At 43.6% G+C, this 112,345-nt stretch overlaps 1 protein-coding gene across 9 annotated transcripts; it reads right to left on the bottom strand.

The window, feature by feature from the left end:
• Positions 1-5,864: 5,864 nt before the first annotated feature.
• Positions 5,865-109,983, bottom strand: KIF21A (kinesin family member 21A). 9 transcript variants are annotated; one of them, XM_053406121.1, is made up of 37 exons: positions 109,406-109,982; positions 72,238-72,460; positions 69,513-69,695; positions 66,086-66,235; positions 65,090-65,224; positions 62,935-63,102; positions 60,912-61,027; positions 57,792-57,987; positions 56,282-56,471; positions 54,676-54,739; positions 52,641-52,844; positions 47,977-48,015; positions 43,335-43,422; positions 42,413-42,530; positions 41,594-41,782; positions 40,471-40,670; positions 39,714-39,821; positions 38,886-38,954; positions 38,563-38,777; positions 37,618-37,771; positions 36,286-36,483; positions 34,678-34,779; positions 34,051-34,216; positions 33,564-33,584; positions 31,256-31,316; positions 30,072-30,126; positions 29,246-29,469; positions 24,591-24,701; positions 23,900-24,028; positions 21,042-21,080; positions 16,405-16,541; positions 14,184-14,364; positions 12,710-12,874; positions 11,171-11,288; positions 9,379-9,549; positions 8,556-8,755; positions 5,865-7,074 (listed from the first exon to the last, which is right to left on the bottom strand). In XM_053406121.1, the coding sequence occupies exons 1-37, from the start codon at positions 109,447-109,449 to the stop codon at positions 6,981-6,983; spliced, it is 5,025 nt and encodes a 1,674-aa protein (XP_053262096.1). In that variant the 5' UTR covers positions 109,450-109,982; the 3' UTR covers positions 5,865-6,980. The 9 variants fall into 9 exon arrangements, with proteins under 9 accessions (XP_053262096.1, XP_053262103.1, XP_053262100.1 ...); XM_053406128.1 differs by lacking the exon at positions 23,900-24,028 and having other exon boundaries at positions 109,406-109,983; XM_053406125.1 differs by lacking the exon at positions 21,042-21,080.
• Between the last annotated feature and the right edge of the window lie 2,362 nt (positions 109,984-112,345).

The following is a 112,345-nucleotide window of genomic DNA, read 5'->3' as shown; positions in this document are numbered from 1 at the left end:
ATCCTACTCCTCTTAAATCACTTTCATTAACACTCTCCCTACTATTTTGCACCCCACAATACATTACGGAGATCTTTGCAGTCTTTTATCACAGGGGATCATGGATCTAAAGTCAAAGCTCCACGTTTCCTCTGAGAAAACGATGCTGCAAGAATTTTTATAGAAGAGGAAAGAGATGTTATGGGCTTTTTCATGGAAGATTAGGCTAGGAAGGGCTACTAAGCACAATGGCTCTGCAGGAGGCAATGTGCCTCTGAATATCACCTGCCGGGAAACCAAATGTGGCAAATGCTATTTAACCCTGCCCCGATTCTAGATTTCAAAATAGCATCACCTATCAAAAGGAGGAGCCACTGGCTTGGCCTCTGTCATCTTCATGGGAGACCCTGCTTGAGCTTCATTCTTCTTTCCAAAGCGAGGGCTTTCAATGCATGATGGAGGTGGATAGGACAGGAATAGCGGGCAGCAGAGGGCAGGCATTCAATGTTCTCTTTGAGTTTTCCTTTCAAACACTTGAAAAGGGGTTTGCAGGTCAGGAATATCCTGGACCTTGAGATATCAGGGCCCTAACCTGAAACCTAGGGGTGGTCCCTGGTGATGTGGTGTTATTGGGTCAGAGCCAGAAGAGATGGCCTGATGCCTTATTATTTTTATTTATTATTATTAAATTTCTACACCACCATCATCCAAAGGTCACAGGACAGTTGTTGTTGATATACTGCCCAATACCCAGGGGTCTCAATATAAGAACAAAAAAACATACCATAACAAAAACAATACCCACCCCACACAGTTTATTTTTTTTAAATAAATGTTTATTAAGGTTTTACAAAACATAGAAATCATAAAATCACATAAGTCAAACAATCACATATAACAAAACAGAAAACAGAAAACAAAAGACACACAGATAGCAAAGAAAAAAAAAGAAAAAGAAGAAAAATCCACTTTTAACTTTCAAAATTCCATAACCCTCTGTCCTGACCTCCTCACATCTCCCTTTTTTGTGTTCCTCTTTATTCCGTCAAATTCAGCAAATTCTAGCCCTCTTTCAAACCTCATTTATAATTATATGTTTCCACTTATTATGTCTCTAATTTCCCTTATCTTGGTCCTTTACTCCACCTTGTATACTTTGACATAATATTGTTCTAGTCATACTCCCCTTCTCCTTTTTAAAATTCTTCTTTTCATAACTCTTTTAACCATATCCCAAATGCCATGTTACCTTCACATCCCACATCATATTAACACTCAAACATTTTACAATATTTCTGTAGATAGTCCTTGAACTTTTTCCAATCCTCTTCCATCAACTCTTCTCCCAGGTCTCGGATTCTGTTTAAAAGTTTATAGATTGTTTAAAAGGTCATAGATTGTTTCATTAGCTAAAGGCCTGGAAGAAGAGAAATGTTTTTGCCTAAAAGATAAAGCTATGTAATGAAGGGGTCAGGCCAGCAGTAGGCAACCTAAGGCCCACGGGCCACAAGCGGCCCACAGGGGTCATTTAACCAGCCCACGAGCCACTCCTGAACTGAGCTGCCCACTCAGACTGTCCCCATGTGCTGCGCTAAAACTGCGCAGCACAGCGCAGCGCGGGGACTCACTTCCGCAGCACTGGAAATCGCATCTTCATATGCGCAGACGCCGGGAATCGCAGGTGCACGCGCTCATGCACGAGCGCAATCTGGCCCACAGAGGGATCTCCACTGGAGGGAACTGGCCCAGGCGAGTAAACCTTGCTGACCCATGGGTCAGGCAGTCCTCCCTGGGGAGAGCATTCCACAAGCAAGGAGCCCTGTGGGCTTTTGCGTATTTGACCAGAATGCCTGAAGGGCTCAACTAATTTTTTTTGGGGGGGGGGTAGTCCCAGGAGCCTACTCCATCACTTACCTGGGTACTTGAAGAGCCGCTTTGTCTCATATGTGATCTAAAGATAAAGGTAAAGGGACCCCTGACCATTAGGTCCAGTTGCGGACGACTCTGGGGTTGTGGCGCTCATCTCGCTTTATTGGCCGAAGGAGCCGGCATACAGCTTCCAGGTCATAAGCCGCTTCTGGCAAACCAGAGCAGCGCACGGAAACGCCGTTTACCTTCCCGCCGGAGCAGTACTTATTTATCTACTTGCACTTTGGCGTGCTTTCGAACTGCTATGTTGGCAGGAGCAGGGACCCAGCTACAGGAGCTCACCCTGTCGCGGGGATTTGAACCGCTGACCTTCTGATCGGCAAGCCCTAGGCTCTGTGGTTTAACCCACAGCGCCACCCGCATCCCTATATGTGATCTATTCCTGCATTAATTTTGTTACCTGCACCACATTCTCTGAGCAGCATAAAGGTAAAGGGACCCCTGACCGACTCTGGGGTTGCGGCACTCATCTCACTTTATTGGCCGAGGGAGCCGGCGTACAGCTTCCGGGTCATGCAGCCAGCATGACTAAGCTGCTTCTGGCAAACCAGAGCAGCACACAGAAATGCCGTTTACCTTCCCGCTGGAACGGTACCTATTTATCTACTTGCACTTTGACGTGCTTTCGAACTGCTAGGTTGGCAGGAGCAGGGACTGAGCAACAGGAGCTCACCCCGTCACGGGGATTCGAACCGCTGACCTTCTGATCGGCACATCCTAGGCTCTGTGGTTTAACCCACAGTGCCACCCGCGTCCGTATATGTGATCTATTCCTGTGTTAATTTTGTTACCTGCACCCCAATCTCTGAGCAGTATAGGTTTCATCTTATTTTGTGTGGTGGGGTTGTGGTTCAGAGGTGCAGAAGACAAGGCCTACAGAGCTGTGGAACTGAAGGGATATTTACTTCAATCTGTGGCTCATAAACAGTCTGAGTGTTTCCTGTTGCGAGGGAGGGCGTGTGTTTTTCTGGGCCTGGAACTCCGGATTACAAAAGCAAGGGGAAATAGGTAAGTGATTCCTGTGGTGACTAGGCCTCACTCAAGCTATGGACTGCGGTGAAAAGAAGGTGCAACGTATGATATTCCCTACAGCCAGCATCCCTGAGTGACCCTGCGCTGGAACATGAGGACAGTAAGGCTGGCAAAGGCTGTAGCTGAGCTGTGATCATGCACCAAGATCGTGTACCACGGTGAAGACGATACAAGATTTGCCGGCAGCTCTGATGACCTTCATGATTCTCTTTTCAGCTTTATCAAGGAATATGTCACTCCCCAAAAATTAATTGAATTATTATTATTTTTTTTAAAAAACCAACACCTGTTTGTACAGCTGTCGGCCTCCGACTTTTTCATTTACCAATACAGAACTGGATTTGAGTGAGAGAAAAAGTAGTGTGAGAGAAAATATTGAATCTGGAGATGTTGAGAGATGAAAAAGAGGTTGCACCTCAAGTTCTAGAGCTCACTTATTTTTCTTCGTTTTCTTAGCTCCAATATTCTCAGCAGTTCTTTGTTTCTTCTGGGGCCTTTTGACTTCTTTTTTGAGAGAAGGGTTTTCTTGCCTTGAACGTGTTGCTTCTTCAAGGTTGAAGCAGTTTGGAGCCATTTCCCTCTGAACCAATCCTTGGTCCAGACCAGGCATGGCCAAACTTGTCCCTCCAGCTGTTTTGGGACAACAAGTCCCATCATCCCTGACCACTGGTCCTGTTAGCTAGGGATGATGGGAGTTGTAGTCCCAAAACAGCTGGAGGACCAAGTTTGGCCATGCCTGAACTAGAACCTTAGTTCATGAGCAATATTGAAGAGATTGAGCGTCCCTGTATACACAAATACACAGGCATAGTCTATTCCTTGGTGACGCTGAAACTTCACCATTTTATTTTCTGGTTTTTCCTCCCCTCTGCCCTCTGGACTCTTCTGGGCCTTATTCTCTAGACCTTGATTTTTCCTTTCAGTCCTCCTCTATTCCTTTTAATTTCTAGTCTTAATATTTAAGGCAATTTATTTTATCACTGTTACATAGTAAAGCTTTGAACTAGAATGGACAGGTGGAAGTTCCAGGGCACAATTTAGAGTTAATTAATTGCTAAAATTCTTACTTGCTTTTCATGCTACAATTGCTGCTTGTAATAGTTAAGTTGTGCATTTTTTCTGCTGAACAAAATTTAAAGCTTGCCTATTTATATCCTGTTTTGTTTGCCATGTGGTCATTACTTACATATAATGTTCTTTCTCCTTCCCCCAGGATTCTTTTTATATATAACGTGTTGATTTCTCTGTGGTATTACTATGCTTATATCTTTTATAAACTGAAATGCACGCACTGGTCTTTCTGCTGATGTATTCCAAAAACATTTTAGCCTTGGTCCATGTTTGGTCACCACCCTGTTGCCCATTTGGGCAAATTCAGAACCTCACTTTCAGGCTGTGAGAAATAATCAGAGATCCCAATGCGTACTGTAGGTTGGTTTTCCGCGGTAGTCACTGGAGACAGATGGTGGTTTTGGTGATATGAAGTTTACGTATACGTGTATCAGTGCCAGATTTACGTATAAGCTAAACAAGCTATAGCTTAAGGCCCCACTCTCTTGGGGAGCACCCAAAAAATTAAAGGGGGAAAAACTGGATGTACATTTCCAAAATATAAGATTAAAAAAACAAATAAAATAAAACCTACATACAGCAACAGTGTTTTATGTTGTGTAGGCTCCTATTATATAAGTAATGGGCCCCGCCTGCTAGCCTGCTCCTTAAAATATCACTAGTTTGCTCATTTCTATATCAATTACTTTGATAAAATATGTATTTTGTTATGTGCAAATGGCTTTAGATACCTATTATGTCCATAAATTACCATGTAGCATATAAAGGTAAAGGGACCCCTGACCATTAGGTCCAGTCATGACCGACTCTGGGATTGCAGCGCTCATCTCACTTTACTGGCCGAGGGAGCTGGCGTACAGCTTCCGGGTCATGTGGCCAGCATGACTAAGCCGCTTCTGGTGAACCAGAGCAGCACACAGAAACGCCGTTTACCTTCCCGCCGGAGCGGTACCTATTTATCTACTTGCACTTTGACGTGCTTTTGAACTGCTAGGTTGGCAGGAGCTGGGACCGAGCAACGGGAGCTCACCCCATCGCAGAGATTCAAACCGCCGCCCTTCTGATTGGCAAACCCTAGGCTCTGTGGCGCCACAAAAAAGCAGTGACAATTTGTTGTCAGCAAAGGACAGCTGGACATATAAAGAGCCCCGTTACCTTCAGTAGCTATGGGCCTCATCAAACCTAAATCCGGCCCTGACGTGTATGCAGGCTGAGTGGCAGGTGGCAGGGCTCACAGCATTAAAACTCCAACAGATCTTCCTCCCCAATGCCATAGCTTTAGATTCCTGGAGACAGCAAGACAGGTCTGTTTCTCTTCTCTACTCCAGTCCCAAGACTGCCACAAGTTCCCTTTGTTCCCTCTCAGCCACGTGAAGGGGGGGACACACATGCCCCCCTTCTCAAGTATCTCTGACTGATACCTGCTCTAGCAAGAGGTCACCAGCTTTTGCTTTTTCTTTAATTGTCAAATACCAAAGACGGTAATCAGTGAGCTGATTGCTACATGCATTCTTCCTTTTGTTGCCTGCATTATTAATTTTATTTCAAAGTAAGTTTCCGCATTTAAAAAGGTGGAGATTTCAGCTATTTTCTTTGTATTCCCCTCTGCCATCCACCTTCAGATAATGACCAGGGTCGCAATGGCACTGGGAAGCCTTGATCCTTAATGACCGCTCTTTGGATTAACAAAGGCCATTAAAGAGTAACAAAGCAATCCACAAAGCACCCTTTTTTAGTCTGAATGCCACAGGGTGCTTATGTCTTTGTACAGTACTTGGGTCCTGTGTCACGTTAAGTTCTCTTCATGTATTGCGCCAAACAAAAGTAGCGGCAATGAAAGTGTTCTCATTCAATTGTGTGGGTCTTTTTTTTTTTAATGTAAGCATCAACTATCACAAGCCGTACATTTACAAGTTCATATCCTCTACCCCACAGCAAACCCAATAAAACACTGTTCCTAAAACTTGCCGAATTTACAAATGAATGTTCCGAAAAGCTGGATAAATTATACAACCCTCTCGTTCAATATCCACACTCAAATCTACAGCAATTAAAAAAATCCACACAGGCACATTGTTAAGATAGTCTCTCTTTACACCCCGTGTATTTACACACGGCCTTTTGTTGACACAGTTGCTACCGTTCTTTTAACTAACTCCAAGGTTCAACAAACATATCTAAAATATATTTAGCAGCATATCAAAGTATGTTAAAAAGGAAGGACACCTTGTTTTTCCTCTTAAATAAAACATTGTGAGATGACGGAAACATAAGAAAAATAGATTAAGGTTTTTCTGTAAGAATACTGTGGTAGGCAGAGCACTAATAAAATGTTAATAATTCGACAGCATTTTAGTTTCTAGTCCTGAGCACAGAGTAGACACAGCTGCACAACTTTGGTCAGCAAGAGTATAATGCTAGCAACTAACGCAGATCGTATGGCATTCATTGTTAGCATGACACGGTCAGGGCAGTAATCCGTCTCAAACTAAGACTCCGCCCCTCCCTTACACTCCAAGTTTCTTACAGCAGCAAAACATAAGTAAACTTTTTAGGACCCCCACTGCTCTTCCATTAAAGGCTTGGGAAATGAGACAAGAGATATGCTGGCACGTTCCATACAACCATAAAGTGAAGCTCAGCTGAACAGAAGGGGTCAGAGAGTGAGGTACACAGGGCACTTTCACATCCTAGGTTACATGTCTTGAGACAACCATTCCAGGGCGAAAGGCTTCCAGTTTGTTCAACTTACAAAGCTAATAAATGCACACAAATCCAGCCGTTATATGTGAGGCAAGCATACCACCAACAGACTAGTGTTTGAGATATAGTACAGAAGGCAGTTCTTAAGGGCAGCAGTTTCAGCAGAATACGACACACTTAAACGGTACAGTCGAGCTGCATCTTCTTCTTCTTCCTCTCCAGCTGCAAGCATGTGCCTATGAAGTCTAGCACTGCAATGCTCGTCTTTAATTACTGGCCACATCTTCGCTTGCATCACCAGGATCGGAGATCTGTCCATCGAAGCTGCAGGGAGCCTTCCAGATTCTCACAGTCCGATCGCTGCAAAATATTTATAAGCAACAGAATCTATTAGCGTGAAGTGGGAAAAGGAAGAAGCAGAGAAAAGCCGTTTCCCCATTTATATACAGTAAGGTAAAGGTAAAGGGACCCCTGACCATTAGGTCCAGTCGACTCTGGGGTTGCGGTGCTCATCTCGCTTTATTGGCCGAGGGAGCCGGTGTACAGCTTCCGGGTCATGTGGCCAGCATGACTAAGCCGCTTCTGGCGAACCAGAGCAGCGCACGGAAACGCTGTTTACCTCCCCGCTGGAGCGGTACCTATTTATCTACTTGCACTTTGATGTGCTTTCAAACTGCTAGGTTGGCAGGAGCAGGGACCGAGCAATGGGAGCTCACCCTGTCGCAGGGATTCGAACCGCCGACCTTCAGATCGGCAAGTCCCAGGCTCTGTGGTTTAACCCACAGCGCAGTACCTGTGAATTAAAAAACCAAAAACTCTTCCACTGAAATGTTCCCTTAATCAAAAGCAGTCTCTCGAGAAAGCAAATGCGGAGCAGCTCAATGATTTTTAGAGACTTGCTAGCTCAAGCAGAGCAGAAATTCTCAAATGCGTCCCACAACAATTTCATTGCACTACTGTGAAATATAGGAAACAGACTGAGAAGTACACTGAAAGAGGCTTTATATCAGACATCCCCAAACTCAGCCCTCCAGTTGTTTTGGGACTACAACTCCCATCATCTCTAGTTAACAGGACCAGTGGTCATGGATGATGGGAATTGTAGTCCCAAAACAGCTGGAGGGCCGAGTTTGGGGATGCCTGCTTTATGTTATTGATTCTGTTGGTTCACTAGGCATAAAGACCCAAATAAAATAGTAGCGCATAACATTTATAAGGACCAAGTAAAAGTCACATAGTCATGAGCAAGCTTTTGAGCTGATCAGAATTATAAGGCTCCAGAAGAGGTCCAGTATAGCTGAAAGCTTGCTTACTAACTTGACATTTACACTAGCCCTAATAAGCTATTATGCTACGGCTGTGTTTTAATACATTGTCTTAAGTATTATGGCATGACATCAAATCACTTCCATTTGACAAACAAAGGCTCACTAACTCACTAACAAGTAGACAAACAAAGGCTCACATATAGCTCACTAACAAGTAGCTATATCACAAACTTATCTATTTTTATGCTTTTCCCTTACAAGTAACCTATAGCATAATATCCAGTAAAAATACATGTCTCCATATAAAACAATGAACATTTTACATTAGTTTGTTTTGTTTTTTAAACAAACCCAACCAACCCAAGTATAACACAGTTTAAACCTCTGCCAGCTATGACCATAAATGTGCAGGAAATTAAGTTGGTGGTTCGCAATGTAGTCAAACCCTTTGAATTTCTGCACATACTGGAAAGCAAAGAAGATCCACTCACTGCCAGTGTTTTAAATGAACTGGAATGCTCAGAATTCTTTCCAGCTATGCAACGTGTGCAAAGAACATTAAAAGCGACTTACTCTGATGCAGTAAAAATCTGGCCGGAATTGGTGCAGATGGCGTTGATGGGACTGTCGTGTCCCTTGAGTTCGCTTATTGGTGCAAATGTATCTACATTCCAGAGCTTCAGAATGCCCCCGCGGCAGCCGCTGAGAAGCACGGGGGAACCGGGCACAAGTCCAAGAGCACAGACCCAGTCCTTGTGGGCATTAGGAACTTGCTGAAAAGACATATCACAAAATCAGGTTGGGAAACAACATCATCCATAAGAAGGGGAAAGGCAAGTAGTTCGGCTCTGAAAAATGCATCAGATAATATGAAGCAGAGGGCAATTCACATGATTAAATTGCGGTCCTCACACATGGAATAAGTCCACCTCTTAAAAAAACTATGACTGGCTTACTCCAGAGCAAGCTGGCAATATAGCATCTATTGAAATTAGAGTGTGTGCTTTCAAAGTTCTATCTCCTACTCCCATATTTCTCTACTGCATGATCAAACACATCCTCTGCAATTTTGAAGGTTAGAAACTTCCATTTAAGATGGATGCTGGGAATTTTACCAGAATTCTGCCAGAAGCCGGAGGACCACAAATAAAGGTCTATCAACATATAGCATGCTGCACATTGTCAATCCTCTGCTTAGGCGAAGAAAAGCCCAGCTGATTTTGGTTCAAACAAAAATTTTAAATACAACCTTTTCAGATTCTAAAATCAGTTTTGTAGACCCAAATACTTTTATTTTTGGCTTTCAAAATTTCCAAGCCTCATTTTGGAGTAGCTGAAGAATTTCAATTTGGGGGCAGCTCCGTTTTGCAAGGTTCCTATTATTTTTTAACAGTACCTGGATGAGATCTTTTTGAGCCAAGTCCCACTTTTTAATTCCATTATCTCTGGATCCGCTAAACAGGTTGTCTCCCATAATAGTAAGCGCTTCTATGCCATCATAATGGGGAGGCTCAAAGTTGTGTGTAGGGCTTACAGTTCCCAGAGCTCCTTCAGTTACATCAAACATCTGGAATAGGAGCAAAACAATTTCAAATCTGCAACATAATCTTGGCCGGGAATTGACAAAACATAAATACCCACTCAACACAGTAGTATTATACAAACGTCTACAAAGGATTTGTAATAGTGTAGTAGTACCAACCACTAACTGATTTTAATAATTAACTACCGTATTTTTCGCTTTATAAGACGCACCAGACCACAAGACGCACCTAGTTTTTGGAGAAGGAAAACAAGAAAAAAAAAATCTGAATCTCAGAAGCCAGAACAGCAAGAGGGATCGCTGCGCAGTGAAAGCAGCAAGCCCTCTTGCTGTTCTGGCTTCTGGGATAGCTGCGCAGCCTGCAGTTGCTCCATAAGACGCACACACCTTTCCCCTTACTTTTTATTTTATTTTATTTTTTTGCAAAAAAATTATTAGTTTTTACAATATCAACGACAAACAAAAACATAAAACAAACAAAACATAACAAACATTGAAAATAACAGAAAACTGTTATTGAAAATAACAGTTATTTACTTTGTAGAATGACTTCCTCGTTTCCCCTTAGTTGAATTTCATTGCATATCCTTATAACGGTTTTCCAAATCCCAATTTTAATACCCTTTAAATACCCCTTACTTTTTAGGAGGGAAAAAGTGAGTCTTAAAGAGCAAAAAATACGGTAATTCAATAAATATGATGCCTTATCTGAAATATATAACCCAGCACAGATTTACTTAATTTCCCCCTTTAGCTCAAATGACAGGTGTGTGTTTTTTGGACAAATGTTGCCATTACTATCTCTACCCATCTCACTATCACAGTATCGCAAAGAATGGACACCAGATTATTACACAGAAAACAATTTGAGGCCTTTTCGCTAAACGGTCTGTCAACTTCTTATTTTATAACCACAACAGCCTCAATAGCAAACTATCGCCAGATGAGCAATAGCAATAACTGTGTGTAAACAGAGGTATCTAATAGGAAGATTATAAGATTTGACAGCCTTTTGTCTATGTGGTAATTATGAACCATAAAAATTATAAAGTATTCATGTCAAAACTAAGGAGAGGCCAGAAATAACATTTGGAATAATTCTTAAAGAAGGGAATAAAAGCAATTCCTGAGATTAGGCTGCAAACCTAAGCACAAATACCTGGGAGAAAAGAAGTTACTTTCACCTCTTAGTAAGTCCACATGCATACTAATATTTAGGAAATAACTTAAAACTCTCTGGAGGAAATAGTATGTTTTCTTGAATAATGAGTGAAAGTTAATCCAACTATTTTATCCTCCAACATCGAAAAACAAAAACCCTAGAAGTTCCCAAAGACTTTTTGACTTTGAATTTATATTTTTCCAGGTATAGGTGAGAATGTCAGTTTGACTAGCCTTTTCTGGAAAGTAAAAAGGAAAAGACAGACCAGCAGTGCTATCCTATACATGTCTTTATGCTCCATTGCACTTAATGTGGTTTACCCCCAGTTGTGGGTATAAGATTGCAGCCTCAGGCATTGTTCTGAGTAGTAATGGAGTGCAGTGCATTTTCACATCTTGCAGGGAAAGAACCATAGAAAATTGAAACCTATTCTCGAATCATGTTGTATTACTCCTGTGGTAAAGATGCAAAAGGAGGCAATACCTTGATATAGTGATCCTTTGAGCCAGTAATTATGAGATCTTGCCCATTGGAAATGCGGTCTACAGTAAGGCACATAACAGGGCCCAGGTGACCAGTTAGTTTTCCTGTAGACTGGAACCTAAAAAAATGAACAGAAACAGGCAAAGTGACTTAGCTTTAATTATTTCAAAGGAAAAGAAAGCATATCTCCTGCCCGTTTCCCGGAAATGCACTGGAAATCAGGCTTTGATCCCTGCAGGTAGTTATATGGGTATAGGTGGGAGTGAAACACCACATTAGTAACAGCAGGAATATCCAGTTTTGGGCAGAGTAGTTTAAACGCTGTATTTTGATCTTCTCCTACTGACATTCTTGAAGGCAGGTGAATGCTACCGGATCAGAAATAGCTGTAAATATAAGGTTGGGAGTTCCACTTATGACTTCTTTTCCCCCAAAATTTGTGCCATTCTTTGTGTTATTTGCACCTCTTAATTTTTCTTCTCTGTTTGTTTCATTGGCTAAGTTCATATTAGACGCCATCAGTCACGTACAACCCCGCGTCTGAGGGTGGGCAGCACTCCACACCAAAAATCATGGTTAAAAATAGGAGGCTAGCAGACTTCAACTCCATAGCAAGGCTTAGGCATCACTGTAGATCAGGCATCCCCAACCTGCGGCCCTCCAGATGTTCTGGCCTACAACTCCCATAACAGGACCAGTGGTCAGGGATGATGGGAACTGTAGTCCAAAACATCTGGAGGGCTGAAGGTTGGGGAAGAGCCCTTTCTGCTTATACAAGAAGTCCTGGACTATGTGAGATGAATCCATGCTGTGGTTCTTCCTTGTGCGGCTGCCTCTCTTCCTGGAAACTCGAGAGGACCTGCGCTGCCCAGGCAACTTTAGCATTCCCTGGTGCATCACCATTCATCTATAATAATAATAATTTATTATTTATACCCCGCTCATCTGGCTGGGTTTCCCCAGCCACTCCTGGTGGCTTCCAACAAAACACTAAAATACAATAACCTTTTAACCATTAAAAGCTTCCCTTCAGACAGCCTTCAGATGTCTTCTAAAAGTCAGGTGGTTTATTTTTCTCTTTGACATCTAGTGGGAGGGCGTTCCACAGGGTGGGTGCCACTACCGAGAAGGCCCTCTGCCTGGTTCCCTGTAACTTGGCTTCTCATAGTGAGGGAACCGCCAGAAGGCCCTCGGCGCTGGACCTCAGTGTCCGGGCAGAACGATCTACAGCAGGCATCCCCAACCTTCGGCCCTCCAGATGTTTTGGACTACAATTCTCATCATCCCTGACCACTACAAGACCAGGGCTTCTTGTATAAGCAGAAAGGTATGGGGGAAAGCCATAATGCATCAATTCCCACAACGCAAACAGATCGTGAGAAGTCCTATAGACCCAAAAGCCTATAGGATGTTCCCTACTATGGACTATTGCCATGGATGTGTCAGTTGGCAAACAGGGGATGAGGAGAGCACTGGCTGCAGCCACACTGGGCTTCACAGGATCTTCGCATGCTCAGTAAGTATTTTGGAAAGCTTTACCTCTTCAGGTCCCACATTCTCACTGCATTTCCTGCAGCTGCGTACAGAAACGTGCCTGTTGGGTTGAGAGCGATCTGGTTGATCTGGTTCTCTCCAGCTGGAATCGTCACTGTTCTGTTGGTACTGCCAGAACATGCATCTACTGGCATCGCCTGGCCTGAAGACCTGAGTTTCACACGGAGAAAAACAAGAGGAAAATAAATTATCTAAGAGGGAAAAACACACACCAAGTAATTTCATCAATCCCACAAGCACATTGTATTCTGAATGTGGACAACGGATGAGGGGAATCATCCTTGCAAAGCTTCCAAGCCTCTTATAAGCAACAATTCCAATGTATTTATTTATATCTCATTTGTATATTGATTGCCCTGTCTAGCCCAAATATTCTAAGCAGGCAACTGGGGAAAATGACAGACATGTTTATGGTGAGCCTTTCAGGTTCAAGAGTACAAGGGAGATTCAAATGCCACAATATGACCAATGTTCGCTGACTTTTCTAGTTACTTCTCGTTCTAGTTACAGCAAATAAAATATTCCCCAAACCAGGTGCTCTTTCCTTAAAAAAACATTTAGGGGTACTCTCATTTTGACTCAAGAAAATCACCATTTTATAGTTCAAATTGGGAAAAATCAATACAGTAAATGGACAAAAGTACAAAGATTCGCAAAATGTTTAGGGGTATGCATACCCAAGTAATCAATCCATTTCAGAGGTCTCCAAAAAATCAAGAGTTCTAAAAATTGGCAATCTATCTGCACATGGATTGAGCCATCACACGACCAGGATGCATGTATGAATTGCATGTACGAATTGAAGACGTCAGGATGTAGGAGGAAACTTGAAATGTAAACTGATGCCTCAAAAGTCAGTGGTAGACTATATGCTTTCTGGTGCCAGATTACTCTCTGGCTAAAAAGGTATCAGGAAACAGGGGCAGGAAAGATATTGCCCTCTGGTTTTGGAGAAGCTTTCAAAGTAAAGTGAAACCCATAGTCTATAATAACTCCTGAGACAGGAGAGACTGGGTGAGGTGAACTCAGAACTTGCTGAGAAACAAGACTCTTCCTGCTACCTCACATCCCTTTCTTTCAGCCTTTTCTACTTGCCATCTTCACCTAAGCTCATCATTTTTGTCCATAAAGCCTCTACTATATGCTACCCAGGTGCTAAGTGCCCACCTAGAAGCAGATATTAAAACAACAAAATACAGCATCTACTTTTTCTTTCTTGCATCAACCCACTCCTCCACACTATAAGACACGGCCATCTGTCTTAGGCTGCACATCTTAAAATTAGTAAATTCATGCAGTTTTTCAACTCAATGGGTTTTACAACAAAGTAGCTGGGTTTTAGCCTAAGAGCTTTAAGATTAACTACATTTAACGTTAAGTACAATTTTCTCACTGCTTACTGCAAAATGGTATGCCAAATGTTAATGTTAAAATTCTGCTTTTCGGAGTTGCAACTTACGTTAGCGTTCGGATACACTTAGCAGAATCGCGGATGTCCCACACCTTAATATAAGATGTGGAGACTGTGAAGACCAAGCTAGTATAATTACAGTATTTTACAGATACTACATTGTTGGGATGACCACCCAGAGACATTATTTCCTGTCCAGTCACCAAATTCCATACTTTACACGTGCGATCTAAACAAAAAGGAAGCAGAACAAGCAAATTAAAAAGTGGATAACATTGTAATACACTGTGCAACACAGATATACTGTTTTGGTGTGTGAAACAAATTAGATACCACCCAATCACCACTAAATTGCAGGAGTAAGAAGCCCCATAAGAGCACAATACACATTTTATGCATTTTATATTGTATTTTATATAGCGTGGGACGCGGGTGGCGCTGTGGGTAAAAGCCTCAGCGCCTAGGGCTTGCCGATCGAAAGGTCGGTGGTTCGAATCCCCGCGGTGGGGTGCGCTCCCGTTGCTCGGTCCCAGCGCCTGCCAACCTAGCAGTTCGAAAGCACCTCCGGGTGCAAGTAGATAAATAGGGACCGCTTTCTAGCGGGAAGGTAAACGGCGTTTCCGTGTGCGGCTCTGGCTCGCCAGAGCAGCGATGTCACACTGGCCACGTGACCCGGAAGTGTCTCCGGACAGCGCTGGCCCCTGGCCTCTTAAGTGAGATGGGCGCACAACCCCAGAGTCTGTCAAGACTGGCCCGTACGGGCAGGGGTACCTTTACCTTTACCTTTAGGCTTCACTGGTTTTTTAACATACTCTAGTTTGGTTCCCAATTTTGCTGTGGAGATTTCATTACATCTTGAAGATGAGCTGAATAATGATAAAGGGAAATCCCTTTTATTTAGAATCGCCCTTTTGCTTGGTTTTGCAGGGTTTTGGTATGGAAGGAAAGGGCATGAAATGACTGTGGTCCGTGGCAAAATGACCTGTTTGCTAATTCGGGAACTTCCTATGTGAAATGTTTAGCTTGCTATATGAGGTGTAACAGGAGAAAGGATGAACTAAGAGGGTTAGAGACAACACTTGGGTAATACCTGCTTAAGCAGGGTATGGCAAAATAAGGAATAGCAATGGTCAGTTGTCCAAGATGATTATGCTGAGGATCGTCTGTTCACAATGTGCATGGCCCAGGAGTTGGAGCGATGTATCTAATATGCCATAAAAGTTTATTTACGCTATTAGCAATGCCACGGGTGGCTGCTCTGAATCCTTCTGTGTTTTGTGAAACCACGCGGGTGGCGCTGTGGGTAAAAGCCTCAGCGCCTAGGGCTTGCCGATCGAAAGGTCGGCGGTTCGAATCCCCGCGGCGGGGTGCGCTCCCGTTGTTCGGTCCCAGCGCCTGCCAACCTAGCAGTTCGAAAGCACTCCCGGGTGCAAGTAGATAAATAGGGACCGCTTACTAGCGGGAAGGTAAACGGCGTTTCCGTGTGCGGCTCTGGCTCGCCAGAGCAGCGATGTCACGCTGGCCACGTGACCCGGAAGTGTCTCCGGACAGCGCTGGCCCCCGGCCTCTTGAGTGAGATGGGCGCACAACCCTAGAGTCTGTCAAGACTGGCCCGTACGGGCAGGGGTACCTTTACCTTTACCTGAATCTGTTTTGACATCCTAGGTGTGGTGTGGTGTTACTTGCACCAGTGCTTCTACCTTTCATGAACACAAAATAAAGTCTTTCTTGATTCAGCCCCCTCTCTCTCTGTGGTGACTGACTTTCCAGCCACAGACCCTTGAAAGGGGAAACCTTCGATCTCTACCAGCGAAGCTCCCACAGAACCAGTGTTCTATATTCCTTGCAGCCTGTACACAAAACTACTTAGCTGCCTCACTCTGAAACAACAGTGGCTTGTGAATAGCCTTGAAGAGAGCTCCACGAAGAGCACAATGTGTTAGTTATCAGGATACCTATGGCGGTACCCAAATTCCTCTTTCCCAGGAAGTTTCTGTGGTTGGTGAATCACCACTCCAGACTGTGGCTTCAATATCAATATCATTGCTCTCAATACCACTCCCTGCCTTCTTTAACTTCTGGCCTGATGAAGAATTCTGCAAAACTCCAAAGCTAGCAATTATTTGTGATAAAGACACTGCCTCACGGTGGATCTCTCCACCAATTGCTTGCCTCCCTTCTTAGTAGTCAGCTTTCTCTCTTTGGGTAGCCCGATGGGTATATGAAGAGGATTCAGAAAGCTGCAAGACCAACAAGAGACATGTCAAACCTTTTGATCCTGTAAAGAGGAGGTCGTCAGTAGAATCGACACAAAGCACAGCCTTCGTATGACCTTCAGCAATGTGGATACAATGAATTGGAGAAGATCTGACGCATTTGGACGAAGAGAATGGGTTGATTATGCCTCTAGAAAAGGAAACAAATGAACAGTGGATTAGAATTTGTGACAGGTCATTTCTCCATCGTACATCATACATTTTCCCCACCCTGCTAGGCTCCTGAGAGATCTTACAGGGATCTGTAGAATAAGGCAGGCAAATGTGTTGACCTATTTATATACAGCAGACGGTAAGCTCAAGTATTCTGCTCCTACCACAAAGGACATTTCCACCACTAGCACTGATGGTGGGGTCAACCCTGATCATTTTGTTGAGCCAAGAGCACTCACTGGCACTGCTCTGCAAAAGCTGAGGAACAGAACATCTCAGGGTTCTGGGTTTGAGCCCCCCATTTTAGGTGAAAGATTCCCGCATTGCAGGGGTTGGACAAGATGATCCTCACAGTCCCTTCCAACTCCAGAATTCTGAGACTTTCCAGAATTCCGTCAGATTAGGGCATTGGGTGCCTTCTGCAATCCAGACCACCCACTCATACAGATCCAAATTCTGTGCCAGAGAAACCAGCTCACCTAGAACATGGTCAGCTGAATATGTGGTAGGAAAAAACTTCATTAAAATTGTGATGCATTTCCCCCCAAAACGAAAGGTCCTAATTTTATAATGTCATACATGCTGTGTTTGACGTTTTTAAGGCCACACCTTTAGCTCAATTGTTGATGGGATTCAAATTTGAGCTGATGCCAATTTCTGCCCACTGGAAGTCGTGCAGTACAATTTTTCTCTGTGGAAGGATGTGCTTCAAAGCTGGTCTCCCCTTCATTTTTTCAGAGGCTTGTTTCAGGACATTTAACTATTGGCTCTGGTTGAATTTAGCCCTTATTGGTTTGATTCCTTTAGTACTGCTTGATTTGCAAGAAAGCAGCTAGACTAAAGTCATGTGAATTCTGCTACACTCATTTGTATAGAAGGGAAATGTTTGTTTTTCCATGCATCTGGTCTCTTACGATTTTTTGCATTAAATTTAAAAATTAATGCTTTCAGGGCCAACTCAACCATATGGGCAGTTCAGGAGGCAGCTGACTTGGGAAGCAGAATCAGAGCTCAGGAGATGTTCATCGTGTTGAAAGCAGCTTGCATGTTGCTTTTAGCATGGAATGTTTCCATTGCAAGCCAGAGTGGACCCCACAACCCTCAGGTGTGAGGGCTATGTGTACTGTTTACCTGGCTATGTACTCAACCTGCTTGGCAGCCCTGTGCTTGCTTTAAACATTGAGCAGCCCTTGTTTAAGAATACAGTGAGAGCCCTGACAAATCAGATCACGATCTCAATTGTCTGGAACAAGGACTGGTCATCTTAGAATTTGTTGCTGCCATGGATTTCCAGCAGGGAACCATTTCACACATTAACACACCGAACTGGGTTCAGAGCCTTGGGGAACCACAGGGAATGCCCCAACTATGATTTAGAATGGAGTATGAGAGGAGGGGACCCCTGAATTTTGGTGTCACAAAGGTTGCTGCTGAAATTCAAGACCCCAAGGTCTGCCACCAAGTATGACTTTTACAGTGGTACCTTGGTTTTCAAGCGTCTCAGAAGCCAAACGTTTCAGAACCTGAATTGCTTCCGTTTTCGAATACGCCTCGGAAGTTAAACGGCTTCCGCTGTGAGTTACTCAATTTTTCAAATTGAACTTGCAGCCAGCCCTTTGCGCCTCGGTTGTCTAACATTTCGGAAGTCAAATGGTCTTCTGGAATGGATTACATTCAACAACCAAGGTACCACTGTATAATATTGTTGGATTCTTGTGTTCTGTTTTGGTTCATCTCTTTGGGTCCCTGACAGGGCAGAAAGGTAGCAGGGAAACTGCACAAATAAATGCATGAAGGAATCGTCCATGTGGGATAGAAGGATGCCTTTGCTTATTTTCTCATAGAGGCCGTTTCAGGTGAGGAAAATTTCCCATGTTTTCAACTCACTTCTATGAAGGGCTTAGCCTAAAACTTGAACTTGAAGGGCTTAGCCTTTACAGAAACTGGAAGTATGAATGGGTGCTTAGACTGACTGGATACATAAAAAACTGATCCAGGGCTGGAGAACCCCATACCATCTGAATGTTGTTGGTATTCAACTCCCATCAGTCCCAGCCAACATAGCTAATGATCAGGAATGAGGCAAGTTGATGACCAGCAACATCTAGAGAGCAACAGGTTCCTCCTCATCCCTGAACTAAATTGACTTTCAGTCTGCATGCAGTTTTGGGTTCCGTTAACAAAAGCGTTGCATCCATGGCAGAATTAACAGTAGTTAAGTCACAGCTAAGATGTATTCTATCCTGTCAAATGGGGACACCAATACCCCTTGAAACCTCCTTAGTGGGCAGAAAGGTGAGCTGTGTGTGTGTGAGTGTGTGTGTGTGTTAAATTTAATTTAAGTGAAAGTATTAAATTGGATGCCAAGTCAGAAGGAAGTGAGTAGCATATACATTTTGAGAAATGCAGTTGAAGTTATCCTGGCAAGAAATGTATAGTCAAGGTAGATGCATGCAGCACATGGAGCATTTAGTCTTCTAACATGATGTGGCACTTAAGGAAGAATTGGACCCAATTCCAGATTTTCCTTACAAATGCAATTGCTTTCAAACAGGGGAGAAACTGAATTCCCTGTTGCTTTGAAGCTCCAGCATTTTGGACACAATAAACAATTGCAGAGATGCCTACTGAATGAAAGCCCAGTGACGTTGCTTGCTTTAAAAAAAAACCACACACACACCCTAAAGTGGACTGTAGACATGCATAGTGCAAACCAGGTATCAGCAATAAAGAGAAGAGTAGAAGACTTCGGCAGAATTCTCAGGTGACACAGCAGAGAAGAGGTTACATATATCCTTGAAAAGGGCAGTGCATAGGTTGTGTGGCTGATACGCAATAAACTAACATAAAAACAACAACTACAAGGAAACCCTTACAAATGACCGTACTGGAGAGAGAAAGGGGGATGACTGTCCAAAGTACTGTGACAAACATCAAGGAGAAAAAGTTGGATGTGCTGAGAGATGCGCACATTGACCTACTTCCTCGGTTTAAATGAATGGAGGAGCTGTTGCAGGCAGAGGAGCTGTGTGTGCAATATAAAAGCTCACACACAGCTGAAAAATATGAGAATACAGTTGATCCTACCCATGGCCCCATTGCACTGTACTTTTACAGCTTTAAACAGCCATGGCTTCCCTCAAAGAATCTGGGAACTGTAGCTTGTTAAGGGTGGTGAGTGTACTTAAGAGAGCTCTATTCCTTTCACGGGACACAGGTGGCGCTATGGGTTAAACCACAGAGCCTAGGGCTTGCCGATCAGAAGGTCGGCGGTTCGAATCCCCGCGACGGGGTGAGCTCCCATTGCTCAGTCCCTGCTCCTGCCAACCTAGCAGTTCGAAAGCACGTCAAAGTACTAGTAGATAAATAGGTACCGCTCTGGCAGGAAGGTAAACGGCATCTCCGTGCGCTGCTCTGGTTCGCCAGAAGCGGCTTAGTCATGCTGGCCACATGACCACATGCTGGCCACAGCTGTACGCTGGCTCCCTCGGCCAGTAAAGCAAGATGAGCGCCGCAACCCCAGAGTCGGTCACGACTGGACCTAATGGTCAGGGGTCCCCTTTACCTTTATTCCCCTCACAAAGCTACAGTTCCCAGGGAAGAGGGATTATTGATTGTTAAACCACTCTGGGAGATGTAGATCTATGAAGGGAATAGAGTTTTCCTAAGTACACTCAGCACCTGGAACAAACTATAAATCCCAGGATTTGGTACGGGGTGGGGAGAAGTGATGGATGCTTAAAGTAGGATGACACTGCTGTAAATGTATAGTGCATACAGGGCCAATTTGTCTGAACATGTAATCTGAATTCAGGATAAGAAGAAATGGGACTCCTATCCCTTTCTGTATTTGGCTCATTTAGAAGTTGCTTATATATCTCCTAGCCTCTTTATTTATAGAAAGTATACAGAGTTATCTCTGCTCAGTACCTAAGCTATAGGAAATAAAAATGCTAGTAATTACTGCTATTTGCTCTTTTTTAGTGAAACAGATTTTTCCCTTCAGAGATGTTATTCTGCCCATCTTTAGAATACAATATTATTGTGAACAACGGCACAGGATATACGGGGGAAAAACCCCTGACTTTTACCACACAGTTCAATATAGCTTTTCGCTATCAACAAAGCAGATTGAGGACAACAAAAAAGGTGTATATTGACCTATCGTGTTTTCCAGGGATTTAAAAGAAAGAAAAAAATGTGTTTAAACAAAAAGAAGTGAACCACACACACACAAATTTTTGCCCACTGAATGCTATAAAAAGTACACATGCTGGACAAAGAAAAAACCCACACCAAATGTTTCACGTTTCCATCACAATAAAAATAAAACGATGCAAGGAACATATGAATGTTTTGGAGGGGACACAGAATAAAGATAGCCATGCAGAAAGGAGTTAGTTAACTTAAGAACTGCAGTAAGGTATTAAACATATCAATAAGATTCCAGAAGATGGGAAGGAGGAAGAGAGAGTACCTGTGTACCTCCGAGAGAGAGGAATCACTTTCATCAGACCTACAATGAACGGTGGTAGGATTACGGAAAAAGAATACAGGCATCAGCAGAGTAAAGATTCCATTGCAAAAAGAATGAACAATCGCATCGCTATGTAAGGAGGCTGCACCAGTTTGCAGACTTTACTGAGTTTAGTAACTCTGGGGGAGTGAGCCGCAAAATCTGTATCTTTCCCCAGTTACCGTTCATATCATAGAGACTCTTGTGCAAGCCATTTCCAGCTTCCTCAAGAATCCTTAGAGAACTCGGTTGGGGGAGATCCTGATAAAATGGCTGCAGCGTGCCTGCTTGCGTTTATGTTAATTAGTGCATGCATTATGAGCGGGGGTGGGGGGAATCTAAGGGTGCTGGTATCTGCTTTGGAACCATGTAATTAAAAATTACAGTTATCTAGTTTAAAATAAAAAAAGATGTGTGTTTTCCCCCAAAAAACTAAATTGAGAGTTGGTCATGTTATTTTTGCTTTTCACTTTGCAATGATTTAGAAATCATCCGGATTTAAAACACAGCAGTATTCCTTTAACAATTAAGGATATGGAAGCGTTCATTTTGATAGGAAATCTAACGTGCCAAAATTTTGATTCTGGGTTACAATTGCTAAAGCTCAAAGCATACAAAACAGCCATAAATGTCAATAGGTTGTATCCAATTTAGCCATACTCAGAGTAGTATGTCTACTACTCATTGAAATGAATCCGCAAAGTTAGCACAGGTCCATTGTTCTCAGTGGATGTACTCTGAGCAGAACTTAGTTGGATACAATCTAGTATTTCCATTAGTGTATTGGCAGCTTTAGAATGGTTACTACTTTTAGCTGGTATATAAAACAGCTACAAGCATGGGCTTAAACTACGGGGACATTTGCAAGCAACTGTTAGAGATATGTATAGTAGCTGCAGACTTGCCAGGGAAAACATTAGATCGCAACAGCAGAAAGATCAGCAACAGGAGTAAAAAAGAAAAAAAGCCACCAGCCTACAATCAAAAGCTGAGAGTTAAACAAAACTGGGCAGCGTCTGAAGTTCAGCAATCTTGCAAGAGAGATTCTGGATCAACTCAAATATGTCGTCACATGAGAAAAATAACACTTGGAAGCTAGCAGCATTGAGATGTCCCCCTCTGGGCACATCAAAGTGCAAGTAGATAAATAGGTACCGCTCCGGCGGGAAGGTAAACGGCATTTCCGTGTGCTGCTCTGGTTCGCCAGAAACGGCTTAGTCATGCTGGCCACATGACCCGGAAGCTGTACGCCGGCTGCCTCGGCCAATAAAGCGAGATGAGCCCCGCAACCCCAGAGTCGGTCACAACTGGACCTAATGGTCAGGGGTCCCTTTACCTTTAAGGAGCTACTAGAAGGAATTATCTTATTTTTTTTACCCTAAGACATGTTGTTTATGGGTGCTGAATGAGAGCACCTGGAAAATTCATTTGTGTAGGAACACCCTAACTGTAAGAATATTGACACCCGCCGAGTCGCTGTGCTGTTGAGCCTAGCAAAGAAGTACAGTGGTGCCTCGCAAGACGAAATTAATTCGTTCCGCAAGTTTTTTCTTCTTGCGAGTTTTTCGTCTTGCGAAGCACGGTTTCCCATAGGAATGCACTGAAAATCAATCAATGCGTTCCTATGGAGACCGTCCGGGGACAGAGGGGAAGCGCCGCGCGCCTTCCCCTCTGTCCCCGGACCTGTTTTAAAGCAAGGAAAGGGGCAGCGGGGAGAATCGCTTCTCCCCGTTGCCGCCCCTTGGTTCAAAAGGGGTCCGGGGAGAGAGGGGAAGGCGTGCGCGCCTTCCCCTCTGTCCCCGGAGATTGCGGGGCTGGCAACGGGGAGAAGCGATCTTCTCCCCGCCGCCCCTTGCTTCAGCAAGCCCATAGGGAAATGCGTCTTGCAAAGCGGCTAAGAAAACGAAAAACTCCTTCGACTAGCGAGTTTTTCGTCTTCCGAGGCGTTCGTCTTGCGGGGTACCACTGTACTCTTGAGACCTAAAAGGATACGGCATGGAAAAACAGACGGTGCAAGCTGAAAAGGCACTCTGCCCCACAACTGCCTTGAAATGGGCTGGGGTAAAAGAAAGCCAGAGAGGATCAGGCAGTGGTGGATGGGTGGTTGGGCGGTGAGCATGTAATGGCAGCGCCCTTCTCAGCTGGTCTGCTGCCTTGAAGCAACCTTCTCCCTGAGCCTCTTGAGCAGGCCCCAGCCCTGGTTTAGAGGGAATATAACTCATATATAAGGGACGCGGGTGGCGCTATGGGTTAAACCACAGAGCCTAGGACTTGCCGATCAGAAGGTCTGCGGTTTGAATCCCTGCGACCGGGTGAGCTCCCGTTGCTCAGTCCCTGCTCCTGCCAACCTAGCAGTTCGAAAGCACGTCATGTGCAAGTAGATAAATAGGTACCACTCTGGCGGGAAGGTAAACAGCATTTCTGTGCACTGCTCTGGTTTGCCAGAAGCGGCTTAGTCATGCTGGCCACATGACCCAAAAGCTGTACGCTGGCTCCCTCGGCCAATAAAGTGAGATGAGCACCAGAGTCGGCCACGACTGGACCTAATGGTCAGGGGTCCCTTTACCTTTAACTCATATAGAAGCACAAGAAATAAGATTCATCAGGAAACAAGAGATGGAACCGTGGCAATTCCATGCCATTTCTAAAAAGCTACTTTGAGAGGTTGGGAGTAGGGACAAACAAGAGGAGAAATAGCAATTATACTTTCAGTCCCTGGCCAGAGAGAGCCAGAACATTAACATTTTGTAGCTATGTTTTCGGCTTATTATGTGCGCCTTGGGCGATGTGGGAATCTGGTCTTTCCCTTTGCGACTTACTTATCCAGCTGAACTGATGTGTTTCCCTGAGAAACAGTGAGACGACTAAAAACATTCAGTTCATTACGGGGCCGGCTTGGTGGGGAGGAAGGAGGTGACAGACTAGCCTCTGAGGTTCCAGAATCTGAGCTACAAGAAAAAAATCAAACATTAAAAGCCTCTTCAAATTAAAAGGGGAAAAAAAGAAAATGAAATTGTTAGAGAGGTTAAAAAAAACTAATGAAACATGCCTCAGAACAACTCATTGGTGCCCTGCTTGCTTAATCAAGAAATGCAGTTTGCATGCTCCCCTGACAGAACAGAAATATAATCCTTACACAGTTATTTTTTAAAATCTGCTGGCCACAAGATGGCAGTGTACTCAAACATTTATTGATTTTTAAAAGTTAAGCAATACCTAGAAAAGGGCAGAGTAAAATGAAAGAATTCAAGGATGAAAAAATATAGGGCTGTGTATCTTTCAAAGACATCAAAGCCTTAAAAAAAAAGACAGATGTTGCATTGATATGCAATGCAATGAAAAGAAACTTCTTGAAGGAAAACAAGTATTTATCTATTGCATTTATATCCCATTTTTCTTCCAAGGAGCTCCAGGTGGCGTACATTTTATCCTGACAAAATGCTTTCAATATTTGTAACTCTCAAGTAACAATGTTTATTAATATACAATATCTATACATATATATCTTACTGTTTTTGCTCTTTTGACTTTGGTTTATCTGGAGATTTCTCATAGGTTTTTCTCTTTGATAAAGGTGATGGTTCTGGTAGTTTCTTTTCTGTCAGAGATGACTGCCTAGACCTGAGAGAACAGAAAACATTGCCCATTTCTTATTCTGCTTATTTCTCTTCACTGAATTTTATTTTCGTTCTTTATACACTCTGAGTTCCAATTCTATACAACAGAAGCAGACAAAAATAAATAAACGAATGTTTTGAGGTAAATTCACAAGTATGCATTTTAAAAAATAGCAAAATGGCATTAGGTGCTTTCAAGTTCCCTTTGTCCAGCTGCTCTGATTGTTCTTCATATACGACATCTAAAGTCCATGCCATCATTGTCCAAGTTTCCAAATTACTTCTTCATTTCACCCCAGTCACAAGATTTCAGTGGAAGCTTTGTATATATTCAGTTGCAAGTCAGAGCTGGTTCATATATGCATTGCTTATCACTTGATTCCTGAATGGGTAAGTAAAGTCTATAATGGGTAAGTAAAGTCTATGGGACATGGGTAGCGCTGTGGGTTAAACCACAGAGCCTAGGACTTGCCGATCAGAAGGTCGGCGGTTCGAATCCTCGCGACGGGGTGAGCTCCCGTTGCTCGGTCCCAGCTCCTGCCCACCTAGCAGTTCGAAAGCACATCAAAGTGCAAGTAGATAAATAGGTACTGCTCCAGCAGGAAGGCAAACGGCGTTTCTGTGCGCTGCTCTGGTTCGCCAGAAGCAGCTTAGTCATGCTGGCCACATGACCCGGAAGCTCTCTTGGCCAATAAAGCGAGATGAGCGCCGCAACCCCAGAGTCGGTCACGACTGGACCTAATGGTCAGGGGTCCCTTTCCTTTACCTAAAGTATATAAACCTCCAGATGTTGCCAAGAGAGAATTCCTATTATCCCTCACCATTGACCATGCAGGTTGGGGCCAATGGGAGTTGGGAGTCCAAACGACACCTGGAGTTTCTCCATCCCCGTTTAAAATAATTTCTATATGACCTCTTTACTTAAGTCTCAAAGTGATGTGCACATTAAAAGACATGGCAGTATACAAAATAAAAAATAATTAAATATAAAATACAAAACGATATATAGAATAAAATGCAGGCATTGGAGGGATCTCTCCTTAGATGCCAATATGAAATCCTCTAAACTAGGCATCCTTCCCAATATTTAGGTTTCATATTTACATATAGGAAGCTTTTTTCTACTTTTGATGGAGCCAATCACTGCAGTCTGAGTGGTACATCCCAGACACAAGTATTTTTCCACCTCAGAGGGAGGGAGATCTAAGAGGCCACCTTTCATCTACTTCTAAGTAACACCTTTAATTTTTGCGCTGATATGTGACGTAACTGTAGAACAAGGCATCTGCAAGGAGGAGACAGGAAACCGTGGTTTGAAGTTGGCTTGTTTCAAATAAAAATATGGCTAAAATTATCCACAGTTTGTTGGGTGTGCAGAAATTCAGAAGCTTTTACTTCGGGTTTTGATTAACCATAGTTTGCTGTTATTTTCTGCATTGTGGCCATAATGCCAAAATGAAGTCTTGTAGCATCTTAAAGACCAACAAATTTATTGTGGCATAGGTTCCTGTGCAGTGCGCCTGATTAAATGTGTTAAATCTTTAAGGTATCACAAGACCCTTTCTTGTTTTTGATGTAACATACTAAGATGGCCAAGGGACGCGGGTAGCGCTGTGGGTTAAATCACAGAGCCTAGGACTTGCCAATCAGAAGGTCGGCGGTTCGAATCCCCGCAACGGGATGAGCTCCCGTTGCTCAGTCCCTGCTCCTGCCAACCTAGCAGTTCGAAAGCACGTCAAAGTGCAAGTAGATAAAGAGGTAACACTCCGGCGGGAAGGTAAACGGCATTTCCGTGCGCTGCTCTGGTTCGCCAGAAGCGGCTTAGTCATGCTGGCCACATGACCCGGAAGCTGTACACCGGCTCCCTCGGCCAATAAAGTGAGATGAGCGCCGCAACCCCGGAGTTGGCCACGACTGGACTTAATGGTCAGGGGTCCCTTTACCTTTTTACTAAGATGGCCAGCATCTGGAAATAATGCCATGAAGATAAGGGACTGAGGCAAAGACAAGCAGAGTCGCCTGCCTGCAAATTGCTTGATGACACAATGATGTTTTGACCCACAGGGGTCTTCAGAAGCCCTTTTCAAAGCTTTACAGACACCCTTTCAATCTCTGAAAATGCCATTTTCCCAGAGCCTTGCCCTTACCTGCTCCACACGTGACATCATCTATGACCTCTTGCTCAGTGATGTCATACATGACGTCATGTGCGGGGCAGGTGGGCATGGCTTGACCCAAAAAGGCCTCACGGGCCAAATGGGGAGGGGACAACTGGTGGCCCTGATTAGGCAGGTGAGCCAGAGATTCCCCACCCCTGACTTTAAGCATCTTAGGTGTACACCCTAAAATAAATTTAAAGTGGTTCTCAGTAAATCAGCCCCTTCTAAACACTTTTGTATTTGTTGTGGAAACTAAAAGCAAACAAATATTGCACTGGAGCAAAGGGAATCAGTACACTGACTTCGAAAACTAAAGAAATGTGTTAAAAATTGCAGCAGTGGGGAGGGGGAAGATTACCTGGATTCCATGACAAAATAACTGATTTTTGTAAGTTGTGTGAAGCTCCAAGATCATTGCTGGGTTCTCAGTCTTTACACTCTACTGTTTACCCTGAGTAAAGCATTTTTTTAAAGAGTGGTTGCAAAAGCATTGAAGCGAAGACTGTTGATAACAGTGCCTCCCAGGAGCATTTTAATGCTTACTTCTACTGCCACAAGCAACATGCATAAAAAGTGAAATTATTAGAAATCATTCTGAGTTGCTTGCTGCTGCTGCATAAAAAAAGAAGAATCGATAGCTTTATTGTAGCAAGTAGATTAATACAGGAAGTTACACATATTTTTCACTGTTTGCAATTTAGTTAATTTTACCAAGATCTTCCTCATATATGTGAGGGATTTGTATCTAAAAAGTTCTGTGTTATTTTACATTATCTAGTTAAAAATTCTTGTGTGGTGCAGGAATAAGATTCCTACACACTGTGGGTTAAACCACAGAGCCTAGAAGGTCGGTGGTTCGAATCCCCGTGACAGAGTGAGCTCCCGTTGTTCGGTCCCAGCTCCTCCCAACCTAGCAGTTCGAAAGCACGTCAAAGTGCAAGTAGATAAATAGGTACCGCTCTGGTGGGAAGATAAATGGCGTTTCCGAGCGCTGCTCTGGTTCGCCACAAGCGACTTAGTCATGCTGGACACGTGACCCGGAAATTGTCTGCGGACAAACGCCGGCTCCCTCGGCCTATAGAGCGAGATGAGCGCAGAAACCCCAAAGTCGTCTGCGACTGGACCTAACAGTCAGGGGTCCCTTTACCTTTACCCGGAAGTGCTAACTGCTAACAGTAGTCTCATGAACCTTAATTAACCAATACTATTTACATAAAGAATGCAGCTCATGTTTGGAAAACAAGTGGAACGCTTCACGGGGCGTTTGCCTAAGCTGTCAGTTTCGACTTTTTGTGTGCTGAGCCATCACATGCAGCAGCAAAAATGGAGTATGATATTGGTAGGGTCCCAAGATATTTTAAAAACACTTAGCGGAAGTTCACTTCAATGGGGAGAAGGCCAATGTTTCCATTCTGTTTGTGGACCAACTTCACCTAGCAGAGACCTCTAGTAACTTAAAAGAAAGGGCAGCCTCGGCCACAACCTTCCATAGTGTTATAAAGCGTCTTCCCAGACTTCAGGAAGAGATTTTCAGGGGCCTGCTATGTAAGCAAGTGGGTGCTTCTGCTGGATCATATGAGCAGATCAAATGAGTGGAAGAGCCACATCGGATATGATCTAATGCAGGGATGGCCAATTCCCAAGAGACTGCGATCTATTTTCAGAATTAAACTCTGGCAGTGGTCTACCCCTGTCTTTTTAGGGGTTCAGTTCAAAGTTGTTGAGCTTTTTTGGGGAGGAGAAAAGTTCCATTTTGGGGGGGGTTAAGGTTCAGGCTTCTTTGGAGAGGGGAGTTCCGTTTTTTTGGGGGGGGGAGGTAAGGGAACTAGGGGTTAAGTCACTTACAAAAACATTGCTATGGATGACATGGAAGCTCCATCTTCCCTTCCTGAGTTGAAACCACTATGGAGGGCAGGACAAGGGGGTGAGGCAGAAGTCAGATTTACCTACGCAGAGGAAAGGGAGCCAGAGATCAACCACGATCTACCAAAACATCATGGGGATCTACCAGTAGATCGCAACCGACCTGTTGGACATCCCTGATCTAATGGATCCACTCCATTCAAAGTATTTCAGATAGACTTTAAAACAATTTGGTTTTACAACAGCACTAAAAAAAAAAATCTTGCAGAAACTGGGGCTTATGGTACATGAATTAGTGCTTACCAAAGGGGGGGGGGGGGGAGAAAGATCAACTTAAAAAACTAAGCAGCCATTTTGAGGTAACAGCAGAGCAGAAGTTAGAGGGTGATGACGGCGACAGATTTTCCCTGATGAGATCCTAATTAGCACTCCAGGCAGAGTTCATAAAAAGCCACGGGTCGTTGCAACCTAGCAATCATGCATGTTAGGGTGCCAAACGAAAGTTAGTGCATTGTGTGAAACTTACATGCCGCTAGTCTTAGAAGGCAAGACCGCCTGCGAGGCTTCCCTATCCCTAACAGCAGGCTCTCTCAGGTCAATGTTCACTGCACCTTCCTGAGCTTCTGCAACAGGCGGAAGAGGGGCAGCCATAGCTGTGCTGTCTGCACTGACTTCAAGGGTTATGTCACTGGCTAGGTCACTGCTATCAGCATAAAGCAATTCCATCTGGGTCGTCGTTCTACGGCGGGCCTGCAATCAATTGGAAGAGGAGAATAAAAACACTTTTGCATGAAGCACCAAACGGTTTGCATATATTGTATGTGTGCTGGATCCCAGGGTCCTTATCCCTAAACCCTGCCTGACTACAATTTAAAAATACAAATCTGCTCCATTTTACTTTGTCATATAAAAAAAAATCTGTCACCATTACTAAGCCAGATCTAGTACTTCCAGATTCACCTTCAGTACCTGGCCAGAATCAGGATTCCCAAAGCAAGCTTAGGAGCCTCCCTAGTTTCACTGTAGCCCAGACTGCTGACAGACACATGCAATGCAAAAACCCCCAAGTTTAGTGCAAAAGTCATTTCTGCTTTTTGGGAGGGAGCTGATTTGCACAACATGTTAAGCCAAACTAAGGCTGTACAATATCAGAGCTCACAGCCTCTTCACTCCTCTCAGGTTCATTTTAATCTCTCGCTAAGCCATAGATGGGCTCCTGGTGTCAAGCAAACCAGAAAGGTTGCAAAAATTGTTTAAGCGGTACTTGTATTTGGGGGGTGGGGGTGGAAGGAGGTAACAGAAGATGCCATAACTGCACAAAAGACTGCTATATTAGTACCCACACATCTTACCTTGTTTTTAGGCTTGACTTCGCCGCAAAGCTTCATGAGGTCTGAAGATAAAGAACTGTAAACGAAATTAGCAATTTAGTGGGGATCTCTGAGAAACAAGGCAAGTCCCTCCCTCCTTGGGCAGCTAGCCATGACAGCAGCTACAGAGAGACAGCTTTGAGTGTTATTTCATTGTTAATACCTACACATAAATAAACAGACTTCTCTCACCCAAGCACATAGCTTTCTTCTAACTATGACTTTTGAGCTGACTTTACGTTAGTTCAGATATGCAAGGCTTCACCTGACGCTACAGTCGTTGGGAGATCATAGTGCACAGCACCCTTTTTCAGCCTGAAGGTGGGCTGGGCGGCCCGGAAAATGAGATAAGTGGGGGGGAAAGGCTCAACATGTTGTTCCCAGCAGCAGGAGGAAAGGGAAGCTGCTGATATATTTGAGGCAGGTCTCAGGGCAAGGGGAAAGGAAACCTGGGGTGAGAATTGGGTGAGGAAGGAGAGATGGTTTGAGGGAGAAGAAGAACAGAGTATAGCAGGAAGGAGGGAGAGAGATAAGGAAGATTTGCCACAGAGGAAGAGGCAAGGGACTGGCAAGCCTGAAGAGGTAGGAAAATGGTTTGGGGAAGGCCACTATGCTACAAAACAGACATTTAAAGCGAGAGGTGAAGAAAGGGGTACCCAGACTGGCAGAGCAAGGGAGCCACCAGACAGTGACTGAAGTGAAGGCAACACCTTGGGGCTCTGAGGACCTCAGAGCTCTTCAGAAAGGATAGGAAACTCATCAAAACCATCTTCAAGTGAAGAGTAAGCATGTCTGACATGGCCCAAAATTCTGGGTTTGTTTCCTGAGTATGTAGAGGCAGGACAAACCAATTGGCCCAGGAAATCAGTGCAGATAAAGAGATTCGAGGTTCTTTTTCATTCAGTTATCTGGGAGACCTGGCTAAAGCCAGGCCTCCTGGTTTATGGATATGTGAAAATAAGCCAAGGGTTGGAGCCAAACAGTGTTGCTGCTAGTTAGAGGGGGAAGTTCACTATTTTTGAGAGTTAGCTCCTTGCCAAATTGCTCATTCCTCAGTTTGCTTAGAACTGGTTAAGGAAAATTCCGAGAGACGGTCACACTAATTCATTGTGAATAAAAGCCATTTTAGAGGTAGCTATTGGTTACTGTTTATGTTCTTTTCTCACCTTCCTTCTGCCCCGGGGCTATTCAAAGGAGCATCTTCATCAGTGCTATCTTCCACATTTTCTGGAAAATTCCCAAAGTCGTTATTTTGTTAGACAGTTTCACACGCAGCATATATCTACCTCAAAGGCTCCTCATATTACCCAAAACAAGAATAATATGCACTGCCTTCCATATATTAAACTCTCACACTTAATTCATTTTTTACTTAAGGTAAGAGTTAAACTGAACTAGTTTCCCATAATGTCCCTGATGCTGAATCTAGTTGCTCGACTTCTTTACTTTCCCCAAATACCCAGGAAGACTAGGTTTTCTGTTTGTTTTTTGTTTTGAATTGACAAACCATCACATAGGAAAATTATAAACATATCACTAGGAAAGCAGGAAGGACAAACATAATATATTCGGCATAGACATATAATATCCCTGTATACCCGTTTTTCATTATGGCTCTGAATAAATATTGAGTTGAGGGGCAGTGAGAAAGATAGATGGGGTGTATTCTACTTTGCATTCCTTTAGCTTCTACTTTGACAAAATACTGCACTTGACAGACAAACAACCATTTGGGCCCTATAAAGCGAGATGATTTCACTACTCTACATTTACACAACAGCTTCCTAAACATCTACAACATCAATAGAGGGAACAGGAAGGAAGAAAAGCTACACAGATGAAATGGAACCTGCAACAAACAGTGCCAGTGAGAACTATTCGTCTGCTCACACAAGAAAAAGAAACACTAGCATGCTTGTCAATTACAGCCACAATACATCATAAACACACCAGCATGCAGGGATATGCCAAATGGACGAGCCCATAATAAAATGTACCACCCGTCACTGAATGTATACCAAGTTTATTTCAGAAACATATAGAGAGAACAGTGGGGAGACAAGACAAAAAGGTAACTGTGATGTCTCTAGGGTCCTTTGGGGTCCTTTACCCTGCTGCCACTCAAGGAAGGCACTTGGTGAACCAGACTGAACAGATGTCTAGCTACTATGGTTTTACCAATGGAACTATATTCACCATAACGCACATCCAAACCAAAGTCAGTACCTGGAATCAGCACATGCACAAAGCAACTGCTAGGGTCAAGGTTGTAAGCTGCACCATTCAGGCAATCTTTTCCCACCCTCATCGTGCTCCTCAAGGCACCATGTTACCCACATCTCTCATTGTACTTCTTCTCTTCGCCCCACACACCCCACAGTTGTCTACTTCTTCTTACTCATCCCCATCTCCTGGAAGACTGTGGATACGTCTGCTCATTACTTAGCTCCAGGATTGTAACTTGGGAGAGAGACACTGCGCTTCCAGCTCACACGCTCCCTTCCCTATGACTGGAAGGACAAGGGAGCCACTGAACTGTGGAAGATGAAGAACTTTCTGTTAATTGTTCTACTCACAAACTAAGGGTAGGAGCATGTGAGCCTGAAACCTACTCCTGGGTTCGGTTTTAGGGACCAAGAAACATACACCCTTTAAAGCACAGCACCACATTAACTTGAGACTGCATTCTAGTCGGTATGCGTGGAACAAACCTTGACCCATTCATATATTTATGTGGTACGGCACTAAAATAGTGTGGTTGAGGAGCTTGACATAAGCTCCAGCTCTCCAGATTGCCTTCAGGCCATCAACGCAACGGACACTAACGCGGAGGAAGCTATACAGAACATCTCGATGAAATAAATTTGAACAGAATAGCCTGACCAGTAGCTTTCTTTGATTACTGTATGGCAATTTTAAAAAACCAGAAAACCACACACCTGTTTTACAGTTCAGTATGAATGTTTTCACTGCCCATTTGCATGTACTGAGTTATAGCCATTGCTTAACTATGCAATACACAACTTGATAAGGCACGTTCACCCTAACATGTGAATTTTAAAACAAGATTCCTATAAAGCACTCATCGTCTCTGTGTTGCTAAAATGAATTTTAGAGTTAATGTGGGGGGGGGGGGTTTCTGGGGGGAAATGGTTATGTGTGTTACAGCTACAGTAAAAGAGAGCAGCACATAAATGTATCAGCAGATAGTGTATCAGCCACAGCGTCCCGGGTGAACAACAAAAAGCTTTTAAGTACATTCACACTGTTTGCATTCATGCCTGTCTCAGTTGTTAACATCCAATATTTTGTAAGAAGTTTGTATCTAAGGAAAGAGGATTCTGAGCGTATCTCCTAAACAGTGCATGCAAACTTTTATGTATGCATACGTTCTAAGATGCGCCAGTTAGTGTACACGTGTATCATTAGTATCTCATGCAGCTGTGAGGTACACAGAAAGCTACATATACTTACCCAGCGGAACGCTATCTAGGTCTGTGTAAAACAACAGCAAGGAGGAAACAAAAAGCAACACTCCAATCAAAACCAATCCATTTGCAGAGTGGGAAATAAGAGAGTCCTATGTTACACTATAATCAGATTAAACCTATCAGAACTAGCGGAATAGATGCCATAAAGTACACATCACAAGTTTTTTTTATAAGAGAAGTTAAGAATTTTGTTTTTAAAATTATTCCAATTTGAAAGACACCTAATTTTGTTTTGTTTTGTTTTTTAAATTACCCAAATATTGAATTCAAGCTATAAAACAGTGATTAACTATGAGATTTCCTGATTTTCATTGCTGGGCGCACTGTTATTTGGGGGGAATACCTTTACATGCACAGAAAGTACAGCATCTATTCACAAAGCACCTTATTTGAAACACACCTAATAAAACATGCATCATCGGCAAACCTAGCATGCAGTATAATTCCATTTTGTAGAGTATTCAAATTACCTTGCAAGGCATGGCCTAGTAGAGCATCAAGCTCAGGATTTAATTCTGCCTTCTCTTTCAACATGTGAAACAGCAGCTGGTTTTGCGTTGCACTGGTAATTTCTGTTTGTTTGAGGCGTCCTTCAAGTACTTTAATCTGAGCTTCCTTCTGAGCTGCTTGGAGACCCTGTTAAAGATGGGGGAAAAATAGCTTGATTATCTATTCCAAATAACTTTGTGTAAGTGGACGGGCATAGATATTTATTGTATCTATGGGTGCCATCCTGAGAGAGGGGTTACTGTATATATTGGGCACCATCCCACAATGCCTCAATACAATGGGACTTTTGGTTTCTCTCTTCCTCCCTCCAACATCCCCCATGCACTTCCCAAATCTGTCTCAAAGCACTGTCTCCCTACCCTCTGGGGCAGATTTGGGCAGTGCTGGGGGCAGGGAGGAAAGGAAGGCATATCCACATTTGGCAAGTGGGTGCCTGCTTGTGCTATTTTGGATTTCTTTCACATTTTTGGACTATACCGTTTTAAAGTCTAACATTCTTGTGAAGATCCGGCGATGTCACCCAGCCATTAGCCCATGCAGTGGTAATCCAGTACAAGACACAACAGGGTTCCCACCAGGTGTGTTACCTTATTAATGCCCATTGTAAGGAAATGGTCAAGTAGATACCGAGCTTCTGTGAGAGTGCAGGCATTGATTACCGCAGTGACGTCCAGAATCTCTCCTTCTTCCTGCATAAATCAAAGACAGCAGAGTGGTTAGTCAGGGGAAAAAATCACATGAATGCTATATGGCTGTTGTTGTTGTTTAGTCGTTTAGTCGTGTCTGACTCTTTGTGACCCCATGGACCAGAGCATGCCAGGCACTCCTGTCTTCCATTGCCTCCCACAGTTTGGTCAAAGTCATGCTGGTAGCTTCGAGAACACTGTCCAACCATCTCGTCCTCTGTCGTCCCCTTCTCCTTGTGCTTTCCCAACATCAGGGTCTTTTCCAGAGAGTCTTCTCTTCTCATGAGGTGGCCAAAGTACTGGAGCCTCAGCTTCACGATCTGTCCTTCCAGGAAGCACTCAGGGCTGATTTCCTTCAGAATGGATAGGTTTGATCTTCTTGCAGTCCATGGGACTCTCAAGAGTCTCCTCCAGCACCAGAATTCAAAAGCATCAATTCTTCGGCGATCAGCCTTCTTTATGGTCCAGCTCTCACTTCCATACATCACTACTGGGGAAACCATAGCTTGAACTATACGGACCTTTGTTGGCAAGGTGATGTCTCTGCTTTTTAAGATGCTGTCTAGGTTTGTCATTGCTTTTCTCCCAAGAAGCAGGCATCTTTTAATTTCGTGACTGCTGTCACCATCTGCAGTGATCATGGAGCCCAAGAAAGTCAAATCTCTCACTGCCTCCATTTCTTCCCCTTCTATTTGCCAGGAGGTGATGGGCCCAGTGGCCATGATCGTTGTTTTTTTTGATGTTGAGCTTCAGACCATATTTTGCGCTCTCCTCTTTCACCCTCATTAAAAGGTTCTTTAATTGCTCCTCACTTTCTGCCATCAAGGTTGTGTCATCTGCATATCTGAGGTTGTTGATATTTCTTCCGGCAATCTTAATTCCGGCTTGGGATTCATCCAGCCCAGCCTTTCGCATGATGAATTTGGCTATATGGCTACGGGAATGTTATTCCAATAGGAACTTTTCAAAATTAAAGTGAATTCTATTAAGCCAGAATATTTAGAAAAGCTTCTTTTAAGAGATATGATTATTTGGACTTGCAAAAATCAACTAAGTGCCAAATTTTCAGCACATTCAGCTATATGAAAGTATAAGTATATTTCAAGCAAAATATATTGAAAATGCAAAATTGGGAAAGGATGAGAGACAGTCCATAATTTACAGTTCAATATTACGCATGTTTACTCTGAAGTTGTGTTCAATGTGACTTACTCACAGTCAAGCGCCTATAGGGTTGCAGCCTTGCATAGCTATGTAGGAGGGTGTTCACTTATTATGGCTTTGATTTAGAAATAAAATTATTATGAAACCGTACAAATGAAAGTTATAGCTAGATCTTTAATCTAGTTCATAAGTGCAACAAAAGCTGGCTCTGATGTTTTAATTTGCATGCAATCCGTACAGCACATAAATGCAGAAAACTGCAGAGTGCAATTAATAGCTGAATAAAAGAAAATTAATTCCCTATCTGAACATAATTCTTTCACAAAACCTTTGGGGCTGACATACCTTTGCTTCCTCCATCTGCATGATATTTGCTTGACAGTCAGAAATACTGTCATTGATGTAATCTATATTTGCAGTCAGTGACTCCATCTCTTCATTGATGTTGTGGATGTTTTTATCGGTCTCTGGGCCACCTTCTTTGATAACTCTTTCCCTCCTTTTGGAAAGCTTCTCTTTCCTTTTGGTAAGTTCTTCACGTTGCTGTAATTAAAATGTGTAGGTGAAACACAAGCTGTGAAAACCGGCCAGTCAAATGTTTTACAGGAGAATAAAGGACCCCTGACCATTAGCTCCAGTCGTGACCGACTCTGGGGTTGCGGCGCTCATCTCGCTCTATGGGCTGAGGGAGCTGGCGTTTGTCCGCAGACAGCTTCCGGGTCATGTGGCCAGCATGACTAAGCCGCTTCTGGCGAACCAGAGCAGCGCACGGAAACGCCATTTACCTTCCTGCCAGAGCGGTTCCTATTTATCTACTTGCACTTTGACGTGCTTTCAAACTGCTAGGTTGGCAGGAGCTGGGACCGAGCAACGGGAGCTCACCCCGTCACAGGGATTCAAACCGCCGACCTTCTGATCGGCAAGTCCTAGGCTCTGTGGTTTAACCCACAGCGCCACCTGTGTCTTACAGGAGAATACTAAATGAGATAAAGCAGACATGACTTTTCATTGCATTTCTGTGAGAGGAAGAAACATTAAGCAGCAAATATGCAACTTAACAGCTGGTCTTATGACATTAAAGGGTGGTTCATACATACATAGCTAATTAATATACACTTAATGACTGAAAACTGAATATATAAACAGGTTCCACTGAAAAGCTCTGTGAAAGCTGGAGGTAATATGAAAATTCAGTGGTGGCTTTATATTTTCCAGGTCCATTTTTTCGCATGCCAAAACTAGCAAAAACAGCATCATGTCTCAACATGATGGACATACAGTGTTACCTCAGGTTAAGAACTTAATTCGTTCCGGAGGTCCGTTCTTAACCTGAAACTGTTCTCAACCTGAAGCACCACTTTAGCTAATGGGGCCTCCCGCTGCCACTGCGCCGCCGTTGTGCAATTTCTGTTCTCATCCTGAAGCAAAGTTCTTAACGTAATATTTCTGGGTTAGCTGAGTCTATAACCTGAAGCATATGTAACCTGAAGCGTATGTAACCCGAGGTACCACTGTACATGCACTGACCAGGGCAAAAGTACTTTACTTTTCACCCAACAGAAAAGTGGCATTTTCCCAGATGTTGCAAGTAGCCGAAGGGGTGTAAAAGAAAGAAAGAAAGAAAGAAAGAAAGAAAGAAAGAAAGAAAGAAAGAAAGAAAGAAAGAGAAAGCTCTACCTTAAGTAGTCTGTTCATGTCAGTCTCCATATTGGATATGGTCATTTTCTGCATAATGATTTCAGTCACCCTCCGTTCGAGTAACTGCCACTTCATTCTCGCTCCCTTGGAGGTATAAACTCTTGTGGTCATTGCTTTTCTTTGATATTTACTCCTGCAAGCAATTCAAAGATTTACGTCGTTCACATAAAATGCTATAACATTTTTATGCAGTACCAGTAATCATAAAAGAGAACACTTTTAATATTTGAAATCTGAGGGGGATGTGCGACTCTTTTTCAAAAAATCTTAAATCATGTGTGTTCAGTATCGCAGATTGCTTAAAACAGCCACTTGTTTCCTATCAGTGCCCGTCTCACTGTATTCAAACTATTCCTTCATCTGCCTCATGCTAGAGAGGTAAAGGAGCAGACCCCAAATATTCCATTGTATGAAGGTACTTTACTCAAACACCTGTCATTTAAACCATGGGTAGGCAAACTAAGGCCTGAGGGCCGGATCCGGCCCAATCGTCTTCTAAATCTGGCCAGCGGACGGTCTGGGAATCAGCGTGTTTTTACAGGAGTAGAATGTGTCCTTTTATTTGAAATGCATCTCTGGGTTATTTGTGGGGCATAGGAATTTGTTCACTTCCCCCCAAAAAAATATAGTCCCCCCCCCACAACGTCTGAGGGACAGTGGACCGGCCCCCTGCTGAAAAAGTTTGCTGACCCCTGTTTTAAACCATCACTTGTGTTCTCTTCTCACTCCCATGCAATCACCACTGTTGTTGTACAACCTGCCTTCTCCTTTCCTCTCCATCACACCCCAAACCCATCCACATCCAGGATTATAACACAGAACCATAAATCCTCCCGTGGGAGTTGGAAAATGATGGTTTTTTATGTCTACAGGAAGACAAGACTACAAAAGTAGCAAGACAATAACAGGTTTGCCCATCCTTACCTGGTTCCATTGGTAGTGGCTGCTGGCAATGCTTGGACCCTTGCTACGGGTATCCGCATCTTCTGCTGTGACGCTGCTCTCGATCCTTCATTGTCTACCGATGACACACTAGAACTTGGTTCGTGATTAGGCTGCTCTGGCAGACTCAACTTCCGGCTTGCTCTCCCAGCTACCTTATCAGACAAAGGTCTTGCCTGCCGACGAAGTGCTGTAACCTAAAGCAGTGAGACAACAGTGTCTAATAAGGACCTATTTAATGTACAAATTATAGGAATTTCAAATAATAGCTTGCACTTAATTGCAACACTGAAATAATCCGGCACCTCTTCTGTTTTCCGGCGCAGAACAACTTCCTGATTCCTCTTCTGAGCCTCCAGAAGTTTCAGCTGATGCTGTAAAGAAAAGCCAATAATAAGTCAAAGATTTGGATACTTTTAAAAATTGTTTTTATTTTTTATCAATGTCCTTTTAAATTGTTATTGATACTAATGTTTTAGATTTTATGATTTATGTGGGGGAAATTTCCATTTGGTTGTGCAACTTTTGATGTGCTTTATTTATTATGACTTTTGCTAAGTTGGTAATTATGTAAATCTTGTCACGCTGTAAGCCACCTTGAGCATTGTTTAAACTATGAAGGCAGCATACAAATAAAATGATGAAGATCATGAGATACAATTCTCTCAATACCATCATTCACTTAATTGGTACAACCAGCCAAGGAAGGGGGACATTTGCTGATTTTTCCTCTATAGGGGTAAGCATTAAATAGTAATCCCACTTCACATACAAGAACAAGAACAGCAATGGACTCAGAAGTTCATTCCACTATCTTTGAAAGGCTTATTCCCAAATAAGTATGCACAGGATTGAAATCTTTCTCTAACGTGTTAGCAAGCCAGCCCCTTGAATTAACTGCTTACCAATACCATATGAAATATCTTGCAGAAACATATCAGCTGAAAACTTTATTCTACTTTCGTTGCTGGCTTAGTACAATGAGTAGTCAACCAAATTCAACCCAGCTATTCATTGCTAAAGCAGTAATAAAATAGCTCATGTCAACACCTGAAAACCTTTACAGAGCTTTCGGGAACTTTTGAAATTCATACAACATTAAAAAAACTACAGTAGATACATTTATTAATCACCTCTCGTTTTCGCTGCTCCTTTTTCAGCTGAGCAATCTCTCTATTTCTTCTAGATTCATTCATCCTGGCTTTCTCTTGCTCTTCTTTCATTTGCTTCATCAGACGAACCTGTATAAAATTATTCAAATTTTTGAATTTTTATTATTCAAATAAAATTATGCAGCTTTGCTTTTTACACACTCAAATCATGTGGGAGAAAGCTGCTTTTATTTTTCTATTTTTGCTATAAGGCTGATGCCCTTTTACTTACCATACTTAATAATCCTTCACTGTAATCATTCTCTTGGAGAATATTGTTGCAATGTGATTTGTTACCTTAACGCTAACAAGCAGTTGGTTAACAGGACCGTCTTCTGAGACATTTTCAAATTCCACAGTTAGCAGGAGTGAATTCCGGCAAGTGTTTGCAAAGTGGGAGGCAGAGTTGTCTGCAGTCTCTGCCCTCGAAGTGAGAGTGTCATGCACTTGCACCCAGCCAGAAATACAAGGAAGCAAGGCAGCTTTGAGAATAAACTCTCCTCACCATTTGGGTGAACCAAAATAAATAGCTTCTCCAAGAAACTGTATACCACCGTAAGTCACTACTTGGTAAGCGGTCATCCTAACTAGATGACCAAAATGGATAATAATTTCAGTCTTGAACTGATCAGCTTTAACACTCCTTTTTAAGCAGGAAAATGCCAGGGGATATAGTTCATTGTTCAGGTAGACACATGCAGCATTGGAACCTGTGCTTTGAAATAAAAAAAAAGTGTACCTTTGTTTTCTTCATCTCTGCCACATCCTGCTGCAATTTTTTCAGTTGTTTTTCATACTGAGATTGATTTTTAAGTAATCGTGCATGTTCTTTCTGAGCAGCCTGAAGCCTCTGCAGCTCTTTATTCATGGATTGGAGCTTCTTTTCATACTCCGATTTAACCTTTTTTGCCTTTTCTTCTGAGCAAGATTCCACCGAACCTAAAGAAATGGCAATGGATTTCTCAGTTTATAGATCATGAACCAATACGTTCAGTGCCTAACTTGCAATGCCAAGATTTCATTTGCACATCATTTTTTTATTTTGCCAAGGCTTTAGTGTGAACGAAAAAGGGATATGCAAAAAGATAATTTCCAATATCACATCAGTTCCATCCTTCCTCTAAGTTTAGAGTTTTCCAAACTGTGTGTCATGACACATTAGTGTGTCGGCCGCAGTGTGTAGGTGGGTCGCGTGAAAGCGCCCCATGCTCCTACCAGAGCATGTCTAAAAATTGTGTCACCAACATGGAAAGTTGGGAAAGCTCTGCTCTAAGTGATGCTCAGTGCTAGAGGGACGTTAACCCATGTTAGGCTGACAACAAGCCTATGAGGTAGCTTAGATTGAGAGAAGGCAAGTGACAGATTCAGTGGGAGTTTGAACCAAGGTCTCCTAGTGAGTCATTACACTGGCTATCTTATTTTATTAAAATTTGTATCCCACTACATTTTGAAGGTCGGCGGTTTGAATCCACACAACGGGGTGAGCTCCCGTTGCTCAGTACCTGCTCCTGCCAACCTAGCAGTTCGAAAGCACATCAAGTGCAAGTAGATAAATAGGTGGGAAGGTAAACAGCATTTCCGTGCACTACTATGGTTCGCCAGAAGTGGCTCAGTCATGCTGGCCAGATGACCCGGAAAAACTGTTTGCGGACAAACGCCAGCTCCCTCAGCCAATAAAGCAAGATGAGCGCCGCAACCCCAGAGTCGTCTGCGACTGGACTTAACTATCAGGGGTCCTTTACCTTTACTTTACATTTTGAGATGATATGGAAGTCATGTCATAAGTATGACTAATGCTGGCATGTCCTCACTAAGTTCTCAATGTGGCCTATACAACAGCTTCACAATGGCATTCTTCTTACCCAGGTTTTGAAGCACCTGATCTCTTTCAAGCTGGGTATCTCGAATCTTATGTTGTAGCATCATTAGCTTCTCTTCATATTGTCTTTTTAAGGTCTGAAGTCTTCGTTGGCTGTTTTCCAGTTCATCTATCAGCTTCTGTTTTATGGCAATTTCACATGTGATGTTTGCTAGGTCTGCCTGATAGCTTGCTGTAGTTAAAAAAACACAAATAAATACAAGCAACACTGTAGCCAATCAGCCTATACAGCTGCAAAAGTTATGTATACTAGGAATGCACCTGATAAAAGGATGCTAATTTAAGCAAACATTGTACACACTGGTTTTCGCAACCATGGTACACTCCCAATACAGCAGCTTAGTGTAAGCACTAGAATTTTGAAGCAAAAATCCCAGGTCTGGCAGATGTCAAAATGTCTCCATTACAACACTCACTTTTTTCCTCCTAGAAAGTAAGGGGAAATGTCTGTGCGTGTTATGGAGGGAATGCCTACGGGTGGCATGCCTACGGATTTTCCTCCTCTAAAAACTACGTGCGTGTTATGGTTGGGTGCGTGTTATAGAGCGAAAAATAGGGTACTTAAACTAGTCATTCAAAATACTTACATCAACATGTATTTACTGAAAATGATCATTCAAATTACTAGCCTTTAACATGAAGTTCCCAATCCCTAATTTAACTCAGGACATAGCTGCTAACTGCAGCCTGCACACTGCTTCCCCTAACCCAAAGATGCCCATTTAGGTCTTTGGAAAATATGACACAAGTTCTCTGCATAAACAGCTGCAAAAATCTGTAACATTATTGGAGTTGGTGTCACCTTTTTCATCAGAATCAGAATCGGAATCATCCGAGCTTTCCACAACTTCCATGTCATCTTCATCTTCCTCGTCATCTTCCTCGTCATCTTCACGGTCACTAAGCTCCTGACCTTCTTCCTAAAGTAAGAAAAGGAGAAAGAGGATAAAAATGGAATTGCTCCACAAATTCCTTATTTTAAGTACAGAGCACAATTTTAACTTTAATCAGTTCATAACTAAATATTCTGCTGAAATACAGAACTATTATAAGACTAACTGTGACAGAATTAGTTGCATGTGCTTGCTTTAATTACTATTTACTTATGAAGTCTACTTATGTCCTCTCTCTGTCGTTTCAAGTTTTGCCTTTCTGAATCATAAAAAGGCAGGGAGGCAGTGCAAGAGTTTTATTAATATATATATATTTTATTAAAGATTTTCTTGATTTACAGAAGTATGTGTAATGTCTCTCTCGTATTTTTTCCATGTAACATTTTTTCAAATCAGTTTCATTCGTTGTTACTTCGGAACAATCTTTGCAGAGTTTTATTAATATTGACGGAATATATTAACTGGAAATAGCTTGCAGATACTTAATGGGCTTAGGATTTTATTTATGTTAAGTGATGAAGTAATATGTTTAATTCTATAAGGTGAAGATTTAAGGATGTTAATGTTTAAGTTAAATTTAATAAAAATTGGGATTTGGAAAACCATTAAAAGGACATGCAATGAAATTCAACTAAGGGGAAGCGAGGAAGTCACTTAACAAAGTTAATAACTGTAATTTTCAATAAGGCTATGATCTATGTTTGTTTTGTTTGTTTGTCTTGTGTGTTTGTTTGATTTTTATAATATTGTGAAAACCAATAAAACTTTTTGGAAAAGGCAATATATATATATATATATATTGACAGAATATATCAAGATCAAAATACTTACTGCTTCTAGTTCATTATTCTCTCTTTCAGAAGCGCCCTTTTCGTCCCTCTTCTCCTGCTCATTGTCTGTGCTCTCCTCTTTAACAGTACTATGATAAGAAATACAAAAGGGGTCATAAAATACAAGAAGGGGGTTACTTCCCCTCTCCTCAAACCAATAACCTGGCTAAAGCACCAGCCACAACCTGGTGCTTCACTGAAAGGAGAATATGAAAAGGAGGGGGCATCACAGTATTCAACATTTTAGCTTCATGGCTTCTTGCAAGATCAAACGGTTTGAAATGGCAAGGAGAACCATAAAGATCCCAACAACTGTTACCCCCAACGTGCATTAAGTTGCATTCTGGAGATTCAGAAGTGGAGCTAAAAGTTAATGGATGGTAAAGTTCAAATGGGAAAAGGGAAAGCATTGCAGACAGACAACCGGAAAGGCACTGGAGAACCGCAGAGTGCCTAAAACCAGCCTTTGCCAACCTTGTGCCCTCCTGATGTTTTGGACTACAACTCCCATCAGCCCCAGCCAGTTGTAGTCCGAAATATCTGGAGCCACCAGGTTGGCAAAGGCTGGTCTACAGCGTGCCAGAGCAGCTTAGAGTTAAGCTGGGTGTAATATATAAGCTGGAACCACAGAAGCCAGAAAAATATCCCTAAAATCACAGGCCTGTACATAAAATAATTATGTACTACCCACGGAGATCATTTAAGGAGCAGAAGGAACATCAAAACAGCATGCCAAGAAATGCAGGTTTAGCAAGTGTGTGTGTGTGTGTGTGTGTGTGTGTGTGTGTGTGTTGTAACAAATGCAAGAAACTCCTAGCTATATTTACCCAGAAATAAATCCCACTGGGTTCAACTTGCAAGTGTGTTTCGGATTGCAACCTTAATCATGGAGGAATGGGCCCCAGGCAATTTATGGATTCTTCAAAATTAGCTGTCCCACACATATGGATCTTAGATGAGCTGCTTGTGTGATGGCTCCCCCAAACCTTTCTTGGCCAGTTTAAAAGGTGGGCAGAGCCAATCACCCAACATCAGTCCTATGCTGGGTGACAAACTCCCCTGCAGTGGGGCAAACTATGGGCTACCAAAGAAAATGCAAGTGGCCCACAGGTTCTCCATCCCTGTACTAGAAATATCCTGATTACAGTTATCCACACTACAATAATCTCTAACTTGCAACATATAATATGCAGTGTGCCTTTGACTTCCAGCTGGTACAAAGTAGAGAGTTAACACTGACTGGTGAATGCAAGCATATTATAACATGCATTTGTCACAAGCTATGGCTTATCGTCTGTATACAGGTCCAATTCAGAGTGCCGGTGCTAGTCTGGGCCTAGGTCACATGAAGGATTGCCTCTTCACACATATAAGGACCCTAAGATTATCTTAAGAGGTCCTTCTATGAGTACCCCATAAAATGAGAGGCACCTATTGAAAAAGTTCCTCTGCTACAAACCTTGCAGTAAAAACCTTTCCTAGTCTGCATCTGTGCCATCTTTTAAGTTTTTTATTGTCTGTTTGTTTGCCACCCTAAGCTCCTTTGGGAAGAAGGAAGGTTATGATATAAATTTAATTTAAAACAATAATGATAAAAGTAGTAAGGAGAAGCCTGTTATCTTCCCAGGCTTTTTAATCTTAAAACATTTTAATTTTTTTTTAAAGATCTGTTATATTAATCATATTCTCCACTACTGGTCTTAGTATGGGTTTGTTCTGTTGCTCTTTGTATTCTGTTTTATATTTTATTTTCATGTTCTGTGGTAATAATTTATTTTGGCTTCTAAACCATCTTGAGAACTGTGGCCATTGAGCAGTATTTAAGTACTGAAAACAAAGAAGAAGAAGAAGAAGAAGAAGAAGAAGAAGAAGAAGAAGAGGAGGAAGAAGAAGAAGATTCATCCACACATACATAATGTTATTTTTTATCTATCTTGAGCCTTCAGGAGTGGACGAAAAGAAATGTAAATAAATAACATCTAACACATTACAATTTTTTGTCAAGACTTATCTAATGCGATAGGGTAGTAAAGAGGAAATAATTGTAAAGCACAGCTAAAAATGTGATCAGCAAACAACAGAAGTCATAAAACGAAGAGCAAAGAAGATGCAAATAAGCCAGTGGTGCTGTTATAGGACGAGAAACACGTCTACAACATTTAGCAAGCTCATGTATTCAATGGAGAAAAACAGATAGAACAAGGTCACCAGCCAATCAAATTCTAAACCTAAGCACTGAGCCTTTCTTGGTCTCAGCTGAAAGCCACCCTTTCTTAATACCTTCTTTCCCAATATTTCTAGTGGCACAAGAGGAAGAGGGGCAAGTATCTTTTTTAAAAAGTGACACTAGCTGCATGGAGCTCCCGTATGAAGTTTTCTCCAGGCAGTTTCCATGGAGCCCATCTGTGCTTTGCTGCCACAGCTGTTATCCTTTAGATTCCCAGACCTAAACAGATGCATGGGTGGCTTATAGCCTTTTCTTCCCCTATTCACATGCTTGCAATGTTCTCCCCTCTACGGTGTATTAATAATCCACACAGTCATCTTGGTCCGCCCGCTTCTTGGTATGCTAAGATCGTCCTTGCAATTCTTTGCAATTCTTTGAACTTGAATCAATGCTCTTGTAAAACGTGAGTTCACAACTGACACATGCTCTATACTCAAGATCATTAATACTTTACAAGAAATCCCATGCCTAGTGCATCCTGGGAAAAGATTGGCTCTCCAGGAAGCCCCAATCCCATCATGACTCCCTCCGCCCCTGAAGCTAGATTGCAAAACTGATTGCAAAACTAGTTATTCCTAAAGTACACACTGTGGCTAACCTAATCCTAACTCCACAATCCTGAATTCAATAGGACTTACTTCTCAGTAGGCATAGGTAAAGGTAAAGGGACCCCTGACCATTAGGTCCAGTCGTGGCCAACTCGGGGTTGCGGCGCTCATCTCGCTTTAATGGCTGAAGGAGCCGGTGTTTGTCTGCAGACAGCTTCCAGGTCATGTGGCCAGCATGACTAAACCGCTTCTGGCGAACCAGAGCAGCGCATGGAAACGCCATTTACCTTCCCACCAGAGTGGTACCTATTTATCTACTTGCACTTGACGTGCTTTCGAACTGCTAGGTTGGCAGGAGCAGGGACCGAGCAACGGGAGCTCACCCCATCGCGGGGATTCGAACCGCCGTCCTTCTGATCGGCAAGACCTAGGCTCAGTGGTTTAGACCAAAGCGCCACCCGCATCCCATTAGTTAGTTTTGCACAATTGATGTGCTCGTCTGATTTCATCCTTGTTTGACAAACAGTTACTCCACCAATGACATCACCCTACTCATCCTTAAGATATTATTCCCCCAAGGCTTCTCAAATATTTTTTTTTACATTTTGGACTGAAGGTCCTGGGATGTCTAGCAATCATCCTACCCTCTTACCCTATTCTTCATCTATTTCAAATTGCAAAATAGGGAAAAGAATCTCTGAAGGCCACTGTTGGCAGTGGACAGATAAGATCAGGACAAAGGCTCATCAAATCCAGAATCATGTCCACACAGCAACCAACCAGGACTTGAGTAGAACAGCTCTCCCCCCATCTGGTATTCGGCGGGGGGCACGAATATAACACAGCCATCGCGGTCAGTAGCGACTGACAGCTAGCAAAGCACAGGCCTATGGAACACAGATTATAATTTTAGCAGAGCAGATTTTAAGGTTAGATATTCATTAACCTTTGCTTGTGAACTTTAAAAAAAAAACCTGCAGCATTTAGGCTTAAGAAAGAAGGTTTGGGTCTAGGTTTAGGAAAGAAGTGAAGTATTTCGGAAGATGTGCATTTTCTGCATTGCAGGGAGTTAGGCTAGAAATCGGGGTCCCTTCCAACTCTACAATTCTGATTCTACGTAGGTATAACAGGCAAAGTGCTATCCTTGGGAATCCTCTCTCTTTGTTGGTCGTTTTATTAATTTTTTTAAATAAAAAAGTTATAGGCTATATGTTAATTGCGTTCATATTTCTTTTGCATCTTGATAAGTATTTATAATTATTAGTGGAATTATTAGTGCCACTCTGGACCTAAGCCAATCAGTGTCCTTCCCTTACATGCTGCAGGAAGCTCTGCCTTGCCTTAAAGTAGATATGTAAAGGAAGTTTGGCACAACCCAATTCACTGAATCCGAGCCAGAATGAAAATTGTTTGCTGTTATTAATGAAGTTAAAATAGTTATACTCTAGAGTTACTGCATATGCTGTGGTTTACTGATCCACTTTTCAGTTGAATTAGGCCGCTGTTAGGAAAATCGGTTGAATATAGAAACAATTGCATTTGTATCCAGATTATGCATTGATCTCAACAATGGGTATTTTGAAATGGGTTCTAGTTTACACCCAGCCCCTTTAAACTGCTCTGGTTAACTTTAAACCGAGGTATATGCGTCAGTGTTTTATGTGCTAGCAGTGTGTGTGTGTGTGTGTGTGTGTGTGTGTGTGTAACACACACTCTATAACAGGGAGGGGAATTAGTCTTGCAATAAAAAATAAAAACCACAATCATGTGATTAAATTCTAGGGTTAGATCTATGTGGCACAGTTTGTGGTTTGTTTGCTTGTTTAAAAAAATGACAGTTTAATTAAAAACCTGTGAAACATTCCAACCTTCTTTCTTCTTGACTGCTTTCCTCAAGTTTCTGCAGCCTTCAAAAGCAGGAGGGTACAGTATTGGAAGGGCCAAGCCAATGAAGGACAAACCAGACAGTGAAAAGCGAGAGCGACAAGAAGGTTAAGAAAAGATGACACATGAGCTTGTGGATTTCAAATGATTTTCTTTTTTTCTTTTAAAAGGAAAAATACACTGTCAAAAGATCACAAGTTGTAAAAAGGCAATACATTCGTCACAAATGGGACCCTGCAACAAGATGTTGCAGCGCAGAGGCCTCCCTGTTCAGGACTCCATACGCTACATTCCATGCACCTTGTCTGTCCCCCACTGTTTTCAGTCCCTCCAGAAACATTCATTCAGCATTCTGTGGCCTAAACCTATTTTGTACTCCTGAAAATAATCGGGTTTTCCCAAGCCTGCTGCTAACTTTCTCTTGTCTGTTGGTGAAGGCAGAACTTAACAGCTTGGATATTGGATATAGAGGGAACGACAGCTGGAAAATTCATAGAAAACAGAACAGATCCTGCATACAGGGAAGGTTTCCTGTGCAGGTCCCACTGAAATTAACATAAGCTGCACAGGAACACTTCCTAGGGGTGATGCATCTATCCATGCATTTTCAATAGGAGGAAGCCATTTACTGCCATCATTTACTGCCAAACAAGCTGGCTTGTTTGCTCCTATCACAACGGCCTCCTGAAGGCACACAATCAGCTTTAGTAGTGAAACTACGTCCTTTAGCTGCGAGTTTTTTTTCAAAGTTCTTTGGAAGAACAGCAGACTAAATGACATATATATATATATATATAGCTATTTTGTTTGGTGTTTTTGTTTGGGTTGTTGTTGTTTTTTAAAAAAGGACAATTTTATCATATTTGGCGGGGGGTTATAACGGTTTGCAAACTGGACATTTCCTTCTGCAGGAAAACTTAGTTAATGGACAGGTTACACATGTTTTCAGTTTCAGGAAGTGCTGTCTTTAAACCATATTGTGAGAATGGATGACTACCATCTTATGAGAATTGAGCTCTAAGATTTTGAAACACACACACTTTAAAAACTTACTCCACCGTGCATTCTGAAAACCCCCAACTCTTTACATCGTTATAATGCTGAGATAATTTTTTTTAGAATTCATTATATGACCATTAGTGCTTGTTAGAAAAATGAAAAACACATCTCAGAAGAAATGAAAAGGTGAAATTATTCTGTATTAGATGTAGGCACCTTAGCAGCGAAGATCTATGTGCATGATTAAGTTTGAGACTGCTGAAATCTTAATATGGTACTGAAATTATAGGCCAATTTGAAATGGAGAATATAATGGAATATGCAGTAGCTAATGATAACAATGCAGAATTTTTTAATACCTTAGCTGAGAAAGATATAGGTATTTTGGAAGAATCTTCCAAAACTCATTAAGCTCTAAGCATTTACCGTATCATTTTAACTTGCAGTGTAAAATACCTCTTATTTCTGGCTAAATATTTTTAAAAGCAGGTTGCTAAAACTGTTTCCGAGCACAATTCAAAGTGTTGGTGCTGACCTTTAAAGCCCTAAACAGCCTCAGTCCAGTATACCTGAAGGAGCCTCTCCACTCCCATTGTTCTGCTGAGGTCCAGCTCTGAGGGCCTTCTGGCGGTTCCCTCACTGCGAGAAGCGAAGTTACAGGGAACCAGGCAGAGGGCCTTCTCGGGAGTGGCACCCGCCCTGTGGAACACCCTCCCACCAGATGTCAAAGGAATAAACAACTACCAGACTTTTAGGAGACATCTGAAGGCAGCCCTGTTTAGGGAAGCTTTTAATATCTGAAGGACTACTGTATTTTAATATTTTGTTGGAAGCCACCCAGAGTGGCTGGGGAAACCCAGCGAGATGGGCAGGGTATAAATACTAAATTATTATTTTATTTTTATTATTTCCATTGCTCTCTAGACAACTGTGACCGTGATTTTGAGAAACTACAACAAACGACCTTAGGAAAAAGAAGAGTACAAATACTGCAGAAATGCACGTCCAGATGACAGTAAGCCTAGGCAACCTTTTCAATCTCTGCCAACGTTGACAACTCACCTATCAATCACATGACTGGCAGCTGGGTGTTGGGAACTGCAGAACAAGCGGCGTTGCCAGTTCTGCGCTCATCACTTTTAAGAAGTGCCAAGTGTATGACTAGCAAAGCACTTCCTTCTCCCCACTTCCTGCCCATCAGATGATGGAGAAAGAACCCTGCATTCTGTAGACTACTTCTGTAGACCACAATTGGGACACAGCCAAACTGAGCAGGTTTTCACCCCCACTTACTGCTTTGGCTGCGAGCACCTGTTCCCTGCTGACTGACAGGTGGCTATGTTTTGAGGGAAATGACTCTCTGGCAGTCCAAGATTGGCCTGAAGGCCGGAGGTTCCCCGCTCCAAACCATTAGGGAAGTAAATTGGTTTTCCTCTGCATTGCAAACCTTTCCTTGCACGCCACCCCAGCCTTGACCACAGTGCTTTTGTGGTTTCTCTGTCCATCTCTTTTTCTCTGACCATTGGATTTTTTGAAAGCAGCCTTGTTAAAGTCCAGAGCGCACGTCCGACTACACTCCATTTTCCCTTGCTTCTGTATAACGAAACTCAAAAAAACCATGATCATTTGCACCCAAGGTTCCCTGTACTTTCACTTTGCCAATCACTTCCTCCCTGTTGGTGAGGACCAGGTCCAAGACAGATAACCCCCTTGCTGCTTCTTCCACCTTCTGGGAAATGAAATTGTGAGCGAGGCAACTGAGAAATTTGTTGGACCTTACAGAGTTCCAACAGGTATCAGGGTATCTGAAGTCTCCCACGAGTACTTCAGAACCCAGCACCACAACATGTTTTAGGAACATAGTGTTTGTGGTGAACAAGAGGCCTTTTCAGATCATGCAAATCTTATTACTGGGGAAAAAAACCTGATAAGCTTCCAAGGACATGTATGTTTCTCCAAGGGGAAGCCTGAAACTGCAGCCATACGTCAAAGTTCAGCGATAAGGTGACAGGCACAACGATTTAGCTCTCTATCTCAGAGACACGGTCACAATACTAAAATACAAAACTGGGCCACAAGTAAATTGTGCTTTTCTGACACAACTTCCTAGTTCAGTTATCCTTATACACTTATGCAGAGCTGTCACGTCCTGTGAACTTGACCTGAGAATTAGATTTAACTCAAAACTAACCAAGTCTATCTTTTCTTTCCTCAGTTACCATTATAAGGGGCAGGGGGAAATTAAAGACACTGAGGAGTTTCAATCAAAAGTTTATGAATTAGACGAAAAGCAGGTTTAAATGGCTCATCTTCAGTCATGTAAAACTAAGTCATTCAAATGAAGTTCTGGAGTTCAGATCTGTTTCCTGGCTATAGAAGAAAATGGCCAACACAGAGAGAGAGACTAATGACCCAGTTTAGGATACCTTCTAGATATAATCACCATATTTGAGGGAAGACCTCTTAACAAGGTCTTCATCTTAGGCTGTTACTTCCACAGCAAGCGGCTGTTATATTTTACATTTAGCCAACAAAAAAACCAGCCAGTTAGCAAGCAGTATACACTCAAACAGAAAATGAATGCGTTTGCTCTGACTGATGTATTTGTTTCACTGTAAGCTTGTTGCACATAGATAAAACACATGTGTGTCATTAAATAGGAAATGAAGGACAACTGTCTACCTGTAGGGGAACTGCTTATAGTTACTTGTTCCTTGTTTTACTTATTAACACAGCCTAAAATAATCTGGTGGTTGATGGAAGATTTTGGAGGATTAGAAGTTAAGGGAGAAATCAAAGGGAGTATGGAAATGCAGTGATGTTGCAAGTCAGGCATAGGCTGGGTATGAAGAAAGAAAAACAAGCCATTTTAACAATAACCAATGTAAATCCCAATGGCTGCTATATGCGTCTTTCAAATTAAGCAACTACACTATACCTAGTAGAACTTTTATTTGTCACTGGAGCTTCCAAAACGTTCATAGCTCAGTATTCTCTTCCAAGTAAGAATATGTACATAATCCACTGAGCTAGTTCACATGCAACACTAAACCATGATTTGGCACTACATGCACAAAATAGAATGAGCCTGACAAAAGCTTCAGGTTTGCACATTCCCTTCTCGGCTGGCAGAAAAACTTCGTTGCACTTAGTTTCATTTCAAAGAATCCTAGCTTACTGTAATGTATGAACAAAAGGTTGTAGTTTAAAACGAACCCTACTTAGTTTAACAAGCCAGTTTCACAACCCATGGTCTGATGTTATCCTGTTTAGACATTAACCAGGGTTTGCTTCAAACCATCGTGGGTTTGTACATAACATGCCAGAATTCTTTGAAGTGAAACTAAACACTGGAAAAGTCATTCTTCCAGCTGCATGGGAGAAGAAGGGGAGATGGGACAAACAAGCCCAATGCTATGCTCAGACTCATTTTAGCTTGCGTATGTAGTGTAAACCAAGGTTTAGCAATCCATGCAAACCAGGCCATAGCTGCAGACTGTAGAGTTGAAGACTTGGCTAAGTGTGTGCAGGATTTATGTGGCAGTTATTGCAGTCAAGTGCCCAAAGGGGGACTTTTCTCCATCTCACAATTAACCGTTCCCTGGTTAAAACAGACAGCATTCTTTGCAAACTTAGTTTTAAATGGTACCTCTTTTTCTTCTTCTTTTCTTTTTTCTTCAGTTTTTCCAAGTCTTTTTTCGCTAAGTCAATAATCTCGATTGTCTCTTTATCGGAGGGAAGCATCGAAGCAGAAAATGCAGAGGGGCCGCCAAAGTACGTTGACCTCGTTGAGGCTCTCGACAAGTTGCGGCGAAGATTTTCATTCACTGCCTCACTTTCCAGTAGTTTTGCCCTGGGCACAGAAAATTGTAGAAATGAAAGCGGAAACGGAAAATGTCAGTATACATTTTTGTTAAATATTTTCCTAAAAGAATATTCAAGGTTCTAGCCAACTGCTTCATACAAACATTTTTTTAAAAAAAAATAAAAATACAGTGGTACCTCGGGTTAAGTACTTAATTCGTTCCGGAGGTCCGTTCTTAACCTGAAACTGTTCTTAACCTGAAGCACCACTTTAGCTAATGGGGCCTCCCGCTGCAGCAGTGCCGCCGAAGCACAATTTCTGTTCTCATCCTGAAGCAAAGTTCTTAACCCGAGGTACTATTTCTGGGTTAGCGGAGTCTGTAACCTGAAGCATATGTAACCTGAGGCATATGTAACCTGAGGTAGCACTGTACTAAAATGGGTTCCTGGGGTGCCATATGTAAGCAATATTATATTAATGCCAGATGTTTTCACAAGTGATGTTTAAGCACCTTGTACCAATGTAAGGTAAAGGTAAAGGTACCCCTGCCCGTACGGGCCAGTCTTGCCAGACTCTAGGGTTGTGCGCCCATCTCACTCAAGAGGCCGGGGGCCAGCGCTGTCCGGAGACACTTCCGGGTCACGTGGCCAGTGTGACATCGCTGCTCTGGCGAGCCAGAGCCGCACACGGAAACGCCGTTTACCTTCCCGCTTGTAAGCGGTCCCTATTTATCTACTTGCACCTGGGGGTGCTTTCGAACTGCTAGGTTGGCAGGCGCTGGGACCGAACGACGGGAGCGCACCCCGCCGTGGGGATTCGAACCGCCGACCTTTCGATCGGCAAGCCCTAGGCGCTGAGGCTTTTACCCACAGCGCCACCCGCGTCCCTTTGTACCAATGTACTTTCTTGCTAATGTATTACAGCAGCAGCAACACAACTTAAAGACTAATAAACTTATTTCATGGAATCTTAGAACTGTAGAGTTGAAAGGGACCAGAAGTATCATCCAATCCAATCCCTTGCAATGCAGTAATCTTTTGCCCAACGTGGGGATCCAACCGTCAACCCTGAGATTAAGAGTCTCATGCTCTACCAACAACTTTCATTAGATTCATAGAGTGGGCAATAAGGGAATACATTTATGGGTGCATGTGATCTGGTTCAGATATAATGCTCAAATATGGTTCTTAGCTGAAGGCTACTGAAACAAGCCAATGTCATAAATCTTGATTTGAAATTTTCTCGGTTCAGTAAACCAATAGTCAACTAACCACAGTTTGTCTAGCTTTGCACTCAGCGCTAACTGTGGTTAGCTAAAAATGGAATCAAAAGCTTCTATCCTTCTCCTTGAGGCCATACTAAATGAGGAAAGGGGACGTCTGAGCACATGAGCAGCTACAGTCACAGATTGCTAAATCATGGTCTAACATTTCCAAGCAAGGTCATACACTCACTAGTGGTAAGAATAAGGCAAAAAAATAATAATAATAAGTGGGTCCTTTGGTGTGTCCCACTCTGATACCAAACACAGAGTAACCAAAGATCCGGTGGAAAATGCTCACAGAGCTACGTGAATGCACTTTAATGCAGCTCAAATACAGGAACTGATAATGTTCTGTTCTAATTATACTTTCTAGAAAGTCAGCTATTTAATTATTGGACAACTGCTGTTCAGGGTCATTAGAAATAACCTTGGGATGAAGAACAATGCTTTTTAGAGCCATGGTGTATGCTGAACCACTAACAAGAGTCCTTCCACGTTACACATATAGACAATACATTTTAACCAAAAAGACTGGTAGAGCTACGCATAGATTCTACATTCTAGGGGGGAAACACAAGCAAGACAAAATCACAAAAGATGTCAAATGAATAATACCTGAGATCCTCAATTTCCTTGATGTAGTTATGAATCATGTTGCTGATTTCTTCATTACCTTCTCCTTTAAAAAGACAACAACCAATATTAGAGTGTGTTTATTAGAATGGCAGACAGACACAAAATGTTGTTATCAGGATTGCATGGGGACCAGCATTTAATATTCAGAAGGGGAAATTAAATGTCCACAGGCAGTTTGGCAAGGGAGGGCCGGCCCACCCATGAGCCAAAGTGAGATCATGCCTCAGATGGCACAATCCACAGGGGCAGCAGAACCAGCTTCCAAGGAACGCATTGCCTGCTGTTTCTGTCGCTGCACTCCCCCCTTGTGCCTGATGTAGATCTTCACTCCCAAAATGTATTGGGACAGGAAATATCGATTTATATAGACAAATCAGTGGTAAGTTACAGGGAATCAGGCAGAGGGCCTTCTTGGTAGTGGTGCCCACCCATCAGATGTCAAAGAAATAAACAACTATCTGACGTTTACAAGACATCTGAAGGCAGCCCTGTTTAAGGAAGTTTTTAGTGACTGATGTTTTAATGTATTTTTAACCTTCTGTTGGAAGGCGCCCAGAGTAGCTGGGGAAACCCAGCCAGGTGGGCGGGGTAGAAATAATAAATTATGATTAACATTATTACTGAATGTGTACAAGAAAGGGTTAGTTTGCAGAATGTACGGGGGGTGGGAACAGTTCAGGTTTACTCAAGTTATCTATGTTTGGGAATGGGCAGAATGTAGATAGGGATCCACTGGGGATCTCTGGGCAATTTGCAATAGATTGGAAAGGGTTTCCAATTCTCTCTTGATTAACAATAGCAACAAACAAAGCAACATTTTACATCTAAATTAGGCTGCTGAAATGAAGACTTTTGTGTGAGGTTTTTTTTTTTTTTTGTTTACTTGTTTATGCTGTTTATATGCCAAAACAGCTTCTAAGCAGTGTGCAGCTATAAAATCAATTACAGAATACACATGTGTGTGTGCGTGTGTGAGAGAGAGAATGAAATATATGCATATACCGTATTTTTTGCTCTATAAGACTCACTTTTTCCCTCCTAAAAAGTAAGGGGAAATGTTTGTGCGTCTTATGGAGCGAATGCAGGCTGCGCAGCTATCCCAGAAGCCAGAACAGCAAGAGGGATTGCTGCTTTCACTGCGCAGCGATCCCTCTTGCTGTTCTGGCTTCTGAGCTTCATAATATTTTTTTTCTTGTTTTCCTCCTCCAAAAACTAGGTGCGTCTTGTGGTCTGGTGCGTCTTATAGAGCGAAAAATACGGTATATGTTTTGTTCTTTGTTCAATTCTGGTAGTGAAAATAAATTTCGTAGTTCAAATTGTGCTCAGGCATGCCCTGTTCTTTAATTGTAGCTGCATGTTTTTTGCACCTAGTTTTAGTTGATAAACCTTTGGGTTCCAGTAAAACACACACACACACCCCTAGTAGATCTCACAATCCTGAAGTCTGCACTCCCTCTGCCTCTGTGCATTACTAACTTGAGGAAGCCCCTATACTTGTGAAACTAGGAGGTGAACAATGCCCAAGAGCCTTTGTAGACAGAGTATGATACATACAACATTTTTCAGTGAGAAGAGTACACAGTACCTGCTCTGGCAAGGACCTGGTTGGCCTGATCACTCACAAGCTGTGTGATTCGGGCTCTCAGTGCATCAATAGTCTCTTGCATTGCCTTTATCCTGACTCGGAGGTTGTTGTTTTCTGTTTGCAGCATGGCATTTTCATGAAACATGTCATTAACGCTTTCCATACCTTCCTCATCAATAATCCTTTTGCCCTAACAGATGATAAAGACAACTACAAATTACACATTGCTAATGGATCTAAGTAAAATGACTTGATAGCTAGAGCATGGTGAAAAAGAAACGCATTAGTGCAAGGATTTGTGTTTGTGCCCTCCATCCCCAAGTCTGCTGCAGAGGTTGGGGAACCACTGGAACAGATTTAGAAGGAAGTGGGGGAAAGAGAGTGTGAGCTCCGCTGCGCAAACGTGAATCCTTACACTGATTAAAGCACTACCTCAGATACAAGTCCTGGAGTTTAGCATTTCTGAGCAGAAATGAGTCAAGATTTGGGGCTCTGTGAGAAGGTCTCCAATAAGTTTATCAGAAAGTGAGGTTTAGTATAAATTGTTACTACTCTGGTCCTTAATTCTGGCCAGGTTACATAAAATCTACCCAGAGGTTCACTGGTTTCAAATGTGCCACAAATGCACATACAGTGGTACCTCTGGTTACAAACTTAATTTGTTCTGGAGGTCCGTTCTTAACCTGAAACTGTTCTTAACCTGAGGTACCACTTTAGCTAATGGGGCCTCCTGCTGCTGCCACCCCGCCGCTGCTGCACGATTTCTGTTCTCATCCTGAGGTAAAGTTCTTAACCCGAGGTACTACTTCCAGGTTAGCGGAGTCTGTAACCCGAGGTACCACTGTATATTACATATGTGGTGGGAGTGCCAGATCATTCATGACAGGCATAACCAAACTTGGCCCTCCAGATGTTTTGGGACTACAACTCCCATCATCCCTAGCTAACAGGACCAGTGGTCAGGGATGATGGGAACTGTAGTCCCAAAACATCTGGAGGGCCAAGTTTGGCCATGCCTGATTTATGATTTTCAGAGACAAATTAATAATAGCATACGGCAGGATTCATTCTCTCCCCTGTGTCGTTCTTATTTCACTGGCTTGCGAAGCATATCCCTGCAAACCTGATATTTTTAATCAGGTTTTTGCCAAGAGCAGAAAGGACAGTGTGGACCCATAGCTGGAAAAAGTCACAAGCTCTGTCTGTCAGGAAATGGCTACTTAGGGGTCTGGAGCTAGCAGAAACTGATATGAATTAGCTTATCTGGCTTAGAGGAAACATTGGAGTTTCCAGAATGTAAACTAAACTTTGCTGGTGGCAACCAAGTACCCACTTGTTCCACTCTGAAGCATATGGGGGTGTTTTTTAATTTAAAAAAATCAATTATATGAGGAACACATGCCTCTCTTTACCATGGAGGGAGGGGGAGAGGAGGAACAAACCTGGACATGCAAAATGGTTTAATGTAGCAGCCAAGGACTACTGAGGAAAACATTATAATGAGTATTACCGTTTTATACTCCATGAGTTCCATCTGGAGCCGAGTGATCTCGCTCCGCAGAGCATTAATCTGCTGGCTAGCCCTGTCCTGATTAACCATCACCTTGTTCTTGATATTTCGTGCCCGGTTTGCATACTTCAAAGTGTTCAAGGTTTCCATGAAATCTCTATCTGAGGGGCTTACGCAGGCGATCATGACAGTTTGGCTGCAGGTTAAAAACAGTCCAGGTTTTATCAGCGGAAGCAAAAAAGCAAGGGCAGCGCTGTGTGCCACTGCTACATATAAACAAAAGACGATAAATGCACTAACATGCTTCGTCAGAACTTTAAAACCAAGCAAAACTGTTTTTATTGTTCCCAACCAAAGGTATGTGAAATGTATCCAGAAATTATTTGCGCCTTACTAATAATACAGCAGAAAAGCTTCTTTCTAAATGAATAAATAAATGAAAGTTGCAGCTTGCAGCATTTTAACAAGGCACAATGGTGAACACAGCTGCACAAAACAAAATGAAAATCACGAGTGTATCAGCTGATGAATTTCATCTCGGGCAGAAGACCAAAACTGACCTATTTTTGTTTCTTTATAGAAGCTGCTGGAAGTATAGCTGTATCTTGTAACACTACTCTGAAGGCCTGCACACTTATCTGATCCTATCAAAATATTTTAAACACAGGCATATCTGCAAGAAGCTCCAAGCAATGAAGTGAATATTCCGTATTTTTCGCTCTGTAAGACGTACCAGACCACAAGAAGCACCTAGTTTTTGGACGAGGAAAACAAGAAAAAAAATATTCTGAATCTCAGAAGCCAGAACAGCAAGAGCGATCACTGCGTAGTGAAAGCAGCGATCCCTCTTGCTGTTCTGGCTTCTGTGATAGCTGCGCAGCCTGCATTCGCTCCATAAGACGCACAAACATTTCCCCTTACTTTTTAGGAGGGAAAAGTGAGTCTTATAGAGCAAAAAATACGGTACTTAGCAAAACACCATATGGGCAGCAGTAGGTTAACTCTTAGAACGTTAACTGGGCTGAGAACAAAACACAAGCATAATATTATGTCGTTTTGTACATAATCCGAAGTGCTGACCATTAAAATGCTCTCCGATTTTAGTAGCAGATTACAAAGCGTGCAAATGAAAGTGCATAATTATGTGTGGAAATGCTACCTTGTGGAATTAGTCACCAATACGTTTCCACAGGATCTTTTGTTTGTTCTAGTCCCCCTGCCGCCGTCCCGCCCCTGCTATTATGTCTCTCTGGTTTTTATTTTTTGCTTACACTGCAATTCATTTTGTCGCTATCACTGAATAGTAAGTTGTGACCTTTCCCAACATCCTCCACCCTCCTCTCCAGCAAAAATATACTATAGCTTAACTAAGGAATGAATAAAAAATTGTTACCCATCTGTATTATTACACAACACCACGAATTTGTCTTATCGCAAGTTACAGTCTCTGGAACGGAGACTGCCTTCTTGCCTTTACAATACTTTCACTCTGCATTTATATTTTAAAAAATAATAATCAAATAGGCTTCTATAACGTCAATGCTTATTTGTATTCTGAATACAGTAGTACGTCTGAGGGTTATTTTAGATTAGGCTTCTTTGCAGTGTATACCAATAGAATGTGGTCAATATTCAGCAGATTTAGATGCATGAATAAGGTTTAGCACAGCAATGTACTTATTTTCATGTCCGCCAAAGACACTTGCACTGCTGAACTGAACAGCTATCTTTCAAAAGCAGCTTGCTCTTTCAGTGGCTACAGTGGAAAAATAAGAAATCACAAGCATGTGCATAGTTTCACTTCACTGGAGCCATTGGGTTGGAGCCAAAGATTGACCAGGCAGGAGGCTGCTTGTACAATCAGTGGTGTGTAGCGATAGTGTGGACCTGTTAATATTTCTGCAGCAGGGCCCCTCGTCTGCAAATCCGAGAGTGACCCAATGAGCATGAAAGGGGAGCTTTTAAGCCACTATATGCTCCAAAACTAAGCAATTAAGAACGGTGAAAACACAGGGGAGCTTCAGTTTCAAGATAATGGTTTGCAAGTTCTGTTACGTCCAATGGAACCTAATGGAAAACACTATCTGAAAGAAGATACTACAAATCATTTGCCCATGTATGTGCACAGAAAACAGTGGGTCTAGCTGAAAGGCAACACACAGATCTGCACTGAATGTTGCAATGCATCCCTAATTGTTATTACTGCACAACTGTAAGATTATTGTACAGTATCAGAAGGGGCATGGCTGCATCAACAGAAGTATAGTGTCCCTATTAAGGGAAGTGAAGAGTTCTGCTCTATTCTGTCTTGGTCAGACCACACCTGGATTGCTATGTCCAGTTCTGGGCATCACAATTTAAGAAGACCACTGACGAGCTGGAACATGTGCAGAGGAGGGCAACCAAGATGGTAAAGAATCTGGAAGTTGCAGGAGGATGTAATGGGAGGATGGGATCAAAATTAAGGGGAAAAGTATACAGTAGGTATTCCCACAGGAGAATTCCCATGCTATTCCTGTGGCAAAGCTTACTAACTCTTTAATAAACTGGCCGAGTTGAGGATTCTCAACTGCACATTCTCTCATTAAGTTGCAAGAGTTCTACAGCACAACAAATCCAAGGAAACTCTTGACTTCTAAATGGCCTTGTTTTTGAAGCCTTTACTGGAAAACCACTCCCTTAAGCTTTCATCCAAATGAGGCTTACCGTAACTGCATTACCGTCTCTCTAAAAGGGGTCTAAGCAAGTATTCCTATTAAACAGATCATTTACTTGTGCTCTACGTTAGTTTGTTTTCCCTTGTGAGTTTTTTTTTCTGTCCATGCTACTGGATTTTAAAAGGGGTAAGTGGTAATTTCCTCTTTTATTTATGGGGCTGCATCATTCTCCAGGCAACCCAGAGCAAAAAGATGAATTGTGCTGCCGTGTTTTCTCTGCTGAGGCAGAAAAACCAATTCTATTAATTCAGCTCAGCTATACGAAAGCGAGAGAGAGAGAGAGAGAGAGAGGTTCTTATTTTATTGTATTCTAATACACTTTAGTTCCATCAACAGCAAATTAATCAAAGTTCTTGTGACATCTCTTTCAAACATGGTTTTAAATAAAAAAAATTGCTTTTACCTATTTCCTCCAAGAGAATCTTGCAACAGTCGTGTTAATTTTGAATCTCTGTATGGTACGTGAGTGACCCTCTTGCTCTTATCTCCCAGTGCACTTATTACGTTGCCCAACGCCAGCTATAAAATATGCAACATTTGTTTTAATAAAATTCTGCCCAAAAAAACCAGCACCACCCAAAAACACACATAAGTATTGACACAATCAGAATCAGCAGCATTGTGCAGAGTCAGAAAATGTGAGGGAGAGAACAGTACAGTCAGCAGAACTATACTTTGTCCTTTTCCACTGCGGTAGCTTTCACTGTCAAAGACGCAAGCCACTGTTCTATTTTAGAAATGAGTTGCCCGTTTAGTCACAAGACTTGATGCAAGGGAAACTGCCAGGAAAGCTTCACACAGTTCTCTCCTGCAAATGGAATGCATCCATCTTTGCATCCCAGGCAAGGTAATCATGTACAGAACTTTTTTTCCCAGTACAGAGTTGGCTCTGGAATGTCTTTCAGGCTTAGTTTTGTAAAACAGTAACAACACTCCCCCCCAAAAAAAAACCCCAAGTATAATTTAATATCAACATTTTTTGCTCCAGTGTCAGACAGTGTAATGTTGCTAGCTCCAATAGCAAGTCAAAGTCAATGTTTATGGCAATGCAGTGTTTATAGCCACTATATTGCAGTACAGCTATTATACCGTAGGGAAGCAATTGCTGTTTCATCAACTATCTCAATTATAGGGACATGACAGCCGGGCTAAACTGCAACAACTAAATGAAGAGTCCCGTGGCACATTTAAAGAGCTGTTTGTTTGTAATGGCATGGTGGTAGAATGCAAACAGTGGGACAAACATTAAAAAGTGGGACAAACGTTAAAAACTAGCCACAGTTGACTAGTTACATCCCCCACATAGCTTTGAAATAATTGGCAAGAATGTGATCCAAGCGCTGCAATCCTTGGTCCTGTGCATTAAGTATATTTCTGCCTCAGGGATTCTTCTAAGGTTTTAGTATTGGCTTATGAGGCCATAAACAGCTGGGGGAGGCCCTATTAAACATGACATGGCTTGCAGACATCTATCTCACTGTAGTACAGACAAGGAATTTCTCCACGCTGGTGCCTACTGTGTTGAATTTGCACCCTTTGGAAGACAGGTTGGCACAAACTCTGGGGCTCTTCCATTAAAAATGTATCTATTTTACCTGGATATTTCCTGACCATTAATATCAGTTCCTGGCATTTCTGCCTACTGTAAATGATATTGCTATTTTAACTCCTGTTTTGCCATTATGGATTTTATTGTTGTATTTCCCCCCCCCCATTGTCTTAACAATAATAATAATAATAAATAATAATAATAATAATTTATTTCTACCCTGCCCATCCAGCTGGGTTTCCCCAGCCACTCTGGGTGGCTTCCAACAAAGATTAAAAATACATTAAAATGTCACACATTCAAAACTTCCCTAAACAGGGCTGCCTTCAGATGTCTTCTAAAAGTCAGATACAGTGGTACCTCAGGTTAAGTACTTAATTCGTTCCGGAGGTCCGTACTTAACCTGAAACTGTTCTTAACCTGAAGCACCACTTTAGCTAATGGGGCCTCCTGCTGCCAGTGCACCGCTGCTGCACGATTTCTGTTCTCATCCTGAAGCAAAGTTCTTAACCCGTGGTAATATTTCTGGGTTAGTGGAGTCTGTAACCTGAAGCATATGTAACCTGAAGCGTATGTAACCCGAGGTACCACTGTAGTTGTTTATTTCCTTGACATCTGATGGGAGGGCGTTCCACAGGACAGGTGCCACTACCGAGAAGGCCCTCTGCTTGGCTCCCTGTAACTTGGCTTCTCGCAGCGAGGGAACTGCCAGAAGGCCCTCGGCGCTGGACCTCAGTGTCTGGGCAGAACGATGGGGATGGAGACGCTCCTTCTTACTGCCTGGTGAACTGCCTTGGTATTTCTTATGTAATGAAAGGTGGTATGTAATGATTTTAGGAAACGAGGAGGATCAAAATGCTGTCAAGGTAGTACTTACTAGTCCGCAATTGATGGAAATGCCTTCTTTTGCTCTCTCCCCAGTGGCCCCTGTGCGCTTCAATCGTTCGGACCCTGCCAAATCCACAAAATGAAACTTAGCAGTAAGGGTTTCAAACTCATTTAGCTGAGATGACTCCGATATCATTCTGTTATCTGTCATGTTGTCCTGTGGTGAAGAAAGAAGACCGGTGAGGCTGCAAAGAGAGCGATGTGTTTTTAAAGACCAACAAACTGCCTCTCCCTATTTAAGCCATGCTCCCAGCAACACAGGGCAAAAAGAGAGGAAAACAGCAAATGTGGGTCTATTAAAACCCTCTTTAGGAAAGCAAGTTTTAGAAATCTCTGCAGAAGAAGAGAGTGAAATGGCGGTGGGGGGAAGAATACAACTGCCTCTATGCTTTCTCCTACTCCCAAAGAATTACAGACGGCATTCACTAGATGATAAACTAGAATAAAGAAGCTATTATCCTCATTAACCGGAGTCCTAAGCTAGAGCCATATATTAAGCTGAAGGTTTACATTAAAAATATTTTTTACAGTTTGCACATGTGACCCACTCTTGCCTCTGGGTAAATAAGGTTTTGCATTGTTTCAAAAAGCTATAATGTCTATTGGATCTGAAGCGGCAGTGGGGCTCTTCCAAACCACTTTCAACTCTTAAAAAAAAATCCATCCTTAGGAAAAAGAGACCCTGTAATATATCCAGCTACCAGTAGAGGGGAGAAATGTGAATTGTTCATTAATGTTTCAGAAGAGAAGGATTAAACTCCAGGCAATAAAAGTATAACCTCATAAACCACTTCTCCATAACAATTAATAGGTTTCAGAATCTACAGTCTTGCCACTGACAACGAAATTTTTAGCAAACATTTGTTATTAGCATGAATTATTTTTCTTTAAGTGAAAGGATTTTTGTACAGGATAAATGACAAAAATATAAATTATCCTGACATCTGTCGTCATAAGCACACTACAGTTTACACGTAGCTGAAACATTTCCAGTATATAAACAAAAGTGCTTGAGAAAAATATGTTCATAATGGCAAAGAGCTTTCTTTCTTTTCTGTTAACTCAGCAGAAAGCAAGTCAAAGGCTTTCCGCTCCTGTGACCACCCCATTTTCATTTTAAATGCATACTTTCTATTTTAAAGCCAATTAAAACCAAGGTTCACATCTTCAAACATATGCCTACATGCATGGATGGATAATATATTTTGGAAGTCAAGCAAATCTTTCTAATAAGCATACTTCGCATGTTTTCAAATCAAATGAAATCGCTTTTTAAAAGGAAGCTGAAACACTGAAGGACTGATACTGCTCATGGTCACAATGTTTGTAATTTAAAACAAAAGCGTTTTGCACTTGCCTATTCTTAACATAACACTTTATAATATAGTATTTAGAACCTTTAGAACTCCTATAAAGACACCAGACACATCAAGAACAAGGGCCCAATTATTTCTTAGTGCACTAAGCTTTAGGCTATGAAAGTTTTAAGTGTAAATATACTTTCCTTACAGAGATATCCCCCACAGCTTACACAAACACACACAACTTTAAACGCACACCACCACTTTCAACTTCCCCAACAAAACAAAACTCTAATCCCACAATATTTGGGAATGTAACTGTCAAATATTTGAGTTATTTAGACCCAAGACCTACAGTGCAGGATGGTTGAGGCCTGTAGCAGCCGAGGCAGATCTGTTGCTATGGGAACAGGTGGACATCTCAATCAATTTGATTTTAAGTGTAAGTTATTTAAATATTATAAATGGAAGGATGGCAACGCTGTTTAAACGTAGGTGGACCTTTGAATTACTTAGGCCTCATATCTTATTACTGCAACACTGCTGTTTCTTTCTTGTACCACCAGAATCCTTCAGAGGCCATGGGCTATTTGGAAAGAGTCAATATTGAAGCCGTCTCCATACGAAAACGGCAATGGTGGTATGAGCAGGAACTACAATACCAGGACCTCCTTTTATTGTAACATCACACTGCAACAATTCCCGTACCAATCAGTATAACATCAGAAGGCGGACCAAGAAAATCAGTTTCAGGTATTACTCTAATAAAGGATATTCCTCCTGGCTACACACACGCTGCAGTGTTATTGATTTTTTCCAAGACAAAAATAGCATAATACATACCGCATCAATTGGAGGGCAAACTCTCGTTTGACACAAGTGGACAGTGAAGATGGCATGTGAACGTGAGCTCTGAACATTCATCTGAGTGCTGGCAGTGGTTCGAGATAAAGCGCCCAGCTTCAAACATTGCATCATCTGTAAAAATGGTGGGGAAAAGGATATATGGCTGAAATTAAACCTACACGCATACACTGGTCTTGAAAGAGCTGCATTGGCTCTCAGTACATTTCCGAGCACAAGTCAAAGTGCTGATGCTGACCTTTAAAGCCCTAAACGGCCTCAGTCCGGTATACCTGAAGGAGCGTCTCCACCTCCATCTTACAAATCAAAGATAGCAGCAATTATGCCTGCCTTTTATCTCTTTCACTTATGCGTGCGGGGGCCTAGAATGTAACCCCCGTGTAAGTGGGGAGTCACCTGTACTGTATTACTAAGACTGTTCTTGGGCAAGGGTCAATGTGGTGTAGCAGTTAGACTGAAACTATAACTATGAGCTCCAAGTTCAGCCAGTGATCTTGCACTAATCCCTGTTTCTCAGCCTAACCTACCACTCAGGGTTGCTGCAAGGACAGTGTTAAGTTGTGGGTGAACATATCAGACGGCATAGCGATTCTTCAAACAACTCTTGTTTATTCACAGGCCAGAACAGAACTGAACTGAAGGGTTCAGTCAGCCTGCTTATATAGAGCTCCAGTACAACGTAACTGTAACAATTTTCTAAAACTATCCAATCACTGAACGTCACTTTTGATCCCTTATTTGCATAACTATCTACAGTATCCCCCTGCTGGCCCAGGGTGAGAACTTCAGTACATAACAGATAGGGAAGAGGGAGGGCGAAATCATGCCTGCTGTCTTGAGCTCCTGAGTGGAAAGGAAGAATATCTATATCTGTATCTATATTGAAAAATAGATACAGATACACACACACACACACACACACAGTAGTATGTTTTACAAAAGCCATCTCATTTTCATTGAGAATAAAAATATTACCTCAGATTCTGAATTTACAGTCCGTGTTGTGACCCCCACTGTGTATATTCCACCCGCTGAATCTTCGTGGATTTTTATGTTTGATTTTTTGTTCTTTGAATCCATGTCACGCGTTGTGTCGAAGAGATCAAGGACTTCTTCATTGTAAAGCTAATTTGAAAGAAAAAAAGAGGCCAACATCAGCAAGGAAAATATAATTAACACAAAATTCAAGATGTACTGTGGTTTGACCAAAATAATTAAGACACAGTTTTCCCTATCATGGCTGCTGGGTATAGTCATTCTCCAGAAACATGACTGGCCAACAATGACAAAGCTTGCGAATGGAATTACAGAAAATAGTTCAGGACATTGTGAGCAGGAGAAGGATATGCTATGTTACAGCAGGCTGAGCAGTACTTAGAAAATGACACAGGCTTATATTTAAGTAAATCCTACACAGAATAGACCAACTGAAATCAATTAACGTAAGTTAGTCACATCCATTGACATCAGTGGGTCTACTCTGAGTAGCATTGACTACCTGCCATAGCTCCTGCCCAAGTCTGGGGTATCATCACATTTGTCCCTCAAATTTCTTGAGCGTTTTGCTTATCTGCAAAAAGTTGCTTCTCAATGCAGAACGGGGAGCAAGTTGCGCTATTCCACATTTCTCTCCATTTTTATTCTATAAGTGTCTCCCGTCTCCAGTTTTCCCAAACTCACTCTGAAACAACTGGTAAAAGTTTGGTAGAGCCAAATTTCCAAAAAAATACAGGACCTATTAAGATACAGTGGTACCTCGGGTTAAGTACTTAATTCGTTCCGGAGGTCTGTTCTTAACCTGAAACTGTTCTTAGCCTGAAGCACCCCTTTAGCTATGGGGCCTCCCGCTGCTGCTGCACCGCTACTGAGCGATTTCTGTTCTCATCCTGATGCAAAGTTCTTAACCCGAAGCACTATTTCTGGGTTAGCGGAGTCTGTAACCTGAAGCGTATGTAACCTGAGGTACCACTGTATTACACTTGACCCACAGCAGTATTGGGGGTGAGGGGGCAGAGGTTTGCTTCCATGTTGCTCTCTCTACCTCTTACCTGAGAAATAATCAATCTGAACATGGGAAGCCACATTGATTTGAATGCAGGATAGTATCTGACCGTGACAGCTAAACCCTCTTGAAGGGCAAGGGAGGAAACAACGTCAGAACAATATTGCGGTCACAATGAGGCACGGTAAAGGGACCCCTGGCCACTAGGTCCAGTCGTGGACGACTCTGGGGTTGTGGCGCTCATCTTGCTTTACTGGCCGAGGGAGCCGGCGTACAGCTGGTCATGTGGCCAGCAGGACTAATGCTTTCAGTGAGGTTCTTCAGATCCTTTGCACTCTTGAATCTTTCTATAAACACAGTATGCATGTTCCCCAGAGAACGGTGCAAGGATGCAAATACTCTTCTGGGCCTTTGCATGGGAAATGAAGCAGGAGAATTTCCATAACCACACACCGGCTGCATAACGGAACAACGTTCCTGGCCAATGTTTATTCGCTAACCCTCAGAGAGGCATTTAATGCAATCTTGCTCTGACTTTCAACAAGCAGATTTGCCATGCATGTTACATGCGGACCAGGACCTTCCAGACAACGGAATGAGACACTTGAAAGATCATTTTGATTTGGGGATTCTTCCAATTAGCAGTTCTAAGGCAATACTGAAAACACGGTTCTGCAGGGTTTATACTGCATAATTAGCTGGCACCAGTTTAATCTCTCAATGCAATGAAAAGTATCTAAAAACTGAATGCTTGGATATATTTAGTGTTTTATGGTGAAAGAGGATATTGTTTTACACATACTTGGTTCCTAGAAGTAAGGAGATTGCATCACTCATTATATCATCTAACTAGCACTTAAACTTGTCAGACCTGTTAGCTACTGATAGGGATACAACTTCATCGTCTTCCTTTTTTGCCCATATTTCTATGAAGAGTGCCTCTTTTTTTAAAAAAATGGCAGCACTGTAAATGCTTTTTTAAATGAAAAAAAGTTAAGCACTCCTCCAAGGCTTGTTTTTCTGGACAAAGTGATTTGCACCTCTCCTTCTGTATTTTAAAATATATCACAGAAACACTTTATGAGAGACGTTTTTGTTAAAATACATAGAATCTATTTTTGGAAATAGTAAGTATAAACATTCTACAATTATCAGCTGAAGATGCACTGGAAGTCCAAAGTCACTAAAAATGGCTTTGTTTTGCTTACAAACTATCAGGACCCGGGGGGGGGGAGCAACTGTTTAACTATCAAAGAGTTCGGAAAACAAAGTCCAAATTAAGGGGAACTAAGGGGCTGCCTTTATACTGTGCAGTTTGTGATTTGTTCCTCTGGACAAATATTAGCCAGAAAGCTTAAATCCAGTGCCCTTAGGTCAAGAGCAACAGGTATAGACGAGTCCAACTCCATAATGTATTTGGTTAATATTTTGGCAGAAATGCCAACAGCAGTCCAGCGATAATTACCTGCGTCGGAATTCAAGCACCTGTAACTTGGTTACCCTGCTGTTGCTAAACCCTAACTCAGAAGGGCATTTAAAAAATAACTCCCATTAGAATTGCAAATGTAAAAGTGGCAAACACAGTTCATTGACCTTATTCAACAACACCAAGAGAGGGGGCATCTTACTGACCTCAATTAATAAAACATGTTTCCTAAGCTTTGAATCAGGCGTCATAAATCATCTGAGATTTAGTGAAAAGGGCAAAATGTCCTCTCTCTCCACCCTAGTGTGGGTGTTAAATAGATTGCAACACTATAATTTTACGATGTTCCAAAACATAGATTTCTAACGTAAGATAAGCAAATCTCAACTTCCCTGCCATTCTTCCTGCCTAAATTACATAATAAACAATAATAAACATGTTGCCACAATTCATTCCATTGGGTTTTCTGCAATATTTAAATTGTATGTTGACAAAACAGATTTAAAATTTAGCTCCTTGCCAATCAGAATTGAATATGTTGTGATTAAAAGGTAAAGGTACCCCTGCCCGTACGGGCCAGTCTTGACAGACTCTAGGGTTGTGCGCTCATCTCACTCTATAGGCCGGGAGCCAGCGCTGTCCGCAGACACTTCCGGGTCACGTGGCCAGCGTAACGAAGCTACCCTGGTGAGGCAGAGCTGCACACGGAAACACCGTTTACCTTCCCGCTAGTAAGCGGTCCCTATTTATCTACTTGCACCCGGGGGTGCTTTTGAACTGCTAGGTTGGCAGGCGCTGGGACCGAGCAACGGGAGCGCACCCCGCCGCGGGGATTCGAACCGCCGACCATGCGATCGGCAAGTCCTAGGAGCTGAGGTTTTACCCACAGCGCCACCCGCGTCCCATATGTTGTGATTAGGATGCCCCAATATCTTTGCTACATGAGGGAAATAATTTTTACTATGAAAGCTTACCTCTAAGAACTGAGCATTCACTTTAAACTCTGGAGGTGGAACCCCTTGTTGAATAGCTGCGTGCGTTTTTCCTTCAATACATTTATACAAGTGTTTTACAGCTCGTGGTATAATGCCCTGTTCCTCTTCCATTATGTTAACATCAAATCCGGTCCCCATAGTGTATGTTTTACCGGCTCCTGTCTAAATTTAAGAGACCAAACAGCATTAATGTGCAACTAAATAATGTTTATTGTATACATCTTAACCTAGGGTCAAATAACACGAGAAACACTCTATTGCTGATCAAAAAGACTTCTGACTCCAGCAGCTCACTTTACAATTTTCTAGGTTGTCTCAAGAAAAAAGTAAGATCTCTACAGCATTTGGATGGCATAAAAACATCTGGACTGCAGAAATGCATAGTGAATGGAGATGAGGATCTAAACCACCACCGCCTGCCCCCCAGAAAACAAGGGGTGATATTCCAGGAGTCCTGCTAGCTGAAGCAAGATTAGACTGGCTTCCTAGCCATAAAACATATTTTCCAACGTTTTGCAGTGGTTAAAAAGAAAAAGGAAAACTGGGTTATTAGGTAGATTATGTCATGCTAAACTTAATACGAAGAAAAGGGTGTGTTAAGTAACACACTGCAGGAAAATAATGCTCTAAGAAGGCAGCCACCCACTGGAACTCCAAACTCACCTTCTCCTCAGTCTAGTAGTCCATCAGGTGTCAAAGCATCAGGACCAAACAAAAGAACAACACAGTTGCTTAGGCAACATGTGGCTGCCTGCCCGCCCTACACTAGCAGTTCCCAAGCAGTACTGGGACCAAAACACTGGGAACTAATTTAAAACCCCTGGGAGGAAAACTCATAACTTGTTTTTGTTTTATTATGTATTTTGAGCTCTCGTTTTGTACTGAACCGCCCTGTGATCTTCAGATAAAGGGTGGTATACAAATTTAATTAATGACAAATGTGGATCGGCCTGGTCAGTGCCTGCATGTTTAGGAGACTGCCGGGAAGAAAAGATAAAAAGAACACAACTTGATATCCCAATATTGATAATAGAGATAACCATCAGTCAAGTCATTTGACCAGGAGTGGCTAACTTGTGGCAACTCCAGATACTAAAATGCTCTCAGCATCCCTGGCTATATCGAAACAGCGTTTATGCCAAATGGAGAGAGGAGGGACAAAAGTGAAGAGGAAAGTCCAATCTGAGCTGGACACATCCTCTTTTGAACAGACCTATTAGAATTCAAGGCCACTGTAATTCAAACTGAAGGATTGCATTTCTGAGCACCTTCTGCCTCAAATGTACTGCTCTGCACCTGCTTAAAAATACACCACTGTTTTAATATACCCAAAAATGAGCCTTGAAATCTTGATTTCAAGTACGTTTCCGAGCACAATTCAAAGTGCTGGTGTTGACCTTTAAAGCCCTAAACGGCCTCGGCCCAGTATACCTGAAGGAGCGTCTCCACTCCCATCGTTCTGCCCGGACGCTGAGGTCCAGCGCCGAGGGCCTTCTGGCGGTTCCCTCATTGCGAGAAGCAAAGCTACAGGGAACCAGGCAGAGGGCCTTCTCGGTAGTGGCGCCCGCCCTGTGGAACGCCCTTCCAGCAGATGTCAAAGCGATAAACAACTACCTGACATTCAGATGACATCTTAAGGCAGCCCTGTTCAGGGAAGTTTTTAACGTGTGATATTTTACTGTATTTTTGGTTTCTATGGAAGCCGCCCAGAGTGGCTGGGGAAACCCAGTCAGATGGGCGGGGTACAAATAATAAATTATTATTATTGTTGTTGATAATTCTCCCATGTTGAAATCTATTTGTTTTCACCTCTACTAAAAGGTGAAATTCAAGCATACCTGCTTGAATTATTAGAAATACTCCTTACGAGCAGCTTTAATATTTTAAAAATTCGGAACATTGTTTGGATTCTGTCAGGGAACTGCCATCAGCTCCGAGGCGAGAAATAGAATGGCAGTTGTGTTACAGGGAGCCTCCGAAAATCTTGCAAAGCAGTTCCTCTTCCAGGGAGGAGGAAGGAAAGCCCCACCTCTAGTGGGGAAGAGGTGCAAGAACCAGAGGGTGCTTGTGGGAGCCTTAACATCGCTCCTGGGCAAGGTGGACAGGAGGGAAACACGCCCTTGCCATCGCCCATCCTGCGCAGTAGCCTAAGGCACAAAGAGGGAAGGAGAAGGTTGGGGGAGGTCCAAAAAAAGACCACTCCTTGATTCCGCTAGCGATTGAGCCAGACATGAGCTTTGGGGCTCTTCACTATAAATAAAGGTAAAGGTAAAGGGACCGCTGACCATTAGGTCCAGTCGTGGCCAAGTCTGGGGCTGCGGCGCTCATCTCGCTTTACTGGCCGAGGGAGCCGGCATACAGCTTCCAGATCATGTGGCCAGCATGACTAAGCTGCTTCTGGCGAACCAGAGCAGCACACGGAAATGCTGTTTACCTTCCTGCCGAAGCGGTACCTATTATCTACTTGCACTTTGACATGCTTTTGAACTGCTAGGTTGGCAGGAGCAGGGACTGAGCAATGGGAGCTCACCCCGTTGCGGGGTTTCGAACTGCCACCCGCATCACTGTAAATAGTTTCCGCCAAAATAAAACCTGTAAAATACAGGTTTGGAGTCCTGCCTGCTTACTCTCGAGCAACCACAACAGCCATCTGACAGATTCACTGAAAAGCAAACAATTAATTTTGAAACTTCGTAAAGTTTACCTGCCCATAAGCAAACACTGTAGCATTGTATCCTTCAAAGCAGCCTTCAATCAGTTTTTCTATGCACTGTATATAGATTTCTTCTTGCTGGGATTCAATGTCAAATACATAATCAAAGGTGAAGGCCTTATCTTTTCCCAGGAACACTTGAGGTTCTCCAGGTGTGACAGATGTGCAGATATGGCATCCTTCAATCTTTTCTTTGGCTAGTTGAGGTCTGATTCTGGGGTGGGGGGGCGGGGGTTGGAGGAGGAGGAGAAATAAAATGCCAAATATTACATCACTGGAACAGAACACAACTTAACGCTTCTTATTTCAAGAGTCCCCCAATAAATTTAAATCAGATATGCCCAAGAGGGACTGAAGTCACGCAAAATACTCACCGCTCACCTGCAACAATGGAAAGGACGATCTACTTAATATTTAAGGACAAAAACAACCACCATTAAGCACCCTTTCTGCTGTACCAGTGGAACTCAAGTCTCCAAGGTGACTTTGACCTTTTCAAATTGGCCTGGTTGTATTCTAAGATTACGGTCCCATTTACGTTTTCTCATGAGTAATCCCTATTGAACTCAGTGGGATTTCTGAGAGAACTGGAATATAACCGGTAATTAATAACTTACAAAAATCAGCCAAAGAAAAAAACCATGGCAGAACAGAGGACAATCAGGCCTAATATATCCACATTATTTTTGAACTGCAGAAGCCTGCCAAAGATAACAACATTGGCTTGAATAGACCTACTATGGTAACAAGAATAGAAGGGAGATTATTTCAATTTAATTTTAAAAGCCTTTGCCCCACGGCGGAGTAAAAACAAATTATTTTTGTTTGTTTTTTAAAACAAGTAGACCCCAGATGCTCAATAGTTTAAGAGGAGGTTATTCTAGCTTGGATTATATGGTGCAGCACTAAGCTAACAAGGGCCTGTTTCATCTCCCAACAGCGGCGTAGCGTGGGTTGTCAGCACCCGGGGCAAGGCAAGTAATTTGCGCCCCCTAACCCGGGGCAAGGCAAGTAATTTGCGCCCCCTAACCCCTAACCATGGTCATTAATACTGACGGCTCTACTCTGGGGCAAACTTCGTGGTGACTACTGCCCTCCGTGGTGTTGTTTTTGTAATTAAAGGACCCCTGCCTCAAATAAAGCATCTTGGGGATTGGGGACTGGGATTTGCCAAGGGAGCTGGGAATTGCAGTTCAGTGGCGGGTCAGGGGGAGAGGGTCCCTTCCGCGTCTGGGTGCCGCGGGCCCCTTTGCGCCAAGACGCGCGTCTTTGGGCGTCGCGGCGCAGCCTTCTCGGTCTCCCTCCCCGGCCCGGCTAGTCCCGACGCGGCTTCTTTCTGGCGCGGGGAGGGGGCGCCTCTGGGGCCAGTGCGTCGGCCGGCCTCCGGCGCGGGTGGGCGGGCCCCGTCGGGGCGGGTGGGCGGTCTTGGCGCGCAGGCACTAGAGCGCAGGTGGCTCCAGCTGGGCGCTTCATTCGCCTCCGGTGGCGCGTTTGGCGGACTGCGCGCGTCCAGACAGCGACCCGAGCCTGGGCGGCGTGGCGCTTGGTGCCGGAGCCTCCGCCCGCAGTGCCCCGTCGGGAGACCCGGCCGGAAGGAGCCTCGAGCCGGCTGTCGGACGCGGCTGAAGCAGCCAGGGCGGCATGGCAGGCGGCGGCTCCTCGGCGACTCCACGCGGCCAGCCCAGCGCGCTGGCCGAGCCCCGCAGGCGAATGCTGCCCGTCGGTGAGGAGGGGCTGCCTGGCGCGCCCTCCGCGGCCCTGATGCGCGGGGACCGCGGCGAGCGCTGAGAGCCGCTGCCAGCTCGTCGGTTCCGCGAGACATGGGGCTCTGCTACAGCCTGCGCCCGAGGCTCTTCGGCGACTCCGGAGGCAGAGCGCGCCCCCCCCCAGAAGTTGCGCCCGGTGAGCATAAGACTTTTGCTACCATTTAGAAAGTTACTTGTTTCCACAAGAACCCAACTGGAATTCATGTTAACTTCTGGGCAAACAACTTGTATGTTTTTATTTAAGACACAACTTCAGTAGGCTGCAATTCTGCTTAGGACTGCCACCAGTGTGTGTGTGTGTGTGTGTGTGTGTGTGTGTGTGTGTGAAACCATGCTTTCATTCAAAAATTTCAGCTCCCAGTGGCTGAAAAACTATTGGAAGTGACTTCATTGCGGAATTGAGAGAAGATGGCGGCTGCCAGCAGCGAAAAGATTTTTGGATTGATTCGGCAGAAATACCAGTGTGTCAGGGGATGCTGCATGGACAGAGGGGTATCATACACATAAAATCCACACAGAAACACATCATTTTACTTCAACTCGCTTGTGGAAACAACTCAGAGGCCTTGAAAGAAGGAAAACAACAGGAAGATTTAAAGGAACTATTAGAAATGACTATCAAAAGCAGCAGAGATATGAGATGATCAGAGCCCTCCCGAACTTGAAGCATGGGAAGTACCAACAAAAAGATTATAATCTGGCAGAATATTTGGATTACCGTATTTTTTGCCCTATAGGACGCACTTTTTCCCCTCCAAAAATGAAAGGGAAATGTGTGCGCGTCCTATGGGGCGAATGCAGGCTTTCGTTGAAGCTTGAAGAGCGAGAGGGGTCGGTGCGCACCGACCACTCTAGCTCTCCAGGCTTCGCACAGCTCTCCGCAAGCCATGGGAGCCCGCGCCAGGCTCCCGCGGCTTGCGGAGAGTTGCCTGCATGCTGAAGCCTGGGCACACTGAGCTCAGCGCGCCCAGGCTTCGAGCTTCGCGCAGCTCTCCGCAAGCCGTGGGAGCCCGGCGCCAGGCTCCCACGGCTTGCGGAGAGTTGCCTGTTCTGGCTTCCCCCGCCCCAGCCCCGCGCCCGGGGGGGGAAAAATAATTTCCCCCCTTTATTCCCCCCCAAAAAACTAGGTGCGCCTTTTGGGACGGTGCGTCCTATAGGGCGAAAAATACGGTAATTGATATGTATATGTATAATTTGGAATATTTAATGTGATTTGATTGGATTATTAAAATGGAAAACTTAATAAAAATGTTTTTTTTTTTTTAAAAAGGAAGTGACTTCATTGTATGTATTTGCCTTCAATATGTGGTTTGAAACTTACCACCACCATTTCAAAATCTGATACAAGCTAGGTGGTTTGTATCTACAATATAATGAATCAAATGCCAATCGCACAAGGGGCACCAAAGAAATTATTCTGAATTTACCTAAGACTGAATGTAAAACAGCACATTTAAAGAAGTCTGGGGTTTCACCCACCAAGCACAAGTTTTAGCTCAGTTGCTAGATCATAAGGCTCTTAATATCAAGGTCATGGGTTCGAGATCTATGTTGGGTAAAAGATTACTGCATTGCAGGGGACTGGACTTGATGAAACTCATGGTCCCTCTTCCAATTCTACAATTCTATGGTTCTATGAACTTGGACTTCTTCAGAACTGTAAACATAGACTGTGCAGCTGCAGTGATTGATGACAGACTGTGAATTCAGCTTCTTTGTGTCTGGTAATGAATTAGGTTTTTCTATCAATAACATCTGAAACATCTGAAAGCATCTAGGAGCAATCCTACATTGGGAATTAGAACAATATAATGGAGTTCCCTTTCACTTAATTTCACCCCCAAATTTTACACACACACACCACGGCAGAAAACGTGCAGATGATCCAACAATAAAAGCTTCACAACTACAAGGTATCATACCACACATCATGACAGCCCATACAATAGTTTATTTATACTGCTATTGTCAATTTAATCCCTCTCCAAGTAGACAAAGTTAGCATTTGTCCTGAGCAAAACCTGCAGTACATGATGAAACTGGAATAACCATTTGTGAATATTCTTAAGGGAACAATAGTTTTTATTTTTAAAAAAACAAAGCACGCTCCGACAACCTGTCAAGTAGGGAAACAAATTTACAATACGGAAGTCTCCTGTGCCAATATAAACATTCATGTAATCTTATAGTGCAAGTGATTTCTCCCTTCTACAAGTCTACTCTACGAAACATCTCCTTGGGAGAGACTTGGGAGAGGCAAAATGTTTCAAGAATTGCCGTTAGAAAAATCTGAAGTCCAAGGTCCTTATTCTGTCATCCGTCCACTTGTAGGAGGAGCTTGCTATCAGCTTGCTATCTGTGAACTAACAGTTGTATACATGAGCCCCAGGGTGGTCTTTTAGGCATTCTTCCATCCTCATGATTGCTAATAATCTATTAGTAGTTCCCACACCATAGGAAGAACATTTAGAATGACTCAGTGGCACCGGAGGAGTGATTTGGTCACAATCAATCAGGTTCTGAATCTGACTGTTTGGGGTTCAGTCCCCAATGTGGTGCCCATGGGCTCCATGTAGACATATACACATACACTTGGTGCCTGCCAAGAGCCCCACTGCTCCTATTTAAAGGAAATGTGGAGGAGGAGGAGGAGGAGGAGTAATAATAATAATAGTATATTCGGTCTTTTTTGTTGTATTCCTCCCTTGGGCAGCATTGTGTGGGAGCACAGAGTCTTTGAGTACTGAAGTTTATCTTGCAATATGGTTTTATTTTTGCTCCTTTTAACATTATTTATTGTTATTGTCATTGTATGTATATTCAGTCATTGTTTTGACTGCTCTGGCAAATTGCAGCAGTCTGAACAGTGGAGTATAACTCTCCTAAATAAAGCAGGTCACATATTAGGTTCCCCTCTCCCTTTTAAACACAGTTAGGAAATAATAATTTAGGGTTTTCTTTTTTAAAAAAAATATTCCTAGTTTGTGGATTTTGATTATTATTTTTTTAATGTGCTTTGTTTGTATTGGGTTGGATGAAAAGTAGAGGAAACATTTTGCATCCCAGCAGGGCTTTTCTGCCTCTTCTTCTCACTTCTGTTCCTTGCACACACAGATAATCTCAGCTTGAGGATAGGGGACCCTCTAAGATGGGATGGGATGGGGCACAGGGGGCAGTAGTTGGATGGGTGACACCCTTATGTGGCTGAAAGTCTTGTTAAAACCTTCATGCAAACACCTTTGGTGGTTCTCTCTCTTCTGCTTTTATTATGATTAAGTTTTGCTTGTTGCTTTTTGTTCAATGGCTTGTTGCTTGTTTTTCAATGGCTTTTACATTGTGTTACCTCTCAGAGAATGTTTGTTACTGGGTGGCATACTAAGGGTTAAGAGGTATGAAGGAAGCCTGGGGGAAAGGAGGGAGTTGTTGTTGTTTTTAATTACACACAAACCCTCATTTTTCTAGGTCTTCACATCTCTGCAAATATAATTTTGAAAGAAGTATATACACTTTTAAAGACTGCAATCTACTTTGAGCTCCCCTTCCAAGCCAGAGGAGGGAAAACACAATTTATTTTTAATAACATTTATATTGGCTAGTTCCTAGCAAAGCCATTAATTTCAACAAGTTATACAGGGGCAAATAAACCAATTCCTAGACATTCTGTAATGGACCTAAGTTTGTTTGTTTTGTTTTTTCATTCTGTGAACTGCCCTGAGACCTCCGAGTATAGGGCAGTATATAAATTCAATTAATAACAACAACAACAATAATAAATAGGAATATCTATTTAAAAGAGCTATATTAAAAACCTGGGAACTGACAAGCCGACACTTTTCACTGGCAGATGAGAAAAAGGAGTAATACTCATAATTTAATTAAAAGCAAAATATGGCACTGGAGTAATTTGATTGATCGAATGAATGAATCATTATTTGCGTCAGCTATCGGCCATAGCAATAAAACAATAATACAATATACAAAGAATAGAAAGGAAAAGTCAGTTTTATAAAACACATTTCAGGGTTTTGAATCAATAGTCAAATAGTGGATCTTATTCTGATTGCCCCAGCTAAAAACCTCGCAACCTTTGCTGTCACCGGAGTAATTGCATTTGTCTGGCAACAGTTCACATATGTCGCTGTCACGGTTTGGCTTGGCTTAATAAGATTTATTTCCTTAAATTAATTATCCTTTTCTGGACCTCACATCGGAACAAGCTTCTGTAGCCATTAAGTGAATTCACAAGAGCCAGGCTTATTCAACTGCGCCATAGTTTCAGAGGCAACCCATTTATATATGTTGATTTGGTTTTCTTGGACCTCTTGCCTTCATCACTGGGCAGTTGCTAACCTTAGCTGGAAGGATGTCAAGCTGTGCTCTTCTCCCCCTTTCCCCCAAAATAATCTTTTGGCCATTTTGTAATGGTCTGCCAGACAGCTCAGTACAGACGGCATCCTCTTGCTGCTTGACAAGGTCTTTTGTTTGCATGCCAAGGAAAAAGCAAGGAGGTTGGAGGGGGGTGAGGCTGAGTGTTGGCCGTCAAGTAAATAGATCTTCTCTAAGCAGGTACCCAACTTCCTCTTGGAAGCCGTACACAGCAGACATGTCACATGGAAAACGTTTCCAGTATTTGCACGTAAATTCTTCCTATATCATTTCAGCGCATTGCTCACTTTAATGTGTTTCATTAACTATGTCATAATAACTGTTTGGCTGCATAACAGTGTAATAACTGTAGCAGCAAAGCAATATAAAGAAGCTCATGGCAACTTAGAGACTACCACCCTTAATAATTAATAATAATAATAATAATAATAATAATAATAATAATAATAATAATTTATTATTTATACCCCGCCCATCTGGCTGGGCCTCCCCAGCCACTCTGGGCAGCTTCCATAAAAACCAAAAATACAGTAAAATATCACACGTTAAAAACTTCCCTGAACAGGGCTGCCTTAAGATGTCTTCTGAATGTCAGGTAGTTGTTTATCGCTTTGACATCTGCTGGAAGGGTGTTCCACAGGGCGGGCGCCACCACCGAGAAGGCCCTCTGCCTGGTTCCCTGTAGCTTTGCTTCTCGCAATGAGGGAACCGCCAGAAGGCCCTCAGCGCTGGACCTCAGCGTCCGGGCAGAACGATGGGGGTGGAGACGCTCCTTCAGGTATACTGGACCGAGGCCGTTTAGGGCTTTAAAGGTCAGCACCAACACTTTGAATTGTGCTCGGAAACGTACTGGGAGCCAATGTAGGAAATGTACTGGGAGCCCTTATATCTCTTGAAATTTTTCACTCACAATAAGCAATGTGAGAGTCGGGGAGGTGAACTCATGAAAAGCTGTGGATCTCATATCTCTCATATGAAGTAGGATGCTTGAGTTTTTCATAAAAGTTTTCAAAGAACTTTAGGGGTGCCTTTCATAGTTCAGCTTTGAGATACAAAGTGGTTGGGTTGTGTGTGTTTTTAAGGATTCCTCCCCACAAATGGAAACAGCACAGGGAAGCTAAAGAAAACATTTACTCTATCCTATACCAAAATGTCTTGATCACCTCCATTTAACATCCACAATCCATTTCTAGCATTTCATTTCATTTGTTTTTTGCCTTTTCATCTGTCATTTGGTGGGTCTGTCAATCAGCTTTTACAAATTGTTACATATTTAATTCTCCAGGAGGGGGAAAAATCCTTCACAGTTTATTGTTGACTATTTCAAGTGAACAGAAGCGGCTCTGTTTTTAAACAGAAGGTAGGCTGTTCGCGCAAGGGCTGGACTGCTGCTATGAGCTGGTGAAATCTCACCATGCGGCAAGCAGAAAAATGTCAGGATCACAAAATAGCCCAGGCTGAAAATTACATGCTTGCCCATACTGTACTTGGAGCAGAGTTACATTTTTGAACATTCCTGAATAGCAACACTTGGTTCTAAGTCCACTAAACATGTTACTCTCTGGAAGAGATGGGAGGAGCACACTCAGCTACAAGGGAAAGGAAAGGGGTTGGGAGATAACAACCACATTGCTCTCCACTTCTGAGGTTTCTACTGACAAAGATTTACACTGGCTTGATATTAACTCCAGGATTTTCTTAAGGTCCTAATTCATCCTTGTTTGTTTGTTTGTTTGTTTGTTTGTTTGTTTGTTTGTTTAAAAGTCCTATCTCTGCTGAATGGATTTATGTTTGTAAAGCTGTGTTATTTTCTTACATAGATACACCTGAACAAAATGGAAATACCTGGAGAGTTATTGAAAGGCATGCTTTGAGGAAGATAACCAACACTGGGACTCTCATACTGGAATTTCAGATACAGGGAATATTACAGCAATCACACCGATTTTTCAGAGACTGCCACCAAAGCAAATATAGGATATTCCTTAAGTTTCTGAATTCTGAAGGCCATTTCACGTGTTACAATAAAGTGGATAGACCAGACGCACACAAATGTTGCACTGCTATCACACTTGTGATGCATGTCCCTTCCACCCCCAAAAGCAACTTCTAAGGCATGTACTTTGCAAACTTTTGCAGGCACAGTTCATCCCTGCGGGCTTGTTTTTGCACTTTACACAACTAATGTGTGCATTGCTCTCTCGTTGCAATGTACAAAGCTGTCCTGAAACTTGATGAGGAGGGAATACTTGGGAAACAGGGGGTAGATTTAGGTTTAGCTTCTTTTCTTCTTTGATCCAGAGATTAAGATGTTGCTTTTTAAAAAGGGCATATATAAACGACATGTATAAAGATCCATCTGGAAATTTGATGCACCTTCAGGTAGAAGAGTTTGGATTTGATATCCCGCTTTATCCCTACCCTAAGGAGTCTCAAAGCGGCTCACATTCTCCTTTCCCTTCCTCCCCCACAACAAACACTCTGTGAGGTGCGTGGGGCTGAGAGACTTCAGAGAAGTGTGACTGGCCCAAGGTCACCCAGCAGCTGCATGGGGAGGAGCGGGGAAGCGAACCCGGTTCACCAGATTACGAGACTACCGCTCTTAAGCACTACACCACACTGGCTCTACACCACACAGGTATTACAAAATTAATCCATCTAGCTCAGTATTGTCTACATCAGTGGTGAGACACCTCAAGCCAGCAGGCCCCTCTGGGGTAGGCCCACAAGGCCATTTTTTGTGTAAGCAGCCTCATCTTTCCTGCTTCTGCTGTCACATGACATTAGGCACAGGAACGTTCCAGCCATGAAAGTTCAAAAAGATTTCAAGCCATAGTCATAAAGGAGGAATCAAGGTGAGCCACCTGCTTCCTTTGATCTGTTGCCTCGCATGGCGAGAGAAAAAGCCACCAAATTCAGACAGTGCAGAATTCAAGCTCTGACTGTGAAAGGAAGACTCTTGAAGTTTCAATCACCTGGCATCATATGACAGCAGGCGACTGACAGGGGGGCAATTCCACCAACCTATCAAGTGACCCAGATCAGGTTGGTCTACGCCGATTGTCTACTGCCCTCCTGAGTTTCAGCATGGGGTTCTTCCCAGTGTTAAGTGGAGATTGTAGGACTGACACTGGGATTTTCGGCTTGCAAAGAATTGCTCTACCTCTAAGCCAAGGTAAAGAGGACCTTTGGAAACATGAGGCCCACAGTCCTACTTGGGCAATCTTCCAGGAACCAAGTATCAAAGCTGAGGAAGGCCACAGGCAAAAGTGGGCCAAACTCCTGCTGCACCTAACTGTCAGACTTTCCACACACACACACACACACACACACACACACACCTCTATTCAAGCAAGCAAGCATCATTATCACAGATCAATAATACATTTCTGCAGGAAAAAAAGGGCTCAAGTAAGGCATAGAGCAATGGGAGCGGGTGGCGCTGTGGGTTAAACCACAGAGCCTAGGGCTTGCCAATTGGAAGGTCGGCAGTTTGAATCCACGCAACGGGGTGAGCTCCCATTGCTCGGTCCCTGCTCCTGCCAACCTAGCAGTTCGAAAGCACGTCAAAGTGCAAGTAGATAAATAGGTACTGCTCCGACGGGAAGGTAAACGGCGTTTCCGTGCACTGCTCTAGTTCACCAGAAGTGGCTTAGTCATGCTGGCCACATGACCTGGAAGCTGTACGCCGGCTCCCTTGGCCACTAAAGCGAGATGAGCACCGCAACCCCAGAGTCGGTCACGACTGGACCTAATGGTCAGAGGCCCCTTTACCTTTACCTTAAGGCATAGAGCAGGGCTTGGGAGAAGTGTGGTCTGGAACAGGGGCTTGGCTTGGAAAGGTCCCAAGGGGAGCATTTGCCCTCAGGCTTGGGGGGGTACGAGGGCCATATCTTAGAGCAAGAGTGAGGAACTCTCAAGTCAACTCTATATTGGCTGATTTCATAATATGCACATTCAAAATAATATGCTTGAAATGAGGACTCAGCAGCACCCCAACCCACTCTCACTACCTTTCCTTTACAATTATGCATAGGGCAATTTTGAGCACCCATCATCAAGCAATGACCTAAATGCATAGATTAGCCCTTCAGAGTTAGATACAAAGGGTATACATTTATGTCTGTCAAAACACACACCAGATGTGTTGAGGGGGATCCTAATTTCTAACCGATTTCATCTGTTCATCTTACAGTGTTAAGTCGCTTTGAGACTTTTTCATATAAAGCAGCTAAGAAATGCAGTAAACAACAAAATAATTTTGTCCATGCATGTTCAAGTTGTGCTGTACGAAATTCATACAACTGCTGAGGATTTAGCTGGTTATATTGCATAGCATGTTTCATGCTACAGTCAATTTTTTGTTTTGTTTTGCATAATTTGTGGAACAATTCTCCCCTTATTCACACAGCTGCTGCCAGTTCATTTCCCTGCCAGTCTCTCTCCACCCCATACAAAGTGGTAAACACCTGATCCTGGAGTCTCGCCTATCAGTTCAACGCCTTACTGCTGTTCCTTGGCAGCAGGAGCGGGAGAGTCTAGCTTTCTCAGGGTCAAAAACTCTTCTGTTAAATCAGTCCTTATTTAAGGGGGAGGAAGGGGACAGAGGAAGAATGAGAACAGTTTCAAATCATGCATTTCTCAGCTGCTGTATAAAAACCATTAAAAGCAAATTACTTCTGGCTTGGCTGTTTAACAGCAGTGCCCCTACAAGGACTAGGAGGGGGGGAAAGACTTTCTAAAATGCAAGCTTAACTTCCTCAGCTGTGCGTTTATGTTCAAAGATAATGTGTCTGCCTAAATCAGTCTTCAAATAAGCAATACAACTTGTTACTGCAGTAAGTTGCACTACACGTGAGAACAATACAAGTTTTGAAGCTTTTCCCTCAACTCCCCAGCTCCCAAAAACCTTCAGCACTGAATTAAAGAATAAGAGCTCAATGGGCACAGTGGCAGCTATGCCATTCTGAAAGAGGTTGACACCCAGGTATTCAGCTCTTTTACCTTAATATATTGGTACAATTCAAAACGTCACTGTAAACCATAAAGGTAAAGGTAAAGGTACCCCTGCCCGTACGGGCCAGTCTTGCCAGACTCTAGGGTTGTGCGCTCATCTCACTCTATAGGCCGGGAGCCACCGCTGTCCGCAGACACTTCCGGGTCACGTGGCCAGCGTGACAAGCTGCATCTGGCAAACCAGAGCAGCGCACGGAAACGCCGTTTACCTTCCCGCTGGAGCGGTACCTATTTATCAACTTGCACTTTGACGTGCTTTCGAACTGCTAGGTTGGCAGGCGCTGGGACCGAACGACAGGAGTGCACCCCGCCGCGGGGATTCGAACCGCCGACCATGCGATCGGCAAGTCCTAGGCGCTGAGGTTTTACCCACAGCGCCACCCGCGTCCCACTACTGTAAACCATAGTTAAAGTTATTTCATGAATGTACCCATCAAGGCTGCTCATCTCATCCCCGTTCTCACAATCTCTCAGTTAACATTATAGGAGGACCAGGGATTGCAGTTTGTATTCTTCCAACAAGTCAGGGATCATGTTTTTGTTTCCTCTCAGTATGAACAAAGAGGGTGCAATTCTCTAGTACATAAACATAGGAAGACTAAAGTAAAAAAGGAAAGCAATCTGCTGTAACTCAGAGCCTGGAGAGGCAATTTGTTACAACTGCCAACCAAAGCACTCTCAACAGCACCCCTGCTTGCCCCCAGCATCTGACATGAATGCTGAAAAACACACCCACTTTTTTCTACTTCTCCATTTCAAGAGGTCCACCTGCTTCCTGCATCCCTCTGGAAATCTCTATTTATTGCTGTGTTTGTAGGATGTCTACCTGCTGCCTATGAGGTGCTTCTTACTGTGAAAGGACTCAGAGAGCGTTGCAAAAATATGTTAACACCCTCCTATTCAAAGGTAGCCCACTGACTGCACTGAAGTAATAGTGCCACTGTATTCTGCTCTGGTCAGACCTCACCTGGAGTACTGTGTCCAGTTCTGGGCACCACAGTTCAAGAAGGACACTGACAAACTGGAACGTGTCCAGAGGAGGGCAACCAAAATGGTCAAAGGCCTGGAAACGATGCCTTATGAGGAACGGCTAAGGGAGCTGGGCATGTTTAGCCTGGAGAAGAGGAGGCTAAGGGGTGATATGATAGCCATGTTCAAATATATAAAAGGATGTCACATAGAGGAGGGAGAAAGGTTGTTTTCTGCTGCTCCAGAGAAGCGGACACGGAGCAATGGATCCAAACTACAAGAAAGAAGATTCCACCTAAACATTAGGAAGAACTTCCTGACAGTAAGAGCTGTTCGACAGTGGAATTTGCTGCCAAGGAGTGTGGTGGAGTCTCCTTCTTTGGAGGTCTTTAAGCAGAGGCTTGACAACCATATGTCAGGAGTGCTCTGATGGTGTTTCCTGCTTGGCAGGGGGTTGGACTCGATGGCCCTTGTGGTCTCTTCCAACTCTATGATTCTATGATTCTATGATTCACTAGGAGACAAAACAGGAGTACATGGTCAACCTTGGGTCCCCAGATGTTGTTGCACTACAACTCCCACCATCCCTAACCACTGGTCCTGCTAGCTAGGGATGATGGGAGTTGTAGTCCAACAACATCTGGGGACCCAAAGTTCAGAAAGACTACTCTATGGGGCTGCTCATGACCTTATACTCCTGTTTTGTCTCCTAATGCAACATGATAGCTCAGTCGGTAGAGCATGAGACTCTTAATCTCATGGGGTCCTGGGTTCGAGCCCTACCTTGGGTAAAAATTCCTGCATTGCAGGGGGTTGGACTAGATGACTCTGTGGTATCTTCCAACTCTACAATTCTATGATTCAGAAGTAGAAGTTATATTAGTTCTCTGCCTGATCCTAGTTAATATTAGATTATATAACAATGTTCAGTTTAGCCACTAAATTTTAAGAATCTAAGAGAGAGCCATTAAGATGATCAAGAGGTCAAAAGCCATAAAGTAAGTGTGGTATGGGACGCAGGTGGCGTTGTGGGTTAAACCACAGAGCCTAGGCCTTGCCGATCAGAAGGTCGGCGGTTCGAATCCCTGCAACGGGGTGAGCTCCCATTGCTCAGTCCCTGCTCCTGCCAACCTAGCAGTTTGAAAGCACCTCAAAGTGCAAGTAGATAAATAGGTACCGCTCCAGCGGGAAGGTAAACGGCATTTCTGTGCACTGCTCTGATTCGCCAGAAGCAGCTTAGTCATGCTGGCCACATGACCCAGAAGCTGTACGCCGGCTCCCTCGGCCAATAAAGCGAGATGAGCGCCGCAACCCCAGAGTCGGTCACGACTGGACCTAATGGTCAGGGGTCCCTTTACCTTTAAGTGTGGTATAGTGGTTAGAGTAGTCTTCCACAACACACTGTCCTCCAGATTTTTGAACTACTATCTCCCGTTGCCCCTGACCTTTTGCAATGCTGGCTAGAACTAATGGCAATTGGAGCCTGGCAACATTTGGAGGGCACCAGGTGAAGAGCACTGGTTTCAAATGCCAGATTAGGAATGGCGATGCCAGAGTTCAAATCCCCACTCAGCCATGAAGTTCACTGGCAACCTTGGGCTTAACCTCATTCTCTACGCCTTCCCCACCTCACAGGGTTGTTCTGAGGATGAGGGAGAAAAATTTCAAAGGCAAAAAATGGAGGATATACATATAATAATTAAAGTGCTAGTATTAGTTCATGTTGGGACGTGGGTGGCACTGTGGGTTAAACCACAGAGCCTAGGGCTTGCTGATCAGAAGGTCGGCAGTTCGAATCCCCACAACTGGGTGAGCTCCCGTTTCTTGGTCCCTGCTCCTGCCAACCTAGCAGTTCGAAAGCATGTCAAAGTGCAAGTAGATAAATAGGTACCGCTCTGGCAGGAAGGTAAATGGTGCTTCCATGCGCTGCTCTGGTTCGCCAAAAGCGGCTTAGTCATGCTGGCCACATGACCCAGAAACTGTACACCAGCTCCCCCGGCCAATAAAGCGAGATGAGCGCCGCAACCCCAGAGTCGGTCACGACTGGACCTAATGGACAGGGGTCCCTTTACCTTATTAGTTCATGTTAATTGATATCAACTTTCCATGAACTATTTGACAGCAAGCAGTGGTCCTATCACATAGTTCTGGTGATCCACCGTTAAGCCCCAGCATGTCATCTGGCAAGACATCACTGTAGAGTTTCCTTTCAAGTCTCTCTCCCATCATGTAAAGCCCAGGGGGAGGGAAACTTTCCCAGCAAGTAGGTGGATCCCAACATCTCCCACTCCAGTAGCCCATTTTGACATGTGGGTGGGGGTGCTCGCCTATCACCTGATGTCATTACATCAGGTGATAACTTCAAAGGGGCCAGCTGACAGGGGTTGCAAATCGACAAAGCTGGGTCTTCCCCAATGGCAAACTCCTTGGCAGTGTAGCCCCATTTGCAAAGGAACAACAAGGAGCTCTCTTTAAGCTCCCAATAGTTCCTTTACAGGTGCATCCTTACCTGTCCCTCATCACATATGTCAGGTGAGCAGCAGATGAGTAAGGTTTGGAGGGAAACTGCCTTGTGGACCAAATCAGGACCTGTGCCAGGCCAACTTAGGTCCCCCACCCTCAAAATAGACTAGTCCAATAGCTTTCAAACTTTTTAACTTGCGTAGACTCTTTCTACTCTCACCTGTCTGCTGAGGGATGCCTGTATTTCTGCACCACATGCCTTTCTCTTACTTGAAAAGAGCATTGCGCTGCTGAATTACAATACGTATGTAATCCAAAACCCTTCTGAGCTTTGCCACTGGTTAATATAGCTCCACTCTCTGTTCTCTTCCCCTACAATATGTTTATCTGAAACAGAATGCCACCTTAACTGCTTTCATCCTAATTATCAAGCTTGTTATAATTCTAATCTGTCATCTGAAGTTTCTCTCAGTCACTCCCGTCTTTATTTTGTATCCTCTGTCTCATCTACAAATTTGTTAAGAATACTCAGTCATCCTAAACTTAAAAGCCTTACGTCCTAAGTCTATAATTTGATACTTGTATGGACAAGGCTGCGCAGCTGAGAGGAAAAAGGAAAGAACAAAGAGAAAAGGAGACTGAAATATTCATTTAGTGAACTTTGGAGCGATTCCTTAAGATGAGCCATGAAGAGTCACAAGCACATAAATGAAGTTTATGAATATAAATAAAGAGAGGGTGACAACGAAGAGTCTCCAGTACATGACCAGACAGCACTAACTTTATGTAGTCAGTTGTGTGTAAGGAAATAAACATTCTGTCTCTTTGGGATGTAAGGATGGGAGAGTAATTTGATTCAGTTTACATTTAAAGGTGAATTTACTAAATTTGCATTTTTTTAAAAACAAAAACCGCCAAGAGCTACCTGACCATCAGCTGAATCTTGCCAGGAGAAGGTAAGAACCCATTGTTCCCCTACCATTCTTCATGCCTGATGCCCTGCAGAGGCACTGATCCTGCGGGGTCCTGCTTTGCAAGCAACTTCCCTGCAGAGTAGCACCCCACCCCACAGGACCTATGTCTCTGCACAAGAGCTGAAGTGGAGGCACTGATCCTGCAGAATGCAGTGTGCTCACTTGGAGAAGCCATGGCTTTTTTTTTAATTAAAAAACCTAATGAGACATTAGCCTGCCCCTGAACTAATTTGGGACTGGATCCAGGGCAGGCTGGGTTGTCCCAAGTTGGTCTAAGGTGGCTTAGCCTGACTAAGGCTCCTTGAATTGGAGCATGGGTAGGCAAACTAAGGCCCAGGGGCCGGATTGGGCCCAATCGCCTTCTCAATCCGGCCCGCGGACGGTCCGGGAATCAGTGTGTTTTTACATGAGTAGAATGTGTCCTTTTATTTAAAATGCATCTCTGGGTTATTTGTGGGGCCTGCCTGGTGTTTTTAAATGAGCAGAATGTGTGCTTTTATTTAAAATGCATCTCTGGGTTATTTGTGGGGCATAGGAATTCGTTCATTTTTTCTTTTCAAAATATAGTCCGGCCCCCCACAAGGTCTGAGGGACAGTGGACCGGCCCCCTGCTGAAAAAGTTTGCTGACCCCTGAATTGGAGCTATGGGGAGGGCCATAGCTATACACAGCTGCACTAGAAACCCCATCTCTCTCCACACCCTTCCTCATAAAGCTGAGAGGCAGAAGAAAAAGCCTCACTTTTATTTTGAATTTAGTTTATTTGTATTTCTTTTCCACAGTGAAAAGAGCCCAAAGTGGCTAACAAACATCTATTCACATAATTTAACGTTTTTGGGGGGAAGTGGGACACATTTGTTACAAAACCTGCAACACAAGACTAAAAACAATTCAGTCAACAAGAAGTCCCAGCAAAGGAAGAATGGATACAAAAATGTGTGGAATATGCAGAAATGGCAAAACTCGCCAGAAAAGTAAGAAATCAAGATAACAAACTTTTTATAAAGGAAAGGAAATGGTTTATTGAATATTTACAGATGAATTGTAAACGGATAAGAACACTGGCAGGATTATTGTAATAAACTGCAACTGCTGCACCGTGAGTGTGGGGGAAGGCCGCTCCCTCCTCAGGCTATCTCCATCTGGCCTGGGGGGCGGGGCCCAGACTCACCTTCGCCACGGCTTTAAGAGGCCTCATTGAGGCATTGGGACATCGCTGCTGCTGCACCGTGAGTGTGGGGGAAGGCCGCTCCCTCCTCAGGCTATTTCCATCTGGCCAGGGGGCGGGGCCCAGACTCACCTTCGCCACGGCTTTAAGAGGCCTCACTGAGGCATTGGGACATCGCTGCTGCTGCACCGTGAGTGTGGGGGAAGGCCGCTCCCTCCTCAGGCTATCTCCATCTGGCCTGGGGGGCGGGGCCCAGACTCACCTTCGCCACGGCTTTAAGAGGCCTCATTGAGGCATTGGGACATCGCTGCTGCTGCACCGTGAGTGTGGGGGAAGGCCGCTCCCTCCTCAGGCTATTTCCATCTGGCCAGGGGGCGGGGCCCAGACTCACCTTCGCCACGGCTTTAAGAGGCCTCACTGAGGCATTGGGACATCGCTGCTGCTGCACCGTGAGTGTGGGGGAAGGCCGCTCCCTCCTCAGGCTATTTCCATCTGGCCTAGGGGGCGGGGCCCAGACTCACCTTCGCCACGGCTTTAAGAGGCCTCACTGAGGCATTGGGACATTGCTGCTGCTGCACCGTGAGTGTGGGGGAAGGCCGCTCCCTCCTCAGGCTATTTCCATCTGGCCTAGGGGCGGGGCCCAGACTCACCTTCGCCACGGCTTTAAGAGGCCTCACTGAGGCATTGGGACATTGCTGCTGCTGCACCGTGAGTGTGGGGGAAGGCCGCTCCCTCCTCAGGCTATTTCCATCTGGCCTAGGGGGCGGGGCCCAGACTCACCTTCGCCACGGCTTTAAGAGGCCTCACTGAGGCATTGGGACATTGCTGCTGCTGCACCGTGAGTGTGGGGGAAGGCCGCTCCCTCCTCAGGCTAACCCCATCTGGCCTAGGGGCGGGGCCCAGACTCACCTTCGCCACGGCTTTAAGAGGCCTCATTGAGGCATTGGGACATTGCTGCTGCTGCACCGTGAGTGTGGGGGAAGGCCGCTCCCTCCTCAGGCTAACCCCATCTGGCCTAGGGGCGGGGCCCAGGCTCACCTCTGTGACAGCTTTAAGGACACTGGTGCTGCTGCAGCAAATGTTAAAGATGTTTTTATATATTTTAAGATGTTTTAAAGGTGTTTTTATTGTTTATTCTGTTGTACCACCGTGAATGGTGGTTTTTATCTATGTATTTTTGTTTTGTTCCGTTTTGTTTTGGTTTGGGGTTGGATATTAAGTGGGGTGGGATTGGTTTCGTTTGGGTATAATTGCTTTTGGTTGTTTTGTTTTTCTATTCTGTAAATGGAGGCAAGTATGAGGCTTGGGATTGCTACCGTGGAGGGGCGAGGGAGGTATGGCGGTGGGGGCAGATGTCATAGGCGAAGGGGATCGAGATACAGATATGCTCGTACCCCTTCCAATCTGCGCCCCATCCCGAGGGACGAGGGTAGGGTGAGCAAGGATTACTCACCTCCGTCACTGGTGTTGTGCAATGCCAGGTCTATAGGCAACAAAACCGCCACCCTGCGAGATTTCTTTACCTCGCAGGGGGTCGATCTGGCTTGTGTGACGGAGACCTGGGTGCGCGAAGGGGAAACTGTTACCTTACGAGAGATGGCGCCCCCGGGTTTCTCCGTCCTCCACCAGTCACGGACTGTGGGCCGGGGGGGAGGGGTGGCATTATTAATCCGGGAAGATTGTTCTTTCAGGGCTCTACCATCGCCACTGATCCCCGGCATTGAATGTGTTGGCCTAGTGTGGGGCTCTGAGGTGAGCTTGGCTGTCTGGCTGGTGTACCGGCCACCTAGCGCACCAGCAGCCACCCTGTCAGGCCTGCTGGAGGCGGTGGCTGGCTGGGCCTTGGAGTTCCCTAACCTATTGGTATTGGGGGACTTCAACATCCATGCTGATGCCACTCCCTCCTCACAGGCTCTGGACCTGGTGTCTTCCATGGCAACACTAGGGCTCTCCCAGTTTGTTTCGGGCCCCACACATCAAGCAGGCCACACGCTGGATTTGATCTTTGGTGCCGGTATAGATGTGATCATGTCTCCTTTGATGAAAGTGCCATGGTCTGATCACTACGCTCTGAAAGCCAGGATTGACTTTCCACCCCCACCCTGCTTAGGTGGCGAGCCGATTTGGGCTCGCCCGCAGAGGCTGATGGACCCTGATAGATTCCGTCAGGCCTTGCGGGACCTTGCTCCCCCTGGCGACTCATGGACTGAGCTTGTTGAGGGCTGGAATACCCAGCTCCTGGCAGCCATCGATGAGATCGCACCTAAGCGCCCTCTGCGACCCCACAGAAACCGGGCTCCCTGGTTTACCGAGGAGCTTCGGAAAATGAAGCGGGATCTCAGACGGCTAGAGCGAGTATGGCGGGGTGCTCGTGACGGAGCCTCAAGAACATCTTATAGGGTTTTTATGAAAACCTATGAGATGGCAGTGAAGGCCGCTAAGAAGTCTTACTTCTCGGCCTCCATTGCATCCGCTAGCTCTCGCCCGGCGCAATTATTTAGTATAATTAGGTCTTTAACGTCCCTTGAAGGACAGCCAAATTTAAATAACAATCTGACACACAGCTGTGAGGCATTTGCGAGCTTTTTTGCGGAGAAGGTCCTGTTGCTCCGCCATGACCTTCCTGCCAATTTGGACACAATAAATGAACTGGAGGCCCCTCGACTGTCCTCGGGTCCAGTATTGGACCACTTTGACCGGATATCTCCAGCCGATGTGGACAGACTCCTCCAAGCTGGAAAGCCCACCACCTGTCCTCTTGACCCGTGCCCGTCATGGCTGATTAGAGCATGTCCAGATGAGGTGCGGGCCCCCCTGGGGGATATCATCAATTTGTCCCTTGGCACCGGGATATTCCCAGGGGAACTGAAGGAGGCAGTGGTGCGTCCGCTCTTAAAGAAAACATCATTAGATCCCTTAGATCTGTCCAATTACCACCCGGTTTCGAATCTCCCATTCCTGGGTAAGGTGATTGAGAGAGCGGTTGCTGAACAGCTTGGTAGGTTTCTGGATGAAACATCGGCTCTCGATCCATTCCAGTCCGGCTTCCGCGCTGGTCATGGGACCGAGACGGCTCTGGTCGCCCTAACAGATGATCTCCGCAGGCAGCTGGATCGAGGCGGGTCAGGGCTGCTGATTCTTCTAGACCTGTCAGCGGCCTTCGACATGGTCGATCATGAACTCCTAGACCACCGCCTTGCCGACGTGGGGATCCAGGGCACAGTCCTCCAATGGCTGCGCTCGTTTCTCTCTGGTCGGGGACAGAGGGTGGCGCTTGGGGGGGAATTGTCATCGCGCCACTCCTTGGTGTGTGGAGTGCCTCAGGGTGCGATTCTCTCCCCGATGCTTTTTAACATCTTTATGCGCCCCCTCGCCCAGCTTGTTCGGAGTTTTGGGCTGGGTTGCCATCAGTATGCCGATGACACCCAACTCTATCTGTTGATGGATGGCCATCCTGACTCGGCCCCAGACACACTGACCAGATGCCTGGAGGCTGTGGCTGGATGGTTACGTGGGAGCCGGTTGAAGTTAAATCCTTCGAAGACAGAGGTCCTCTGGCTGGGACGGGACGATATGGGATTGAGGGGGCAACTCCCATCTCTTGCGGGGGTGCAGTTAGTGCCAGCACCGTCCGTTAAGAGTTTGGGTGTAATCTTCGATACCTCCCTCTCTATGGAGGCGCAGATTACAGCTATAACAAAGGCGGCATTTTTTCATCTCCGCCAAGCTAAGCAGTTGGCCCCTTATCTCTCTCGCCCTGACCTAGCCACTGTGATCCATGCGACGGTCACCTCCAGACTGGATTATTGTAACTCGCTCTACGTGGGGCTGCCCTTGAGACTGACCCAGAAACTCCAGCGGGTGCAGAATGCCGCGGCGAGACTCCTTATGGGGTCTTCGCTGCGAGACCACATTCATCCGGTGCTATATCAGCTGCACTGGCTCCCGGTGGAGTACAGGATCAGGTTTAAGGTGCTGGTTTTAACCTTTAAAGCCCTATACGGCCTAGGACCCTCGTACCTACGGGACCGCCTCTCCTGGTATGCCCCACAAAGAAACCTACGGTCTGCAAATAAAAACATCCTGAAGGTCCCAGGCCTCAGAGAGGTTAGGCTGGCCTCAACTAGAGCCAGGGCCTTCTCGGCTGCGGCTCCAATCTGGTGGAACGCTCTGTCAGAAGAGACTAGGGCCCTGCGGGACTTGACATCTTTCCGCAGGGCCTGCAAGACAGAGTTGTTCCACCAGGCCTTTGGTCAGGGCGCAGCCTGACTCCCTCCTCTGGCAACCTGCACAGAGTTTTGCTTAATGGTTGCCATTAACTTGATTTTAATTAATTTTTATAATGAAATATTTTTAGAATGTTGGTTTATTTGATTGTTTGATTATTTGATTGTTGTTAGCCGCCCTGAGCCCGGCTTCGGCTGGGGAGGGAGGGATATAAATAAAATTTATTATTATTATTATTATTATTAAGTCTATATATTTAAAGAGGATGAATAAATGAGTAAATTAAGTTAATTTGGATATGCAGAAGATATCAAAAATAAATTTAAGGAACCGCAGAAAGAGGAGGAAGGAAGTCAAGTTTTGAAATGTCAAAATGATTGTAAAATCAGTGAAATGTATAAACCTGAAAAGTATAAATAATTAAAAAACAAAAAACAAAAATATTCAGTAAACATGAGGTAAATTTAATGTTACGGTAAAATATAGTCTTGACATATACCAAGTACAATGCAAAGTCAAAATTAACAGGCCAAAACAAGCCCTACTGCTGCCACAGCTTAAATAAAGCTCAGAAGAGGTGGGGTCTTCTGACCAGACTAGGTGATTTACAACCTGGTCCCTCATCTCTCCTTCAGACAAGTCTGAAAGCCACAAAAAGCAGAGGCGGGGGGAGGCAATGATGGTAAGTAGTCTTCCCCAGCTGCTAGTGCTGATTTTACTGCACTGCTTTGAATCAAAGCCTGAAACAAAGCAGAACCTCAAGTCTCCTCCATTGGCCTAAAGGAAAGGATAACTTGCTAACATATAAAGAACAATGAAACCATCTGTTCGCGAATGCCAATCTATATCATTTATACAGCTACAGTTTTATAATTCGGAACGGACAAGAAAGAGTTAACCGAAGAATCATCTCTGTGTTTTCCAGCCCAGTATTACCAAAGTAATTGATTTTTGGTAAAGAAGACTTAGCCCTCACATATCAGTTGCAAGAGTTCAGCGAACACAAATTCGCTTCGACCACGCTTACCCATCAGCGGTATTAAAATTGATCCTGATGGATAGGCTTCCTAATTGAGTCAGACATAAATGCAAATGGCGTCCCGTCCAGTATGGAATAGACAGGTGGCCCACCCCCTTCCTCATCACCCAATGTCTAAGACGAAGAAACAGAAACATTTGTGCAAAAGCTTCTTTATGTCCAAATAAGGGAAATCTGGGTGGGGGCAGTTGTAGCTGTTCCTTTGTTCATACCACATACAATGATCCTCAGGGGCACCTTAATCTATGGATAAAATGAGGTATAGTCACACTTAACACATGTTATTCGAAAACCCAACCACATTTCTGTGAATCCTGAAATGTGCTCTTGGTCCAAAATATAGCAACTGAATAAAAAAAAAATCCCCCCTCCATTGTTCTCAGATATGATTTTTAGCCCCCACCCCCAGTTAAACACATTTGCTCCAGAAAGACCCTGAGATATTATTGTTCAAGAGGCATAAAACTAAGTAGAATTTTGTTTCCATTTACCTTCACATCAACTGGGGTGGGGGGTGTCAATGTGGTTGTGCTATGTTGGCGGCAGATGCCCAATGCTCTGTGTCATGAAATATGCAGGCAGCGCCTGGTACAAAGAACCTTGGAAACTGAAGAGCCTCGTGGGAAAGTTTGTTGCATGATCAGACTAGAGACTGCCACATTATAGTAGAACATCCATTTCATGCATCTGATGAAGCAGAGCTTATTCCACAACTTCTGTAAATGATATTTCCCATTGGGTCAATGCTTCTGAGAAAGTCATGTGAAACTCAAAAGCTGTTGGTAACGCACCAACCCAAGCTTGCCTAATAATAGGTGTTCATTTTTTGCCTACTTGCCCATCTTCTGGGCAAGTCTCTACTTTACATATTTCCATATTCCAATATAATTTTAAGTATTGAGTAACTAGGTCTGGCGCAACAAGTCAACTGATCAGCAAGTATTTGACCAAGGTGCTAGTGCAGACGAGAAACTAGCCTCAATCCCTGGTTCAGCATTGCGTGTGAACTTGAGACTATGGTTTGACAAACACACCATGATAAATAAGCCAAGAACAAGTCTATGGTTTACTGTAACAGCCGAATGTGTGTGAGAACCACTGCAGTATTTGAAGCACGAAGTTAGTTTTCAACTACCATTTTTCTCAAATTCAGGAAGGTGGATTCTATAAAAGGGCTGCTAACCTTTGGAGCTACTATTCAGAAATTAATAGTTGCAGTTTATTTGCCTCACACAATGTCAGAGTTTGTTAATGTTAACATCTTTAGCCAAGGGAGTAACTAAATCTTTTCCAAACTTCAGGAAAATTCAGTAAAAACTTTTTATATGCCTGCAACTTCATTTTTAGCAGTTTATTTACCAAAAAGAAGTCATGTTGAAGATGAGCAATATCCTTACAGTTCAAATTCTAATATTAACAGAAAACTCATCCCCGTTTTAACTTCCAAATCACGCCTACAATTAATCTCTAACAAGGACTGGGTTAGATACCAATTTTTCTAGAGAGATGATATACAAAAGCTTGATTAGGAATCAATACCCTAAAATTCATTGTCCCTTTTTTCAATAAACCCTCAAGAATTTTCTTGAATGTCATGTAGAAGACAACTAAACATTAAGTACATACAATATAGAATAATTACATTCCTAGATCTGTTTTGTCATACAAAAGTAATTCAAGTGTATATAAGTAATAAGTATTAGCAGCACTATAACTTTGGGAGGTTATTGTATGAGTACCTACGAAATTTATAAATAGAGCCCATAGCCCCCCCCCAAATAAGCAAGATTTTCCACACTATTGAGTTACAAACTTTAGCACCAATAAAAGGCTTGATGAAAAATAATTGCTTTACAAACAGCTCTATGCAATTCTAGCTATACTGCTTTCAGATCACAATGAATTTCCCTGTCAATTTATATACCTCCTGTCACTGCACGATTCATATACATTTCAATAATCGCTGCTGTTTCAGCAAAAAATAAGATTGCCCCTTCTGATTAATCATTTATTCTAAATATGCAAGAGACAGACCAACAGGTTCAATCTATAACAATGAGACTCTTGAGACTATTATTGAATACTTCTAGCAAGCATTGAGATGGGGACAGAATAAGAGGAACTTGGAACACAAAAATGGCAAAATTGTTGCACCACAGAAAACCAAATTCTGGGCTGCCCCACAGAACTGAGACATTTCAAAAGCTCTTGCAAGGATCCCTTTGCTAACTTCCATATATGCAGGCTCTCCTTGTTTAATGTCATTGCCATGGTGACATCCTTGAAATCTAATTCCACAGCCATTCATGTTGTGGTAACTCAGAGGTTCATTCAATGCCTGGAAGAAGACAGGGTGCTAAGGCTCTAGCACGGCTTTTCAAAGAAGCTGAATGAAGGAAAAGTAAGGAAAAGTTAAGGGTGAATAGGGAAAGAATGTTTAGGAAAATACAGAACAATCCAAGTAAGTTCTGTAGTTCTGCCTCTTTCTGTGAAAGTCAAGAATGCTTTAGCACTAAATATTCTGAGAATGACCGGATCCATAACAAGCTGTAATGATGTTTGCCCATCAGGTATCAGCTACGCCATAGAAACACTGAAAACCACTGAACCTAACTTCCTGCAGCTAAATCCGAGTTGCCTACAGCAAAACAATCTATACACATTTATCCAAGCTCTGTTGGAAATGACCACAGAGATTCCTTATGCATGAACAAATTTCCATTGTTCAACTGATTTAACGTTCAGAACCAACCTCTCTTGTATCTACATTTGTGTTTAAGGTGAGTAGGGCAGCCTTCCCTCAACACAATAATCTCCAGAGGTTTAGGACTAAAATTCCCAAGATGCCTGGCCATATGGGCTTTGCTGACTGGGGTTCATGAGAACTGCAGCAAAAATAATACAGGGCATCAGGTTGGAGAGCACTGGACTTATGGACTTTCATGGACTGATTGGACGCAGACGAATGATGGAAGGAACCAGCTGGGGAACCAACCAGGGAAGAAGAAGGCTCAGAGCCCTGGGAGTGGGACAACAATGAGAGGTCAAAGGGAGAAGACTGGGAAGTGGAGGTGTTGGAAGCTGAAGAGGTAACAGGGCTTATTTGAGCTGGGAATCTGTGAAAAGTCCAGAATCAAATTAAAAAATAGAGTGCAAGATTGGCTCCATTACTATCAAATAATGGAGGCATATAACTTGGATAAAAAAGTTGGCTTCCAGGTGGAAAAATCAAAATTGGAAACAGAATTGTTAGATCCCAAAATTAAGAACTTGTCAAGAATGTATAACTTGCTGTTGAAATGGAACACTCAGGATGAAACGGTGAAATCTGCTATGATCAAATGAGCACAGGATGTTGGACATAACATTATGATGGCTGACTGGGAACAGTTATGGACCACAGGTATGGAATTTACGGCATGTAATGCCTTAAGAGAGAATCTAATGAAAATGATTTACAGGTGGTACATGACACCAGTCAAGCTTGCAAAAATTTATAATTTACCTGACAATAAATGTTGGAAATGTAATGAGACTGAAGGTACATTCTGTCACCTTTGGTGGACGTGCCCAAGGATTAAGACATTCTGGGAGATTATTTATAATGAAATGAAAAAGGTATTTAAATATACCTTCCTGAAGAAACCAGAGGCCTTTCTCCTGGGCATGGTCGGCCAATTGGTGCCAAAGAAGGACAGAACTTTCTTTATGTATGCGACAACAGCAGCAAGAATACTCATTGCGAAGCATTGGAAGACACAAGATGTACCCACCCGGGAAGAATGGCAGATGAAGTTGATGGACTATATGGAATTGGCGGAAATGACTGGCAGAATCCGAGACCAGGGAGAAGAGTTGGTGGAAGAAGACTGGAAAAAATTTAAAGATTATTTACAGAAATACTGTAAAATCAAAGAATGTTAGAAAAATGTTGGAATGAAGTTATATGGCTTTAGCAGAAATGTTATAAGGAACTAAGTACAAATAGATTGTTAATGCATTAAAGGGAAAAATAAGGTTAGAATATGTTAAGATAAATATAGTACATAAAATAGAGGAAGGAATTGCTGAAACAGTTAACTGAAGTGGAATACAAAAAGGGAGGTGTGAGGAGGTCGCTGAAACAAGTGATGAAGGATAAGATATCGAAATTACTGGATGTGTTTTTAATTGTTTTGTTTTGTTAATTTAATTTTTTGTATTTTTTTTGTTTTGTAGTGTTTTTTTTGTAGTGTTTGTTTTTGTAATGTATTGTTTTGTTTTGTTTAATTTTTCTTCTTTTTTTGTAATCTTTAAACTGTTAATAAATATTATTTTAAAAAGAGAGAGAAAGAGAAATCCAGAATCAGAGGCAGAATCTGAAACAGGAGGGTGGGAGGAGGGAGCCGGGAGCCCAAGAGGCAGAGATAAGTCATGGGTGTCTCCCCCCCTCCTGCTGCAAAAAACTCCCACCCACCCCCCTTGTCTCCCAGAACCAGAAGAGGTATGAAAAGGGCAGCGAAGAGGGCATCTGCATGCAGGCACAGTCTCCAATTGACTGGAAAAAGCCCTGGAGAGGAGGGGACTTAGATGGCTAAGAGGAGGCCAACTGACTTTCATGGAGTAAGGCCACAAGGAATGAGCTGCTTTGCTCATTAGGCTTGAAACTCAAAGAAGTCTATGAAGATCATGTTTTTGCTAATGAAGAGTTAACTCCAACTCAGAACAGTGTGATTTACTGTTGGCTCGCTTTCTAACACTGTAGCAGGGAATGTTGGGAAGACTTGCCCTTCACTGCCAGCACACAAGCTCGTTCCACACTCCTTGTGGGTTCCCAGCCATCCTACCAAAATGCCCATGCATTGAAATACCCATGAGTCCATACCCGCTATTATACAATTAATGGGAGCAAGTATTAAAGAATTCTGTTATCCTCAAAATTAGAGACATTAAAAAACCAAGAATGTTCAACCTATGACTTCACATAAAAAAAGATGGCACCAAATCTAGTTTACTACGAATTAGTAGCATTCATGGCATGAGAACCATTTCCCTGTGGTGTGATCAGCTACCATTACAACACGTCCCGCAGGTGAGGTGTAAGGATAAGTAAGTTGTGTGCAGGTTATAAGGACAGGTGAGTCGCGTGACTGTGTGACCTTACCTATAGATTCAGTACCTAGGAGGGAAGCAAAATTGGTTCTAGTTATAAATCTAAGCATCTTTGGTCATGGACTACCCATGTGTATGTCCAACCACACTACCTGACGGCAACAAGCACTAAACAGCTTGGTGCGAAACGCGTGACCACACTCAGATGTTGAGATTATATAGGCATGAGCAGAGCATAATGGAAGTAGACCACAGTCCACTACCACAGATCCACAACAAGGCTAAAAACATTTATAATGAGACAGGACCATATATCCTGTACTTCCTCCAGGTAGTATGAAATAGTATGAATACTGGTGAGTATGAACAGTATTAGGGAGCATTGCAACACCTCCTCTGAACAGAGAATGTTCCTGACACACAACATACATTTAAAGGGTATTTTTTCCTCCCAGAAAATCCTAGAAACTGTAGTTTGTGAAGGATGCAAGAAATTGCAGCTCCATGAGGATTTCCAGGATTATTTTTGGTGGGGAGGTTCTTTAAACATTTGATGTGTATGAAGCACTGGAAAGCAGCAAAATTTTCTTGCTGCTTTTCAAGCAAGGAAGCTTTATAGAAGTCTCCAGGGAAATTCATTAGGAGACAAACAGGATGTTAATGTCAAATACATTTAAAAGTCATCACACCAAGAAGCTTACTGTCTAGAATATAATTAGATTGCTGTTTCAGCACCAGATCCTAGAGAGATTTAATTCCTATTGTATAAGTGCGGTACTCAGACCTCCAAATGGATTACATATACAAATCCCTTCTCCACTGAATGATCAATAGTCTGATGCAGAGGGTAAGTTCCGTAAATAATGCTCAGGAAAAGAAACATCATTTGAATTCTCCATCTTGAATAAAACATCAGCAACTATTAATCTGATTTTTAAATGGCTTTCTTCCAGTTTTTTACTGCTGGAAAATACTACTCAGTCATAACTGTATTAGGCGAGACGGAAGATACAGGCAGTGACTGTCCAATATGTGTGCAACCACACATTTGTGCATAACGCTGAACCCGGAAGTGACCCAAAAATGGCAGCAAAGGGGGTGGAACAGGGTGGGGATGGAGCAGGATGAGGCAGCCTTACATGGGCCCTGCCAACACGAATGGGGGTCCAGAACGTAACCCCACACAAATTGGTTGTTTCCTGTACTGTAAAGGTAAAGGGATCCCTGACCGTTAAGCCCAGTCGTGGACAACTCTAGGGTTGCGGCGCTCATCTCACTTTACTGGCCAAGGGAGCCGGTGTTTTGTCTGCAGACAGCTTCCGGGTCATGTGGCCAGCATGACTAAGCTGCTTCTGGAGAACCAGAGCAGTGCATGGAAACACCATTTACCTTCCCACCGGAGCGGTACCTATTTATCTACTTGCACTTTGACATGCTTTCGAACTGCTAGGTGGGCAGGAGCAGGGACCGAGCAACGGGAGCTCACCCCGTCGCGGGGATTCGAACCGCCGACCTTCTGATCAGCAAGCCCTAGGCTCTGTGGTTTAGACCACAGCACCACCCGCGTCCCAGTGCCTGTACTGTAGCGCCACATTAAAATGCCCTATATGCAGCACAAGAGAATAAACACTTTAGGTAAAAACACACAAAAACCACTAGAACGTGTACTCTAGATCATTATAACAAATCATGCTGCTATTATGATGTTACAGGCAAGGTAGGACTTCATTTCAGGCAGATGCCAAGCAACAATTGCATAGGAACATGCTGGGGAGGAAATGGTTTTCAAATTAACACACCCATATTCTATGGAGGAAGAGTTAGCTTGTCAATTAAGTAAATACCTTGTGATCCTTCTGAATCAAGGAAAGCATTGGTAAGCTTGTGCATAATGTGTTTGTGCAGTGCTCTTGTGAGCTAATGGGATATTTTAAGTCCAGGTAAATGGAGACACGGCTCTTGGTTGAAGCCTACAAGAGAGGTATTTTCATTTACTGGCTTCCTTAAGAAGACGGAGGCTACTATCCTAAACAAACTTAAGTTCTGCTAATAGCTGCTAAACTTGCTGATAAAGTAAACATGGTTAAGATCAGCAATTCTACATTTATACTATTAATGGCTCCAGCTTTCATGTTGACCCTGTTACTTTATTTTTAAATAAACTACGTACTTGATGGTGAATTCAGATCAGCTCGTCACCCATCTCAGTGATCTTTTCAAGCAGTGCTTATCACTACTAATCGCTGACTGTTTACTTACTTTTACCATATCACAGGGGCACTGAAGTCACAAACCATTGCACAGTTACTACGGAGTCCCATTGAGCTAAGTGGTAGTTATTTCTCAGTAAGCATGATTGGGGTGTAAGAAACATTTCCAACAGCTGTCATTTCCCTGCAGTTTATTCCCAGCTCCCTTATCACTATCACTACTAGTAAAATATACAGAATGCGGAAGAACTAGGAGCACAGGAAAAAGGACAAGCCAGGAAGGGTTTGGAGAGACCCCTTAAATATGTAGAAAATTGTGAGCTTACTCAACACAATGAGTCTCAAGACTATCTAAAGGTATTCATAAACACATATTAAAACAATAAAATAATAAAATTGCCACAGCCTGTACCTGTATCAAATTATGCACCTTGCACAGTATAATTGCAGAATCATGAAGCACACATCATGCTATGCTGCTGATCCTATTACCTCTTGCTATCTGTGCTTAGGGACGCGGGTGGCGCTGTGGGTTAAACCACAGAGCCTAGGACTTGCCGATCAGAAGGTCGGCGGTTCAAATCCCCACGACAGAGTGAGCTCCCGTTGCTCGGTCCCTGCTCCTGCCAACCTAGCAGTTCGAAAGCACATCAAAGTGCAGGTAGATAAATAGGTACCACTTCGATGGGAAGGTAAACGGCGTTTCCGTGCGCTGCTCTGGTTTGCCAGAAGTGGCTTAGTCATGCTGGCCACATGACTCGGAAGCTGTACGCCGGCTCCCTCAGCCAATAAAGTGAATTGAGCGCCACAACCCCAGAGTTGGTCACAACTGGACCTAATGGTCAGGGGTCCCTTTACCTTTTATCTGTGCTTAGAGCTGCAACAAGGCGAGAAATGGGGGAAATTATTTCTATGTTTTACAATAGTCACCACCAAATGACAGGCTTAATATTCTTACATTTCAGAACATGACAACATTAGCAAGAGGTTATCTTTGGTAAAGGAGTAATAGAGGCTGGAAAGATGGAGAACTGCCAGATGGATATTTCCAATCTTAAAAATAAGAGTTTATGGATATATTTTTTTAAATGGAAGAGTAAAATATTTTGAAAAGTAGGACTGTGTGCAGCTCTTAAGTTAGGTCCTTTGTCTTGCAAGTTATAGCATGCAGATATACTTCTTTTGAGCTAACCTTGAACTCTTTGTTAGACAAGAATGAAAGCCACTAAATAAAGTTGATTGAATTCACCACAAGACACCAAATTCAGTATTTTCTGCTGGGGAGTTCTCAGACAATTTTGGGATTCACATTTTTATTGCTTTCCAGAAAATCGGGCTCTTTAACTGGCTCCAAAGTTTGGTCCATTAAATAAATGGGGAGACCCAAGTGGTAAGAACACTGATGGGGCTATGATGACTTTGCCCAAGACCATCCTTCCATTGATGTAAAATTGAAATACTGATAAACTGTTTTTACAAAATACAATACACAACACTCACTGTGCTAACATGATGTAATGCCAGAGACAATGTTCCAGCTTTCCCAATTATTGCAACCCTGAAGCTATCATCTTGCACACAGACTATTCCAAAATAATTATGGGGTAGCGAGCAGTGTACCAGATATTCCTGTTGAGTGAAGCCTGAAAGCCCTGAAAAGCCTTCTGGCAAATAATCTAAGCAACTAATATCAAACTTCCCAGAACAACAGTCATTCACTGTTGTCATTCCCTAATGCAAGACAGTAGCTTCAAATTATGACTTGTTGATGAACCACAGATTCAGCTAAAAGGTTTGCCATTTCCTCTGCGTCTTTGATCATGTACAACTTCTCAGGCAGTATGTTCCAAGTTAATCATAATCAAGCTTCTGCAACGTTATCCAGGCATTTAAAATCTAAATGGTATCTTTGTTGTTTTGTTTTTTTTAAAGAAATATTTATTAAAGTTTTACAAAAGCATAAATACAAAAATACATAAAAGAAAAAATAAAAATAAAAAATACAACATACAAAAGACATAATCAAATCAGCAAATCCTTGCCCTCTTTCATTTATCTTAACTCTATATCTTAACATTTTTTAACTCTATATTTTCATCCATTATCAATTCATTTTTGCATATTCTTATTAACTTTGTTGCTAATGCCACTTATTTTCAATCCAACATCATTTTAACATTCATTGACTTTACAATATTTCTGCAAATAGTCTTTAAATTTCTTCCACTCTTCTTCCACCAACTCTTCTCCCTGGTCTCGGATTCTGCCAGTCATTTCCGCCAATTCCATATAGTCCATTACCTTCATCTGCCACTCTTCCAGGGTGGGTAAATCTTGTGTCTTCCAATACTTTGCAATAAGTATTCTTGCTGCTGTTGTTGCATACATAAAGAAAGTTCTATCCTTCTTTGGCACCAATTGGCCAACTATGCCCAGGAGAAAGGCCTCTGGTTTCTTCAGGAAGGTATATTTAAATACCTTTTTCATTTCATTATAGATCATCTCCCAGAAAGCCTTAAATCTTTGGGCACGTCCACCAAAGGTGAAAGAATGTACCTTCATTTTCTTTACATTTCCAACATTTATTATCAGGCAAATGATATATTTTTGCAAGCTTGACTGGTGTCATGTACCACCTGTATATCATTTTCATAATATTCTCTCTTAAGGCATTACATGCCGTGAATTTCATACCGGTGGTCCACAACTGTTCCCAGTCAGCAAACATAATGTTATGACCAATATCTTGTGCCCATTTAATCATAGCAGATTTAACCGTTTCATCCTGCGTATTCCATTTTAACAGCAAGTTATACATTCTTGAAAGTATCTTAGTTTTGGGATCTAACAATTCTGTTTCCAATTTTGATTTTTCCACCTGGAAGCCAATTTTTTTATCCAAGTTATAGGCCTCTCTTATTTGATAATAATGAAGCCAGTCTCGCACCTTATCTTTTAATTTCTCAAAACTCTGCAATTTCAATTTGTCTCCATCTTGTTCCAATATTTCCCAATATTTCGGCCAATTGGCCTCCATATTGAGCTTTTTCTGAGCCTTTGCTTCCATTGGTGACAATCTAAATGGTATCTTTGGTGGGTATTACACAGAAAAGAAATCAATGTTTGATTATACTTAAGAAATTTCAGGTGCCTATTTAAAAAACAAGACATTTGATACCTACTGACCTGAATCACATATTGATTCCCCTACCCCTATATGTATATAATACATAGGAGTCCAAAAGAAACACAATTTCAGTTCCGATTCAACTGCTCTATCCAAATAGGTAAAAAGGTAAAGGACCGTAGGACAGTTAAGTCCAGTCAAAGGCGACTCTGGGGTTGCGGTGCTCATCTCGCTTTCAGGCCAAAGGAGCCGGCGTTTGTCCACAGACAGCTTTCTGGGTCATGTGGCCAGCATGACTAAGCCACTTCTGGCGCAACGGGACACCGTGACAGAAGCCAGAGGGAGCAAAAACGCTGTTTACCTTCCTGCCACAGCTGTACCTATTCATCTACTCGCACTGGTGTGCTTTCGAACTGCTAGGTTGGCAGGAGCTGGGACAGAGCAACGGGAGCTCACCCTGTTGCAGAGATTCGAACCGCCAGCCTTCTGATCAGCAAGCCCAAGAGGCTCAGTGGTTTAGACCTCAGCGCCACCCGCGTACCTTGCTATTCAAATATCTAGTTTTATATCTCAAGGCCTCTTGGAATCCAGTTAACTATGTGATCAATGCCTCTTTCATGTGTATCCACAGCAGTTCAGGAACTGTTTCCTCTTGTAGCATAGCCCCATAAAAGTCTGCTATGTAAATATTCATACTGGAATGCCAACTCAATGGATCTCTTTCATCTAACCACTGCCCCAATTCAACAACAAAACCCTGTGATACCTTTCTATGTGTGGAAATACACTTTTGAAACTTGCAGGTTTCAAAAACATGTTGCAATACAACATGGGAAGGGGCTGTTCCAAACCCAAGTTAAAGTTCCTGATTGAAATATACAAGACTTCAGACATAACCAATGAAGCTCTTTGGCTTGTATCTGAGATATACTGTTCCAATACTAGCAGCAGCAGCAGAAATATCATTAAAAGTATCCTATGTCATGGACCAAGCACGGTTGCCACATTAAAGCCGTATCTTGTTAATTTCTATCGAGAAGGCTGGAATACTGCTTTGGTCTTATTTCTCCAACAGTTAAGTGCATAAGACAACAGGCCTGTCACACAATTAAAATTTGTTTATTTTTCCAAGGAAAGGATTCTAAGCTTGCATGAGCCTAACTGTGATATTTGATCTGAATCGCAGTGCCTCTTCTTATGCCATATATATTCATTCTATTATTCAAAAACGGTTTTGCTATGTGGCATCAGGAGCTGCTGTTAGAGATACAAATCAAAAGCCCTTTGAGATGAGGCAAGCTAGTTTCATGCTTCTCCAGAACACAAGCAATCACCTCAAAGTAGGAAAGAGCTGGTTACAGTGTGATGTTTCACTTTTTATATGCACACATTGTTCTCTTCATACACACAACACATTGGTGCAAACTCCGGGTGTCCCCTTGTTTGATAGCTGGGTAGCTCAGTTGGTTAGAGCGTGGTGCTGGCAATGCCAAGGTTGCAAGTTCAATACCTGTATGGGACAGCTGCGTATTCCTGCAATTTGCAGGGGGTTGCACCAGATGACCCTCAGCTCTGATTCTCTGTGATATCCCTGCCCAACAACGAGCTTATCTGAAAGGAGTGCTTCTCCCAAGACATTCCTACTCACAAGTTAAAATCTGCTGATAATAATTTCCACTATTTGCAAGAATTTAGACACAGCTGGCCATATTTCACCCCACTCACAGGGAGACATCGCTAGCTGCTATTCTTATTAAATTTAAGAGAGCAGCTAAAACTTCTCTTTTTAGAAAAATGTTTTGATTGCTAGAATACCCGATTAAACCTATTTGTGTTGTTTATGCTTGAATTTTAATTGACTTTGTATTGCCTTCTATTCTATTTTAAATAATAATTTTAAAAAACTACTGTAGTAGTGCATTCCAAGGATGCAGATATAAGAGGCGGACGTCAGCAGACTTTTTCAGCAGGGGGCCGGTCCACTGTCCCTCAGACATTGTGGGGGGCCGGTCTATATTTTGAAAAAACAAACGAACAAATTCCTATGCCCCACAAATAACCCAGAGATGCATTTTAAATAAAAGGACACATTCTACTCATGTAAAAACACACTGATTCCCAGACCGTCCATGGGCCAGATTGAGAAGGCGATCGGGCTGGATTCGGCCCACGGGCCTTAGTTTGCCTACCCATGGGTTAAAGCATAGGTAGTATCCTAGTGGCTGGATCAAATCATATGATATACCAATGTTACAGAAGGGCATCCCATGTCACAGCTGGTGATGCTGTGCCGAAGTTGGAAGGATGTTATAATTAACATTTTGACATCAATATTAAAGACTGGGCTGTAATCATTTCCACCTATGACCAATTAATTCCCTCCCCCCTGCTGTAGTCATCTATCCAGTGGCGTAGGGTGGGTTGTCAGCACCCGGGGCAAGGCAAGTAATTTGCGCCCCCTAACCCTAACCCCCAGATGTTGCGCCCGGTGCAGCCGGCCCCCCTGCACCCCCACGCTACGCCACTGCATCTATCAACAGTAAGTATGGCTACTGTAAGTACAATGCAATTCACCAATTTTAAGTACAAAAACCATCAACCTATAGCAATATGAGGCATTTCCTTGATATAACTATTGCCCAGTTACAGAGCCGGTGACACCCACCATGAGCCCTAAAGCGAATGCACGTGAATTCAGTGACAACATTAATGTGACATCACCACATCACTTTGAAGAAAACGAATCCTTGCCGTATTCACTGAGTTTCATCCTCCAGCTTACTAGGCGTTGCCTTTTCATGCACGAGAAGAGCTGCCAAACTCACTTGCAATACAAGTATTACCAAACATCAGTAACCAAAACCTCTGCATGTTCAATATCAAGATGTCGTTTAGCCTCATGAATGCTAAATAAGTGATAAGTGCTGGCAGAACAGTGAAAGCTAAATATGTTTCTTGCAGCATGATGTTCCAGCTAAAAGACATCATTGCGATCAATTGATTTCATTCGTTCTTTTATACAGCTCATTGTTTTTTGAACTATATTGTTAATTCATACACTTGAAACTCAGATAAAGGTGGGGGTCTGTGTATTTTGTAAATGCGTTGTTACTTCTGTTAGAATTTTATGAAACAGAAAGCACCCAGGAGGCAGCATCTGAATGGGTTTCACACTGCAGGATCACCCTTGTATTGGTGGGACAAGGTGATGGCTATACAAGTTTAGGCAGAAACATTTGCTGCCATGTTTTAGCCAAGTAAATGACTAACACACTTACAATGCTCAGAATTCATCCCCCCCCCCCGAAGTTTCATATACTTGGAAAGGTTAATTTCCAGGCATTTATAAACTGCTTGATATTTTTGAAACACCTCTTTGAACTGGATGTGTTAAGCCTGGATCGTCTAGTTCTCAGTTCTTGTACCTGTGTGAAGTTAAGGTTTGCTTACTGGTGCCCCTCACAGATGGCAAAGGTGTAAGAGTCTTACCAGACTTCAAAATCCCTGCCTCCTTCAGGTAACTATGGCACTATGGGGCACTAACCCCAAACCCCTTATTCATTCTTAGAGTGCTGCTTGATCAAACTGGACACACTACTCACATATATGTCCTTGGGAGTATTACTAGATAATTAAATTTGCCCATCTTTCCAGTGAAAAAACTGCTAACATGGAAAAACTTATTTGATAACTTCCGAGGGACGGGATGTGGCAAGCTCTCCGCAGCAGCCTAGCCAACACGCAGGTTCTATTGTAAAGGCTTCATTAATTTTTTAGTGCCGGAGGATGATGTTGCAATTTTTCATCCATGAGCAGAAAGCACGCATGAATTCACTGGCTGGTACTTCTTTACAATTGCAACTAGCCAATCCAGTTACAGTCCTGGGCTGGCTGGCTGCAACAAAAGCCCCACAGACCCAGCACAGCAGTCTCTGGAATGCAATTCAGCACAAGCCAAAAAGGGGACAGCTTAAAAAACAAACAAACACTGCACACACACTGCCCGTGCAATCGCTGAGTGTTTCAAATCCCAGGCAGGAATACATTCATCAACCACCTTTTTTAAAGTCTTGCCACAGACCAGGCCTAAAAGTCTGGATTCTCCTTCCTCCCCTCGTCCACACGCACCAGTTTCTCGGACACAGCTGATGCACCATTAAACACCAGAGATTAAATATGCAGCATCCGAAGGAAACCGAATTCCTCCGGGCAACAGCTGCAAGCAGAGAGAGCGCCCAGCTCTCGGGTCAGGCCAGCAGCTGAAGCTCGTGCAGGGAAGCCTGACCCCGCCAGCATCCCAGTCCGTCCTCGCTAACTTGGCGATCGGGCAGCAGTTTCGCAGATCCACCTATGGCGAAGCCCCTCTCCGGGACCAGCCAAGCCCTTCCTTGAATTAACCTGGCGGCCAAGGGCCTCGGTCGGACTGCTGGCCCTCGCAGCAGGCCGTTAGTTGGCCAGGCGGCGGCTCCCTGCTGCCGCCTCAGCTACCTGCCAGCCCCGCTCCAAATGCGAGGGGGGAGCGGCGGGAGGGGGGCTGCGAGCAACATGTCCCCCTCTCGGACCTCCTCGGGCCTGCGTCCCAGAGCCAGACCCCCGCCACTCTTTCCCCCTCTCTCCCAGCGCCCCCGGCCAAATCTCCCCAGCAGGTAACAAAGAAAAGAGGGAGGAAGGAAGGAAGGAAGGGGGGTTGTCCTCGAACAAGAAGCAACACCACGACGCCTTACCTGACAGCAACCCGGACGGAGCTCTCGTCTTGGCCGGCCGACATGGCTCAGAGCTGGGAGGCGCGGCGGGCTCGGGAGAAAGAGCGTGTCATTTAATTCGAGTTGCGCACGGAAACCAAAGGTGAGAAGGGACGAGCGAAGGAAGCAGGAGCCGCTGTTCGGCGGGGAGGCGGCCCGAGGGAGCTGCGCGCCTCACCTCCGGCGCCTCCTCCACCTCCTCGTCTCTCCAGCCATTTTAGGTGACTGGCTGAATGAATAGGTAGCAGCCAAGCAGCGGCGGCGGCTGAGAGGGCTGACACTCCGCCCACCGCGGCTCGTTGCGCTCCCGGCCCCTCGAGGCGGAGCGGCGCTGGGTTTAGCCAGCCCTCCTGCCCTCCCTCCTGGCTCCGGGCCGCTGCCCCTTCTTCAGCCCGCCTCCCCGACCAGCAGTCACCTCGCTCTGCACCAGGCGCGCGGCTTGGCCGTCTGTCTGTCTCTCTCTCTCTCCGGCTGTGCCCGGGCGGCGGCAGCTTCAGCTTTTCTGCAGCCGCAATGCGTAACCAAGCCGGCCCTCCCCGCTCGCCTCAGCAGCTCGCGGGCCCATCTCGGCCGAGGCGGAGCCGCGCACTTGCCTGCCCGCTCTTGCCGCTCGCGCGCGCTCCGTACGCAGCTGGCAGGGGAGCGAAGAGCGCGCGTTGCTTTCCCCTCAGCTGAAGCGTTTCCTCGGTCCCTGTCGTCGTTCAATTCATCACTGTCGCCGGACCCTACATTTTCTAATAATAATAACTTCATTCTTTGTATCCCGTCCAATACATATGAAAGCATAATAAAATGTCACACATTAAAAAAACTTTCCTATACTGTACATGGTTGCCAAAGGTTGTGTGGTTCTTTATTTCCTTGACACCTGATGGGAGGGCGTTCCACAAGGTGGGTGCCACTACCGAGAAGGCCCTGTGCCTGGTTCCCTGTAACCTCACGTCACAGTGAGGGAACCTCCAGAAGGCCCTCGGAGCTGGACCTCAGTGTCCAGGCAGGACGATGGTGGTGGAGACACTCCTTCAGGTACAGTGGTACCTCAGGTTACATACGCTTCAGGTTACAGACTCCGCTAACCCAGAAATAGCACCTCGGGTTAAGAACTTTGCTTCAGGAAGAGAAAAGAAATTTGGCGGTGGCAGGAAGCCCCATTAGCTAAAGTGGTGTCTCAGGTTAAGAACAGTTTCAGGTTAAGAACGGACCTCCGGAACGAATTAAGTACGTAACCAGAGGTACCACTGTATACTGGGTTGAGGCAGTTTAGGGCTTTCAAGGTCAGCACCGACCAACCAACACTTTGAATTGTGCTTGGAAATGTACTGGGAGCCAATGTATTTCAGGACTGGTGTCATATGGTCCCAGCGGCTGCTCCCAGTCACCAGTCTAGCTGCCGCATTCTGAATTAGTTGTAGTTTCTGGGTCTCCTTCAAAGGTAGCCCCACGGAGAGCGCATTGCAGTAGTCCAAGCGGGAGATAACCAGAGCATGCAACACTCTGGCGAGACAATCTGTGGGCAGGGTCTCAGCCTGCGTACCAGATGGAGCTGGTAGACCTGCGCCTCCATGGGCAGCTGTGAGTTCATAATGACTCCCAGACTGCGCACCTGGTTCTTCAGGACCAGGGAGTCCTCCACACCTGCCCACCCCCTGTCCCTCAGAAACAGTAAAGGTAAAGGTACCCCTGACCATTAGGTCCAGTCGTGGATGACTCTGGGGTTGTGTGGTCATCTTGCTCTATAGGCCAAGGGAGCCGGAGTTTGTCCACAGACAGCTTCCAGGTCATGTGGCCAGCATGTCTAAGCCCCATCTGGCGAAACCAGAGCAGCGCACAGAAACACCATTTACCTTCCCGCCAGAGCGGTACCTATTTATCTACTTGCACTTGACGTGCTTTTGAACTGCTAAGTTGGCAGGAGCTAGGACTGAACAACGGGAGCTCACCCCGTCGCGGGGATTCGAACTGCCGACCTTCTGATCGGCAAGCCCTGATCGCCACCCACGTCCATTTCCCAGAAACAGTACTTCTGTCTAAAAGGGGAGGTGAGAGAAACCTGTCCTGAAAGCTTTTGGAACATAATATATATTTAACAAGGTGTGCACACACCTCTAAACCCGCAAGCGCATTTCATCTCCTCCTCAGAAAGGACTGGGCCAGACATAGAACTCAGAGCCAGACATTTTGGCATCTCTGGTGAACCACAGAATAGTGCCCCTTCCCCAGCAAGGAAGAAGGGGTGAGTGAAGATCTACAACAGGAACAAGAAGGGGGAAATGAAGATCTACACTGAAGGGTGTTGAACTAGATGACCCTCTGGGTCCCTTGCAATTCTAGGATTCTATTATCTGCATGCTGCTGCCCCTGTGGATCCTGCTGCCAGAAGCAGTCGTCTCACCTTGTCTCATAAGTGGGCCGGCCCTGGTAGAACTACCTGTTAAGCAGCGGTGCCTTGAGGGCAGAAGTCCAAAGCAGAATGAGCAAGTTTAACACGTTTTTATATACATGGTATATGCTCAATAAACAGATGGCCTGGAAGCAATCAAAATGGCATATTGCATATATAACCGAGCAGGGTACTTCGTGGCAAGTACTGGCACCTATTGTGGGGGAGGGGAGGGCATTGGATATAAGGCTGCAAAATGGAATTTTGCACTTGTATAATGGGCATCCATTTTTGGTTCCTCTCACCAATCTTTGTAAAGGGTCATTATTTTCCTGCCCCCCACCAACTCAAGATGTTGTTGAACTGTTGATATAGCAAGAGGCAGATATGCATATCAACAAGGTTAGCCGTGAGACCCCAATTAGATGTTTGAGCTCACCGATTCAGCAAATCCAAAGATGTCTCTCAATATTAACTGATTCACATTGTCACTATCAATCTCCGCAAGTGTCACCCACTGGGCCAAATTAGTGTTATGACCC

The sequence above is a fragment of the Podarcis raffonei genome, chromosome 10 (assembly GCF_027172205.1).
Source record: "Podarcis raffonei isolate rPodRaf1 chromosome 10, rPodRaf1.pri, whole genome shotgun sequence".
Lineage (NCBI taxonomy): Eukaryota > Metazoa > Chordata > Lepidosauria > Squamata > Lacertidae > Podarcis > Podarcis raffonei.
The sequence above is the reverse complement of the archived record's forward strand: the minus strand, read 5'-3'. Positions and strand labels throughout refer to the sequence as shown.

Coding starts and splice junctions, on each gene's coding strand:
- KIF21A (XM_053406121.1), bottom strand. CDS start 109,449: ATGTCGGCCGGCCAAGACGAGAGCTCCGTCCGGGTTGCTGTCAG. Junction 38,778..38,885: donor TGCGCCGGAAAACAGAAGAG/GTGCCGGATTAT, acceptor TCACTGCTTTAG/GTTACAGCACTTCGTCGGCA. Junction 7,075..8,555: donor CAGATTTTTACTGCATCAGA/GTAAGTCGCTTT, acceptor AATATTTTGCAG/CGATCGGACTGTGAGAATCT.